The sequence below is a fragment of the Aotus nancymaae genome, unplaced genomic scaffold (assembly GCF_030222135.1).
Source record: "Aotus nancymaae isolate 86718 unplaced genomic scaffold, 86718_ANA_hifiasm-v0.15.2.pri h1tg000012l, whole genome shotgun sequence".
In the NCBI taxonomy this organism is placed as follows: Eukaryota; Metazoa; Chordata; class Mammalia; order Primates; family Aotidae; genus Aotus; species Aotus nancymaae.
The window spans coordinates 41,165,399-41,308,787 of record NW_026988423.1 but is presented as its reverse complement, the minus strand read 5'-3'; the positions used below and the strand labels follow the sequence as shown (position 1 = coordinate 41,308,787).

Here is a 143,389-nt window from a genome sequence, read left to right as displayed (position 1 = left end):
GCCAGATGTAGTATACAAAACTGTAATTCCAGTGCTTTTTGACGTCAGAATGGGAGGATCACTTGAGTCCAGGAGTTTGAGACCCACCTAGGCAACACAGCAAGACTCCCATCTCTACTAACGATGAAAAAAATTAGCCATGCCTGATGGCGTTTCTGCCTATAGTCCCAGCTACTTGGGAGGCTGAGATGACTGGACCCGTTGAACCCAGGAGGTTGAGGCTGCGGTGAGCTATGATTGGCCCACTGCACTCCAGCCTGGGTGATAAGAGTGAGACCATGTCTCTTTCTTCTTCTTTTTTTTTTGAGACGGAGTTTCGCTCTTGTTACCCAGGCTGGAGTGCAGTGGCGCGATCTCGGCTCACCGCAACCTCCGTCTCCTGGGTTCAAGCAATTCTCCTGCCTCAGACTCCCAAGTAGCTGGGACTACAGGTGTGCGCCACCATGCCCAGCTAATTTTTGTATTTTTAGTAGAGACGGGGTTTCACCATGTTGACCAGGATGGTCTCGATCTCTTGACCTCATGATCCACCCACCTCGGCCTCCCAAAGTGCTGGGATTACAGACGTGAGCCACCGTGCCTGGCCGACCATGTCTCTTTCAAAAGCAAACCAATCCTAGCATGATCTGACCCTGCCTGCCACCTCTATTCTCCTCTTGCTCACTGCGCGTCGGGCATCTGGGCTTCTTTTCTGCTCCTGTAAATGCCGAGTGGTTTCCCTCTTCAGGAGCTCTGCACATGCTCTTCCCTGCCCAAAATGCACTTCCCACACCTCCTGCCATAGCTGGATTTTTCTCATGTTTCAGACCTCAGCTCACACATCACCTCTGCGAGGAAATCCTCCCTCATCCTGTGAAGGGGAAATCATCCTCCTCTGCATTGCCTGGTCCTACCTGGTTCTCTCAAAGCAGATATCATACTAAAAAATCAGCTTGTTATTTATTTATTTATTTATTTAGAGACGGAGCTTCACTCTTGTTACCCAGGCTGGAGTGCAATGGAGCGATCTCGGCTCACCGCAACCTCCGCCTCCTGGGTTCAGGCAATTCTCCTGCCTCAGCCTCCTGAGTAGCTGGGATTACAGGCACGCACCACCATGCCCAGCTAATTTTTTGTGTTTTTAGTAGAGACGGGGTTTCACCATGTTGACCAGGATGGTCTCGATCTCTTGAGCTCGTGATCCACCCGCCTCGGCCTCCCAAAATGCTGGGATTACAGGCGTGAGCCACTGCGCTCGGCCCAGCTTGTTATTTATTGAATTGCTTGTCTGCATGTTCTCCTCTCAAACTCACGCCGAATCAGAACAGAAGCCCCCTAAGGCAGGAGTCTCATCTTCTTCATTCTGAGAACCTAATCTAGTAATTGGCACATAGTAGGCACACAATAAATGTCATTAGAATGAATAAGTATCAAGTGGCAGGGCGCGGTGGTTAATGCCTGTAATCCCAGCGCTTTGGGAGGCTAAGGCAGTGGATCACCTGAGGTCAGGAGTTCGAGACCAGCCTGACCAACATGGTGAGACCCCCCCATCTCTGCTAAAAATACAAAAATTAGCTGGGCTTGGTGGTGCACACCTGTAATCCCAGCTACTTGGGAGGCTGAGGTGGGAGAACTGCTTGAACTTGGGAGGTGGAGGTTTCAGTGAGCCAGAGGTTGCAGTGAGACAAGATTGTGCCACTACACCCCAGCCTGGGCAACAAATTAAGACTCCATCTCAAAAAAAAGGAATAAGTATCAAGGAAGGGAGATTTTGTGATTTGCCACCTTTTCATGGAAATCCTACTTAACATTGACATTTTCTATTTGATGATATTTCTCTAATAGGAAATTGAAACTGAGCTAATTAAAAAAGAACGAGGCCAGGCACAATGATTCATGCCTGTAATCCCAGCACTTTGGGAGGCTGAAGGGCAGGGAATCACGTGAGGCTAGGAGTTTAAGACCAGCTTGGGCCACATACAGAGACCTCTGTCTCTGCAAAAATAACTTTAAATTAACTAGGTATGCCAGGCGCAGTGGCTCATGCCTGTAATACCAGCACTTTGGGAGGCTGCCGTGGATGGATCACCTGAGTTCAGGAGTTCAAGACCAGCCTGGCCAACATGGTGAAGCCGTCTCTACTAAAAAAATACAAAAATTAGCCAGGCATGGTGCAGGCACCTGTAATTTCAGCTACTTGGGAGTCTGAGTCATGAGAACTGCTTGAACCCGGGAGGCAGAACTTGCAGTGAGCAGAGATCACACCACTGCACTCCAGCCTGGGTGACAGAGCAAGACTTTGTCTCAAAGAGAAAACAAAACACAAAAAAGAACACTGCAGCTTCTTGTCAAGAGACTGGAGATGGAGGGGCAAGAGTGGGAGCAGGACATCTGGTGAGGAGCTGCCGCATCAACATCTTTCTATCACTCCAGGCCATGTTGTGAGCGGGTCTCTGCAAGAATGTGGCCCAGCCTCAGATGCCTCAATTCTGACCTTCAGTGCTGGTAGAGGCCCTGTCAGGTCACACTGTGGAGGCTTCTTGGGAAAGTGTTGGCTCTTCAAAATCAACATCTTGGTTCATTCCTTTGATGCTGGAGACAGTGACCTGTCTCTCCTCATATCTCTGCTCAAGACAGTTACAAATTTAATAAAGATGGAGTTTCACCATGTTGGCCAAGCTGATCTTGAACTCCTGACTCAGATGATCTGCCCCCCTCAGCCTCCCAAAGTGCTGGGATTACAGATGTGAGACACTGCACCCCACCCTTCTTCCATTCTTGCTCAAATTTTTCTTCTCTCTGTTTCTGCTTCCTTTTTTTTTTTCTTGGTATCCTGGAAAGCATAGGGAATATATGTGAATCTTAACTCCAAGGGCAATTTAAAAAATTTTTTTTAGAGACAGGATCTTGCTCTGTCACTTAAGCTGGAATGCAGTGGTGAGATCTCGGCTGACTACAACCTGCACATCCTGGGATCAAGCGATCCTCAAGCCTCAGTCCCCAAAGTAGCTGGGACTACAGGTGTGCACCACTGCACCCAGCTAATCTGAAGAAAAATCATTTTTGAAGCAATAGAGTTTTGCTATGCTGCCCAGACTAGTCTTGAACTCCTGGCCTCAAGCGATCCTTCTGCCTTGGCTTCCCAAAGTGTTAGGATTACAAGAATAAGTCACTATACCTGGCCACTTTTTTAATGGAGAGTAGTCCAGGAAACACTGTCTCTGATAAAAATGCCAGCTAAACTCTTGAACTGTCGCTGTTTCTCACTCTCCATTTTTTCCCTTTCCTTCTCTCTTAGCATCAAATTTCATTGAATGCCTCTAGGTGCAATTTTCCAATTTTCCTCCTTTTTTTTTTTTTTTTCTGAAGACAGAGTGTTGCTCTGTCCCCCTGGCTGGAGTGCAGTGATGTGATCTCAGCTCACAGCAACCTCTGCCTCCTGGGTTCAAGCAATTCTCATGTCTCAGACTCCCCCAAGTTCCTAGAATTACAGACACTAGCCACCATGCCTGGTTAATTTTTGTATTTTTAGTAGAGATGGGGTTTCACCATGTTGGCCAGGCTGGTCTCGAAATCCTAACCTCAAGTGTGTGCCTATAATCCCAGCTATTCCACGGACTGAGACAGGAGAATAGCTGGTACCCAGGATGTGGAGGTTGCAGTGAGCCAAGATGGCACCATTGCACTCCAGCCTAAGTGACAGAGTGAGACTCTGTTTCTAAATAAATAAATAAACAAATGCTTTTTTTTTTTTCCTGCCACCCAGACTTCTGGAAAAGGAGTTTGGAGCTGTGCCTAAGGATCCCAGCCTTTGCCCTCAACTGCAAACAGAATGGAGTGTCTCTTAGCTCAGGAGTTAGTGCTGCTCAAGTGTTTGCACAAACACAAAGTTGAGAAACATTGCTTGCTGAAAGGGGTGTAAAAGGCAAAGGACAAACCGGTTGTCCTGTAAAGTGGAGACATTTCTATTCTATGTTGGGCTAAGATCTTGGAGAATGCAGGCAGGGAACAAGTTTTGCCAGTTTTCCAATAAGAGACCCCCTGTGGTAAGGGAGGCTCTTCTCTCTCTACCTTGTGAGTTACTTCCTCTCTTTGGTACCCAATTTTCTCATGTTTAAAATTAGGGATCCAGGCATGGTTGCTCATGCCTGTAGTCCCAGCACTTTGACAGGACAAGATGAGTGGATCATGAGGTCAAGAGATCAAGATCATCCTGGCCAACATGGTGAAACCCTGACTGTACTAAAAATACAAAAATTAGCTGGGCGTGATGGTGGGTACCTGTAATCCCAGCTACTTGAGAGTCTGAGGCAGGAGAATCGCTTGAACCTGGGAGGTGGAGGTTGCAGTGAGCTGAGATTGCACCACTGCACTCCAGCCTGGGCATCAGAGCGAGACTCCATGTAAATAAAGAAATAAAATAAAGTTGGGAAGTAAAACCACATGTTCCCTAGGATCCTTTCCTCTTAGCTGTTCTATGAGTTAATTAATGAGATTTGTTTTCTCATAAGCATACATCCAAAAAGGTACTCAAGGTAGGTTTTCTATGTTTCCTGGAATTGCCCCAAATGATGTGGGAGTATTTGGAAGAGAAGCTCTTCCTTGCTTCCTTTATTTTTTTTTTAGAGATGAAATCTCTCCCTGTCACCCAGGCTGGAGTGCAGTGGTACAATCCTGAATCACTGCAACCTCAAAGTCCTTGCCTCAAGTCATCCTCCAGTTCCAGCCTCTGGAGTAGCTGGGACAACAGACACACACCACCATGCCCAGCTAATTTTTAAAATTATTTTGTAGAGACAGGGTATCACTATGTTACCCAGGCTGGTCTCAAACTCCTGGCCTCAAGTGATCCTTCTGCCTCAGCCTCCCAAAGTGCTGGGAGTACAGGTGTGAGACATGGTGCCTGGACCTTCATTGTTTTTTAATAACCTTAATTACCTTCTTTTGAATATCTTTAGAACTACAGTGTTTTTGTCTTTTGAGGCTAGAGTTGAAGCTGATTTCCATAAATAGTCATTTTGAGTCAAGGCTTTTGAATAAAGTGAGTGGCCAGAGATGATGACACAATTTTGGCTAAAACAGTTTCCCAGAGAGCACGCTGTGAACTCTAAAAGTGTGTGCCAGTCACTGGGCCACAGTTCACTCCTCTTGCCAAACTCAGAATTGCAAATGAAAATTATTTACTTTTTTTTTTTTTAAAGGGGAAGGGGAAGAAGGGAAGGGGTACTTTTTTTTTCTAAGATAGAGTCTCTTTCTGCACACATGCCAGAGTGCAGTGGCGTGATTTCAGCTCACTGCAACCTCCACCTCCCAGGTTCAAGCGATTCTCCCCTTACCCTCCCAAGTAGCTGCCTGCCACCAGACCTGGCTAATTGTATTTTTAGTAGAGACAGGGTTTCACTATGTTGGCCAGGCTGGTCTCTAACTCCTGATCTCAGGTGATCTGCCTGCCTCGGCCTCCCAAAGTGCTGGGATTACAGGCATGAGCCACCACTCCTGACCTAAGTCTTGTACTTTTAGTAGATACGGGATTTCACCATGTTAGTCAGGCTGGTCTCAAACATCCTGACCTCAAGTGATCCATCCAACTCAGCCTCCCACAGTGCTGGGATTACAGTCATGAGCCACTGTGCCTGGTCAATATTTTCTAATATCAAAGGAATCACCATGGTCTTCCCTTTCTTTTTTTTTTTTTTTTTTTGAGATGGAGTTTCGCTCTTTGTTACCCAGGCTGGAGTGCAATGGCGCGATCTCGGCTCACCGCAACCTCTGCCTCCTGGGTTCAGGCAATTCTCCTGCCTCAGCCTCCTGAGTAGCTGGGATTACAGGCACGCACCACCATGCCCAGCTAATTTTTTGTATTTTTAGTAGAGACGGGGTTTCACCATGTTGACCAGGATGGTCTCGATCTCTTGAGCTCGTGATCCACCCGCCTCGACCTCCCAAAGTGCTGGGATTACAGGCGTGAGCCACCGCGCCCAGCCCCCTTTCGTTTAATTCATTTGTTTTCTTGGTTCTGAAATTTTTTTTTTTAAATAAGGAATGCTTCGTGAATTTGTGTGTCATCCTTTCACAGGGACCATGCTCATCTTCTCCATGTCATGCCAATTTTAGTATATGTGCTGCCAAAGTGAGCACTGGTTCTGTGTTTCTTTATTTGTTTGTTTGTTTATTTATTTTTGAGACAGGGTTTCACTGTGTCTTCCAGCTGGAATACAGCGGCATGATCATGGCTCACTGCAACCTCTGCTTCCCAGGGCTCAAACATTCCTCCTGCCTGGGCCTTGAAAGTGTAGAGATTACAAGTGTGAGCCACTGTGCCCAGCCTGCAATATTTAACTGCTGACTTTGATGCCTGGCTTTGGTTGTAGTAGACACTCCCACTACTTTTTTCTGTAAAAATTACTGGTTTGTTCAGCTCCTTCAAAAGATCTTTGGTCAGTTTTATACATCCTAACATGTGCGGCCAGGTGTGGTGGCTCATGCCTGTAACCTCAGCATTTGGGGAAGCCAAAGTTGGAGGATCTCTTCGAGACCAAGAGTTCAAAACCAGTCTGGGAAACAGAGTGAGACCCCTGTCTCTGCAAGAACTAAAAAATTAGCTGGGCATGGTGGTGCATGCATGTAGTCCCAGCTCTTGGAAGGCTGAGGCAGGAAGATCACTTGAGCTCAAGAGGTTGAGGCTTTAGTGAGCCATTACCATTCCAGGGCACTGCAGCTTGGGTGACAGAGTGAGACCCTGTCTCAAAAAAAAAAAAGATTAATAATTGCAGAAACATATTCTATGCTCCTGGTTACTTTAAAAATTAGGCCTAATCTTGGCCAGGCATGGTGGCTCACACCTCTAATCCCAGCACTTTAGGAGGCTGAGGCGGGTGGATCATTTGAGGTTGGGAGTTCAAGATCAGCCTGGCCAACATGGCAAAAAGTCCCATCTCAAAATACAAAAAATTAGCCAGGCATGGTGGCAGGCACCTATAATCCCAGCTACTCGGGAGGCTGAAGCATGAGAATTACTTGAACCTGGTTGGTGGAGGTTGCAGTGAGCCGAGATCATGCCACTGCACTCTAGCCCGGGTAATAGAGCAAGACTCTGTCTCAAAAAAAAAAAAAAAAATTATGAAAACTCTCTCTTGAATATACTGGCACCTGCTGAACAGGGAGGTGGTTGAGCAGAGGTCCCGGCAGGTGGGACTGGGGATACTGGCAAGGTAGGAGCTGGGACTTCCGTGTGCTCAGTGTCTGGACCTCAGTGGTGCCCTTTGTCACAAGTATCCATCTGCATCCACTGACTTATACGGGGAAATCTGGGGAAAAACCAATGATATGGTTTGGCTGTGTCCCCACCCAAATCTCATCTTGACTTTTAGCTCCCATAATCCCCCCGTGTTATGGGAGAGACCCAGTAGAAGGTAAATGAATCATGGGAGCTAGTTTTTCCCATGCTGTTCTCATGATAGTGAATATGTCTCATGAAATCTGATGGTTTTATGAAAGGGCAGTTCCCCTGCACACACTTTCTTGCCTGCCACCATGTAAGATGTGCCTTTGGTTTTCCTTTGCCTTCCATCATCATTGTGAGGCCTCCCCAGCCATGCTGAACAGTGAGTCCATTAAACTCTTTTTTAAGTAAATTACCCAGCCTCAGGTATGTCTTTATCAGCAGCGTGAGGTAATTTAATAGCTTCAATTACAGCAGCACAGAATGGATGAAGACAAGTGTCTCTGAATGATTCACCCTGGAGAGAAGAAACTGGTTAAAATTGCTGATTTTTGAGTGTTTCCCAGAACTCTGAATCTAAATCTCTAAATGTCTAAATATCTGGATATCTAATTTTTAACAACTTTCCTCTTGATTCTTAAGCACATTAGAATTTGAGAATAGGCTGGGCATGGTGGCTCACACCTGTAATCCCAGCACTTGGGAGGCCAAAGCAGAGGATCACAAGGTCAGGAGTTCAAGACCAGACTGGCCAACATGGTGAAACTCCATCTCTACTAAAAAAAATAAAAATACAAAAATTAGCTGGGCATGGTGGCTCGTTCCTATAATCCCAGCTACTTGAGAGACTGAGGTAGGAGAATTGCTTGAATTGGGACCTGGGAGGTGGAGGTTGCAGTGAGCTGAGATCACACCACTGCACTCCAGCCTGTGCTACAGAGCAAGACTCCATCTCAAAAAAAAAAAAAAAAAAAAAAAAAAATTGAGAACAGCTGCTCTATGTCCAATATCATTTTAACCTGGAACATATGCACTCAGCAACCCTTCAATCAATGTTATTACCTGAGTTTGCCTTATCATAAAGGTCACTCCAGGGCTTGATAAAAATACACATTCTTGCCAGGTGTGGTGGCTCACACCTGTAATCCCAGCACTTTGGAAGGCCAAGGCAGGCAGATCACGAGGTCAGAAGTTCAAGACCATCCTGGCCAACTTGCTGAAACCCCATCTAAAAAAAAAAAAAAATTAGTCGGGTGTGGTTTCGCATGCCTGTAGTCCCAGCTACTCAGGAGGCTCAGGTAGGGGAATTGCTTGAACTCAGGTGGCAGAGATTGCAGTGAGCTGAGATATTGCCACTGAACTACAGTCTGGTGACAGAGCAAGACTCTGTCTCAAAAAAAAAAAAAAAAAAAAAATTCTTAGGTCTCTCTGCTGGTGGGAATCATATATGAAACAAAGCCCAAGAATCTACATTTATTTTTCTGTTTATTTTGTATGTTTTTTCTGCTTTTCTTGAGATTGAGTCTCACTCTGTTCCCCAGGGTGGAGTGCAGTGGTATGATCTCAGCTCACTACACCCTCCACTTCTTGGGTTCAAGCAATTCTCTGGCCTCAGCCTTTTGAGTAGCTGGGATTGCAGGGTGCCTGTCATCATGCCCAGCTAATTTTTTTATTTTTAGTAGAAACAGGTTTCACCATGTTGGCCAGACTGGTCTCGAACTCCTGACCTCAGGTGATCCACCTGCCTCATCCTCCCAAAGTTCTGTTATTAGAAGTGTAAGCCATCACACCTGGCCAAGAATCTACATTTAAATGCAGTTGTTAAATGTTCTTCTAAGTAACTACACGTATTTATCTATTTTGTGGAATTACTGGAATATAGATCAGTTACATTTTGGATAGCTTTAACCCAACATGATAATTTTAGGTTTTTTTTTTTGTTTTTTTTTTTTTTTTTTTTTTTTTTGAGACGGAGTTTCGCTCTTGATACCCAGGCTGGAGTGCAATGGCGCGATCTCGGCTCACCGCAACCTCCGCCTCCTGGGTTCAGGCAATTCTCCTGCCTCAGCCTCCTGAGTAGCTGGGATTACAGACACGCGCCACCGTGCCCAGCTAATTTTTTGTATTAGTAGAGACGGGGTTTCACCATGTTGACCAGGATGGTCTCGATCTCTTGACCTCATGATCCACCCGCCTCGGCCTCCCAAAGTGCTGGGATTACAGGCTTGAGCCACCGCGCCCGGCCGTAATTTTAGGTTTTGAATAGCAGTTTATTTTAAGCCATTGCTTCTGGAAGAATTTAATCTGATCCAGTGTTGGATTTTTCTTTCACTCATAGAGACAAGAATAAAGATAATAGCTATAGCATTTATTGAGCACTAACTATGTACCCACCACTTGATCCTCATCAAACCCTCTGAGGCATGGATCACTGTATTACTGCCATCCCCATTTTATGGAGAAGATACTGAGGCAAAGGAGGGTTAAGTACCTTGCTAGGCATGGGCAGCTATTAATGCGGTAAAGCTGGGGTCCCAAACCACTCTTGCAACCAACACAACACTGCATCTCTGGACTCCAGACCAATTTCTCTGATGCTCAAAATTTGCCTGTGTTAAATGCGCTTTTGTGAAATATATTTATTTTATTTCTTTTTTGAGATGGAGTCTTGCTCTGTCGCCCAGGCTGGAGTGCAGTGGCACAATCTCAGCTCACTGCAAACTCTGCCTCCCAGGTTCAAGCAATTCTCCTGCCTCAGCCTCCGGAGTAGCTGCGATTATAGGCAGCCATCACGATGCCTGACTAATTTTTGTATTTTTAGTAGAGACAGAGTTTCATCATGTTGGCCAAGCTGGTCTCAAACTCCTGACCTCAGGTGATCTGCCCACCCCAAAATGCTTGGATTATAGGCATGAGCCACCGCACAGGCCAAAATATATTTCTTATATAAAAGAGAAAGTTTTCATTGTGTTGTGTTCTACTCATGGCTAAAAGTTTCCTAAAATGAGCTTTGTTCTTTTGTCTTCTTCTTCCTCTTTTCTAGAGCAATTAGAAAGAAAGAGCATTGTTCTTAACCCAAAGAGGCCTCTTCTAAAAATTTCCATATCAGCGGGACTAATTAAATTGGAAAAGATCACCAACTAAGGGGGATTTGGTGGGGGACAAAAAAATAAAAAAAAAAAATCACTAACTAAATAATAAAACAAGGGAAAGCCTTTTGCTAGTTATTCTTGAATAATTTATTCCTGGGCTTCCTATGACTCACTGAGGAATTGCAAGATACTGGGAAGTCTCTAATTAGGGAGTTTTAGAAGACAACTGCTTTTAACATACAGACCCACCAGAAAGTTAGCATCTTGGTGGGAGTTATTTCTTACATGTTTTAGTTTGAACAGAGAATATGCACACTGATTATCTCAAAAGTGTTCTTGTCTTCATATAGTAAAGGAAACCTATGAAAGGCAAGGTGAATGTGGTATGCAGGGAGATCCAGGCACAGCTGGTGTTTGGCTTCGCTATTGGCTGCAATGTGGACTGTGGGCAAATGAACTCACCACTTTGTGAATGGCCCTTAGAGAGGAAATCCCAAAAAGATCCCAAGACTTGCAGCAGTCACACAGGAGATTGAGTCTTCAAAGGAACAGAGTGCTGGAGAACACAGAGACACTTAGGTTAGCTAAAGATGAAACATGAGGCTGGGCACAGTGCTGCATACCTGTCTTCTCAACACTTTGGCAGGAGGATCACTTGAGCCCAGGAGGTTGAGGCTGGCCTGAGTGACATAGTGATACCCCCATCTCTACAAAAAATAAAAAGAAACCAATAGGGCCAAGTGCGGTGGCTTATGCCTGTAATCCCAGCACTTTGGGAGCCCAAGGCGGGCAGATCACGAGGTCAGAGTTTGAGATCAGCCTGACCAACATGGTGAAATCCCATCTCTACTAAAAATACAAAAAATTAGCCGGGTGTGGTGGTATGCACCTGTAATCCCAGCTACTTGGGAGGCTGAGGCAGCAGAATCACTTGAACCCAGGAGGCGAAGGTTGCGGTGAGCCAAGATCATGCCATTGCACTCCAGCCTGGGTGATAGGATGAGACTCTATCTCAAAAAATAAAAAAAAGAAACCAATCAGGTATGCTGGCATGCGCCTGTGGTCTCAGCTACTCAGGAGGTTGAGGTGGGAGGATCACATGAGCCTGGGGAGGTGAGACCCTGTCAAAGAGAAAGAGGAGGAGGAAGAGGAAGAAGAAAAAGAAAAAGAAGGAGAAGAAACAGAAGGAGAAGGAGGAGGAGGAAGAGGAAGAAGAAAAGGAAGAGGAAGTAGAAGAAGAGGGAAGAGAAGGAGGAAGAAGAAATAGAAGAATAATCTGGCCGAGCACAGTGGCTCATGCCTGTAATCCTAGCACTTTGAGAGGCTGAGGTGGGTGGATCACCAGAAGTCAGAAGTTCAAGACCAGCTGGGTCAAGACGGTAAAAAGGCTGTGTCTACTAAAACTACAAAAATTAGCCAGGTGCGGTGGCAGGCACCTGTAATCCCAGCTACTCAGGAGGCTGAGGCAGGAGAATTGCTTGAACCTGGGAGGTGGAGCTTGCAGTGAGCTGAGATCACGCTACTGCACTACAGTCTGGGTGACAGTTAGAATCTGTCTGAAGAAAAAAAAGAAAAGAAAGAAGAAGAAAAATGAGAAGAAAGAAGAAGAAAAGAAAAAAAGAAGAGAAGAAAGAAGAAGAAGAAAGGAGAAGAAATAGAAGAAGAAATGGTTAACGATTGGCCACGAAGAGTAGGAAGAAAACCCAGCCTACCTCTTGCTGTGTCTATGGGGAAAATGTTGATTAAGGCAGAGAAGGTCTTCCAAGATAGACTAGATTTGGTGAGTAAGAGATTGGAAAAGCTAGAAGGAAATGAGGATATTGAAGTTACTCTTACTGCATAATATATAACCCCAAAACTTTGGGCGCTTAAAATAACAATCTGTTCTTTTTTTTTTCACGGTCTGGGAGTTGATGGTTCAGGTAGGTGATTTTCACTCAGAGTCTCTCATACTGTTGCAGTGGCTGGGGCTGGAGTCATCGCAAAGCCTTCTTCAGTCTCATGTCTGGCAACTGATGTTGACTGTCTTCTGAAATGTGCACTAGGACTGTTGATTGGAAGATCAAAATGTGGCCTCTCCCTGTGATCTGGGCTTCCACACAGCATCATGACTGGGTGAAAGAGCAAGCATCCCAGGAAGACCACTGACAAATGGTATCACCGTTTATGATATACCTTGAATCACTTCTGCCAGTCACAGACCTTCTCAAATTCAAAGGGAAGGAGCACAGTCCTGACTTCATCATGGAGCAATGTTAAGGTCATGTTTGAAGAAGCACATGCTATTATTATCATTATTATTATTATTAAAGAGGGAGACTTGAGGCCAGGTGCAGTAGCTCACGCCTGTAATCTCAGCACTGTGGGAGGCTGTGACAGGCAGATCACCTGAGGTCGGGAGTTCAGGACCAGCCTGACCAACATGGAGAAACCCCATCTCTACTAAAAATACAAAATTAGCCAAGCTTGGTGGCCCATGCCTGTAATCCCAGCTACTTGGGAGCCGAGGCAGGAGAATTGCTTGAACCTAGGAGGCAGAGGTTTTGGTGAGCCAAGATCATGGCACTGCAATCCAGCCTGTGCAACAAGAGGGAAACTGTCTCAAAAAAGAAAGAGCGAGAAAGTCTTGTTCTGTCACCCAAGCTGGAGTGCCATGGTACAATCTTGACTCACTGCAACTTCTGCCTCCCAGGTTCAAACAATTCTCCTGCCTCAGCTTCCCAAGTAGCTGGGATTACAGGTGTCTGCCACCACGCCCAGCTAATTTTTGTACTTTTAGTATAGATGAGGTTTCACCACGTTGGCCAGGCTGGTCTCAAACTCCTGACCTCAGGTGATCCGCCCACCTAGGCCCCCTAGAGTGCTGGGATTACAGGCGTGAGCCACTGAAGCCAGCACATGCTATTAGTAAAAAGAAAACAGCCAGATATGCTGGTTTGTACCTGTAACCCTGTACTTTGGGAGGCGGAGGTGGGCAGATCACTTAGGTCAGGACTTTGAGACCAGCCTGGGCAACATTATGAGACCGCCCTCATCTCTATAAAAATTAGAAGTCAGAAAGCAACACATGTTGGTGAGGATGCAGAGAAAAGGGAATGCTTATACACTGTTGGTAGGAATGTAAATTAGTACAACCATTACGGAAAACAGTACGGAGACTTCTCAAAGAACTAAAAATAGAACTGCCATTCAACAAGTAATCTCACTACTGGGTATCTACCCAAAGGGAAAGAAATCAAAGTATCAAAGAGCACGTGTACTCATATGTTTATCACAGCACTATTCATAGTAGCAAAGATATGGAATCAACCTAAGTGTCCATCAACGGATGACTGGATAAAGAAAATGTGGTACATATACACCGTGGAACGTGACTCAGCCACAAAAAGAATGAAATCATGTCTTTTCCAGCAGTGTGGATAGGACTGGAGGCCATTATCCTCAGGAAATAATTCAGAAACAAAGCCAAATACTGACTGTTGTAACTCGTGGGAGTTAAACAATAGGTACACAGAAGGAAAAATAGACATTGAAGACTCCAAAAGATGGGAAGAGGGTGGGGGGTGAATATTCTCCTATTGATTACAATGTTCACTAGTTGGTCATGGCTACAAAGCCCAGACCTCAGTGCTCCACAATAAGAAAACCTGCACCTGTACCCTCTAAATAGATCATTTTTTCTGTTTTATTTATTAAAAAATTCAACTGGCCAGGTGCGGTGGCTCACGCCTGTAATCCAAAACATTTTGGGAGACCAAGCCGGGTGGATCAACTGAGATTGGGAGTTCGAGACCAGCCTGACAATATGGCAAAACTTTGTCTCTACTAAAAATACAAAAATTAGCCGGCCTGTGGTGATGTGCACCTGTACTCCCAGCTACTCAGGAGGCTAAGGCAGGAGAATCACTTGAACCCAGGAGGCAGAGGTTGCAGTGAGCCAAGATAGAGCCACTACACTCCAGCCTGGGTGACAGACTGAGACTCCATCTTGGTGGAAAAAAAAGAAATTCAACTTTTGGCCAAGCACTATGGCTCATGCCTGTAATCCCAGCACTGTGGGAGGCTGAGGCAGCCAGATCATTTGAGGTGAGGAGTTTGAGACCAGCCTGGCCAACAGGATGAAACTCGTTTCCACTAAAAATACAAAAATTAGCCAAGCCTGGTGGTGCACGCCTATAATCCCAGCTACTCAGGAGACTGAGGCAGAAGAGTCACTTGAATCCAGGAGGCAGAGGTTGCAGTGAGCCAAGATTATGTCACTGCACTCCAGCCTGGGTGGCAGAACAAGACTCTCTCTTTTTTTTTAATTTTTTATTATTTTTTTAAATAAAATGACGGGGTTTCAACATGTTGGTCAGGCTGGTCTTGAACTCCCGACCTCAGGTGATCCGCCCACCTTGGCCTCCAAAGTGCTTGGATTATAGGTGTGAGCCACCATGCCTGGCCAACTATCTCAAAAAGAAAAAAAAAAGAATTCAACTTTTATTATTATTTTTGACACGGGGTCTCACTCTGTCACCCAGGCTGGAGTGCAGTGATGTGATCATGGCTCACTGTAGCCTTGACCTCCTTAGCTCAAGCAATCCTCACCTCAGCCTGCTGAGTAGCTGGTACTACAGGTACTCAGCACCATGCCTGGCTAATTTTTTTTTTTTTTTAGATGAAGTTTCACTCTTGTTGCCCAGGCTGGAATACAATGGTGTCATCTTGGCTCACCGAAGCCTCAGTCTCCAGGGTTCAAGTGATTCTCCTGCCTCTGCTTTCTGAGTAGCTGGGATTACAGGCATGTGCCACCACACCTGGCTAATTTTTGTATTTTTTGTAGGGACAAGGTGTTGCCACATTGCCCAGGCTGGTCTTGAACTCTTGAGCTCAAGTGAGCCACCCACCTCGGCCTCCCAAAGTGCTGGGATTAGAGGTGTGAGCCGTTGCACAGGATCTCAACTTTTGTGTTAGATACAGGGGGTACATGTGCAGTTTTGTTATGAGGGTATTTTGCACCCAGGTAGCAAGCACAGCATATAATAGGTAGTTTTTCAACCCACATCCCTTCTCCCGCCTCCTCCATCTAGTAATCCCCAGTGTCTACTGTTTCCTATTTTAAAAATTTAAAAATTAGGCTAGGCGTGGTGGCTCATATCTGTAATCCCAGCACTTTGGGAGGCGGAGGTGAGAGGATCACTTGAGGTCAGGAGTTTGAGACCAGCCAGGGAAACATGGCGAAAACCTGTCTCTACTAAAAATACAAAAATTAGCCAGGCATGGTAATGGGCACCTGTAATCCCAGCTACTCAGGAGGCTGAGACAGGAGATTCACTTAAACCCTGGAATCAGAGGTTGCAGTGAGCTGAGATCACACCATTGCACTCTAGCCTGGGTGACAGAGTGAGACTCCAGTCTCAAAAAATAAATAAATAATTAAAAATTTAAAATGAAAAAAAAAAAAAATAAGAGCACATGGGATGGCAGAACTTGTTGCAGCCACCTTGGAAAATATAAACTGCCACAGAGGGCAAGTAGAAAGAATGTTGAAGATTTCAGAAATCTAGTCGTCCAAAAGATCACAAGAGGTGTTCATGTGGCAGCTTAAAAGGAGTGGAAGCAAAGGTCATCAGAGCTTAGGAGACGTGGGATGGTGAGTCAGGCGAATTGCATGTTCATGCTTGTGGACGCTGACATCCTCAGGAAAGCAGAAGGACTTCAGAGAACAGAGGGCAAAACACGATGTCATTCATTATTTCTTTTAAGAAACATGGTGTTTCTCTGTCACCCAGGCTGGAGTGCAGTGGCCCGATCATAGCTCACTGTAGCCTTGAACTCCTGGGCTCAAGCAATCCTTCTGCCTCGGCATCCTGAACAGCTAGGGCTACAGTGTGTGCCACCATACCTGGTTAATTTTGTATTTTTATTTTTTGTAGAGATTGGGTCTTGCTATGTTGCCCAGGCTGGTTTGTATCCTGGCCTCAAGCGATCCTCCCACATTGGCCTCCCAAAGCATTGGGATTACAGGCATGAGCCGCTGTGCTCCACCACAAAACATTCTTTTTTTTTTTGAGATGGAGTTTCGCCTCTTGTTGCCCAGGCTGGAGTGCAGTGGCACAATCTCAGCTCACTGAAAACTCTGCCTCCTGGGTTCAAGCAATTTTCCTGCCTCAGCCCCTTGAGTAGCTGGTATTACAGGCATGCACCACCCCACTCGGCTAATTTTGCTTTTTTTTTTTTTTTGAGACGAAGTTTCGCTCTTGTTACCCAGGCTGGAGTGCAATGGAGCGATCTCGGCTCACCGCAACCTCTGCCTCCTGGGTTCAGGCAATTCTCCTGCCTCAGCCTCCTGAGTAGCTGGGATTACAGGCACGCGCCACCATGCCCAGCTGATTTTTTGTATTTTTAGTAGAGACGGGGTTTCACCGTGTTGACCAGGATGGTCTCGATCTCTTGACCTCGTGATCCACCCGCCTCGGCCTCCCAAAGTGCTGGGATTACAGGAGTGAGCCACCGCGCCCGGCCTAATTTTGCATTTTTAATAGAGATGGGGTTTCTCCATGTTGGTCAGGCTGGTCTTGAACTCCTGACTCCAGGTGATCTGCCTGCCTTGGCCTCCCAAAGTGCTGGGATTACAGGCATGAGCCACCATGCCCAGTGTACAAAACACTCTTTTAAAAGTTTTCATCTTTTTTTTTTTTCTGGGGTGGTGAAATAATCTCTGTGTGAGGACTTCCTTTTTATTTGGGAAAAGATATTTGCTGTGGGCCTATTGTTTGTGCAAAGAACTAATAGCTAACATTTTTTGAGTGTCCATTCATTCATTCATTCAAAATATATATTCTGGGGCCAGGCATGGTGGTTCATGCCTATGATCCCAGCACTTTGAGAGGCCAAGGCAGATGGATCACTTGAGATCAGGGGTTCAAGACCAGCCTGGCCAACACGGTGAAACACCACTTCTACTAAAAATACAAAAATTAACCAAGTGTGGTGGTGTGCGCCTGTAGTCCCAGCTACTTGGGAGGCTGAGGCAGGAGAATCGCTTGAACCTGGGAGGCAGAGGTTGCAGTGAGCCAAGATCATGCCACTGCACTCCAGCCTGGGCGACAGAGCAAGACTGTCTCAAAAAAAAAAAAAAAAAAAAGAGAGGCTACTGCAGGAGGTCTGGCTGGCCAAGACACTCCATCAGCTACACACTTGGGCCCACCACAGGCTTCATGCTGAGGCATGCTTTTCCCAGGGTGTGCCTGCCAATGACTCTGCATGCCAGGGATTCCAGATTCAGGCCATTCCTGCCTTGCAAACAGCTCCTATGTGGACAGTCTGCTCTGAGCTCTCTGCAGAGCTCTCAAACAGTTGTCAGATCTGCATTGTGGTCAGTACGCTCTCCATGAATATTCATTTTCTTTTCTTTTCTTTTTATTTTTATTTTAGATAGGATTTGGAGTGCAGTGGCTCGATCATGGCTCACTGCAGCCTCCACCTCCTGGGCTCAAGCAATCCTCCCACCTTGGCCTCCCATGTAGCTAGGACTACAGATATATACCACTATGCCCAACTAATAATTTTATTTTTTTGTAGAGACAGGGTCTCACCATGTTGCCCAGGCTGGTCTTGAACTCCTGGCCTCAAGTGATCCTCCTGCCTTGGCTTCTTGTAGTGCCAAGATTATAAGCATGAGCCATTCTGTCCATCCATGCCTTTTACAAAATTTTTTTATTTTTAAAAATTTTTATTATTATTATTTTTGAGATGGAGTCTCGCTCATTCTGTCACCCAGGCTGGAGTGCAGTGGTGTGATCTCAGGTCACTGCAACCTCCCCTCCTGAGTTCAAGCAATTCTCCTGCCTCAGCCTCCCACGTAGCTGGGATTACAGGTGCCTGACACCACGCCAGGCTAATTTTTGTATTTTTAGTAGAGATGGGGTTTCGCCATGTTGTCCAGGCTGGTCTCAAAGTCTGGACCTCAGGTGATTTGCCTGCCTTGGCCTCACAAAGTGCTGGGATTACAGGCGTGAGTCGCTGCACCTGGCCCATCCATGCTTATTCTTGCTCCCCCTTTCCTTCATTCTTCACAGGCTTTTTTTTTCCTGTAAATCTCTTGCACATCAAATTCCACCTTGGCATCTGCTTCTTGTGTTATGGAACGGAACTGGGATCAGCTTGCCTGGTTCCTCCTTTGTTCATTGTTCTCCTGTGGCACAGTGGCTACCGGGAAACCCTTCCTGCAGTCCAGGAAGTAAAAATTGTGTTGCTGAAAGATCCTTTGTCTCAGTGCTAATTTTTCTTTGCGGCACCGAGCATCTATTTTGAACATCTATTTCCAACACTACCTGAGCCCAGGAGTTCGAGACCAGCCTGGGCAATGTAGCAAGACCCCCATCTCTATGAAATTGAAGAAAATTAGTCAAGCATTGTGGGCACACCTGTAGCTGGGATTACAAGCACAACCCACCATGCCCAGCTAATTAGTAGAGACTTGATCAGGCTGGTGTTAACCTCCTGACCTCAAGTTATCCATCTGCCTTGGCCTCCCAAAGTGCTGGGATTAAAGGCATAAGCCGTCATGCCTGGTCTGTCTTTCTTTCTTTCTTTTATAGAGGCAAAGTCTCACTCTGTTGCCCAGGCTGGTTTCACACTCCTGGGCTCAAGCCATCCTCCTGCTTCAGCCACCCAAAGTGCTGGGATTATAGGCGCAAACTGCTGTATCTGGCTCCAGACTTTTTTGTTAAAGACAGGGTCCCGGGCCAGGCGCGGTGGCTCACGCCTGTAATCCCAGCACTTTGGGAGGCCGAGGCAGGGGGATCACGAGGTCAAGAGATCGAGACCATCCTGGTCAACACGGTGAAACCCCGTCTCTACTAAAAATATGAAAATTAGATGGGCATGGTGGCGCACGCCTGTAGTCTCAGCTACTCGGGAGTCTGAGGCAGAAGAATTGCTTGAACCCAGGAGGCGGAGGTTGTGGTGAGCCGAGATCGCGCCACTGCACTCCAGCCTGGGTAACAAGAGCGAAACTCCGTTTCAAAAACAATACGGAAAACAAAAAAAAAAAAAAAAAAAGACAGGGTCTCACTTTGTTATCCAGGCTGGAATGCAGTGGCACAGTCATAGCTCACTGCAGCTCAAGCAGTCCTCCCACTTAACCTCCCATGGAGCTGGGACCACAGGAACTTTTCTACTTCCCACAAGTCCCTCCACTTTTACTTTATAGTTTTCCTTTCTAAACCTTTTGAAAGGCTTACTTGTTCTGCCTGAGTTTTTCTTTTCTTTTCTTTTCTTTTTTTTGAGACGGAGTTTCGCTCTTGTTACCCAGGCTGGAGTGCAATGGCGCGATCTCGCTCACCGCAACCTCCGCCTCCTGGGTTCAGGCAATTCTCCTGCCTCAGCCTCCTGAGTAACTGGGATTACAGGCACACGCCACCATGCCCAGATAATTTTTTGTATTAGTAGAGACGGGGTTTCACCATGCTGACCAGGATGGTCTCGATCTCTTGACCTCGTGATCCACCTGCCTCAGCCTCCCAAAGTGCTGGGATTACAGGCGTGAGCCACGGCGCCCGGCTGCCTGAGTTTTTAAAAGAAAAAGCTTCTCTCTCTTTTCTCTGTACACTATTTCTTTCTTTAGTTTTACTTCCCATCTCTCTCTCTCTTTCACACACACTCTCTTACCATTTTCCAACATTTGTCAAACCTTTTTTAACATTTTGCTGGCCAGAGTGGGACTTGCCTTGGGCGGCCGCTTGTGCTGCTGGCTATTATTACCTTCTTGCTTATCATGTTGCTCAATGACTTTGCAGGGCTAAGTGCCTGGAATTTTTCTTGAAGAAATTCAAGATTTTTTTTTTAATGTTCATGCTTGTGTGGGCCTGCAGGCTGCTGCACCTTGTACTTGGAGCACCTGAATTGACAGAGGCAGTATTTACACATGTGATCAATACTATCTAACTCATCAATTCCACTCCTGATATATTCCCAACAGAAATGAGGCCTTATGCTGGCTGGGCAGGGTGGCTCATGCCTGTAATCCCAGCATTTTGGGAGGCTGAGGCGGGTGGATCACCTGAGGTCAGGAGTTCAAGACCAGCCTGACCAACATGGTGAAACCCCATCCCTACTAAAAAAAAAAAAAAAAAAATTAGCCAAGCATGGTAGTGAATGACCGTAATCCCAGATACTTGGGAGATTGAGGCAGGAGAATCGCTTGAACCTAGGAGGCAGAGGCTGCAGGGAGTCATGATTACACCATTGCACTCCAGCCTGGGTAACAAGAGCAAAACTCTCTCTCCAATTAAAAAAAAAAGAAAAAGAGGACTTATGTTCACCAAAATTCATTTATAGAATGTTCTTAGCAACTTAATTCGTGATAGCTAAAAATAAGCCAGATTTCCAACAGCAGTAGAATGGATAAATAAAATTGTGGATATCTAATATAATGGTCTATTACACAGTAATGAAAAATAATTCACTATCTATAATAACATGGGTAAACCTCCCAGACATAAAACAAGCCAAATGATCAAGAGCTCTCATTAACTAAGTGAAGGAATCTGTAAGAAGGGAAGCTGCAGGAGTCCACTTAGATTTATGAAAATCATTAGGGATGCGAATTAAGGATTTTATTTTATTTTATTTTATTTTATTTTATTTTATTTATTTTTTTTTTTGAGACGGAGTTTCGCACTTGATACTCAGGCTGGAGCGCAATGGCGCGATCTCGGCTCACCGCAATCTCCGCCTCCTGGGTTCAGGCAATTCTCCTGCCTCAGCCTCCTGAGTAGTTGGGATTACAGGCACGCGCCACCGTGCCCAGCTAATTTTTTGTATTAGTAGAGACGGGGTTTCACCATGTTGACCAAGATGGTCTCGATCTCTTGAGCTCGTGATCCACCCGCCTCGGCCTCCCAAAGTGCTGGGATTACAGGCTTGAGCCACCGCGCCCGGCCAGGATTTTATTTTTTAAATCAGGGTCTCGCTCTGTCATCCAGGTAGGAGTGCAGTGGGGCAATGTCGGCTCATTGCAGCCTCAACCCACACCCCTGTCCCAAGACCTCTGGGCTCAATCAGTCCTCCCCACTCAGCCTCCCAAGTAGCTGGAACAACAGGCAAGCACCCCCACACTCGGCTAATTTTGTATATTTTTGCAGAGACCAGAGTTTCCTATGTTGCTGAGGCTGGTCTCGAACTGCTGGCCTCAGGCAATCCTCCTGCCTCAGCCTCTCAAAATGTTGTAAGCCACCCTGCCCAGGCAGAATGAGGATGTTTTTGAGGACTGTGGTAAACAGCCTCCTCATATTCATGTCCTGTATAATTTTCTCCCTTTGAGCATGGGCTGGACCTAGGGACTACTGGGACTCATTTCTTTTCTTTCTATCTTTTTTTTTTTTTTTGAGATGGAGTTTCGCCTTCTAGGTCAGGCTGGAGTGCAACCGTGTGATTTCAGCTCACTTCAACCTCCGCCTCCCAAGTTTAAGCTATTTTCCTGCCTCAGCTTCCCAAGTAGCTGGGATGACAGGCATATTCCACTACATCCAGCTAATTTTTGTATTTTTAATCGCGACGGTGTTTCACCATATTGGTCAGGCTGGTCTTGAACTCTTGACCTCAGATAATCTACCCACCTTGGCCTCGTAAAATTCTGGGATTACAGGCGTGAGCCATCGTGCCTGGCTGGACCTAGGTACTATTTTCTAAGTAGCAATAAAATACGTAAAAGTGATGGGATGTCACTTCTGGGATTAGGTTACAGAAAAGGACTGTGATCTCTCTCTCATTTTCTTTTTCTCTCTCTTCCTCTTTCTCCTCCCTAGCCCTGGGGCAAGCCAGCTGCTTCTTGTGAAGAGGTGCAAGTGGACAGGAACTGAGGTCTCCAGCCAACAACCTTAGAGGACCTGAGGCCTGCCGGCAGCCATGAAAGTAAGTTTGAAAAAGGACTGTGAAAAAAAAAAAAAGAAAAAGGACTGTGAAGCCTTGAGAGAGCTATAGCCCTGGCTGACAGCTTGATTATATCCTCATGAGAGCCTGAGCCAGAGGACACAGCTAACCTCACCCAGATTCCAAGCCCACTGAAACTGAGGAAAAAAAAAGTTTATTGTTTATTAAGCTGCTAAATTTGGGGCGATTTTTACCCACCAATAGGTAACTAATACAAAGATATTGCTTATTACTCAAAATCACTATAGAAAGCCCCTGAAAAATTGAAAGCTGCAACTAGGGAAACACTGAGAATCTCTGAGAACACTGTGATTCTTCTTAGAGACAGTGAGAAAGGCACATACATGTGTTTTCCTTTTAGTTTTGGCCACCAGGAAGCTCAGAGCCAAATGTATGACCCAATTTTAATAACTCTGTAAGCCCCTATGACCTGCTTATCTGTGTTCTTATTCCTGGCCTTTCATTTTATTCTGACTTTTTTTTCCTTTTTTGAAACAAGACAGAGTTTCACTGTTGTTGCCCAGACTGGATGGAGTGCAGTGGCGCGATCTCAGGTCACCGCAAACTCTGCCTCCCAAGTTCAAGGGATTCTCCTGCCTTAGACTCCCGAGTAGTATCTGGGATCACAGGCATGCGCCACCACACGTGACTAATTTTGTATTTTTATTAGACAGGGTTTCTCCAGGTTGGTCAGACTGGTCTTGAACTTTCGACCTCAGGTGATCTGCCTCCCAAAGTGCTGGGATTACAGGCGTGAGTCACCACGCCTGATGCTGACTTTTCCTTTTCTTCGTACTAATTTTATTAGCTCATCTATATTTTCTATATGATATGAATTATGATAAGCCACCTCAAATTCAACTTACAGAGAAGCAAGGCATTTGTAAATTTTTTTTTTTTTAGACTCAGCCTCTATGGCCCAGGATGGAGTACAGTGGTGCGATCTCTGATCACTTCAACCTCTGCCTCCCGGGTTCATGTGATTCTCGTGCCTCAGACTCCCAAGTAGCTGGGATTACAGGCGCGCACCACCATGCCTGGCTAATTATTATTATTATTATTTTTAGTAGAGACGGAGGTTTCACCATGTAAGCCAGGCTGGTCTCGAACTCCTAACCTCAAGTGATCCACCTGCCTCGGCCTCCCAATGTGTTGGGATTGCAGGCGTGAGCCACCGCGCCCGACCCATAAATCATGTTTTAAAAATAGGTTTTTAATTTAAAACATAGTTTTGCACATTAAAAAAAAAAGTTTTGCACAAGTTGAACACAAAGTGCCCGGAGGTGGTGGTGGGAAGATCAGGTCATAGGAGTGTGGCTCAGGAGCTCCAAGCATTGGCCAGGGGAGATTTGGATTGGATAAGAAATATCAAGTGATAACGACGAAAAAGGGAAAAGGACGGCAACTGATTGCCGTCCCCTAGAGGGAGGGGCCGAGGGCTCACCCAGTCACCCACAGTGGGATCCTTACAACATGTTCCTTGCAACGGCTCCCCTAAGTCCCTCCCTCCTGGCCCCGCCCCCTGCCCCGCCCCTCAACCCGGGCCCCGCCCTTCTCGCGCTCCGCGGCAGCGACGCCTCAGTCTCCGCCAGCGGATCCGGCCTCCCCGGCGGTTGCGCGCTCCGCCCCCTCCCTCCGCGCCCGCGCGCGCCTTCCCCGCTCCGCCCGCCTCACTCGTTACGGGGCGGTTGGGCCGCGCGCCTGTGGGGGCGGGGCCCGGAGCAGGCGACCGAGCCAATGGGGCGCGGCGGCGGCGGCGGCGGCGGTGGCGGCGGCGGCGGCGGCTGGGTCGGGCCCCGACGGGCGGCGGCGGCTGAGGTGGAGGCGGAGGGAGGCGGCGGCGGCGGCGGCGGCGGCAGCGGCGGCGACGGAGGGGCGAAGATGGCGGCGCCCGTCCTGCTGAGAGTGTCGGTGCCGCGGTGGGAGCGGGTAGCCCGGTACGCCGTGTGCGCTGCTGGGATCCTGCTCTCCATCTACGCCTACCACGTGGAGCGGGAGAAGGAGCGGGACCCCGAGCACCGGGCCCTCTGCGACCTGGGGCCGTGGGTGAAGTGCTCCGCCGCCCTTGCCTCCAGGTAGCCGGCGTGGGGGAGTGGGCCGGGATCGGCCGCGCGGGGCGAGGGCGGAGGCTGGGGGTGGGGAGCGCGCGGCGGGAGCTCTGGCCTGGGGGCGGCGGGGACCGGGCCGCTGGGGAGCGGACGGGGAGCGGACGGGGTGCGGGGCCGGGCAGGGGGCGGCTGCCGGGCTCTCCTGCCCTGTGGTTGGGGGTCGATCCGAGCCCAGGCCGCGCGGCGGAGGTGGCGGGGCCGCGAGGCCGCCGGGGAGGGATGAGGTGGCAGAGTGCAGCCCGGAGGCCGGGGCGGGCGGGGAGCTGTCGGGCGGGCCGGGGCCGGGCTGGGCTGGAGCGCGAGGGTCTGCGGAGGGTGGGTCCCGGCCGGCCTGACAGGTTTCCTGGTTCTCGGGAGGTGGGCTGGGGTGTGGGACCCGGTCCGCCGCACCCGCGAGGCCAGCGGCCACCTCTTGTCCCCCCATCGCTGCAGCCGAGGCTTTGGGGCGGGCGCCGACTCAGGGGGCTTGCGTTTCCCAATGTCTTCCTGGTGCTAGGACAGGTGTTTGCGTGGTCAGGCCTCTTTGTACTCCAGCGCTAGTTAGAATTTGCAGACTTCCTGGGACGGTGACATTTGCGGGCAAACACGAATTTGACCCTACTCTGGAAGAAGATGCCGGCACTTAACATATCTGATTTCTTGCATTTCCCCTCGTATATTTCAGTGTGCTAGGAGGGGGAAATGGTCTGAGTTGGGGTCTGAGTTTAAGCTTCATTAGAGTAAAGGACAAATATGTTCTGTGTATGGTGGTGGTTTAGGCATTGGGAGGACTTTTAAACGTTGTTGCTTATTAGTATAATAGCATACCCATAACAGATTAAAAACACACGCTTTGCTAAACTGGAGCGATTGGTTTGTGTTACTGATCATTTTAGTTTTTTTTTTTTTTAATGTTGTAATTGGTTTGTCTGCTATTTTAATACATTAAATTTTTCTAGGCAGGTTACTTTGAAAAAGGGAGGAATTTACATTTTAAAGGTGGCTGCTGTTTTTTTTTTTCCATAGGGATATTAAAAACATAAAAGTCGAAGGAATGATTTCAGAATTGATAGGTTACGGTTTTAATAGAGATTATGTCTAAATATTTAGTTGTTTGTTAACAGTAGTCACATTTGAGCAATTTCTTCCCCTCCTGTTGATTGGTAAATTGGTATGTAGACAGAAGTGTATAGCTCGCTAGTTTATTTCGACTCACGTATTGTTGATTACGTGAACAAGGTAGCATTGGAGTTTGTCTTGTTATTGGTTACAAACTTCAGGGAGCAGATCTTTCCACTTAGCCTTCTCATGGACCAGATACTCTTATCTCATTTGCTCTTAAACCAAAATCCTGTAGCTTTTTACAGGGGGAATAATTATCACATGGCCAAATGAAACATTTTAAAAATGCATTTAAGATGTAGGTATCAGTTTACAGGGGAAAGTACATAGATGTGACAAAAAGCTCACATTTGTTGTTGGTTATTCAGAACCAAGTTAATAGGCTGATTCGACTTTCAAATACCCTTTGAGAACCATTGAGTGTCTTTTATGCAAACATTTTTATGTTATTTCCACTTTGGGAAAGGACTTTTTTTTTTTTTTTGAGACGGAGTTTCACTCTTGTTACCCAGGCTGGAGTGCAATGGCGCGATCTCGGCTCACCGCAACCTCCGCCTCCTGGGTTCAGGCAATTCTGCCTCGGCCTCCTGAGTAGCTGGGATTACAGGCACGCACCACCATGCCTAGCTAATTTTTTGTATTTTTAGTAGAGACGGGGTTTCACCATGTTGACCAGGGTGGTCTCGATCTCTTGACCTCGTGATCCACCCGCCTCGGCCTCCCAAAGGGCTGGGATTACAGGCGTGAGCCACGCGCCCGGCCGGGAAAGGACTTTTAAACTCATAAATACATTCCACCTGAAGTTAATTCAATGAATAAATATATAAGGAAAACATCATGCAGCAGCACATTTCAAGTATTTAAGAAACAAGAACTAAAAATAACTTTTAATCCTAGGTTAATATGGAATTTAAGCAGAATTATTACCAATTTAACATTTTTTTTGAAACAAGTAGTCTGTAGTAAATGGACCTTTTAACATTGGAGCATGGAAGGAGTACTTTATGCTTAAGTTCTTAAAATTGACTTTTTTAAAAAAAAGAGAGTTTTGAACCACTTAAGTATATATTCTAAATATTCTCATAGTATATCCTACAAGAGCTGAGTGTGCATTATAAAACATCAAGAAGTATATTAAAAGTATATATAAGAACATGTAAGACTAAAGGTAACTGGATATCTTTATAGTTTTAAATGTGAATTTAATATGTTGTGACTGAAGGTGTTTCATTGTGTAGCTGTGGACATAAAACAGTTTCACTTAGATGCTTGTTAAAGGTTAGGTAAAAATACTAATAAGAGTAAATAACTTACTTGATATCTATACAGTGAAATTATTTTAAGAAATTTGTTCAGTTTGATCAGCCTGTGTGTAAACTACTTGCAAAAATCAAGTAGTTTATAAATGACTCATTTAACAAATGAATTTGCAGGTCAACTTATTTTGGATATAGTTTATAAACAGGCTGATGAAAATCACACATGTATATGTACATATATAATCACATATATACATATATAGACTAATTTTCTTTTGGAAGTAGGTACACAAAATATTGAAGGTTTTTATTTTGTCAAGCTGAAAGAGACTTTAAATGAAAGCTGATTATTGGACACCTCCAGTTAGTTTCTTTTGAGTAGTGATTGCTGTGTAGCAGTGGTACTCAAAGATGTGACTTTTAGGAAAAGAAAGTTTGATCCCAGAGAAAGTTAACAGATGAAAATGATTCTGAAGAAAGTCCTCTTCCAGGATCCAGTGTCAGCACATGGTTTTGGATTGCTTATACTCAACTTTATTCTCATTTCACAATCCCCAAATGTCCTAATCCAAACAGAATAAGGTAGAGGTTAATGAGAGAATCTTGAGGGGCATATGTTATCTGTGTGTAAAGTCCTCTATTATTTTGGGGCCATAATGATGTAAAGGGCCAGATTTTTAGATTTCTAAAGAAATACTTCCCCAAAATTAGGAGGCTACAATAGAAATGCTGATTTTTTTTTTTTTTTTTTTTTTGAGACAGAGTCTCACTCTATCGCCAGTCTGGAGTGCAGTGGCATGATCTCAGCTCACTGCAGACTCTGCCTCCTGGGTTCAAGTGATTCTCCTGCATCAGCTTCCTAAGTATCTGGGATTATAGGCGTGTGCCACCACGCCCAGCTAGTTTTTGTATTTTTAGTAGAGACAGGGTTTCACCACGTTGGCCAGGATGGTTTTGATTTCTTGACCTCAAGATCCGCCCGCCTAGGCCTCCTAAAGTGCTGAGATTACAGGTGTGAGCCACCACACCCAGCCTGACTTTTTATTTCCACCAGGTACAGCCAATAAAAACAAATATCACACCACTGTCTCCTGTCACCATCATTCCATTTAATAAAAGGATATTTCCACTCAATTTGAAAGAACAGAATCTCTCACAATAAATTTTATTTTTCAGTTTTTTGAGACGGAGTCTTGCTCTGTCGGCAGGCTGGACACAATCTCAGCTCACTGCACTCTCCGCCTCCCGCTTTCAAGCGATTCTTCTGCCTCAGCATCCTGAGTAGCTGGGACTACAGGTGTGTACCACCACACCCAGCTAATTTTTGTATTTTTAGCAGAGAGAGGGGTTTCACCATGTTGGCCAGGATGGTCTCAAACTCTTGACCTCATGATCCGCCCGCCTTAGTCTCCTGAAGTGCTGGGATTACAGGTTTGAGCCACCATGCCTGGCCAGAATAAAAGATCTTTACATAGAATCATTTAGTTACATTGAAAAGTTTACTTTCAGACCAGCCTGGCTAACATAGTGAAACCCTGTCTCTACTAAAATGACAAAATTAGCTGGGCATGGATGATGTGCACCTGTAATCCCAGCTACTCTGAAGGCTGAGGCAGGAGAATCACTTGAACCCGGGAGGCAAAAATTGCAATAAGCGGAGATAATGCCATTGCACTCCAGCCTGGGCTGGAAAAGTGAAACTCCTGTCTCAAAAAGAAAAAAAAAAGCTTACTTTTGTGTCCTTACTTTTCCCCATTTTCCCATAAATTGATGAAAATTCTGCTGCTAACTTGCACCAGCCTGCCAGCTAACATTAAGTTAGCCTTCCCTGCCCCCTTGGTTTGGTATACTGAGCTCAAATCTAAGGGATCTGGGGGGGGGGGTGCTTCTGGCTCTCCCAGTTCTTAGACTTGTGGGCTTATCTTCATGGTGCCTCAATTTCTTATTTTAAATAGGGATTTTTTCACCTACTTAGGGCCTGGCTCACACCTGTAATCCCAGCACTTTGGGAGGCTGACACCTGGCAGATACCTTGAGCTCAGGAGTTTCAGACCAGCCTGGGCAACAGGGCAAAACCCTGTCTTTACAAAAAAAAACACAAAAATTAACTGGGCTTAGTGGTACATGCCTTTAGTTCCAGCTTCTTGGGAGGCCAGGATGTGAGGATCACTTGATCCCAGGAGGCTGAGGTCACTGTGGAGTGAGCCATGATGGTGCCACTGTACTCCAGCCTGGGTGATAGAGAGAGAGCCTGTCTCAAGAAACAAACAAACAAACCTACTTTGCCAGATGAATGTTAGGATGAAAAGTGATAACATATATGTTCCTGAAATAAAGTCTTTCCTCAGTTATTGCTATTACCATTGATTGGAGATGTTAATTAATTTTTCAGTGTTTGGTAATAAATGTCTATGTGTATTAAGTTTCTTGTATATAGTCGTTATTTGTTTAAACATTATTTTAATGTATTTTATTGCTGACTTCATGGCATAGCATAAAAAAGTGTTCATTTAAAACTATTTTGAAGTTGTGCAAGAGAAACTAATATGCAGAATTTTTTTTTTTTTTTTGAGATGGAGTCTTGCTCTGTCACCCAGCCTGGAGTGCAGTGGTGAAATCTCTGCTCACTGGAACCTCCACCTCCCGGGTTCAAGCGATTCTCCTGCCTCAGCCTCCCTAGTAGCTGGGATTATAGGCACCCACCACCATGCCTGGCTAATCTTTGTATTTTTAGTAGAGATGGGGTCCCGCCATGTTGGCCAGGCTGGTCTTGAACTCCTGACCTCAGGTGATCTGACTGTCTTGGCCTCCCAAAGTGCTGAGATTACCGGCATCGGCCACCGCCCCCAGCCCTTATATGCAGAATATTCTGTGTAGGTATTTCCTATATATTAGACCCCCTCTAAGAAGGGTTTCTATGTAAGAATAGTACAGATGATTTGGAAAGGTTAATAGGCTTGACAAATTTATGTTTTTTTTTTTTTTTTAAAGACGGGGTTTCACCATGTTGGTCAGGCTGGTCTTGAACTCCCAACCTCAGGTGATCCGCCCGCCTTGGCCTCCAAAGTGCTTGGATTACAGGCGTGAGCCACCACGCCCGGCCAAATTTATGTTTCTTAAACGTGTAAAAGTAGTTTGGTTGTCCTATGGTATATGCCGTAGGGGGTTGGATCCAGGACCTCTGTTTCTACCAAAATCCTGGCATACTCAAGTCTCCACTGTGGGCCCTGCAGAACCTGGCTATGTGAAAAGGTGAGCCTCTATATATGCAGGTCTGCATTTTGTTGAAAAAGATCCACATATAAATGGGCCTATGCAGCTCAAACCTGTGTTGTTCAAGGGTCCACTGTATTTGAAAATCAAGTCCACAAAAAAAGTTGCCTTGTTTTACAAAATGTTGGATTACTACCTCTCCCATATCTTAAAAAAAAGTACCATCCATTTACTACCCTGTTGTGATAATACAACTTCTAGAATTAGAATAGAACCTAGGGCTGGGTGTGGTGGTTCACGTCTGTAATCCTAGCACTTTAGGAGGCTGAGGCGGGCAGATCACCTGAAGCCAGGAGTTCAAGACCAGCCTGGCCAACATGGTGAAACCCTGTCTCTACTAAAAATATAAAATATTACCCAGGTGTGGTGCTGTGTGCCTGTAATCCCAGCTACTCCTGAGGCTGAGGCAGGAGAATCTCTTGAACCCTGGAGGCTGACGTTGCAGTGAACCGAGTTCACGCCACTGCATTCCAGCCTGGGCAATGAGTGAAACTCTATCTCCAAAAAAAAAAAAGAAAAAAGAAAAGAAAAACAGCCAGATGATGGTGGTGGGCGCCTGTAATAGCTACTCGGGAGACTGAGGCAGGAGAATCACTTGAACCCAGGAGACGAAAGCTGCAGTGAGCCAAGATCGCACCATTGCACTCCAGCCTGGACAACAAGAGTGAAACTCCGTCTCAAAAAAAAATAGAACCTAGAAGTATTTATTGCTCCTTGCTTTGTCTGAGACTCAGAGGTTAAGCAGTTTGCACAAGATAACACAAGTAGTAGCAAATTGAGGCTTGACACCTGGCTTCCAGAGTACTTGTTTAATGATTCCCCTCTGCACCCCCATTTTAAAAATTAAATCTTGTCTAGGTAATGCATTTGCTGCTTCAGATTTGAAAGATAAAAAGGCATGTACAGTGAAAAGTCTTCATATCCCTTCCCCCAAACAGATAGTTGTCCCTGTCAGTAGGCCACTGTGAAACTTTTCAGAGCCATTTGACACATAGAGAAACATCCATATGACCGTATTATTCCTCCTTACCACCCCTCTTTTTTTTAAACAGGGATGTGTCATATATATGTTCTGATAGATAGCCAGCTTTTGGCTTGGCAGTTGCTCCATTACTCCCATACTTTAAATGCTTGTATTTATATTAAGTGAAATGTTAATAGCTGCTAGGATGTAAATGAGAATTTGTTCTAGTAGTTTTGACTAACCAAGATGAATTTAAGAAATAAAATTCTTAATATTATCATTGTTTCTTGGTATGGAAATTTTAGAAGCAGGTTGAACTGAAAATTTTGAGTCCAAGCAGAATAGAGGAATATCACAAAGAAGTGAATCTGGATGGTAGTAGAGATAAATGTTAATACTTTCAGATAATAATTACTATGTGCTAGGCAGTGGTCTAAATGCTTTACATGTATTATTAAAGTCTGAACAGTCCCATGAGGCAGGTAGTTTTTTATCACGATTTTACAGAAGAGTAAACTGAGCCACACAAACTACGCTTGATCCAGGTAGTACAGTGGCAGAGGCCTGATTCTGACTCAAGCAGTCTGGCTCAAGAGTGCAAGCTCTTTACCACTACTTTTTCTTTCTGCCTTCCTGTCTTCCCTTCTTTTTTTCTTCCTTTCCCTCCATCTCTCCCTTGTTCCTTCTCCTTCCTTTTCCTTCCCTCTCCTTTCCTTCCCTCCTTTGCCCTCCCCTCCTCTCTCCTTCTTCCTGCCTTCCCTTCCTTCCCTTCTTTCCTTTTTTTCTTTTCTTTCCTTTCTTTATTTTTTAAGGCATTGTCTCACTCTGTCTCCCCAGGCTGAGTGCAGTGGTGCAATCATGGCTTACTGCAGCCTCAGCCTCCCCACATCAAGTGATCCCCCCCACCTCAGCTTCTCACGTAGCTGGGTCTACAGGTACACACCCCACCACACCTGACTCATTTTTTTCTATTTTTTTGTAGTGACAAGGTGTCACTTTGTTGCCTGGGCTGGTCTCAAACTCCTGGCCTCAAACGATCTTCCCACCTTGGCTTCCCAAAGTGCTGGGATTACAGGTGTGAGCCACCACAACCACCAACCTTTTTTTTTTTTTTTTTTTTTTGAGACGGAGTTTCGCTCTTGTTACCCAGGCTGGAGTGCAATGGCGTGATCTTGGCTCACCGCAGCCTCCGCCTTCTTGGTTTGGGCAATTCTCCTTCTCAGCCTCCTGAGTAGCTGGGATTACAGGCATGTGCCACCATGCCCAGCTAATTTTTTGTATTTTTAGTAGAGACGGGGTTTCACCATGTTGACCAGGATGGTCTCGATCTCTTGACCTCATGATCCACCCGCCTTGGCCTCCCAAAGTGTTGGGATTACAGGCGTGAGCCACTGCGCCCGGCCCCACAACCAACCTTTTAACTCTACTTCAAATTCCATTTAGATTTAATATTGTTAGAGTGATAACCGTATCAACCAGATTTTTTAAATCGAAAAAAAAAATGCTGCCGTTTTTGGTGTATGACAAAACTATATAGAGTTTGTATTATAACTTTTACCTGTTTAGAGCACCGTTTGGAAAGGCAGGGTAGTTAATGTGAAGGTATTGGTATTCAAGAAGTAAGTTCCTGGAGTGTTTGCCCTGTAAACCTGAAGGTGTGAGGACTTGGTTTGTCACACCCAGTTAGCTAACAGATAGGCAATGGGGGTGAGCTATCCAGAAGACTTAGCCGGTTAGCCTAGGGAGGAATAAGGGAATCTAGGCACCTGGAGGGAGGGAGAGGGAGAAGAGTTTGTTTGAATCTGTCCTAGGTTGGGGTAGCTCTTTCTGAGTGAGGCCTTGTCATGTGGACCTGCTGCACATAGAGATGGGAGAATTGGACCTGAGGTATGGTGCTAGCTAAAGATCTGGAAATTTAGCAGGAGTTCATTTCCTTGATCATTAGGAAGAACTTCAAAGGGTAGCAAACTGTGGTCATTTGAGAAGAAGAGCAAGTGGTCATATTTGAATGTAACGTACTCAACTGGGTTGGGAAGAACTGAAATCTAGAGGTTGGCCATAAAAAGTGCAAAACCAGGCATTCTTGTAAACCATATAGTCTTGTAAAAACACTGATAAGACATAGCACTGAGCCCTGGGCCTTTCTTCTATAAAGTGTTTGTACAGGCTGAGGATCCCTAATCCGAAAATCCAAACTCTGAAATGCCCCAGTGAGCATTTTCTTTGAGTGTCATATTGGCACTCACAGTTTTGGGATTTTGGAACGTTTCGAATTTTGCGCTTTCAGATTTGGGATGCTCAACCAGTATGTAATGCACATATTCCCAAATCTGAAAAAATCCCAAATCCTACGTACTTCTGCTCCAAAGCATTTCAGATATGGAATACTCAACCTGTAATGGATTAAATACTAGATATGTATTAGATTACCAGTTTTCAAAGCTTGTATCTCAGAATCCTTGTTCTGTGTCAGTGAAACAGGGATTTCATATGCCTTTGATTCACATTTTAATGTTTTAAACATTAAAATATTATAAATGTTTGTATACACTCAAGTGCATATCATGCTAAATTTTAATATATTAGGACAACTGATTTGTACCGCCATGTTATCTCAAGAGAGTAATACTGAGTGAAGGCCAGGTGTGGTGGCTCACACCTGTAATCCCAGCACTTTGGGAGGCCAAGACCGATGGATGACCTGAGGTAAGGAGTTCAAGACCAGCCTGACCAACATGGCGAAACCCTGTCTCTACAAAAAATACAAAAATTAGCCAGGCATGGTGGCTTACGCCTGTAATCCCAGCTACTCAGGAGGCTGAGGCGGGAGAATGTCTTGAACCCGGGAGGTGGAGATTGCAGTGAGCCGAGATTGTGCCACTGCACTCCAGCCTGGGTGACAGAGCGAGATTCCATCTAAAAAAAAAAAAGAAAAAGAAAAATACCAGAGAGAGAGAGAATTAAAGATTACATGCTGTATGATTGCATTTATGTAACATTATTGAAATAACAACACTGCAGAGATGGAGAACAGATTTAGTGGTTGCTAGGAGTTTGGAATGGGAGATGAGGGGTGGTGTGGTTATAAAGTGGAAGCATGAGGGAGCTGTGTGGGGATGGAGCAGTTCTCTATCTCAGGTGTGATTATACAAAGCTGCAAATGTGATAAAATTTCATACAACCACACACATACATACTGCATACAAATCCTAGCATTCTCAAGTCCCATTTTGCATACAAAACTGGTGAAACCTGAATACACTTGGGATTGTACCAAGGTCAGTTTCATGATGGTAACAGTGTACTAGAGTCACATAAGTTATAACATTGGTGGAATTTGGGCAAGGGTACTTGAGACCTCCCTGTGTACTTTATTGCAAATTCCTGTAGGTTTGTAATTATGGTAATTTTAAAATAAGTTGGCAAGGCATGGTGGCTCATGCCTGTAATCCCAGCACTTTGGGAGGCTGAGACAGGTGGATCACCTGAGGTCAGGAGTTCAAGACCAGCCTAACCAACATGGTGAAACCCCATCTCTACTAAAAATGCAAAAATTAGCCAGGCCTGGTGGGGTGTGCACCTGTTGTAGTCTCAGCTACTTGGGGGGCTGAGGCATTGAAAATTGCTTGAACCTAGGAGGCGGAGGTTGCAGTGAGCTGAGGTCGCACCACTGCACTCCAGCTTGGGCAACAGAGCAAAACTTAATCTCAAAATAAAATAAGTAAAAAAGCAAAAAAAAAAAAAAAATGCATTTTCAATATTTGAAAGAAAATAAACAAAAGGAAGAAAATGTATATTGTCTATAATGCTCATACCCAGGACAACAGTCCTTGGAATTGAGTTTCTCACTTTGTGTATAGACTTGAAACTTTTTAAATGCCATTTTAGATTTTAGGCCAGGTGCGGTGGCTCATGCCTGTAATCCCAGCAGTTTGGGAGGCCAACTTGGGTGGATCTCATGAGGTGAAGAGATTGAGACCATCTCGGCCAACACAGTAAAACCCCTTCTCTACTAAAAATACAAAAATTAGCTGGGCATGGTGGCACATACCTGTAGTCCCAGCTACCACTAGGGAGGCTGAGGCAGGAGAATTGCTTGAAAGCAGAAGGCAGAGGTTGCAGTGAGCTGAGATCATGCCACTGCACTCCAGCCTGGGCGACAGAGCCAGACTGTCTCATGGGGGGAAAAAAAGCCATTTTATTTTTTAATTAAAAATTTTTCTTTCCTTTTCCTCCTCAGAGTTAGAAAGGATAAAAATGTTATTGATTGATAAGACTGTAGTTTTATGTTGATATTTTGAAATTTTAGGGTGGTGCTTGTTTGCTCGTGTAACATTATATAAGCACATTCAGTACTATTAGAACGAATTGCGTTATTAACGTGACTGCCTTATGCATATATCAGCATTAGTACATATTGTAAAGTTTTTGTTTTTTACCAAAAAGTTTACAACTACCAAGTATTCACATTCCTTAACACTATTACAGAATTAATTTAAAAATCTTCTACTTTTAAAACTTCTGGACAGGCGTAATTAAATCCTTAGATAGCGTTAATGTACTATTTAAAAAACACACACAAAACATTCTTTATCATTTGCAAAACATGCTTTATCATCTACTCTTCTTTGTGAATCAGGTTTTTCTTGATACCATGCAATCAAAACAAAACAAATTTGACATAAGACTGCCTAATCATCCATAATTTAAAGTTTGTGTTCGTCAGAAGAATTTTATTGTTCTCATTATACTTGTTCTACATTTGAGCTCTTTTTTTTTTTTTTCGGAGACGGAATCTCACTCTGTCGCCCAGGCTGGAATACAGTGGCATAATCTCTGCTCACTGCAACCTCCTCCTCCCAGCTTCAAGTGATTTTTCTGCCTCAGTCTCCTGAGTAGGTGGGACTACAGGCATGTGCCACCATGCCTAGCTGTGTGTGTGTGTGTGTGTGTGTGTGTGTGTGTGTGTGTGTGTGTATGTATTTTTAGTAGAGACATGGTTTCACCATGTTGTTCAGGCTGGTCTCAAACTCCTGACCTCAAATGATCCACCCATCTCGGCCTCCCAAAGTGCTGTGATTACAGGCGTGAGCCACCATACTCAGCCACATTTGAGCTTTAAAATACACTGATAGAATAAAATACTGCTTTAATCTGTTTCTAATGTTATAGATCCACATAAAATTTCATTTAGAAAATGTTCTTATACTAAAATATTTAAAGCTATTGGATTATGATTTATAAGTTTTATTTTGTAGTTAGCATCTCTAGGGGAATTTCAGGGACACTGTTGCTGTCTTGTGATTATTGATCCTTTTAAAAATCATTGTATTTGAGAAGTAAAGTAGTAGAAAATCTATGGCAAAATAGGGAATTAAAGTAGGCAGTATACTCTACGGTGTTCAAAGAGTTTAATTAATTTATGTACATTGTGCTGGTGGTTAAGATCTGGGACTCTAGAGTCAACCTGAGTTGAAGTCTTGGCTCTGTCACTTGATCTGTTCTCTGTTTCTTCCTCCATAAAATGAGGGTAATAATGGGATATTGTGAATATGTAGTGCACTAGTACATGTAAACAGTCCTGGTCCCTGGCATAAAGGTACTCATAATACATAGTTATTATTTTAGAACATGGTTGAGATCTTACTGTATGTTTAATATGTCTTTTCCTCACTTAACATATTGCGGCTGGGCGTGATGGCCATAATCCCCGCACTTTGGGTAACTGAGGTGGGTGGATCATCTGAGGTCAGGAGTTTGAGACCACCCTGGCCAACATAGTGAAACCCCGTTTCTACTAAAAGTACAAAAATTAGCTGGGTGTGGTGATGCACACCCATAATCCCAGCTCCTTGTGAGACTGAGGCAGGAGAATTGCTTGAACCAGGGAGGCAGAGGTTGCAGTGAGCCAAGATTGTGCCATTGTACTCCAGCATGAACGACAGAGTGAGACTGTCTCAAAAAAATAAAAAACAAGGACATACCACAATTGTTTTCCCATGTTGTTAAAAATTCCTCCAGTAATGTAAGAGAATATTGGGTGCCCTGTACCCTTGCCATTATTGGGCATTCTCACTTTTTAGATATTTGCCAATATGATATATGAAAACCGTCATGTCATTGTTTTGATTTGCATTTTCCCCAAGCATCAGCGAGATTTAATGGTTTTCACATTTGAAAAAAGTATTTTTTAATTTATAATCACCTTGTTTGATAATGAGGTTTTCATGTTTTTATTAACTGTGTTTCTTCTCCTGCTTAGATAAATCTTAGAATTTTTCACATTGATTTAGACAAATGCTAGTACAAAGGTCTTTTTAAGTCTATAAAAATTTTAGTGATTTTTCTTGGTAATTTTGTCTGTAGATTGAAGTTTAGAAGGGCATTTCCCATTCTGATACCATGTAAATATGTGTAATTTGTTAGATGGCTTTTAAAAAACATGGCTTCTTTAATCCCCTAGATTGTAGTTTATTAGGTGTTACATTAGTCTTCTGGATATTGCCTGTTCATACCTTTGCCCATTTTTCCCCCTTCTGGGTTATCTTTTCTTCTTAGTGCTTTATAGGAGTTCTTTAGATATCACAATGGTTAATATTTTGTTATGTGTATTACACGTATTTTCTCCTCATTTGTTACTTGTCTTTTAATTTTGTTTATGGTGTCTTTATATAGAAGTTTTATCTTATGTGGTCAGATCTTTCACTTAAAAAAAATTCTTCATTATTCAATATGGAAATCTTTCACTTCTTTATAGCGTTGGGGGTTTTTTTGTTTTGTTTTGTTTTTTCTTGTTTAGCAAAATCTCTACCATCCCAAGATTATGTTTTAAATTTTTTCACGTTTTATGTGAAAAATTTTTTTCACATTGAGCTCATTTAGTTTATATGAAATTTCCGTTTGTGTCTAGTGTGAGGGTAGGAATCTAACTTTTTCCCATATGGATAGGCTTTTGCATCTCTCAGTTCACTGACTTGTTCATATTTCAAATGCCACAAGGTCTTCCTGCATACATAAGGCCTCTTTCTGGATTCTCAGTTCTGTTCCAGTGACAGCTCTGTCTCTGTTTATTCCATTACCTCCCCTCCCCTGTGGCTTTTTATAGAAGTTTGATATCTGATAGGGCAAATATGCTTGTTTTCAAATTTTCCTTAGCTATTCTCATGAATTTGCTGTTTCAAGTGAATTTTAGAATTATTTTGATGTGTTTTAAGACAAATCCCATTGAGATTTTGATTAGAATTGTGCTAAATTTATAGATGAATATGGAAGGAATTAGTTCTTACTAACAGATCTTTCCATCAAGGAGTATATTGTACCTGTCTGTTCTGGAGTTGCCTCTCTGATAACAGTTTTAACCTAGATGCTCATTGTAGCACTGTTTTGTTCTAAACATATGTATTACAGAGATAGTATTAGAGTAAATTAGTTGAAGGAAAAGCCATATATCACTCTCCCTGTTTTCTTTTTTCACCTTTAATTTTGGGTCGGAAGAGACTTTATCATGATATATGGTATATATATGCTCAGGCTCTTGTAACAATCGACAGTCTGTATGATCTCTTTTTCTTATTGTCATTAATTTAATGATTAAGGACTATTTAATCATGTTGATAACTGTACTTAGCTCTTATGTTAGATATGAAGGATGTTTCCAGTTTCTGAAAGTATACATTAAGATAGTGCTTTTACTGTCGTTTTATTTGAAAAATGTTTCAGGAGGGGTTTTGTTTTTGTTTTTGTGTAATTGTTGTGAAAATTTCATACAGTATTGCAGCATATACAGAAGAAAGTGCCTTTCGAGGTGAGAGTTTTGTTCTCCAAATTTTCAGTCCTTGACGTGCCTCCTTGTTACTGTTGCCATTTATTTGTATCATCTGTACTGTTAATTCGTAACAGTTTTCTTAAAATTTACTAAAGAAACCCAAAAATCCTTAGTGATAAGAGCTGCGATCTCATACATTGATGTATATTAGTTAAATATGTAACATTGATGTTTTATGTAAATTGCTGTATATTAAGAAATATATAACATTGATGCACATTAAATAATTTATTCAAAAGTATGTATACTTTATGACACACTGGCACAGTGAGTGGAAGTATAGGTTCTGAAATCAAGGTTTCGTGGTTTTAAATCCTGATTCTGCTGTGTCCTCCTTCAGTGATACTAGATAATGAACTTAAACCTCTGCTTCCATTTTATTTGTTAAATGAGGTTAGTAAGCCACCTGCCTTGTAAGGTTATTATAAAATTAAACAGCGGGTATATAATCAGGCAGCACAGCCCTAGTACACAGGTGTTCCACAAATACTAGCTATCATTCAATAGAATAATTTGTAACCTTGTGTCTCCTTCAAAGCCAGTTCTCACGCAAGCATCTCATTTTTAAAGGGTTTGCATAGTATTCATTGTAAGAATGTACTATGATTTATGAAACAGCGTTTTGTAATTATTTTTTTATCTTTTTTTAAAAAGAGCAACAAATAACAGGATTGGTTTCTAATATGTATCACCAGATTTCCCTCCCAAAGGACCATATTAATCTGCTGTTCTGTCAATTTAGACTTTATGATTTAAATATTTGGTGGAGGGGCAATAGTGGGTTTAAAAATAAAATTTTTTGCCGGGCGTGGTGGCTCACGCCTGTAATCCCAGCACTTTGGGAGGCCGAGGCGGGTGGATCACAAGCTCAAGAGCTCGAGACCATCCTGGTCAACATGGTGAAACCCTGTCTCTACTAAAAATACAAAAAATTAGCTGGACATGGTGGCACATGCCTGTAATCCCAGCTACTCAGGAGGCTGAGGCAGGAGAATTGCCTGAACCCAGGAGGCGGAGGTTGCAGTGAGCCGAGATCACGCCATTGCACTCCAGCCTGGGTAACAAGAGCGAAACTCCATCTCCAAAAAAAAAAAAAAAATTTGTTTTTGTTTTAATTAACATTATTATTCACCAGCCATTAAGGAACACAATAATTACTATTTATTCTTTCTTGTTGAATCTGTGCAATTTTCTGAGAGGTAGGTAAGCCTCCCTCTGTGTGCGTGTATGTGTGTGTGTGTGTGTGTGTGTGTGTGATGCAGTTTATGTGTGTGGTACTGGAAATTGAGAAATTATGGTAATTTCACATTATTCTGGTCAGGGATCCCTGGAATATCAGAATTGTCTCCAATCTATAGTCAGTTTTCAAGTCTATAGGTTCCATGGGAAAAGATTTGTATTAAATATTTGCATTGACAAGTGGAAGACAAAAGGACTGTGTATTTTATTCTTAACTAGGACTTGGGCAGCAAACTCCAGGGTAGAAGATTGGAATGAGCCCAGCTGGTTCACGTGGAAATGCTGGTTTTTTTGGAATCTAGTTAAGTTTAAATTGTTTCAAACTCAGGCAGGCCATGAGATGAACCCTTTTCATCTCCTCAGTTCTCAAACACAGTGAGATCTTCCCCACATATCACTCCTTTCCATCAGTTGCCCTGGTCATGTAACCAGAGCGAGCCCATTTGCCCTGGCTGACTGCTGATCTGGCCTTGGACACCTGCCCTGGCCTCTTCTGCCCAAGCAGTAAGTTTGGCCCTGGCTATCCCTGACAGTGCGGAGTACAGGAGGGAGTGACAACCTTCTCAACCACTTCAGTCACATGGAAGAAGGAGGAAAGTGAGCTCATATCTGTGTGCTGACCTTTTAACAGTGATACTGCTCAGTGACACAGACCTAGTGTTCTCACATCTGCCTTCTTCCTTCCTGAGAATCAGGAGAAAGAAGAGCTCAGGCTTGGTTTCTCACCTCAAAAGACAGCACATAAAAACTTGCAGCCATTCTCAGAAGCATTGGTTTTCTGTTGGATTGTTGCTTGTGTCAGATCAGCCAGAAAGAGGTGGAGTAACAACTGACTTGCTGAGAATTACACACAATCCATGTCCCCCCCACCCCCAGCTATGCATCAACCTGCAGAGTGACTTCTTACCCTTGAGACGCTCTTTCCTCCTGCTTAATGGTTCATGACATGTTCTTCATTTTCCTCCTACCACTCTTTTATTTGTTTTGCTGGCTTGTTCTCCTGTATTAAATGTTGATGTTCCACTCATCAGCCCTAGGCCCTTCTGTCATTCTTCTTTCCCTAAGCAGTCACAGCCATGTCCATGGCCTCAGTCATGGGCGAATCCAACATTTTCATCTCTACCCCAACCTCTGCTGTTGAGAATGCTATCTGCTAATGCCTAATTGCCTACTGGACATCTCTACTTGGATGTCTCAGAAATATTCTAAATTCAGCATGTCCAAGATTTATTTCATATTCTTCCTCCAAAAATGCTGTTTCCTATCTTAATGAAAGGCATCACCGTCTGGGCACGGTGGCTCACTACTGTAATCCCAGCGCTTTTGGGAGGCCTAGGCGGGTGGATTGCCTGAGGTCAGGAGTTCAAGACTAACCTGGCCAACATGGTGAAACCGTCTCTACTAAAATAAAAAAAAAAAGCACAAAAAATTAGCTGGGTGTGGTGTAGGGTGCCTATAATCCCAGCTACTTGGGAGACTGAGGCAGGAGAATCACTTGAATCCAGAAGGCAGAGGTTGCAGTGAGCCGAGATTATGCCACTGCACACTCCAGCCTGGGTGACAGAGCAAGACTCTGTCTCAAAAAAAAAAAAAAAGAAAGAAAGAAAGAAAAAGGCATCACCACTCAAGCAATTGTGCAAGTCAGAAACCTGGGATTTGTCTATGATTCTCTCTCCTCCCCTCCCCCACCAAGTTCAATCAATCACCACGTCCCATTGATTGTTTTTACCTTCTTTTATTGTGAACTATCACATATACACAGGGCCGGGCGTGGTGGCTCACGCCTGTGATCCCAGTGCTTTGGAAGACCAACGTGGGTGGATCACAAGGTCAGGAGTTTGAGACCAGTCTGACCAATATGGTGAAATTCCATCTCTACTAAAAATAACAAAAATTAGCTGGGCGAGGTGGCTAACTACTCAGGAGGCTGAGGCAGGAGAATCGCTGGAATCCTGGAGGTAGAGGTTGCAGTGAAGCAAGATTGAGCCACTGCACTCCAGCCTGGGCAACACAGTGAGACTGCATCTCAAAAAAAGAAAAACATACAGAAAAATCATTGAGTAGTGCATCTTTTGTGTAATCAACAAAGCATAACCCTATAACCAATATTCAGGTCATTAAATAGACCAATGCCAGCACTCCTGAAAGCCTTCCCTTAACTTCCCCCAATCAACTATATGCCATCTCCTTCTCAAAAATGTTACCTCTCTCCTGACTTTCATGAGAATAATTTTCTTACTTTTCTAAGATCGCACCCAAACTTGGTAGTTTAGTTTTCTCTGCTGTTTGAACTTTATATAAATAGAACCGTTTAGTTTATTTTCTTTACTCGACTGCTTTCATTCAGTGTCATTTTGTGAGATTCATCTTGTTTTATGGAGCTGTAATTTGTTCATTAGTCATTGCTGAATAATGTACTATGAATCTAACACAATTGTATTCACTCTCTTCTTTTTTGGAGACTGAGTTTCACTCTTTTCACCCAGGCTGGAGTGCAATGGCGCAATCTTGGCTCACTGCAACCTCCGCCTCCCGGGTTCAAGCAATTCTCCTTCCTCTGCCTCCCGAATAGCTGGGACTACAGGTGCACAGTACCATGCCCAGCTAATTATTGTATTTTTAATAGAGACAAGGTTTCAGCATGTAGGCCAGGCTGATCGAAAACTCTTGACCTCAGGTGATCCACCCACTTCAGCTTCCTAAAGTGCGAGGATTACAGGCATTAGCCACCGTGCCCAGCCTTCAGTCTTTCTGATGGATATTTGTCTTCAGTTTACATCAGTTATGAATACTGCTACTATAAACATTTTTGTGTATCTTCAGTTTTACTTAGTAATGCCAGACTATTTTCCAGAGTGGTTGCACTAATTTAGATTACTACTAACAATGTGTGAGAATTCCTGCTTATCCACCTCTTTGCCAAGGCTTAGAATTGCCAATCTGTTACATTTTATTAACCATTCTGTTAGGTACATAATGGGTTTCTGTGTGTAACTGAGCTATATGTCATACACAATAAAATGCGAAAATGTACAGCCTGAAAGAATATTTTACATATAAATTTATCTATGTAACCACTACCCGGATGAAGATACAGAATATTTCTATCACCCTAGAAAGTTCTCTCATGCTGTTTTCCAGAAAGAAGCTGCTATTCTCTCCATACTCTTTTGACTTCGACCACTATACACGCATTTTGCTTGTTTTTGAACTTCACATAAATGAGCTCAGGTAGTATGGACTCTACTGTGTTTGGCTTCTTTTGTTTTTTTGCAACTTATCCAAGTTGTTGGTTATTCTTTTTTTCTTGCTGAGTTCTGTTGTATGAGTATATTACACTTTGTTTATTCATTTTCTTATTGATTGTTTCTAGGTTTTGGATATCGTGAATTAAGCTGCTATGAACATTCTTATATACTTATTTCTCTTGGTTATACATCTAGGAGTGGATTTCTGGGTCATGGGGTAGGTGAGTGTTTAACTTTATTAGAAATGACAGAACAGTTTCCCAAAGTGGTTGTACTAATTAACACTCCACTTTGTTTTTAATTTGCATTTCCCTGATTACTAATAAGGTTGAGCAGCCTTTTATATGTTTTTTCTCGCCATTTGGATATCTCCTGTTTGAAGAGCTCATTGAAGTCTTTTGCCTAAAATTCTGGTAGGTGTTCTTTGTTTTATTGGTTTGTATAAGGGATAAATATATTGATCCCCTCCCCTCCCTGCCCCATATCTGTGTTGCAGCTATCTTTTACTAGCTAGTGGCTAGCCTTTTTATTCTAACAGAAAACTTTTTAACTTTTATTTTTAATTATTACAAATACATAATAACCATACATATTTATGGGGTAGATGGGGTATTTTGATGCAAACATACAATGCGTAATTATCAAATTAGGGTAGAGTACCCCATCACCTGAAGCATTTATCATTTCTTCCTGTTAGGAATATTCCAATTCTAGTCTGTTAGTTATTTTGAAATATAAATTACTGTTAACTGTATTGCCCTATTGTGCTACTTAACACTAGACTTATTCGTTCTTTTTAACTGTGTTTTTATACCCATTCACCCATCCCTCCTTATTTCCCACTTCCCTTCCTGTCCTCTACTCTGTCTACATGGGTTCAATATTTTTTTTTTTTTTTTAAAGATAGGGTTTCACCATGATGGCCAGGCTGGTCTTGAACTCCTGACCTTGGGTGATCCACCCACGTCGGCCTCCTAAAGTGCTAGGATTACAGGTGTGAGCCACCGCCCCCGGCATGGGTTCAATTTTTTTCTTTAGCTCCCACATATGAGTGAGAACATGCAATGTTCGTCTTTCTGTGCCTGGCTTATTTCACTTAACATGATGTCCTCCAGTTTTATCCATGTTGTTGCAAATGGCAGGATTGCATTCGTTTTGATGGCTCAATAGTACTGCATTGTATATAAGTACCACATTTTCTTTATCCATTCAGCTATCGATGGACACTTGGGTTGATTCCATATTTTGGCTATTGTGAATGTGCTACAGTAAGCATGGGAGTGCAGGAATCTCTTCGATGTACTGATTTCCTTTCTTTTGGGTGTATACCCAGCAGTGGGATTTCTGGATCACACAGTAGTTCTATTTTTAGTTTTTTGAGGAATCTCCACATAGCAATTGTACTAATTTACATTCCCAACAACAGTGTACAAGGGTTCCCCTTTTTCTACATCCTCGCCATCATCTGTCATTGCCTGTCATTTTTATAAAAGCCATTTAAGCTGGAGTGAGATGATATCTCATTGTAGTTTTGATTTGCATTTCTCTGATTAAAGAAATTCTTAATTTTAATGTAGTTGAACATTTCTAACTTTTCCTTTGTAATTAGGGGTTTTTGTATCCCTGTGTGAAGATAATCTACATTATTTTCTGTTATTGTTTGCCTTTCACATTTAAATCAATAATCTCTGGAATTTTTGTGTGTGTGGTGTGAGATGGGGTCAGTTTGTTTTCCTAGATGACACATGGTGATGATATGATGATGATGTTTAGTTCCATTTGTTGAAAAGGCCATCACCTTCCGCTCCGTAGAGCTTCCTTGGTCACAAATCAGGTGATTTGTGTATACAAGGTTTTGCCTGCCTCTTCTATTCCTGGTTTCCTGAGACCCTTTTAGAGCAGGCTGTTGGCCAGGTCAAAACTATTTTCATAGTAACACTTGGTGATGTTTTGCCTCATACTCATTCTTTCACAGGTGTACAATAGGGTTTTCCAGAGGCCACATGAAATGCAGTGTTGCAACAGATTGAATGCAGAAGCAGATAAGAGAACCAAGCTGTCTCCCAAATCAAGGAGATTTCCAAAAATGTCAAACAGTGCCACTCTTCTCACTCATTTTTTTGTTTTGGAAAACAGTTATTAAAGTTTTATTTATGTTAGCATATAATACATTTCTTGTTATTTTTAAATGAATGAATTGATATTTAAAACTTTTGTGTTTTGGTCAGGTGTGGTGGCTCATGCCTGTAATCCCAGCACTTTGGGAGGTTGAGGCGGGCAGATCACCTGAGGTCAGGAGTTCGAGACCAGCCTGGGCAATGCGGTGAAACCCCATCTCTACTAAAAATACAAAATTAGCAGGATGTGATGGCACATGCCTGTATCCCAGCTACTCAGGATGCTGAGGCAGGAGATTTGCTTGAACCTAGGAAGAAGAGGTTACAGTGAGCCGAGATTGTGCCACTGCACTTCAGCCTGGGTGACAGAGGGAGACTCCGTCTCAATAAATAAATAAATAAATAAATTAATTAATTTCCTGTTTTAATTTCTAATGTGATAAATATAATATCTATAACCCATGTTAACTAAAGCATTTTAAAATCTCAATAGTTTGCAGGAATGTCAAACCGAAAAGTTAGAGAATCACTCGTCTAGTTTTATGTCTTGATATTCAGTGGATAATAAATCTTGGTTATATGTGACCCTGGTCCCTGTGCATTTCCACATACATTTTAGAATCGGCTGTGATGTTCCACAAGAATACCTGTTAGGATTTTGATTGGAATTGTGTTGTCAGTTTGGAATAATTGAAATATTTTCATTTTGTTTTTAGTTACACCTGATGTAATAGGAATTTGAAATCTTTATACCATTGAATCTTCTGATTCATAAACATTGTTTCTCCATGTGTTTTGGTCTTTAATTTTTTTCTCAATGTTGTTATATAATTTCCTGTATAAAGGTTTTGTACATTTTTCAAACAGAACTTTTGAAGGAAAAAATTCTACGTAGAAATAAACCAGCCAGGCACAGTGGCTCATGCCTATAATCCCAGCACTTTGGGAGAGAGGCCAAGGCGGGAGGAACACTTGAGCCCAGGAGTTTGAGACCAGCTTGGGCAATACAGTGAGACCCTGTCTCTACAAAGAAAAAGTAAGATAAACTTAAGAATTAAGAAAATGAAAGATACTTCTGAAAAATATTACAGAACTTTACTGAAGCTCATAAAAGAATTGAATAAATGCTAAAACATATTTTGTTCTTGAATAGGATAGCTTTCACATTGATAAGATGTCAGTATCCCCTCTAAGTTGCCGTATTTTATATTGTTAGAAAGACACTTTTTTTTTTAACCTTTTATGATTTCTAAAGTTAAGATATGCCTTAAAACTGATGACATCGTCCAGGTACTTCTGGCCAGCTGGTAATTATGAAGTTAGGTTAGGAGCATCTTAACCAATTTATTTTACATAACTTTCCTTTCATTATAAGCACAAGTCAGATGTGATATGAAAACAGAAGTGTTTAAGTCTAAAGAAACTCTTTCAATCGGCATAAAATAACTGTGCATCTTACATTGAAAATGTCTTAAATTTAGTGAAATAGGCCAGGCATAGTGGCTCACACCTATAACCCAGCACTTTGGGAGGCTGAGGTGGGAGGATTACTTGAGGCCAGCCTGGGCAATATAGTGAGATGCCATCTCTGGGGGAAATATATGTATATATGTTTCACTATATGTGTATATATATATAAAATATATATAGTAAAAAATATTTTTTTACTATATATGTAGTAAAAAATATATGTACATATACACACACATAATTTGTGATTTTAAAGTAATCTCAATATCTCAATAGGCTTTTCAAAACTTGATTCTAAAGTTTATGTGAAAGAATAAAAATGCAATTTTTCACAAAAATTATGAAACTCTGTTCCTGAAGGGGATATTGGTGCTGTCAAATATTAAAGTGTATGTTGAAGCTAAACCAATTTGAGTATTCAATCACTGGCACAGAGTTGAGAGCACTGAAGTAGCCTCATTTATAGGAATGTTTTGTGTGGTCTACAGTGGTATATGTGATAAAAATGGTGAATTCTTTAGCAAATAGTATTGGATGAACTAAGTAGCCATTCGGGAAAAAAGAGAACTAGCTTGCTATCTCACTTTTTTTTTTTTTTTTGATACGGAGTCTCCTTCTCGCCCAGGCTAGAGTATAGTGATGTGATCTCGGCTCACTGCAACCTCTGCTGCCCAGGTTCAAGCGATTCTCCTGCCTTGGCCTCCCCGACTAGCTGGGATTACAGGCACCTGCTGCCACGCCTGGCTAAATTTTTTGTTTTTTGCACTCCAACCTGGGCAACAGAGCAAGACTTCTTGTCTCAAACAAACAAACAAAAAAACAGACAACCTAAGCATGGCAAAAACTAGTATAAGCAAAATCGAGATTCCAGTGATAAACTGGGAAAAAGTAGTTGCCATGCAGCATGTTCAGAGGGCCAGTTTCCTTTACAAAGCAGAATCACTTGCTGATAGAAAAGGCCAACAACTCAGTAGACAAGTGGGCACATTCAGAGACAGTTCAAAGGAAAAACAAGTGGCTTTCGTACATAAATGTATGAAATGTTCCTCAGTTTCAGTCGTTAAAAGAGAAAAGCATATTGAAACTATACTGAAAGCATTTTTAAAATATCCAATTAACCAAGATTAAGAAGTTTGATTAGCTGTTGGTGAAAGTGTAGGAAAATAGCTACTTCCATATATTAATGGTAAGACTCCAAACTCTATGGAGAACAGTTGAATAATATTTATTAAAATTTAAGAATGCACATACCTTGCATAGTATAGATAAGTTTGGATAAGTTGTAATGTATTTATATAATGGGATATTATAGAGCAGTAAGAATGAATGACTTAGAATTCACACAGTATGAATTACTCACAAACGTAATGTTAGATGAAAGAGCCAAACACAGAAATACACATTCAAGAACAGACAAAATTGTGGTGTTAGAAGTTATGGTAGTATTACTCTTGGGGAGCTCTCTGGATGGAGACGTAAGAGGCTTTTGGAGGCTTATAATCTTTTTGTTTGTTGTTGTTTTTTATATCTGTGTTAGGTGTGATTATATTGGGAAAATTCATCGAGCTATGAACTTAAGAATTATGTACTGTTCTGAATGTATGCTATACTTTAGTACACATTTTTATGAAAATAAAAATAGTGTGCCTACATGCAGTCACACATAAAGAATGCACATAACTTTTGTTTTAGTTTTATCCTAGGCATATAACATATATTTACACACACTCTTGCATATATGGTAAAAATAACAAAGGTATCCGTTGCTGTGTTTTAACCACATAAGTTTGTACAAAACGTAATTACCTGTTAAGTAGAGAACTGGTAAAATAACTGATACAGTCATATAGTGAATTAGTAGCAGCTCTTAAAAGGAGTAAGGCAGTTCTATATGAAGTAATTTAGTAAAGTCTCTAAGGTATAGTAAATGAAAAGACCAAAGTGCATGAACAGTACATGTAGTATGCTACTATTTGTGTATGGGTATGTTTTATCTCAAAAGGCATATATTTGCAAGCATGTATAGATAGAATATATTTGAAAAGATGAGAATATATCCTAACACTGGCTGTCTCTGAAGAGTGGAACTGAGTGGCCAGAAGGCACAATTGGGTGGTACTTTCTATAGTAATTTGTGACTTAATTTTTTTTTAAATTTTTAATTGTAATAAAAATTCATATACCAAAACGTACTACCTTAAACATTTTTAAGGGTACAGTTCAGCAGTGTTACGTATATTCATATTGTACAACCAGCGTCCAAAACTTTTTCACAGCCATTAAACAATTCCTTAGTACTTCCACCTACCCTCGGCAGTCACCATTCTACTTTCTGAGTCTATCAATTGGATTACTCTAGACAGCTCATGCAAGTGGAATCATATAGTATTTGTCCTTTTGTAACTGGTTTGTTTCACTTAGCACAATGTTCTCCAGGTCCATACTATTTTGTGACTTTTGAATTCTGTACTTTGTTCATTTATTACCCATTTTCAAAAAAGCATTAAAGTAAAAAGACATGGCATTATTCAGAGCTGGTTAATTACATGGTAAAAAGTTGATGGCTGGTGTGTCTTTTTCATTTCAACCAATGTTAAATGCCAGTTTGGGCCGCAAAAAAACTTTATGCCAAAGCGCCGTTTGAAGCTGGGTTTAGGATGTGTTTCTCCTTTTGTCATCTGTGGGTACCCCCGAAATGCAGGCTCAAGTCCCCAGCCTCTTGACTCTGCTCAACAGTTTCCCTCCTTGGCTTACTGTCCAACTTTGGCCTGCTCTTCCAAATCTACCTCTTTACCCCAGGAACAAGCTGCTTCTATGACAATGGCATGGCTTCCTCCTTGCAGATTTTTCTCTGACCTGTAAAAAAGGAGGTTTTTCATTCTGCTAGCTTTTTAGTGCTCCTTTGAGATCATTATTCTGGAGCCCTCTGCAATAATATTGTTTCTCATGGATTGAAATTCATTGTTTCCAGTAGGATTTTTGACTAGATGTGGGAACAGAAGAACAAGTTGAAATGACTCTGAAGCTTATGGGAGGACTGGGTATCATTAACTGGCACAGAGGGAGAAAGACAGGCTCTAGGTGGAGGATATATGACTTGCTTTTGAAAATAGTGGTGTGAGATTCTGGCCTGCAAAAACAGCCAGCATGGTGGCTCACACCTGTAATCCCAGCACTTTGGGATGCTGAGGCCAACAGATCACTTAAGGCCAGGAGTTCAAGACCAGCCTGACCAATGATGAAACTCTGTCTCTACTAAAAATACAAAAATTAGAGCCAGGCATGGTAGCACTTGCCTGTAGTCCCAACTACTCAGGAGACTGAGGCACGAGAATCGCTTGAACCCCAGAGACAGAAGTTGTAGTGAGCCAAGATTGCGCCACAGAACTGCCTGGGTAACAGAGCAAGACTCTGCTCAAAAAAAAAAAAAAAAAAAAAATACATATATATATATATATATATGTATGTATGTATGTATATACACACACATACACACACACTTTAAAATGTAGAAATTATATTTCATATTCACCTTTTTTCCCCCTCTGTGAATGAAGTCCAAGGCCAGTTACATAGTACTTTTGTTAAGAGTTAGCCCCAAAAAAGGTCATAAATGAATTTGTAGGAGTTGTTGAAATTTCACAGGTGAGGTCCTACACAGATGTAGAAGAAAATGTGGCAAGAATAGGATTTTGGAAACTTGCCTAAACTTTCCTAATACTTTTAGGATTCAAGAATCAGAAATCATAACCAAGGAGGTAGGAGAATTAGAGTTTAGTGTCAAACTAAGAAGAGCAGAGCAAATTCCAAGAAAAAGGGAGGAAAAATATTGTTTGGTGTTATAAGCGGGTAGTGCTTGATGAAGAGTAAGCCTTTAGATACTAAATTGAGGGCATAATGGCATGCACATTCTTGTAATCCCAGCGCTTTGAGAGGCCTAGGTGGGAGGATGCCTGGAGCCCAGGATTTTGAGGCTGTAGTGAGTTTTGAGCCACTGCATTCCAGGTTGGGTGAGAGTGAGACCCTGTCTCAAAACAACAAGATACAAAATTGAGAAACTGTTACTTGAATAAATATTCTGTCCAACAGTGACGGAATAACAAGGAATGGATTTACCTTGTTATTTTAAGCAACTAGAAAACTAGACAATATATGAAATAGCAATTTGTAGGCACTGGGTAACAGGCAGCACAAGACTGTTTCCCACTGAAAGGTGGGAAACAAACCTGCTGAGTTCTATGGTTGCTCCAATTTATTGTCTGGAGGTAGTTTTCAGGGTGCATAGCAGGGATGGGGAACCCAAATTAAAGCCTGGTGTCATAGGAATTGAGAGGACAAGATGGGGATGGGCAGGGAGGGAAGGTTGTCATAATTTGTGGGGCTGAGTACCAGAGAGGTGGGAGTTGTACACAGAACTCCAGAGGCAGGTGGAGGAGTCTCCTCAAGTCGGGTTGAGTCCTGACCTACACATGCATGAGAGGAGAGCACCTGAGTCCAGAGAAAGAACCCCACTGGAAAGGAGCAGGCCAAATGATTCCTGGAACTCACACAGCGCTGGGAATAGTCTGTGTTGCCATTAGCCAGAGTATATACAAGGCCATCAAAAAGGCATGGCCTTTTGTAATGAGGCTAAATTATAATTTAGCCCTATGTTAAAGGGTACTCTGGACCTACTCTAACAATGAAAAAGCAAGTCTTGGAAGATTTAGCCGATTTAAAGAATCTTAGCTGTGTGTGAGAACAAAGTCCAGTGCTATTTAAAGAAATACACAAAATCTAAAACACAAAAACTCACAATGTTAGACATTCAATAAAATGACCAGGCATACCAAAAAAACAGGAAAATGTGACATAATCAGGAGAACAACAGAACTAGATCCAAAAATGACAGAGATGATGGAATTAACAAAGATATGAAAATAGCAATTACAAATAGACTCTTAGTTCAAAAATTAGAGGAAATGGTTAACATAATGGGAAGAGAACTAGAAGGTATATTTTAAAAGACCTAAACAGAACATCTAGAGTTGGAAATAAATTTTAAAGTACAATGATGGCATTAACAGTAGTTGAGGCACTGCACATCAGTCAACTTCAAGACAGCAATAGAAACTGTCCAAAATGAGAACAGAAAGAAAAATGGAAAAATTGATAGCGTATCAATGACTATAACAAGGACAGTTGTTAGAGATAGAAACAGTCTGACATATGTGTAATTGGAGCCCCAGAAAAGAGGGAAAGGGGAGAACAGAAAAAAGGTGGTAAAAAATAATGACCAGAAAATTTCCAAATTTGATGAAAACTATAAGCCCACATATTTAAGAATACCAAGGAGAATAACTTTAAAGGTAACCACACCATGACACATCATCATCAAATTATTGACCAATAATAAAGAGAAAATCTTGAAAGCAGGCAGAGAAAAAATACACATCATATACAGAGTAACAGAGATAAGAATGGCAGCAAGCTGGGCGCAGTAGCTCACGCCTGTAATCCCAGCACTTTGGGAGGCCGAGGCGGGTGGATCACGAGGTCAAGAGATCAAGACTATCCTGGCCAACATGGTGAAACCCCGTCTCTACTAAAAAAATACAAAAATTAGCTGGGCATGGTGGCGCATGCCTGTAGTTCCAGCTACTCAGGAGGCTGAGGCAGGAGAATTGCTTGAACCCGGGAGGCGGAGGCTGCAGTGATCCGAGATCGTGCCACTGCACTCCAGCCTGGCGTCTGGCTACAGAGCAAGACTCTATCTCAAAAAAAAAAAAAAAAAAAGAATGACAGCAGACTTCTCGTCAGAAATTTAGCAAATCAAAATACAATGGAGAGACTTCTTTCATTTCCTGCCCAGGCTGGAGTGCAGTGGCATGATCTCGGCTCACTGCAACCTCCATCTCCTAGGTTCAAGCAATTCTGCCTCAGCCTTCCGAGTAGGTGAAATTACAGGTGCATGCCACCACACCTGGCTAATTTTTTAAATATTTTTAGTAGAGACGGGGTTTCACTGTGTTGGCCAGGCTGGTCTCAAACTCCTGACCTTGTGATCTGCCTGCCTTGGCCTCCCAAAGTACTGGGATTACAGGTGTGAGCCACTGCACCTGGCCTGGAGAGACATCTTTAAAGTACTTTTTTAAAAAGCCTACTGGGGCTGGGTGCAGTGGCCAACACCTGCAATCCCAGCAGTTTGGGAGGCTGAGGAAGGAGGATTGCTCAAGTCCAGGAGTTTGAGACCAGCCTGGGTGACATGGCAAAACACCATCCATCTCTACAAAGCATACAAAAATCAGCCAGGCGCGGTGGTGTGCACCTGTAGTCCTAGCTCCTTGGGAGACTGAGGTGAGAGGATCACTTCAGCCCAGGAAGCAGAGGCTGCAGTAAGCCGTAATTGAGCCACACTGCATTTTATCCTGGGTGACAGAGCAAGACCCTGTCTCAAAAAAAAAAAAACAAAAACCAAAAAAAGCCCTACTGGAACTTGTTGCCAGCAGATCTCCACAAGAAATGTTGTAGTTGTTCAGGCAGAAGGCAAATGATTTAAAATGGAAATTTAGATCTTCACAAAGGATTCAGAAGTGCTAGAAATGGTAACTATGGAAGTAAGATAATTTTTTTTTCTTTTTTAATCTCTTTAAAAGACTGTTGTTTTGAAGGTGATTGCTAACAGGTACAGGATTTCCCTTTTTGCATGATGGAAATGTTCTGCAATTAGTGGTGGTGGTTGCACAACATTGTGAATTAAAGAAATAGTAGCTTCAAAAAGAGTTGTTTAAAGCAAAAATAATAATGCATTATAGGTTTTATAACACATGGGAGTAAAAGGTATAACAATAGCACAAAGAATGGAAGGGGATGGGAAGGGTATAAGAAACCTTAGTAAGGTTCTTATTTATTCATTCATTCATTCGTTCGTTTATTTATTTATTTATTTTTGAGACAGAGTATCACTTTGTTGCCCAGGCTGGCATGTGGTGGCACAATCCCTGCTCACTGCAACCTCTGCCTCCTGGGTTCAACAATTCTGCCTCAGCCTCCCAAGTAGCTAGGCTTTCAGGTATGTGTCACCACACCCAGCTAAGTTTTGTATTTTTAGTAGAGATGAAGTTTCACCATGTTAGTCAGGCTGGTCTCAAACTCCTAACCTCAGGTGATCCACCTGACCTCAAGTGATCCGCCTTCCTCAGCCTCCCAAACTGCTGGGATTGCAGGTATGAGCTACTGTGTCTGGCAGAAACCTTAGTAAGGTTCTTAAGCTGTACGTGAAGTGGAATTGTCAAATTTACATCTAGAAAATCATAACAATTTGTGTTCCCACTTCAAATGTATGGGAGTGCCAATTTAACCTTATCCTTGTCTACATGTGGTATTTATTTTAAAACGTTGCCACCCAGGTTTTTAAAAACTTGATTACCCCAGACACCCAATCCTCACGGTGCTTGAAGGATATGTACTTTGTCTCTGGAATCTTTGAAATTCTGTCAGAATCTCTTTGCCTTAAATTTGTCTACAATATAAAATCTATATATTTTTTTCTTCTCTTCCTGCTCCCGTTCTTCATAAGCATAGTTTTTTTCAGTCATTTCCTTGGTTACTACTTCAACTTCATTTGTTCTAGAATGTGAATGTTTTGAAGACACATTCCATGTCTTTCTTATTCTCTGTTGTATCATGGCTGTAGTATACTAGATGCTCGATGCTCAATAAATTTGTCAAAATAAATACTGTTTTCTTTCTATACACAATATTGGTAAGATTGATCTGTATATTTCTAACATTTTTTTCTTTCATCATGTTAATCTATTTTGTCCTTTTTATTAGAATTGTGGGATAATTCCTTTACTAACTTTTTTATGTTACTAATTTTTGTTTGGTAATATTTCATCTACTTATTGCTTCTATTGCAGTTTTAAATTTGGCAAACCATGCTTTTCATCTCTGAAAATTTTTTAATCTCTGAAATCTTTCCTTGAATTATTCTGATTTTATTTTTACAGATGCAAAATTCACTCAAATCTTTTAAAATATTAAGCACCTTGCATTTTATTATTTTTCCTCAACTTACACCAGATACTGTGAGACTTGTCAAGTTTTTAAATCTCTTTTTCAGCTCTAGGTCATTTAAACTTTAATATTAATTAGTGTGTTTTAAAACCCCTTAGGACTGGGAAATAAAAGAAAATGGAGTACCCATTTCTTCCTGTAATCCAGCCACCTCAACACACAATTAAAATGTAGTATTGGTGCTGAACACAGTGGCTCACGCCTGTCATCCCAGCACTTTGGGAGGCTGAGACAGGCGGATCCTGTGAGCCCAGAAGTTTGAGACCAGCCTGGGCAACATGGTAAAACACCATCTCTACAAAAAATTAGCCACACATGGTGGCATGTGCCTGTGGCCCCAACACTCAGGAAGCTGAGGTAGGAGGATTGCTTTAGCTCAGGAGAATGAGGTTGCAGTGAGCTGTGATCGTACTCCAGCCTGCACTCGAGCCTGGGTGACAAGACCCTGTTTAAAAAAAAAAGTATCATGAAATTTTTATTAGTTTAAAGTTAGGTTTAAGAGTTTTATTTGCAAAGATTACCATGTGGGAGTAATCTCTAGACATTTTTTACTTCCTGGCTTATTTTGTAAGACCCCTAAAGGTGAAGAACCAGATCAGGAAAACAAGCAGAGCTTGAATACACACTGCCATTTTTGAGAGGACCACGAATTCAGAACTGGAGAGAATTGGAGTCGTTTCTTTCCTTAATTACACTTTGGAGTTTGGCCCTCGAGACCGAGAAATGAATGTGAGTTCCTCTTCCCTAGAAGTCCAGTCTAATGCTAGACATACATGGTAATAAGCACAGGTAGTGTGACAGAAATCAGTAGTGTGAAGGTAAAGTGAAGAGACCCAAAATTCATGGTTGATGTTTTCCACAGAGGGGCCAGCATGGGTTTTATGCAGAATGGAGGACGTTTGAGATTTCATTTTGGGGTAATAGGAGACTGTATCCTGGGATGGGTAAAAAAAATTACAAAGCAGTGCTTACACTCAGGTTGGAAACCTTGAATTTGTACTGGTGCTAATTATGGTTTTTTCCTAGTAGCATTTACCGCCCCTATACAGGGGTGGAAAATGAAACTAATGTATTTACTCAAAATAGGTGATTTGAAGGAAAATGGTACTGAGCAAAGTAGTACTTTATAATCAGCCCCAGTTTTCAGGATAAGACTGCTAGAAACTCATTATTTTTCACATTATAATATGAAATTAATCATTAAAACCTTAAGTAAAAATGGAGGTTTTTGGCCAGGCGCAGTGGCTCATTTCTGTAATCCCAGCACTTTGGGAGGCCGAGGCAAGTGGATCACCTGAGGTCAGGAATTTGAGACCACCCTGGCCAAAATGGTGAAACCCCGTCTCTACTAGAAATACAAAGTTAGCCAGGCATGGTGGTGTGCACCTATAATCCTAGCTACTCCAGAGGCTGAGGCAGGAGAATCGCTTAGAACCTGAGAGGTGGAGATTGCAGTGAGCCAGGATTGTGCCATTGCACTCCAGCTAGGGTGACGGAGTGAGACTCTGTCTCCAAAAAAAAAAAGGATTTAAATTTATTTCCTCATACCAAAAAGTATTCATGGTAGCAATACTTCTGATGGCCCCCAGCATTCTCTTGTTTCTAGTTAGAAAGAGAAGTGTAGATTGCTTTCTTAGTCCAGAATGATTCCCGGTGTTCAGTTGTGATTAACGTCAGTACATGCCACTGTGAATACTACTGTTCTGTTTCATTTTGTTTAAGTCATAGAGAAAAAGCTTTAATACTTCCATTGCAACTAGGTAGGCTAATGATCTACAGATCTTTGAGCCAGATGTTTAATTATTTTTCAAGTTCAAATTCACTTGAATTTCAGGGAGTCTGAGATTACAATCAGAACATTTCGTTATTTCCAATGACAGTTTTATTCAGCTGGTTAACCTAAGTGAGATAGGTTTTGATTTCAAGATCTTCCTTCATCAGTTTTTTTCTGCTATCAAAGACAACAGTTTCAATGGAGCAAACGCTGGATTACGTATGAAAATGTGCTGTAGTCCCAGCTAGCTTTCATTACTTACTGGGAAAACAAGCAAGCATTGTGTCAGATCTATTAACTCCTGAGATACGTAGAGGCCACAGCTGCTCTGCACATGGAAATTAACAGTTAAGGTATTTTCCTATACTCTTCAAATTTGTATTAGCAGAATCTTACTTAATAGAGATTTATTTGGCTGGGTGTGGTGGTTCACACCTGTAATCCCAGCATTTAGAAGGCCAAGGCAGGCAGATCACGTGAGGTCAGAAGTTTCACACCAGTCTGGCCAATATGGCGAAACTCCCATCTCTACTAAAAATACAAAAATTAGGGGGCATGGTGGCACATGCCTGTAATCCCAGCTACTCAGGAGGCTGAGACAGGAGAATCACTTGAACCTGGGAGGTGGAGATTGCAGTGAGCTGAGATGGCGACACTGCACTCCAGCTTGAGTGACAGAGAGAGCAAGACTCCATCTCAAAAAAACAAAAAGATTTATTCAGTATTTATCTGGATTTAGTCTGTTGACACAAACTCCAAATGCAGATAGCTACTTAAGGCTAGCCTAGTATTTCTCAAACTAGTGAAGGCAGAGTTTTTTAAATTTCCAAACCATTGTAGACTGTTATGTTTGCAAAATGAAGTATTAAAAAAAAAATCAGACATGTAAAATACAAGTTCAGGTAATTTATTCAGCTGAATTACATGTTAATAATATTAATAAATACAATACAAATATATAAAAACTAGACATAGTCACATATATATAGCTCTTTGGCAATAATAACTGAATTAAAAGTGATGAAATAATGTGATAGATGAGCGTATCTCATTAATTTATCTAGGATGGACTGAAGACTGTACCAATATCTTTTTTTTTTTTTTTTTGAGACAGAGCCTTGCTCTGTTGCCAAAAAAAAAAAAGATACAATGTCTTTTTTTGTTTGTTTGTTTTTTAAGGCAGAGTCTTGCTCTGTTGTCCAGGCTGGAGTGCAGTGGCGCAGTCTTGGCTCACTGCAACCTCTGCCTCTGAGGTTCAAGCGATTCTCCTGCCTCAGCCTCCCAAGTGGTTGGGACTACAGGCATGTACCACCACACCTGGCTGATTATTTATATTTTTAGTAGAGGCGAGGTTTCACCCTGTTAGCCAGGATGGCCTCCGTCTCCTGAGTTCATGATCCACCCACCTCAGCCTCCCAAAATGCTCGGATTACAGGCATGAGCCACCTGGCCCAGCCTTTTTTTTTTTTTTGAGGCAGAGTCTTGCTTTGCTTCCCAGGCTGGAATGCAGTGGTGCAACCTCTGTTCACTGCAGCCTCCACCTCCCGTGTTCAATCGATTGTCTTACCTCAGCCTCCTGGCTGGGATTACAGGCTGCACCACCGTGCCTGGCTAATTTTTATATTTTTAGTAGAGACAGCGTTTTGTCATGTTGACCCGGCTGGTCTCGAATTCCTGGCCTCAAGCAATCCGCCCACCTCTGCCTCCCAAAGTGCTGGGATTACAGTAGCCACCATGCCCAGGCACAGCACCACTTTCAGGTGACAATATAAGGCTAAACTTTGCTATGTTTTGATTTAATAATACTTTTAAGTTAGAGAAACTATTGTTACCGAGATTTCTTGATGTGGATGGAGGAAGAGATCTTAAAAACAACTTCACCAAGTTTAAGATATGCATTTCTGATTTTATCCAAAATGAAACAGGTCTCCTTTATCTTTCAGCATTAGCCAATTCTCACAGTTTATGCCATGATGAGTTAGATTATCTTTAGGTGAAATAAATAGATTTGGTTCTATTACGTTTCCTGTGTGTGGATCTCATTGGTTGGAAAATTAAATTTCAAAATGTTCTGTTACATTTACAAGGTATTGGGTGATACTCTGTCAAAACTGTTCTTTGAAGCTTCTAACTGTGGCCTTTTTTTTTTTTTTCTTTTTTGAGACAGAGTCTTGCTCTGTCACCCAGGCTGGAGTGCAGTGGTGCAATCTTGGCTCACTGCAGCCTCTTCTGCCTGGGTTCAAGCGATTCTCCTGCCTCAGCCTCCCGAGTAGCTGGGATTACAGGCACATGCCACCACCATACCCAGCTAATTTTATATTTTTAGTAGAAACGGGGTTTCAGCATCTTGGCCAGGCTGGTCTTTAACTCCTGACCTCATGATCCACACACCTCAGCTTCCCAAAGTGCTGGGATTACAGGCGTGAACCATCGCGCCCGGCCTTGTTTTTGCCTTTTACTCTTACCTGTTGTTAGAAAGCATGTTGCTTTCCTTCCTTGTAAGGAAGTATTAAGATAATTAAAAGTATTGAAGATATTAGACAAGTTGACTAACCAGTTCATATCTTTTAAAAGTTGGAAATAAACTTGTTTCTTACTTTGCAGAAGCACTAAGTCTGTTCAGTAATTGAGATTTCTCCTCAGTAGCATTATTTTAACATGAACATTGTTTTAACGTTAATTCACTAACAATATCCTTTTTTATTGGCACATAATAAAGAGAATAATTGTTAATATGTATTTGCATTCTCATGACCTTTATTATGACACTACACACATACTGTTGAGTTCAACTGACATTTTTTGTACGACGATCTTGTCAATTAAAGAAGCACAGTGTGTTATTTTCTTTCTGGTGCAAGCTGCTTAATCTGGAGAACTACTCCAGAGTGTTTTCTTGTCATTGTAGCTGTGCTATTAGAATATTCTTGTATACAAAGTTCCAGACTAGTTTTGTTGCTAACATAATTCTCATTTACCCAGTTCAGAACTAGTTGTGTTTGTTGGATGTAAAACTGAGAACAAGAATTCTTCTTTCATATCACCATCATCTTCAGATAGCACATTAGCAATATCTGTGCACTTGTCAAGGTTCAGGAAAGAGCACTTTGCAAGTTTTGTTTTATAAGTTGGTTTTCTGTATCATTAGTTTCCAAAGGTAGCAAGCTGTGCTATCATTGGAAAGTACAAATTTACCCTTTGATGTAGGTAATATTTACTTGTTTCTTGACAATTGTATTTAGCATTTTCATTTTAGCAATCCAAAGTGCTAAGGCAGGAAGCCTCTAAAACATTTATGGATAAAATACTGTTCATCTGCTGCTTTTAGCTTTTAAAATTTAGTACTCTTTCAAAGAATTCTCTCTGTTTTGAGCTTATGTCTGTATATTTGGTTTATAAATGCCCCTTAAATTTTGATGATTTTGTTGCTCCATTAACCAGTTCATCTCTGCAGTTAACACACTGTGATGTTACACTTCATTAATTATGGCTACAGTCCTGAATTCAGCATATGAGGGCTCAGTCCCACTCCTAAGTCAAAGTGGTGCGGCATCTTTTGGTCTTCATCTCTTTGGATTTACTTCCTTCACCCTCCTGTGGTTTACTGTATTCAGAGGCATGTCTTCTCCACTGAAAAGATGCTGCAAAACCAACTGAAGCTTGTTTATCCATATGTAAATTTGGTTAAAAAGAATGTAAACTTCATTTCTCTAGTTTAACTCATGTTAAATTACAGATTTAAAACCATGCTTAAGATGAAAATGTTTGCAAAATTAACTAGTTATAAAAATGAATAAAACTGTGCATTTTCTCAGATTTTTGTATACATTTAGGTAGTTGGTAAGATAGCCATAGTGTATCCCATGTAACTTGATTCTGCCATGTCTGCCTAGTACATGGCATGGCATATGCATCTCCCCACGTGAGCTTGACAGCACCTACATAGGTTCTTACTCTCCCTTTAGCAAGACAAATCACTGGTCGTGCACTTGCGTGTTATGGCTTTGTTGAAGGTCTATAAAAGTTTTTTTTTTTCTTTTCTTTTTTTTGAGACGGAGTTTCGCTCTTGTTACCCAGGCTGGAGTAACAAGTAATCGCTGGTGCGATCTCGGCTCACTGCAACCTCCGCCTCCTGGGTTCAGGCAATTCTCCTGCCTCAGCCTCCTGAGTAGCTGGGATTACAAGCATGCGCCACCATGCCCAGATAATTTTTTGTATTTTTAGTAGAGACGGGGTTTCACCATGTTGACCAAGATGGTCTCGATCTGTTGACCTCGTGATCCACCTGCGTCAGCCTCCCAAAGTGCTGGGATTACAGGCGTGAGCCACCGTGCCCGGCCCTTGTTTGTTTTTTTAAATAGAGGCAGCATCTTGCTATTTTGCCCTGGCTAGTCTCGAACTCCTGGGCTCAAGCAGTCCTCCCATTTCAGCATCCCAAAGTGTTGGGATCACAGGCATGAGCCGCCGTGCCTGGCCTGTACAAGTTTCTAAAAGCTTACTCTCAGTTTCTGAACTGACCCCATCGTGGATTCCTAACAAATAATTCATAGACCAGCACTGGTTTGTTGTTTTGCTCTGACAGGTAGTAGACTGGGTGATTGTATCATTCTTAAGAAACTTACAGGCTTTATGTGCATTAAGTCCATAGAAAATAGCTTTTTTCACTGCATGTTTTTAAAGGATTTATTTGATTATCTATTATATCACACAACAGGGCACATTACCCACTATTGACATTTAATTCCAAAATATAACATCAAGGTAAAAACGTTTGTCTTGTGAGAACCAATAAGCAATGCTGGGGGAGGATCGATTGAGCCTGGGAGACAGAGATTGCAGTAAGCTGCGATTCTGCCATTGTACTGCAGCTTGGGTGATAGAGGGAGACCCTGTCTCAGAAAGAAAAAAAAAAGAAATGCTGTAACTTTATATTTCATCATATTGCACTCTAATTTTCAAAAGCCTAACGGTGCATTCATTACAGGCATCTATTATTCTAACTGGAGTTTTAGAACATTTAAAGTAGGCATGAGCTGTGTGTAAATGTTTGTAAGGTGTGAATTTACAAAAGTAGCTTGTGTTAGTGGAGCTATATTGTTTCTTCTCCAGGAAGCTGCCAGGAACCATGTATTGTGTGCTGGAGCTTGTGGCTCTTTCTGAGCTCACAGTGTTGATTCAGATGATGCATTTCAGTCCACATATGTCCTGTGTTTCTCAGCTGGCTCCATCACGTGTCAGTTTCTTCTGCATGTTGAATCTTCACATGAAGACCCCATGTGGCAGGCAGTATGTTCCTCCACAGACGACTGAGGGCTCCACGGAAGCTTTACCGACACCATGACTAGGTTCGCCATTGCTGTACCCTTCAAAACTGGGCACTTGAGGCCTAGTGTATAAGAATCTAGTACAACAGTGCTTCTCACATTGACGAGGAAATACATCCTCCTCCCATCAGTTGAGGATCTATACTTTGTAGAATACAATTAAAGTACTAGAAAATTTCATTTTAAAAGACAAAAATATAAAAAATATATGCCATGTTTTTATGAATAGATTTAATATATAAAATTACACTTTTGTAAATGTTACAACATAGGACAATTTTTCTTTTCCATATCTGTATGTCTTTCATTGTGGACTAGTGAACAGTGGCAGGAGCAGCACCGGTTCATGGAACCCACTGTGAGTAGCACTGTGGTAGTTACTGGCAAGATTGGGTAGGGAGGTGTGGGTATCTCAAAGAGCTGGTAATACTGTCAGCAGCAAAACTGCAAACAAAAGAGCATCCTGTGGGGCTGCTCCCTCCACAGCTCCGAAACATACATGTCACAGCACATCTTGGCTGCTATAACTATGAAAACTTAAATTCTGATGAAAATATAAGTCATATTCTTTATTCTGATAGTGGATTTTCTGTAGAGGGAAGTTGCTTCTCTGAGTCTTAGGAATGTTCCTGGTTCCCTTCCATAGTGCTGTTTTATAGCCCTTTGTTTTTTTCATGTAATGTGTCCTAATGGAGGGAGATCTGGGCCTGCTGTTCATAGTAAGTGCTGCAGCAGTCAAATAGGAGCTAGACTGTTCCTCCACCCAGATCTTCACACATATAACATTCTGTGCTATGAGAAGGGAAAGAGCCGGGTGTGGTGACTCACACCTGTAATCCCAGTACTTTGGGAGGCAAGGCGTGTGAATCACTTGAGGTCAGGGGTTTGAGACCAGCCTGGCCAACATGATAAAACCCTGTCTCTACTAAAACTACACGTGGTGATGGGTGCCTGTAATCCCAGCTACTCAGGAGTCTGAGGCAGCAGAATCGCTTGAACCTGGGAGGTTGGAGGTTGTGGTAAGCCGAGATCAGGCCACCGTACTCCATCCTGGGTGACAGAGTGAGACTCCACCTCAAAAAAAAAAGGCAGGGCGGGGAATGAGAATATTCAATTACCAGAATAAACATTCAGAGGGTCTGATTGAAATTATATGGATGAAATCACTAAGGAAAATTTTTGGGTAGTTACTTTAATGTGACTTTTTGTGCCAAAATCAACTTTTAGGGCCTCCCTCCAATAGTAGGTATATGGGAGAGTTTCCAAGGCTGCCAAAACACAGAGCTGGAATGACTACAAGTGGGAATTAGAGTGGCCCCATGACCCACCTTAGGCTCCAGCCCTTATTTCTTGAGTTTAGAGGCATTAAAAAAAAATGTGTTTTGAATTTGGTACAGTGTATTAATATAGAGACGCTAAGTCTTTGGTGCCTTTATTTGAGTTTTAATTTTTTGAGACAGGGTCTCACTCTGTCACTGAGGCTGGAGTGTAGCGGTGCAATCCCGGTGCACTGTGGCCTCCACCTTCTGGGCTCAAGCAATCCTCCCCCCTCAGCCTCCTGAGTAGCTGGGCCTACAAGTATGTACCATCATACCACCATGCCCAGCTAATTATAAAATTTTTTGTAGAGGTGAGGTCTCACTTTGTTGCCCAGGCTGGTCTCAAACTCCTGGACTCAAGTGGTCCTCCCACGTTGGCCTCCCAAAGTGCTGGGTGTACAGGCGTGAGCCACCACGCCCAGCCCAGGCACTTCTTTTTTGCCATTGCCTCTCCTAGCTCTTCCCTCTAAGTCCTGTGTAAATTAATTGTCCTGCATCCTTAACTCCCCATCTTTCCCTTTACAATCTTACCTCAGTGAAACTCACCTCTTCCAGCACTGCTTTTTAATGACAATTACTCATTTTCTCACAGCCCACACACCATGGAGTCCAAGAGGGTGGTGACAGCATTCTTTTTGCTTCTCCTTGCTGTCTTCAAGCTAATTCTTTTCCACCCTCATATTGTTTTATTATTTTCATTCTTAGGATTCTCTTGTTCCCATCTGCTTACTCTCCCTCTGGCTGGGTGTAGTGGCTCCAGCCTGTAAGTCTAGCACTTTGAGAGATCAAAAGCAGTAGGATTGATTGAGACCAGCCTGGGTAACATGGCAAGACTCTGTCTCTACAAAAAATAACAAAAATTAGGCTGGGTATGGTGGCTCACGCCTGTAATCCCAGCACTTTGAGAGGCCAAGATGGGCAGATCACCTGAAGTCAGGAGTTTGAGACCAGCCTGGCCAACATGGTGAAACCCCATCTATTAAAAAAAAAAAAAAGAAATTAAAATAAATAAATAAAAATAACAAAAATTAGCTGAGTGTGGGTGGCACATGCCTTGTGGTCCCAGCTACATGGGAGGCTGAGGTGGGAAACTCACTTGAGCCTAGGAGTTTGAGATGCAGTGAGCCATGATCATGCTAATGCACTCCAGCCTGGGCAACAGAGCATGACTGTGTCTCAAGAAACAAAAAACCCACCAATACTGTCTCTCTTCAGTTTGTAATTTGTGATTGTGAGCTCATTTTCTTTTTCTTATTGCTATTATTATTATTATTGAGCCGGAGTCTCGCTCTGTCACCCACGCTGGAGTGCAATGGTGCATTCTCAGCTCAGTGCAACCTCTGCCTCCCGGATTCAAGTAATTCTCCTGCCTCAGCCTCCCAAGTAGCTGGGACTGCAAGCATGTGCCACCACTCCTGGCTAATTTTTGTATTTTTAGTAGAGACAGATTTTCACTATGTTGACCAGGCTGATCTCAGACTCCTCACCTCAGGTGATCAACCTGCCTCGGCCTCCGAAAGTGCTGGGATTACAGGCGTGAGGCACTGCACCCGGCTGTGAGCTTATTTTCTGCAGTGCTTTTTGGCCCTTTCTGAAAGTCCTTTGATCCCTCATGGTAGACATAGCTCCATGGAGTAGATTAGTTTTCCATTTGCATCTGCTGGGAGGAGGTAGCGTTTCACCAATCTAGGACAGTTTTTATGTTAATAATAAAATCTTTGGTTGGGATTCCCATACTACATAGGTAGGGTATATTTAGATTCTTTTTTTTTTTTTTCTAGGCATAGGCTTGGACTTTTTATTTTATTTTAATGAGAAACTTTTTATAAACTTTGGAGAATTTCAGACATGCACAAAAAGTAGAACATAAGAAAGATGACCAGTGAGTATCATGGTCTCATATACTCATCACATAGCTCAAAAATTATCAACTTATGACTTACTTTGCTTCATTTATGCCCCCATCCATTTTCTCATTCCTAGATTAGTTTATAGAAAGTCTCGTGGAATATTATTTTGTATTTCACTATACGTTTCTAAAAGAAAAGTACTCTTTTAACCACAATACTGTTGTCACACTTAAAGAAAATCAATAATGACTTAATATCAAATATCCAGTCAGTATTCAAAAGTTCAGTTGCTTCATAAATGTCATTTATAGTTTTAAGAAAAATTGCAGGTTGTCTAAATCAAGATCTAATTAAGAACACAGTGCAATTGTCTGATGATGCCTTTGTTTTATTTTGTTTTGTTTTTGTTTTTTTTTTTTTTTTTGAGACAGAATCTCACTTTGTTGCCCTGGCTGGAGTACAGTGGCATGATCTCGGCTAACTGCAACCTCTGTCTCCCAGGTTTAAGAAATTCTTGTGCCTCAGCCTCCAGTAGCTGGGATTACTGGTTCATGCCACCACGCCCAGCTAATGTATGCATGTTTGTTTGTTTGTTTGTTTTGAGACGGAGTCTCACTCTGTCCCCCAGGCTGGAGTGCAATGGCACGATCCTGGCTCCCTGCAGCGTCCGCCTCCCAGGTTCAAGCGATTCTCCTGCCTCAGCCTCCCAAGTAGCTGGGATTATAGGCACCTGCCACCACACCCGGCTAATTTTTCTATTTTTACTAGAGATGGGATTTCACCATATTGGCCAGGCTGGTCTAGAACTCCTGACCTTGTGATCTGACCTGGGCCTCCCAAAGTGCTGGAATTACAGGCGTGGGCCACTGCGCCCAGCCAGTTTTTGTATTTTTAGTAGAGACAGGGTTTCACCATGTAGGCCAAGCTGGTGTTGAACTCAAGACCTCATGTGATCCACCTGCCTCAGCCTCCCAAGGTGCTGGGATTACAGGCGTGAGCCTCCACGCCTGGCCTGATGGTGCCTTTAATCTGTAAATTCTCCCTTTGTCTTTCCACCCCTTGCAGTTTATTAAAGAAACCAGTTTTTTTGTTCTGATAGAGTTTCCCACCATCTGGGAAATTGGTAGTTAGATCTAGAGGTTTGATAGTAGAGGCATGATGGGGGGCAAGGCTATTTATGTTGAGTGCCTAAATCCACTAATTTATTAGGTGTTGCAAAATGGTGCTATTCCATCATTCATTCTTCATGGATTAGCTGTAATACTTGTATAAGAAAAAAACCTGGCTGGGCGTGGTGGCTCACACCTATAATCCCAGCACTTTGGGAGGCTGAGGTGGGCAGATCACTTGAGGTCAACAGATCGAGACCATCCTGGTCAACATGGTGAAACCCTGTCTCTACTAAAAATACAAAAATTACCTGGGTATGGTGGTGCATGCCTGTAATCCCAGTTACTCAGGAGGCCGAGGCAGGAGATCGCTTGAACCCAGGAGGCAGGGGTTGCAGTGAGTCGAGATCATGCCACTGCACTCCTGCCTGGGTGACAGACCATGACTCTGTGGAAAATTAAAAAAAAAAAAAAGAAACCTCCTTTTGTCTACTACTTGATTACCCAGTGATACAGTTTGCATAGAAAAGGCAGGTTATATGCTTGGTTTTTCTTTCTATCTTTATTTACCAGTTTTGAAAATAATGAGTTGGTTCGCTAGCATTTCCCTTGTTGACCAATTAGTTTGTATTATTACAAAGTCATAGAATTTGAACATGTTTGATGTGCTTCATTCCATCGTGATTATTATCCTTATTGATGCTCAGACTTCCCTGCCTTCTTCTGAGTCCTTTTCACCTGATTTGAGACGCCTTCAATAGCTTACTTGTTGTCTGGTATGACCGGATGTTCTTAGTTCATCTTGTGCACTTCTGCCCCCTGCCTGAAACTAGCCATTTCTCTGAGGAGTCCTAGATTGATTCTTTAGGGTAAATGGAATTAGAAGATCACAAACTAGATCTTACTGCTATAGATTGGCCATTGTTTGAGATATAGGAAATACCTTTTTTTAAGATAACAGTACATGTTTATCTTTAAAACAGTCCCTATTCAAATTCAGGACTACAGAGTGTTTATTTTCTCTGCTGTATCTTTTGCCTTTTCTCCTACACCAGGAGTTTCAGGTCTCAAGGATATTAGATGATAGTATTAGAATATCATATAATTAGTCATTTACTTAATTCCTCATTTTATAAAGTGAGACTTCCCCCCCACACACACAAGAGCTCCAACCAGACAAAAAAAAAAGTGTCCTGGTTGCTTTCTCACACCTATTTTTTTCTTTATCCTCACATTCCTAATCCAATTGGTGATTAAGTTCTATTGATTTTGCTTCTTTAATCTTTCTCGTCTCCAGCCCCTCCCTCTACCTGTTCTCAGTGCATTGATTTAGGCCTTCATCGTCCCTCTAGGTTTCATATCCTTCCATTATGCTGTGCATGTGGCTATGAGGGTGTAGCGTAAAGTGCTTTTTGCCTGCATGGGACAGTCAGAATTCCTGTAAGCCTCTCCATGGCTTGTCTTCCTTGATATACTACACTCCAGGCGTTGGAAGTAACCTGCAGTTTGCCACACCTTTCATGTTCCTCTGCCTTTGCTCAGCTACTTACTCACTGGGTCTCATACGCTCTTTCCTCTCCCATGATAAAATTTCCCAACATTTTGTTAGGAAAAATTTGAAACATACAGAAAAGTTTAAAGAGTTTTCTAGAGAATGCCTGTATACCCACTACTCAGATTCTACTGTTAACATTTCACTTATATTTGCATTTTTATTTGCTATACAAATACCTACCCCTATATCCAACCATCACTAAAAACCTCCTGAGTATTTTAGCGTGCATATCGTTAGTTCATTATTTGCTTACATTTTATTTTCTATTGAGCCAAAATACATATACAATGAAATACACAGATTTGAAATGTGTGTTATCTGAATTTTGATGAATGTGAACCCCTAAGTAAGCCAAAACTGTGTTAAGTTATATAGGGTGGTGGCTTTGCCTACCAGGGAACATGTGACGGTGTCCAGGCAGGGTAGGGATAGGTTAGTACTGACATCTAGCTGGTAGAGTTCAAGGATAGCTCCCGTGACAGTTCTTTCTCAAAAGTGCAAACTGTTGATGACCTTTGATACTTTACTACTACATTATTAAAACCCTGAAGGTTTCATCATGCCTCTTGCCAAATCAGTTCCCTACCCCCAACCTCCTTGAGATAACCATTGTGATTTTTTACTTCCACCACTGCTCTCCCTGTTCTAGAAGATCTACTTCATGGCAGTATTGCCTAAAAAGGGAAACATTGCCTGTAACTCTTCAAGGAATGTAAAGTTTTTCCATTGATTATAAAAGAAATCTCTTGTAGGGTTTCACGTAAAGGACACAGAGACAGGTAGATAGTATTTTCATCGACACTGCTAGAGCAAATGAAGCAAAGGCATTCATACGACCATTTCCTTTTGAAATTCCTAAGATAATGCTGGCATGAAACTCACTGCAAGCGCTTTTACCTAGGAGAGACCGTATTGTCCAAAGACATAGCTCTCCGATGACCTGGGTTGATTTAAGAGTCAAATCTAGAGAAAGGAATGGTTGGGATAATCTTCACTTTCCACAAAGGGCACTTTTCTCAGCCAGGTGTCGATAAGACATGCACAGCATCATTTCAAGGTGCTGTCTCACCTCAGTGCGGGTAACCTATGGTGTCAATTAAAGGGAAAGCCGCCAAATTTGGAGATCAAATAAGAGGTAACTGAGGAAAAACATCTTGTGTTAATGTTGGCTATGCAATTTTTTTTCTCAAAATTGGTGTATGAGAATATCTGAAGGCAAAGGAAGAGATTCTTTAAAAACCAACACAACAGACCAGGCTCTGTGGCTCCCACCTGTAATCCCAGCACTTTGGTAGGCCAACGCAGGAAGATCACCTGAGGTTAGGAGTTCAAGCCCAGCCTGGCCAACATGGTGAAATCCGATCTCTACCAAAAATACAAAAATTAGCTGGGTGTGGTGGTACATGCCTTCCCAGCTACTCAGGAGACTGAGGCATGAGAATTGCTTGAACCCGGGAGATGAAGGTTGCAGTGAGCTGAGATCACGCCACTGCACTCCAGCCTGGGTGACAGAGCAAGATCCTGTCTCAAAAAAATAAAATAATAATAATCAAGTAAAACAACAGCATAGCTGTGGTTCCACTCCAAGAGAAAGCTCAGGTCCCCAGAGTTCACCTCCTGTTCGTCGTTGACAGCTCTGCTGGCTAATAGTCATATGTTTATTAGTCATTGATTAATGGATTGATGCATTTATCAAAGGTTACTTGTTGATGTCATTCAGTCTCATGAATTTAAATACCAAGTTATATGCTGACAACTCCAAAATTTTTATCTCTAACTTGATTTGCAAATTCATATATGTGTTTCCCTATCTGACATTTCCACTTAAAAGGCAGTTCAAACTTTGTCCAAAACTGAATTCCTGGTCTCTGAAGCCTTTTCTTTTTCTAACTCAGAAAATAGCAACTATTCTTCCCAGCTACTGAAGTCAGCTCTGTGTCATCTTAGACCATTTTCTTGTCTCACACTGCACATCCAATCTGTGAGCAAGCCTTGGTGGCTCTACCTTCAAAGTATATTGTGGGCCTAACCAGTTCTTACCACCTCTATTGCAGCCATCTTGCTCTAAGCTACCATAGTCCCTGTTTGAATCATTGCAGTAGTGGACTGAGTTTATTTCCATCCTTCTTCCTCATAGTTTATTTTCAATACTACAGCCAGAGTGATCCTTTAAAAATATAAACCATGGGCTGGGCACTCATGCCTGTAATCCCAGCACTTAGGGAGGCTGATGCGGGCGGATAACCTGAGGTCAGGGGTTCAAGACCAACCTGACCAACATGGGGAAACCTTGTCTCTACTAAAAAAATTAGCTGGGCATGGTGGCTCATGCCTGTAATCCCATCTCTTTGGGAGGCTAAGGCAGGAGAATCGCTTGAACCCAGGAGGCGGAGGTTGCAGTGAGCCGAGATTGTGCCATTGCACTCCAGCCTGGGCAACGAGTAAAACTTGATCTATATGTATATATACATATAAACAGTGGCCAAAACCACCCCTTGGCTCCCCGTTTCATTCAGTGTCAAAGTCATCTTCATGGCCTAAAGACCCTACGATCTACTGCTCCCCTTGCTCCGGTGTTTCTTTTCTTGTATCTCCTGTTCCTCTTCCCTCCCTTCATTTGCTCGCTCTGTTCCACACACCCTGGCTTCCTGGCTGTACCTCACACCCGCTGGGCTTGCATGACTTGCTTTCTCACTTCAGTGAGGTCTCCTTGCCTGACCACCCAACTTTAAATTTTGAATGTAAGTGTAGATTGCAGTTCCTTCAACCCTGTACTCACCTTTCCCTGCTTTGTTTCTGTTTGTTTTTCTGCTCGTCTCTCCCTCCATTAGAGTGTAAACTCCACGAGGGCATATAATTTTGTCTATTTTGTTTATTGTATTACCAACACCTGATATCATGCCTAGCAAATGGTGGGCACTCAATAAGTATTTGTTGAATAAATTATTGGGTCTCTCTCACCTGCTGGACCCTGCTAGGCACTGGGGACTCACTGCTGAATGATCCTTCTCCTCCTTGAGCGTAGACTGGTACAGGAGACACGGTAATTGCTTAACACTTAGTTTCATGTACAGAATTTTAGATAGAAACTCTTGCAGAAAACAGCTTTGATTGTAGGAGAAGATAAAATAGGAAGTTAACAGCTAGAGTGGGGAGGCCCCTTCTTGTCCAAGTGTTAAAAGCTGGGATCTGAAAGATGAGAGTTAAGTGGCTTCTGTGGTGTCATGTCCTTTCTTTTTCCTGACACTGTTTTTTCTCTCTTAAAAATTAAAGGTTGGCGCGGTGGCTCACGCCTATAATCCCAGCACTTTGGGAGGCCGACGCGGGTGGATTACGAGCTCAAGAGATCAAGACCATCCTGGTCAACATGGTGAAACCCCGTCTCTACTAAAAATTCAAAAATTAGCTAGGCATGGTGGCACATGCCTGTAGTCTCAGCTACTCAGGAGGCTGAGGCAGGAGAATTGCTTGAACCTGGGAGGCAGAGGTTGCGGTGAGCCGAGATCGCGCCATTGCACTCCAGCCTGGGTAGCAAGAGCAAAACTCCATCTCAAAAAAAAAAAAAAATTAAAGCTGGGCTGGGTATGGTGGCATGTACCTGTAGTCCCAGCTACTTGGGAGGCCGAGGTGAGAGGATTGCTTGAGCCCAGGGGTTTAAGGCCAGCCAGAGCAACATAGTGAGTCCCTGTTTCTTAGAGAAGATGAGAAAGAGAGGAGGGAGGGAGGGATGAAGAAAAGAAGGGACAGAAGAAAGGAAGGAGAAAGGAAAGAGAAAAAGGAGAAGGAAAGAAAGTTAAATATGGGTCTTTCTACACATTGACCACTTCTATTAATCTTTGATTTGTACTATTTTTGTTTCCTTTTTCATAGACTGCTCCTCTTAAATTTATTAGTTTCTTTTACTTTGGGGAGTTTTAACTGGCTGTTATTTTTGCAATTTTTTGAGATTGATACTTATAGAGCACTAATGCTTGAAGTTATGGTTATAATTTCTCTCTAAACACAGTGTTATCTACATCCTACAAGAGTTGATAGTAGTATTTTTAGTAGGTATTTTTATAGACTTTTTACATGTTCAATTTAATTATGAATATATTTAGATTTAAAGCTAACATCTTAGGATTTCTATTTCTCCTACCAGTGCCATGTTCATTTTCCTCTTTCCTTGCCTTCTGTTGGACTAATCAAACATCTTTTATTCCATTTTCCCCTACTGTATTATCTTATTCATTTACTTATTCAGATACATTCATTTACCTTTTAAAGACAGGGTCTTGCTGTGTCACCCAGGCTGGATGCAGTGGTGAGATCATAGCTCACTGCAGCCTCAAACTTCTAGGCTCAGGCAGTCCTCCCACTTCAGCTTCCCAAGTAATTGAGACTACAGGTGCGTGCCACCATGTTCAGCTAATTAAAAAAAAAAATTTAGCATCAGGTCTCACTGTGATGCCTAGGCTGGTTTCAAACTCCGGGCCTCAGGGATTCTCCCACCTTGACCTCCCAACATGTTGGGACGACAGGCACGAGCCACCTCATTTTAAAGCATTACCCTGCAGGTTATACCATGCATCCTTGGTTTATTGAAGTCTAATATAAATTAATAGTTGTATCACTTTTGTATCAGTGCATGGACCTTGGGATATTTATGCTTTATTTACTACTCATATACCCTTTGTGTCATTATTGTCATTTATTTTAATTTTGCATATTTTTGACCCCACGAGACATTTTGTTTTACACAGTATTCATTTAGTCTCCCTCGAATTTCTCCTCTCTATCGTTATTCCCCCTCTATCTTTGCAGTGCTTCTGTTTAGGATCATGTTTCTTTTTTCTTTTTTTTTGAGACAGTCTCACTCTGTTGCCCGGGCTGGAGTGCAAGGGCACAATCTCAGCTCATCACAACCTCTGCCTCCCAGGTTCAAGCAGTTCTCCTGCCTCAGCCTCCCGAGTAGCTGGGATTACTGATGTGCTACATAACCACCCCTGGCGAATTTTTCTATTTTTGGTAGAGATGGGGTTTTACCATGTTGGCCACGTTGGACTCAAACTCCTGGCCTGAAGCGATCCACCCACCTCAGCCTCCTGAAGTGCTGGGATTACAGGCATGAACCACTGCACCTAGTCAGATCATGTTTCTTTTGCCCGATGAACTTCCTTTGGTGTGAACAAATTCAGTTTTGATTCATCTGGAAAAGAAAATTTCTTGAACCTTAATTTTCAGAAAAAATTTAGACTTGCATCTAGAATTGTGGCTTGGTAGTTCACTGTCTTTCGGCTTCCTTTCTTTCTGGTGGTGTTGGCTGTCAGTCTTAGTTTTGTGTACTTCCCCCATTCTCTGGCTGCTTTTAAAGATTGTCTAGTTTTGTTTTCAGAACATTTACTCTGATGTGCTTGTGTATGTATTTATTTGTCCTGCTTTGGGTTTGACACTTTTTTTTTTCTCACAATGACACTTCTTGAATCTATGGCTTAGTGTGTCTTTCTTCAGTTTTGGGAAAGTTTTAACCATTAGCTCTCTCTCCAAATTTTGCTTTTGTCTCATTCTTCCCTCTGTTTTTGCCGATGATAAAGTGGAGCATTTGATCATAGGAAACGTAACTCAGTTTGAGTTTTCTAGGACATAATTAATGTGTTTGTTCCCCTGTGTGATGCTGACATCTCTTAAAAAGATGGTAGGAGCAGGGCGCAGTGGCACTCTGGGAGGCCAAGGCAGGTGGATCGCTTGAGCCCTGGCATCCAAGACCAGCTTGGGCAACATAGCAAGACCCTGTCTCCAAAAATTAGCCAGGTGTGTTGGTACACACCTGTAGTTACAGCTACATGGGAGACTGAGGCAGGAGGATCACTTGAGCCTGGGGAGGTCGAGACTGCAGTGAGTTGTGATCGCACCACTGCACTCCAGCAATAGTGTGAGACCCTGTCTCAAAGAGAAAAAAAAGAAGATAGTAGTTGAGGAGGGAAGAAAGACTGATAAGCCAGGAACAAAATGGCTTTCTTGAGTAAGAACACGTAAGGGAGTGACTTTAAGTGTGATTATGACTTTAAGAGTGACTTTAAGGTGGCAACACAGAGTGGTGGCTGGACCATGTGTAGTTATATGGAAACACACCTCCAAGGAGCAGGAAGATTTGCAAGAGGGAAAGAGGAGCAAACTCATGGCAGCAAAAATGAAAAGGAAGGATGGTATTTTCCTTCCTGGCCTTGACAAATTAGGAGTGTGAGACCAAAAAGTGTTTCCAGCTGAATGGGCTGCCGGAGAAGTCATGTGTCACGGAAGAGTGAAAGAAGGCAGAAATATTTTTCTAAAGTTAATAGCTTATTGATCAATGAGCAGGGATTTCAGAGGACAGAGCTAAGAGGTTTGGGACAGGAGAGGAATGAGAAATTAGATTTTAATGGAAAGTACAGAGCAGTGTGAGGTTCATGTGATCATAGGTGACTTAGGAAGCCTCACCTTCTGTCAATGACAGGTAGAAGGGATGCTGCAAGCCTAACGAGATCGGTCCTGCTAATTTCTGAGATAAGGATGGTTGTTGGGTTTCTACCCTGATTACAAAGGCTTCCCCTTATGGTATAGGGGTGCATGGGTTGATACCATCCTAAAGTTTTAATGTGTTGGGACTTACAGCCTGTAGTGGAGGGTGCCCTAGCTGGGTAGGCTTCCCAGTAAGGACTGTGGTATTCGTATGTTCTAGTGTCTTCATACATGGCTCACTGAGGCTACACCCAAAGCAGCCTCTCAAGGTTTTTAAAGGTTTTGAGATGGCAAAACCCAGAGCTAGACCCTGGACCAGGTTGAATGCACCAAGTTAAATACCCATTATGAGACCTCTAGTGGCCAGTCAGCCACTTAGCAGCAAACTCCTCTTTGCCCTCTGTTCATCTGGGCGCTGTCTTTTCATCCTAGGATGGCACAATCTGTCAATAATGACATAATACTGCAGTTGGCCAGCTGCTTCTGCTAAGAGCCCGAAAGCAAATATTTCAGGCTTCCCAGGCCATAGGATTGTTGCCCCAACTAACTACGTGACTGTTCTATAATGTTATAGTTTGAAAGCAGCCAGAGTAATACAAATGCCAATGGCTGTGTTCTGATTAAACTTTATTTACAAAAACAAGCAGTGGGCTAGATTTGGCCATGAGTTGTAGTTTGCCAACCTCTGGTCAAATAAAACCTCCAGTATTCTTCACTGGAACCACTGTTAGATTTTGACAGTACACTTCATGGTAAACTTTTTATGTGACATGTGGCCTTCAGATTGGGTGAAAATCTACCTAGTAATTTTTACAGATGTGGTAACAAATGATGAAGTGCTTAGTTTTTGTTCATAGGGACTATAAGTACTTGTTACCCTGTATTCTGTGAATCTTTTTCTCAGCATTTGCTATTGAATATGACGTTCTTCCTTAGATTCTCCTGTGCCTTCCTGTTACCGTTCTCTCTCCTGCTTCTCCCACCACTGCAGCTGTTTTCCATGACCTTCATGGTGTTTTTTCAACGTGGCTGCTTTCCTTCCTGCTTGGTCCTTCACTGCACTTTTGGTGTTCCCTAGCACTCCATCCTAATCTTCCCTTGTCCTCATATTCTCCCTGAACCACCTTCTTCATGGCTGTTGTGTTTAGAACCACACTTCTAAATCTGCATTTCAGACCCATCTAGAAACCTTCAGGTTTTTATTTTGGGCTGCTTATTGGACATAGTTATCTGTGTGACTCAGAGGTATGTCAAAACTAAACTCAGTCATCTGTTCTTCCTCCTGTGTTCCTTGTCCCATGAATGGCCTCACAATCTACTCAGTCATCCTGGACACTTGGGAGTCAGTCATTCCTCGTCAATTCAGCCAGTTGTCAGATCCCGTCAGTCTCACCTCTTGAGTCTTTGGATGCATCTTCAGTGCTCTGAACTGTTACAGTCTCTGGGTTGGTCTCACTCTTTCTAGTTCCAACTCCTTCCATCTGTGCTGTAGACCAATGCCACATTGACTGTTGACTCCCTGAGGCAGAATTCAGCCTCTTCATTTGAGTCCATAGGTGCTTTGCAGTATTTATTACATTATATTATGTTTCAGAGTATGATGTTTCTCCCAGTTGTTTAAGCTTTTTGAGGGTAGGGACTGGTTCATTCACAAGCAGTAGGTGTTAGAAGCAGTAAGGGCTTTGAGATTCTATATATGTTCAGTTGGTACAAACCTTCAGAGCCCTTATTGCTTCTAACACCTATTGCTTGTTATATAGGTGTTTGATAAAATTTGAATAAGTGCAGTTTAGATTCCTAGATAAGCAGAATGGATTAAATATACGTGCTTATTTCTATACCCTTAGGAAAGCCCAAGGAAATGAGAGTTAAGGAATACAAGAAATTGTGTAAAACCACAAGGACAAAAAGCATGAGAAAATAGGCAGAGTCCAGGAACAGTAGCAGCGAAGCATCTTCATTCCCATCTGTACCCCAGCAGTAGAAGACTGGTGGAATTTATTTTTCTGAGAGAAACTTTTTTTTGTAGAAAAAAATATGTACAGATACTGACCTTTGGGGACCGCTAATGATATAATTAACTCTCTGCCCAGCTATTCACCTATGGTAACATCTGTTGGGTGTTGACAAAGCCACACCCAACAATAAGAATTCTATTCTGCCTTTAAATTTTAATTAATTTTTAAAATTAATTTTTAAGCTTCAAGGGAACACTTACACACTGCTGGTGGGAATGTAAATTAAAACCTCTTTGGAAAACAGTTTGCAGCTTCCTTAAAGAACTATAAGTAGAACTACCATTCAATCCAGCAGTCCCACTGCTGGGTATCTACCCAGAGGAAAAGAAGCCATTCTATGAAAAAGACACCTGCGCATGCATGTTTGTAGCAGCACAATTCACAATGCAAAGACATGGCACCAGCCTAAGTGCCCATCGACCAGTGAGTGAATAAAGAAAATGTGGTATGTATACACCATGGAATACTACTCAGCCATAAAAAGGAATGGAGTAATGTCTTTTGCTGCAACTTGGATGGAGCTGGAGGCCATTATCCTAAGTGAAGTAACTCAGAAATGGCAAACCAAAAACAATATGTTCTCCTTGTAAGTGAGAGCTAAGCTATGAGTACTCACAGGCAAACAGAGTGATATACTAGATTTTGGCGATTCAGAAGTGGGAGGATGGAAGAAGGGTGAGGGATAAGAGACATTGGGTGGCCAGGTATGGTGGCTAATGCCTGTAACCTTGCACCTTGAGAGGCCAAGAAGGGCGGATCACTTGAGGCCAGGAGTTTGAGACCAGCCTGGCCAACATGGTGAAACCTCATCTCTACTAAAAATAAAAAAATTTGCCGGACGTGGTAACGAGCGCCTATAGTCCCAGCTACTGGGGAGGCTGAGGTAGGAGAGTCATTTGAATCCAAAGATGGAGGTTGTAGTGAGCCAAGATCATGCCACTGCACTCCAGCTGGGTAACAAGAGTGAGACCATGTCTCAAAAAAAGGAAAAACAAACCATAATGTGTACAATGTACACTGCTTGGGTGACAAGTGCATTAAAATCCCAGAATTCACTATATGTAGGATGGATATGGATTCACTATATACAGGGAATTCTGGGATTTTATATATTATATAATTCATCCATGTTTACCAGTAACCTCTTGTACCTGTAAGAAATAAGCCCACCTGTCCAAGCCCAAAGAATGGACTCAGAGACCCAGAAAACAGCGAAAGTGAGATTTTTAATGACGGCCTTGCAAGATTGGGTGTCTGGCAGCAGGCACACCCAGCTGGTTTCAACAAGCAGTTTATTCCCTACAGCCCAGGTCCCGCTCCCAGTTGCTCATTGACTGAGTACTGTGGGGTTACAGTCTTCCCGGATGTCACCTGTTGGTAGTTGGATTAAGGTTTCAAGTATGTTCTTTAGGATCTTTCTGCTGTATTTTATTGTAGCCCATCATGCATTGCAAGTGTCTCAGGACTCTCCAAACATTTGTCTTACAGCCCTAGTGACTGCACTTAGCTGATGAGAAAGTGTACAAGTATTTATGTTGCAAGCTAGCCTGAACTAAATTATTTGGTGGGGTGAGGAGAGGGTAGTTAAGGGGGCCCCAACCGATAGGCACCTGCCCGCTGGGTGAAAAGAAAGGCAGGAAGGGGTGGGGGAGCAGTGATGGCTCAGTGCACTCTGCTGCTTTATCTCTTTACTTCTATGTAGCCTGTTTAGACCTATACTAAGGCACTTAGAATTGAAAACTGACTGCCACATATAGGTTATTTTCTACATGCCCCAAGAGCTATTGAATTTTTTTTAATGGAAAGAAAGTTTTAAGTTTCTATATGATGATACTCACTATTTGGTTTATAGTTTATTGAGTTTAGAGAAATGTCTATAGTCATGTAGCCACTATTACCATCCACATCAGAACAATCCTTCCTTCTACCTTTTTTTTTTTTTCAGCTGAGGTCTTAACTGTAATGCCCAGGCTGGTCTTGAACTCCTGGGATCAAGCGATCCTCTCACCTCAGCCTCCCTGATAGCTGAGATTACAGGCATGTGCTCCTGGCATAGAACATTTCCCCCTTGTAGTCAACCTTTCCCCATCCCTAACTCCTGGCGTTTATTCTCTATCCTCTTAGCTTTACCTTTTCCAGAATATAACTTAAATGGAATTATATAGGGTCTAGTCTTTGAGTCTGGCTTTGGTCACTTATAATGTATTTGAGATTCATCCGTGTGGTTTCATGCATCAATCAGTACATGAAACAGTTCCTTTTACTGCTAAGTGACAGTCCATGGGTATGTACCAGTGTATTTATTCATCCATTCACCCACTGAAGGACAATTGCATGGCTTCCATGTGGGACAATTATAAATAAAGCTACTGTAAATGTTTCCAAACAGATTTTTCTGTGAGCATAAGATTTTGCTTCTCTTGAGTAAATGAGGTGGAGAGGGTGAGGACTGCTGGGTCATATGATAAGTAGATGTTTAACTTCATAGGAAACTGCCAGTTTGGTTTCCGTAGTATTTTGTGTGATCGCCAACAATGAATGAGAGTTTGAGTTGCTCCACATCCTCACCAGGACTACTTGGGTATGTTTATTTTGTTATGTTTGTTATTCTGGTGGGTGTGTAGTGGTGTGTCATTGGGATTTTTATTTGCATTTCTCTAATAACTAAAGATGATGGGCATCTTTCCATATGCTTTCATGCCATCTGTATATATTTGGTGACTTGTTTGTTTAAATCTTTTGCCTTTAAACAAATTAGATTGTTTCCTTATGGTTCAGTTTTTAGAGTTTTTGAAAATATAGGGCCAGGCGTGGTAGCTCATGCTACCGAGGCAGGCAGATCATTTGAGGTCAGGAGTTTGAGACCATCCTAGCTAACACGGTGAAACCCCATCTCTACTAAAAATACAAAAAAAAATTAGCCAGGTGTGATGGCACATGCCTGTAATCCCAGCTATTCGGGAGGCTGAGGTGGGAGAATTGCTTGAACCCAGGAGGCGGAGGTTGCAGTGAGCTGAGATGGCGCCACTACACTCTCGCCTGGGTGACAGAGCGAGACTCCATCTCAAAAAAAAAAAAAAAAAATCAACTGTGTCTGTTTCTGAGCCCTGCATTCTTTGCTGATCGTTGTGTCTGTCCTTTCACCACTGTCACACTGTCTTGATTACGGGAGCTTTACAACATCTTGAAGTTAGTATGTGGTTGCCAACTTTATTCTTTTTCAAAACTGTTTTGGCTTTTCTAGTTTCTTCACTTTTCTGTATGAAATTTGTCACTATCTACAAAAAAATCCTACTGAGATATATATATATATATTTATATATTTAACTTTTTAAAAATTTTTTTGTTGAGACAGGTTCTCCTGGGCTCAAGCGATCCTCCTGCCTCAGCCTCCCAAAGTGCTGGGATTGCAGTTGTGAGCCACCACACCTGACCCCTACTGATATTTTGATTAGCTTGCATTGAGTATGTAGATCAATCTGAGGAGAATTTATATCCTAATAATATTGAATCTTGCAATCCAACAACACAATATTGCTATGTCTTTGATTTATTTGATCAATGTTTTATAATTTTCAGCTTATAAATACTACATCTGTTTTGTTAGATGTGTGCCTATGTATTTACTTGTGTGTGTGCTATTGTAAATGATAGTACAAATATTTTTATTTCTAATAGTTCATTACTAGAATATAGAAACATAATTTGATTTTTGCATATTGGTCTTGTGCCAGGCAACCTTATAAACTTCTTAATTCTAGAAGCTCTTTTGTATTTTCCTTGTGTGGAAGTAAATGAAGACCACTCAAATGAGAACAAGTAAAGCTATTATTCAGAGCTTGCTATAGGAAGGCCATCGGCCACTGCTATTTGCATTTGTCATAGACTCAAAGGGGATTCTTAAAGAGGAGCGTAAAAGCTTTAGAGTGGAGGAAAGAAAGGACTTCAGGTGTGCCCTGACTGGAATTTGTTGGCGTGGAGGAACTGGAAGCAGGGCTCATTAGAAGTGAGTCATCCTGTGTGATTGGTTAGGCGAGCCTATTTGGCTTGCTCTGCTTGGTCCTAAATTAGAAACAGCAAAGATGAGGGAAGCAGGCAGTTGTTGATCAGGTTTTGGCTGTTTGGGACTGATTGCTACAGAGGCTGTAGTTTGGCTTCCTGGGCTGATGGCTGCAGAGGTTGTGGGTCAGAGTTCTGTATTTATATATGGTGTAGGCATGTCTGTTTTTGTATTCAGTCTCTCACTTGGGATTTTCTTTTTTTTTCTTTTTTTTTTGAGACAGAGTCTTGTTCTGGTGCCAGGCTGGAGTGCAGTGGCGCGATCTCAGCTCACTGCAACCTCCGCCTCCCGGGTTCAAGCAATTCTCCTGTCTCAGCCTCCCAGGTAGCTGGAACTACAGGCACACGCCACCACGCCCAGATAGTTTTTTTTTTTTTTTGTATTTTTAGTAGAGATGGGTTTCACCATGTTGGCCAGGATGCACTCGATCTCTTGACCTCGTGATCCGCCTGCCTCGGCCTCCCAAAGTGCTGGGATTACAGGCTTGAGCCACCACACCCGGCCTCACTTGGGATTTTCTGCATAGACAATCGTGCCATCTGCAAATCGAGTTTTGTTCCTTCTTTTCTGATGTGTATGCCTTTGTTTTTTTTTTTTCTTCCTTTATTTTACCAGCTAGGGCTTTCAGTACAGTGTTGAGTAGGAGTGGTAAGAGCAGACATGCTTGCTATCTTCCAATCTTAGGGAGAAGGAATTTCGTCTTTCCCCATTTAATGTGGTGGTAACTGTAGAAGTATTTTAGATGACCTTTATCAAATCAAGGTAAATCGCCTGTCTTCCTAGCTTGCAGAGTTTTAATCACGAATACATGTTGCATTTTGTCAAATATATTATCTGCATCTGTTGAGATGATCATGTGGTTTTTCTTCAGTCTGTTAACATGATAAATTACACTGATAGGTTTTTGAATGTCGCACCTGCCTTGCATTTAAATTAATCCCACTTGGTCATGATCTATTATCCTTTCTGTATATTGCTGGATTTGATTTACAATATTTTGTTGAGGGGTTTTGAGAGTCTATTTTTATGAATGATATTGGTCTATAGTGGTTTTTTCTTTTCTTTTACTACTTTTGTATGGTTTTGATGTCACAGTAATGCTGGCCTACAAAATGAGTTGAGAAGTGTTCCCTCCTCTTCTGTTTTCTGGAAGAGATTGTGTACAATTGGTATCATTTAGTATATATTTGGTAGAATTTGCCAATGAAACCATCTGGACCTGGAGTTTTTGTTTTCTTATAAGATTTTTAACTATTAATAGGAATGTTCAGATTCTGTATTTCTTGAGTGAGTTTTGGTGTTAGTGAATTTCAAAGTATTGGTCCTTCGCATCTAAGTTGTCAAATTTATAGGCATAGAGTTCTTGATTATCCTCTTAATGTATATAACTGTCTCTAGTGATATCCCTTTCATTTCTGATATTTAATATTTTGTATCTTTTTATTTTTTTGTCACAGGTTTTTCAGTAAAAGTTAGCTAGAGGTTTATTGATTTTCTTTTTACTTTTTTGAGACGGAGTCTCGCTTTGTGTCCCAAGCTGGAGTGCAGTTGGGTTATCTTGGCTCAGTGCAACCTCTGCCCCCTGGGTTCAAGTAATTCTCATGCCTTGGCCTCCAGAGTAGTTGATTACAGACACCCACCACCATGCCTGGCTACTTTTTATATTTTTAGTAGAGACAAGCTTTCACCATGTTGCCTAAGCTAGTCTCAAACTCTCGAACTCCTGACCTCAAGTGATCCATTGACCTCAGCCTACCAAAGTGCTGGAATCACAGGCATGAGCCACCGCGCCTATCCTGTTTATTGATATTCTTTATGATTGCAAAGAACCAGCCTTTGGTTTCATTTATTTTCTCTATTTTTTTCTGTTTTAAATTTCATTTACTTCTGCTCCAATCTAAGTTTTGTTTTGTTTTCCTTCCTTCTGCTTGCTTTAGATTTAAATTGTTCTTTTGGTAGTTTTTGTGGGTTTTTAAGGAGGAAGCTTTGTGTTGTTTCTGCTGTTTTGAGGCAGGGTTTCACTCTGTTGCCCAGGCTGGAGTGCAGTGGTACAATCTCAGTGATTCTCCTGCCTCAGCCTCCCAAGCAGCTGACAGTACAGGCAGCTGCCACTACCTCCAGCTAAATTTTGTATTTGGTAGAGATGAGGTTTCACCATGTTGGCCAGGCTGCTTCTGAACTTCTGAGCTCAAGTAATCCACCCACCACGGCCTCTCAAAGTGCTGAGATTACAGGGTGAGCCACTACACCTGGCCTGTTCTTTTTGTAGTTTTTTAAGGCAGAAGCTTAATGATTTCAGACCTTCTTTTCTAAGATAAGTATTTTAATGCTATAAATTTCTCTCTCAGCACTACTTTAGCTGCATAACACTAATTTTAATTTGTTATATTATTATTCAGTTCAGAATTTTTTCTTATTTCCTTGAGACTTCCTCTTTGATGCATAAATTTTTTTTAGAAATCTATTCAATTTCCAAATAGTTGAACATTTTGCAGATGTCTTTCTATATGACTTCTGGTTTAATTCCACTATGGTCAGAGGACATAGTTTGTACGATTTCAGTTATTTTAAACTTGAAGTTTGTTTACGATATGTTTATGTTTTGTTTACAGTGTAGTCTATTTTGATGAAAGTTCCGTGTGTACTTGTAAAGAATGTGTGTACTGTTTTTGGGCGCAGTATTCTGTAAATGTCAGGTCAAGTTGGTTGATGGTTCTCTTCAGGCCTTCTGTATTTTTTCTGATCTTCTGCCCACCAGTTCTGTCCCTTACTGAGAGAGAGAGAGATTGAAGTCTTTAATTATGGATGTGGTCTTTCTCTCAGTTCTGTTAGTTTTTGTTTCATTTATTTGGGAGTTCTCTTGTTAGATGCCTATGCATTTATGATTGTTTTGGGCTCTTGGCTAACTGACCCATTTACCGTTATGTGTCTCTCTCTTCCCTGGTAAGCTCCCTTGTTCTGGAGACTGCATTTTCTGCTATTAATACAGCCACTGTGCCTTTTCTTTTCTTGTGCAAAATTTTTACAGTATAAAGTTTGCATTTTAACTATTTTCTGGATTTCTTTGGATTAGCACTTACGTGATATAACTTGTTTCACCTTTTTACTCTTAACCTATGTTGTTATATTTAAAGTGAGGTTTTGTAAACAGCACATACTTGGGACTTTCTTGCTTTTAAGTTCAGTTTTACAATGTCTGTCTTTTGTTGGTATATTCAGACCATTTACTTTTAATATACTTGTTAGTATGTTTAGATTTAGGTCAGCCTCTCCGTTTCGGTTTGTCCTTGGTATTTTTTGGTATTTAATCTATTGACTTTTTGTTTATATCTCTGTGAATTGTTTTTTAGGTGGTAGCTCTAGACTAGATTACAGCATGCACACATAGCCTTTCATATTCTAGTTAGATTTTATATTTAACGACTTTAGAATATAGAAATCTTACAACTATTAATATAAAGATTCCTTAACCTCCCCCGCCTTATGTTATAATTGTCATTTGCGTTACATCTACATATATTGAAAACTCCACTCCACAAGGTTACATTTGCTTCCAACAATCTTACAGCTTTGAAATTGAAAAAAAAAGTATTTTGATACATCTTTAGTCAGTTTTCTAAAAATTGTAATGTAAATTAGCTGGGCGCATGCCTATAATCCCAGCACTTTGGGAGGCCGAGGTGAGAGGATCACTTGAGACCACGAGACGCCCATCTCTTTTAAAAAAAAAATCATTTTATTGTAAATTAACAGTTGATAGTTGTATATATTTATGGAGTAAAACATGATATTATAATTTAGCAGTATAATAAGGAATCATTACATCAAGCTAATTAACATATCCATCTCCTCAAATACTTATCCTTTATTGTGACTGAGAACATTAGAAATTTATTCTCTTAGCAGTTTTGAAATGTAGAATACACTGTTATTTGCTGTGTTTACTATGCTGTGCCATAGATCTCAAAATAAAATTTATTCCTCCTGTCTGAGATTTTTGTATCCTTTGACCATCATCTCTTCATTCCTCCCGCCCCCCAGCCTTTGTAACCACCATTCTCCTCTCTGCTTCTGTGAGTTCAGTTGTCTTAGTTTCCACATGTAAGTGAAAGCATGCAGCATTTGTCTTTCTGTGCCGGGTTTATTTCACTCAGCATTATGTTCTCCAATCCCATCCATGTCACTAGTGACAGAATCTCCCTTGTTTTAAAGGCTGAATAAGCTTAGAAATATTAAAGCACTTCAGTGATTAAAAAAAAGTTTAGGCTGGGCACAGTGGCTCACACCTGTGGTCCCAACACTTTGAGAGGCCTACGCGAGCCAATCACAAGGTCAGGAGTTCAAGACCAGCCTGGCCAACATAGTGAAACCCTGTCTCTACTAAAAATACAAAAAATTAGCTGGCAAAATTGGTAGGCATTTGAATTCTTGTTTGCTTATATAATGTGTCATTTTTCTCTGGATGCTTTCAAGAGCTTTTCTGTCTTTGGCTTTTAGTAGTTTCGTTATGATGTGTCTGTGTATGGTGTTCTTTGAGTTTAATCAGCTCTCATGTTCACTGAGTTTTTCAATCTATAAATTTTTATATTTGGCTAAATTTGGGAAGTTAGCCACTATTTCTTCATATTGTTTTGTACATCAATCTCTTTCTCCTTCCATAAGTCCAGTGAAATAAATGTTGGACCTTTTGATACTGTCCTGTATTTAAGATTGTTAAATATATATATGGTTTAGTCATCCTATATTTAAGATTTAAGATTGGTATTTAAGATTATTTCCTAAGTCTCTATTCTTTGCTTTTTAAATATGTTTTTCCTCTCTGTTGTTCAAATTGGGTGATTTATGTTAATCTTTCAGCTCACTGAGTCTTCCCTTTGATGTCTTCATTCTGCTATTGACCTCATCTAGTGGATTTTTAATTTCAGATCTTATTTAGTTCTATAGTTTCCATTTGTTTGTTTGTTTGTTTGTTTTTGTTTTTTATGGTTACTTTTTCTCTGCTGAGAACTTCCATCTTTCCAGTCATTTCTCTTTACTTTCACTTGTGGAACAGATGTAATAACTGTTTTAAATTGTATTCTGATAATTCCAACATTGGTGTCATCTCAGGGTTGACATCTGTTCATCATCGTTTGTTTCTCTTGAGAATTGGTAACATTTGGCCGGGCGCGGTGGCTCACGCCTGTAATCCAGACATTTTGGAGGCCAAGGCGAGCGGATCACCTGAGGTCAGGAGTTCAACACCAGCCTGACCAACATGGTGAAACCCCGTCTTAAAAAAAAAAAAGAAAGAAAAAGAGAGAGAGAATTGGTAACAGTCTTCTGGTTCTTTGTATGTCATATAATCTTGGAGTGCATCGCCAATGTATTTTGAAGGTTATACTTTAAGAGTCTGGGTCCTGTCAACATCTGGAGAATGATGATTTGCTTTGTTTTAACAGGCAGTCCAGTACCACAAGCTCTGTCTCTCCTTCTGTGTGTGATGGGTCCAATGCCAGTTCCATTTTAAAAGCATCTGCTGTCCTGTTTGAGTTTGCCCTCACGTGCGCCTCTCAGTGATTTGTCTGCAAAGTCGGTGATGATTTATATCGTAGTTTATTTCTGAGAGACTTTGCTGTGCCTTTGGGATCTATTTCATGCATGTGCCACTCAGGAGTGAGCCTGAGACTAGTGTTAGTTCCCACACAGAATTAAGGGATTCCCTTCTCTGGTCCTCTTCTTGCTGGGATTTTCTTCTCAGTCTCTGGCTCCCAGGCACCCCTTTCCCTGTTCCTCTTGCTAGAAAGACAGGTTTCTCTCAGACAGTTTGAACCTCCTTTACTGTCACAGAGTTCCATGTGACTGGCATCACCCGAAGAGTGAGGCAGTGAAAGAACAGAGAAGAAACAACAGGATTCCTTTTACATGCTCACTTCCTCCAGGCAACCAGACAGGCTTTCTCTCAGGCTCTGAGGTGCCTGTCCTGCTGGCCAACCTTTAGGCAAGGCAAGAGGGAAAAAAAATGAATGTGAAAGCATGCTGTCATCATACTCTCCAGCCCACATGGATCTCTCTTCCTCATCCTTTGGCCAGAAAGAAGTTTTGTGGGTTTTTTTGTTTTGTTTTGCTGTCTGACCGACCCCCCTTACCCCTTGGGCAATTATGCAAAGAAGCTGGGAAAAGAACCCAAGAAACTTCATTGTACTAGTTGTTCTTCCAATTTTGACTTCTCTCAGAATCCTCAGTTGCTTTTTTTTGTTGTCCAATTTTTAGGTGTAATCCATCAGGAAGAGCAGCTTGTAGTGGGCATGTTCCATTTTATCCAGCACTGGAATTGGCATTCAGATTTTTTTTTTTTTTGAGACAGTGTCTCATTCCATCAGTCAGACTGGAGTGCAGTAGTACAAGCACGGCTCACTGCAGCCTCAACCTCTGGGCTCAACTGATCCTCCCACCTCAGCCTTGCTAGTATCTGGGACTACAGGCATGCGCCACCACACCCAACTAATATTTTGTGGGGTGGGGGTGTTTTGTGTGTTTGGGTTTGTTTTTTTGTAGAGACAGGGTTTCGCCATGTTGCCCAGGCTGGTCTCAAACTCCTGGGTTCAAGCAATCCGCCCCCCTGCCTCAGCCTCCCAAAGTGCTGGGATTACAGGTGTGAAGCACTGTGCCTGGCTGGCACTCCGATTTTTAATGCCTTGGTCTTACAAATGAATAGACAGTGAATGGTCCCTAGACATTTGAGGAAAGCCTCTAGTATGAGAGACAGACACACATGGACATATGTCCAAGGAACTCAGAGCAACCCAAAATTGAAGTAGCCAGAAGTAAAGTAAACTTAAACATATATGATTTGATCTCCTTAGATCTAAGAAAAAGTGATATCCTTAAACAAAGCAAGATGCTATTTATGTAAAAGAAATAATCAGAGACTAAGAGAGAACACTTAAAATTAAACATATGGTAGCAATAAGTTTAATAAATGAATTTAACAGGTTTGGGAGAGTCATGCTAATCTAGAAATGGAGGAAAAGGAAAAAGAGGTAAAACAGAAGATGAAAGAAAATTAAAGGACCTGTTTTCACACTAGTATAAATTTAAAAAAAAGAAAGAAAGAAAATTAGAGGACCAACATTTGGCTAAGAAATATATGAAAATGGCCAGGCACAGTGGCTCACACCTGTAATCCCAGCACTTTGGGAGGCTGAGGTGGGTGGATCACAAGGTCAGGAGATCGAGACCGTCCTTGCCAACATGGTGAAACCCCATCTCTATAAAAAAAGAAAAAAGAGAGAGAGAAATATATGAAAATGTTCTCATATTGAAGAATGTGAATTTCTGCATGGAAAGAGCCCTTCTCAGTGAACAACTGAACATCCACAACAAGGCACATCCTTTGTGAAATCTGATAATGCTCAGATTAAAAAGAAGATTCTTAAAGCAGAAACAGGTCACATTCAAAGTTCAGAATAGCATCAAATTTTTCAAGAGCCAACTCTGAAAGCAGGATGGTAGAAGAATATCTTTAAAAATGTTGAAGGATTTGTGGCCTTCAGTGCTGCCAAGGAAGCATCGTTCAGGCTTCTCTCCCCACTTTGGGCATTGCCCTCTCCTAAAGAGCTTGAACAGCTGGGGAAGCCTTGAAACAGCCAAGAGTCTGGGGAGCCCTTCTGAGCCCTGAGGAATGCTCACAACTCTCTGGTCCTGAGACCCAAACTCCAGGCACTCCAGGGGCTTTGGGTTGGTCATCTGCCACTGTGGAGGAGATGGATGCAGCTCTGAATCAGGGCCATACCAGGTAGATGGAAGAGCTGTGGAACCCAAGAGAGCTGTCTGAAGAGAAGATTCTCAAAGACCAGGTGCCCACGTGACTGTGGAAAAGATACTTGTTGGCAGCATTAAACAGGACACCAAAGAACATCACCTAAGAGATTATTTTGAACAGGATAGGAAAATTGAAGTGATTGAAATCCCAGCTGACTGAGGCAGTGGCAAGAAAAGGGTCTTTGCTTTTGTAACCTTTCACGACCGGGACTCCATGGATAAGATTGTCATTCAGAAGTACTGTGCTGTGAATGGCCACAGCTATGAAGTCAGGAAAGCCCGGGTTGCAGCAGGACATGACTAGTGCCTCATCCAGCTGAAGAGGCCAAAGGGTCCTGGAAACTGGTGGAGGTGGTTTTGGTGGGAGTGACAAGTTTGGTCATGGTGGCTTTGGTGGCAGCCATGGTGGTGGTGGATATGGTGGCAGTGGGGATGGCTATCATGAATTTGGTAATAGTGGAAGCAATTTTGGAAGTGGTAGAAGTGACAGTGATTTTGGCAGTTGTAACAGTCAGTCTTCAAATCTTGGACCAATAAAGAGAAAAATCTTTGGAGGCAGAAGCTCTGGCCCCTGTGGTTGTGGAAGCCAATATTTTGCCAAACCCTGATCCCAACGTGGCTGTGGTGATTGCAGTAGCTATGGCAGAGGCAGAGGGCATTAATTACTGTAGGAAATAAGGCTTAGCGGGAGACACAAGGCTTAGCCAGAGCAGGGACAGGGAAGCCGCAGGTTACAATGGATTCACAAACTCAGCCAGGCACAGTGGGGGCGGGGCCCAGCTGCTTCAGAGATGTGCTTCAGGCAGTGCTCATGTGCATGGGCGAAAGACTCCAGGGCTGTATTTTGGACTCATTGTATAACTGGGTATTTTAGTTTCTGTTCTCTGTAAAGCAATCCAACAAAGAATTTTAATGTAGATTTTTTGTTTTTTGCACTGATGCGGTTGATTGCCAAATGTAATAGTCTGATCATGACACTAAATAAATTGTCTTTAAGACATTCTGAGGGTAAATTGTTACTACTTCTTTTAGTTTTTATGTTTTTGAGACAGGGTCTCGCTGTCACCCAGTCTGGAATGCAGCGACACAGTCCTAGTTCACTTCAGCCTCGAGCTGCTGGGCTCAAGCAGTCATTCCACTCCAGCTGCCCGAGTAGCTGGGGCTACAGGTGCATGCCACCACACCTGGCTAATTTTTTTATGTTTTGTAGAGATGGGGTCTCACCATGTTGCTCTGACTGGTCTTGAACTCCTGTCCTCAAGCAATCCTGAGCCTCCCAAAGTGCTATAATAACAGGCATGAGCCATTACACCTGGCTAGAAAATTATTTTTAATGTATAATTATATACCCAAGCAATCAATTATGATAGCAGAAGAAAGATATTTTTGGATTTCCAGTATCTCAGAAATTTCACCCCAGTGTGTATTTTCGCAAGGAAAGAAGCTATTAGAGGATTGTGCCACCAAGTAAAGTAAACCAAGGAGAAATGGAAGACACCAAATACAAGAAATGGGAGATTCAGTGTAGGGAAGAGATTGGAAGTCTTAGGACGACAGCTGCAGCAGGCCTACAGAGCAGCCAGTCCATACCACATCATCCAGAGTATACCAGGAAGGCCAAGGACTCCAGTAGAGATACCTGCAGGAAAAAGCACAAATCATACATTTCTTGACATGGGTGATCTTCTTTAAAATATTGCTCAGAAGGGGTTCGGAAAACTAAAAACGGTGACACAGAAAACTAAGCAAACAAAATATAAATTTTAACTCCAGGAAAAGCAATTTCTGCTGAAAAGGAAATACAATGAGAGTTAATTGTAGATATTTTTGTTATGGACAGTATAACATGTCTCTGGAAATTTTTATTTTCACAGAATTGAGCCCTGAAAATACCAGGGCAAGGAACCTATAGCTTAAGAGAGTCCTAAACAACATATCAAGTAAAATGGCAGTGGGGATTAAACTATATAGCGTCTAGGAATGCTCACTTGTCATAAATCCTTAGATAACTGAAGGATAAAAGTTGGGATAGTTAGTGCTTTTAGAGGAAAGAAGAGGTGTTTAATTGCATTGGGCCATAGAAGGGGCTAGCAAAGTTCTGTTTCTTTTCTTTTATTTTTTCCTTTTTTTTTTTTTGAGACGGAGTTTCGCTCTTGTTACCCAGGCTGGAGTGCAATGGTGCGATCTCGGCTCACCGCAACCTCCGCCTCCTGGGTTCAGGCAATTCTCCTGCCTCAGCCTCCTGAGTAGCTGGGACTACAGGCACGCGCCACCATGCCCAGCTAATTTTTTGTATTTTTAGTAGAGACGGGGTTTCACCGTGTTGACCAGGATGGTCTCAATCTCTTGACCTCGTGATCCACCCGCCTCGGCCTCCCAAAGTGCTGGGATTACAGGCGTGAGCCACCGCGCCCGGCTTTTTTTTTTTTTTTTTTTTTTTTTTAAGACAGGCTCTCACTCTGTCACCCAGGCTGGAGTACACTGGTGCAATCATAGCTCACTGCTTGCAGCCTCAAGCTCCTGGGCTCAAGTGATCAGCCTTCCGAGTAGCTGGGACTACAGGCATATGCCTTCACACTTAACAAGTGTTTTTTGTTTTTTTGTTTTTTGTTTTTTTTTTAAGTAGGGACAGAGTTTCATTATGTTGCCCAGGCTGGTCTTGAACTCCTGGTCTCCCAAAGTGCTGGATTATAGGTATGAGGTGCCATGTCCTGCCAAAGTTCTGTTTCTCAATGTGGGTGGTGGCTATAAGGGTATGTGCCTTATAAAAAATAATTTTAAAAAAGACATTATTAAATATATTTTATTTTTGTTTGCTTATTTTATATTTACTGTATTGTTTGTTATATTATGGTTTTAATATAATATTTTTTAGAAAGACCCCAGAAGAGTGGTCTTCTGGGGAGGAGAGGTAACTGGAACAAGGGCATGGGATGGGGGTGCCTCTGAGGTTCTGATACTGTTCTGTTTATTGTTCTGTTTCTTTCTTTCTTTCTTTCTTTTCTTTTCTTTCTTTCCTTTCTTTCTTTCTTTCTTCTTTCTTTTTTTTTTGACAGGCTTGCTCTGTCACCCAGGTTGGAGTGCAGTGGCACGATCGATCTCAGCTCACTACAACCTCCACCTCACCGGTTCAACCCGTTCTCTGTCTCAGCCTGCCAAGTAGCTGGGACTACAGGCATGTGCTGCCACATACTTAGTAAAGATGGGGTTTAACCATGCTGGCCAGGGTAGTCTCGAAATCCTGGCCTCAACTGATCCACCCACATTGGCTTCCCAAAGTGCTGGGATTACAGACATGGTCACCATGCCCAGCTGTATTGCTATTTCTGGATTCCGCTACTGGTGCATGGGTGTGTTCGGCTCATAGAAATTCACTGAGCTATACACTTGTACTTTATGATATGTAATGATGCTCTAATAAAAAGTATTTTTAAAAAGTACCAGAAGTTATGGGACAGGAATAGGGCAGACCACTCAAAACCCAGGTAACCTTGTGACCAGATGATGAAAGCAATGATATTCCTAGTAAAAATACTGGCAGAGTTTAGACTTGTTGAATTTTTTTTTCTTTTCTTTTCTTTTTTAAAGTCAAGAGTTTCACTGTTGTTGCCCAGGCTGGAGTACAATGGCACAATCTTGGCTCACTGCAACCTCTGCCTGCCAGATTCAAGCGATTCTCCTATCTCAGCCTCCCAAGTAGCTAAGATTACAGGTGCCCACCACCACGTCCTGCTAATTTTTGTATTTTTAGTAGAGACGAGGTTTCGCCTTGTTGGCCAGGCTGGTCTCGAACGCCTGTCCTCAGGTGATCCACCCACCTCGGCCTCCCAAACTGTTGGGATTACAGGCATGAGCCACCACGCCCAGCCTAATTTTTGTATTTTTAGTAGAGATGGAGTTTCGCCATGTTGATCAGGCTGGTCTTGAACTCCTGACCTCAGGTGAGCCGTCCACCTCAGCCTTCCAAAGTGTTGGGATCACAGGCTGAATTTTTCTCTTTCTTTTCCTTTTTCTTTTCCTTTCTTTCTTTTTTTTTTTTTGAGACAAGGTCTCACTCTGTTGCCCAGGCTGGAATGCAGTGGTGCGATGTCAGCGCACCGCATCCTCCACCTCCCAGGTTCAAGTGATTATCCTGCCTCAGCCTCCTGAGTAGCTGGGATTACAGGCGTGTGCCACCATGCCCAGCTAATTGTTGTATTTGTAGTAGAGAGTAGAAACGGGGTGGGGGGAGGGGTTTGCACATTGGCCAGGCTGGTCTCAAACTCCTGACCTCCGGTGATCCACATGCCTCGGCTCCTAAAGGGCTGGGATTCCAGGAAAATTATGTCTGGACCATACCACTTGGCGTTGTGTCTGTTTACTGATCACTTATGACTTGATTCACACTACAGAATCATGTGTTAGGATGGACCATTTTGAGCTTTGTGTCAGACAATATACTGATAACCATGTAAACAATATATACTGACAAAACCAAAAATTTTGATGTAAGTACAAATTCTGGTGTAATTGGGAGGGGGAGAGGGAAGTGAAAGTCTACCAAATCATAGTCTAGTTTAGCATACAGTGATAGATTATCCAAAAATACTAAGTGGCCAGGCCTGGTGGCTCATGCCTGTAATCCCAGCACTTTGGGAGACTGAGGTGGGAGGATTGCTTGAGCCCAGGAGTTCAAGACCAGCCTGGCCGACATAATGATATCTCATCTCTAAAAAAAAATTTTTTTAATTAAAAAGTAAAAATAATAAGGCATTTTTGTAAAAAGAAATTTGTGAGTAAATATTGAGAAAAACCACCAAAAATGAGTTGCTTCTAAGGAGGATTCCTCAGGGGTCAGAGGAATGCTGCTTTGTGTTCTAAGTCCTGTAGCACTATGACTTTTTCAATTATATATATGTATAACTGTAATAACACTGAAAATAATGAAAACAAAACAGCACCTTACCAAATAAGTATACAGATCTTCCACTAAGTTCCTCAGAACATCTTACATGCACCCTTCTAAGCCTGGCAGATGTTTCTCCCACCATTTTAGACTTTCCAATGTCAATTCTCTTTTTTTTTTTTTGGAGACAGAGTTTTGCTCTTGTTGTCCAGGCTGGAGTGCAATGGCGAGATCTCGACTCACTGCAACCTCCGCGTCCAGGTTCAAACAATTCTCCTGCCTCAGCCTCCCAAGTGGCTGGGGTTACAAGTATGAGCCACCGTACCTGGCTAATTTTGTATTTTTAATAGAGGTGGGGTTTCTCCATGTTGGTCAGGCTGGTCTCAAACTCCCAACCTCAGGTGATGCACCTGCCTCAGCCTCCCAAAGTGCTGGGATTACAGGTGTGAGCCACTGCTCAGGAGTTTAAGAGCCGAGATTGCGCCATTGCACTCCAGCCTGGGCAATAGGCGCGAAACTCCGTCTCATAAATAAACAAATTTATTTAATTTAAAAAGTAAAGAATTTTAAGATTATTGTTTTAAGGAGTAAATGTTGCTATTCTTAAAGTGGCAAAAGCAAGATAATTGCATATTGTAACAAAAATTTAAACAACAAAAAAGCAAATGATTTCCAAAATATCAGTAACGAATCAGTAAATAAAGGTAATCAGAAGTTTATCCTGTGGCTGAGCACCGTGGCTTGTGCCTGCAATCCCAGCACTTTGGGAGGCCAGAGTGGGTGGATCACTTGAAGTCTAAAAATACAAAAAATTAGCCAGACGTGGTGAAACACGCCCGTGGTCCCAGCTACTCAGGAGGCTGAGGCAGGAGAATCACTTGAATTCAGGAGGTGGAGGTTGCAGCGAGCCGAGATTGCGCCTCTGCACTCCAGCCTGGGCGATAGAACGAGACTCCGTCTCAAAGAATAAAATTAAATAAAAGAACTAAAAGTAACTCTCAAGTGATGAGCACATAGAGGTGGAGATACAACAAGAAAGGCATAATTATTGAAGCTGGGTGATGGGTACGTGGGGGTTTCTTTGTTTTATGTGTTTGTTTTGTTTTTATTTGGGTTTTCTTTACCACAGCAAAACAATAAATGAGTGTTTATTACGCTCTTCTGCTCACTTTGTGTTTACGCATTTGAAGTTTTCTCTTACAAAATAAACTTAAAAAAAAAAAGAGGCAATATATAGCCGGGTACAGTAACTCACGCCTGTAATCCCAGCACTGGGGGAAGCCAACGTGGCTGAATCTCCTGAGCTCAGGAGTTCGAGACCAGCCTGGGCAACATGATGAAACCCCATCTCTACCAAAAATACAAAAAATTAGCCCAGCATGGTGGTTGGCACCTATAATCCCAGCTACTCGGGAGGCTGAGATAGGAGAATCACTTGAACCCGGGAGGCAGAGGTTTCAGTGAGCTGAGGTAGCGCCACTGCACTCTGACCTGGGCAACAGAGCAAGCCTCCGTCTCAAAAAATAAAAACTAAAAATAAAAGAACTAAAAGTAACTCTCAGGTGATAAATATGTAGAGGTGGAGATGAAACAAGGAAGGCATAATGATTGAAGCTGGGTGATGGGTACTGGGGGTTTTTTGTTTTTGCATGTTGTTTTTGTAATACCTTTTCTCTTTACCATACCAAAGCAATAAATGGGTGTTTATTACACTCTTCTGTTCACTTTGTGCATATGCATTTGAAGTTTTTTATTATATACTAAACTTAAAAAAAAAAAAGCAATATTTGGCTGGCCACAGTAACTCATGCCTGTAATACCAGCATTTAGGGAGGCTAAAACAGGTGGGTTGCCTGAGCTCAGGAGTTCAAGACCAGCTTGGGCAACATGGTGAAACCCCATCTCTACCAAAAATACAAAAATTACCCAGGCATGGTGGTGTTTTTCTGTGGTCCCAGCTACTCGAGAGGCTGAGGAGGGAAAATTGCTTGAGACTGGGAGGTAGAGGTTGCAGTGAGTCCAGACCACACCACTGTACTCCAACATGATTAACAGAGTGAGACCCTGTCTCAAAAAAAAAAACAAAACAAAAAAAAACAATATTCTGCCTTACCATATTAGAAAGTCAAGAGATAATATTTAGGGCCAGGCGCGGAGGCAGACAGGCAGACTGATTACCTGAGGTCAGAAGTTCGAACCAGCCTGGCCAACATGGTGAAACCCCATCTCTACAAAAAATACAAAAGTTAGCCAGGTGTGGTGGTGGTGACTGTAATTCCATCTACTCAGAAGGCTGAGGCAGGAGAATTGCTTGTACCCAGGGGGCAAATGTTGCATTGAGCTGAGATTGTGCCACTGCACTCCAGCCTGGGCAACAGAGCTAGAGTGTCTCAAAAAGAAAAAAAAAAAAAGGAAATAGCAATGTAAACATATTTTTAGAAATGTGGAGTTAAATAAGAGTTAACAGTCATCAAAGTGGATGCCTCTGGGGATGAGAACCGAGCTTGGGGAGGGCTGGAGGAAGGAACATCTCTGTATTAGAAGGCTTTGGTGTTACCTTATTTTGAAACCTTATGCATGTATAACTTTGATAATATCTTAATTTGTGGATTACCACATTGTTTTCAAGGAAAATACCCATGTGATCTTACATGAATAATCAGGCATAGACCAGTGCTTTGAATATATAAAAAGTCTGTTTAGCCATGTTAATTTTGGCAGTATGCCACTCATTTCTGTTGCCAAAGGCAGTGATTTAAATTTGAACTCCTGCTTGGGATGAGTAGGGCTAAGAAGTTTGATTGCATATAGTTTCTCCCTATCTGTACTCCAGCCCCCAGCAGTTTGTTCCTTATACAGCAGCGAAGAGTGATTGTAAATAAGTTTATCTCACTCTCTGGTTTGAAAGCTACCAAACGTCTTTCATTGCAATTAGAATGAAATTCAAACTCTTTGCTACACACAAGGCCCTAAATAATGTCAATGATTGGACTTGTGCCTAGTTCTCCTGTCACCCTCCCCAGTCACCACGCCCCAGCCTCCGTGGCCTCCTTGGCACACGCACAGCTCAGTCCTGCCTCAAGGCCTTTGACTTGCCATTGCTCATGAGACAGCTGCTTCCCATCACTCAGATCTCCTTCAGAATTTAATTCCTGGGAAAGGTCCTTCCTGACCGTTGAGCTAGAGGAGCTTCCTGCACCCCTTCTCTTTCCACAGTGGATCTTCAAGTGTGGTCCTCAGACCAGAAGCATCAGTATTGCCTGCATGTGTTTTGTGTTGTGTTATGTTTTCTTTGGAAATGCAGAATCTTAGGCCCCACCACACACCACTAAAAGAAAAGCTACATTTTAACCAGACCCCAAAGTGATTGCACTTTTAAAATTCCTGAAGCACTAATCTAGAGTTCCCCCTTCAAATTTCCTGTATCTGTTACAAGCTGTGTCCATTTCTGCAGGTAACGTGGGCATTTGTTTACCTGTTTATGTCTTCTCTTCCCTAAGTAGAATTTAAGCTCCTCAAGGGCAGCACTTTGTCTTGCTCATTCACTTCTGGATCCCCAACCCCTAGAACCAGTGCACATAGTATGTGCTCAATAAGTATTTAGATAGTGAAAGAATAAATGAATATAATGGAAATTATTTTATATTCTTTGAAATGTATAACTGAAGGCTGAGTGTGGTAGCTCAGCCTGTAATCCCAGCACTTTGGGAGGCCAAGGTGGGAGGATCGCTTGAGCCCATGAGTTCAAGACCAGTCTGGGCTCATGGCAAAGCCCCAATGCTACAAAAAATACAAAAAAAAAAAAAGCTGAGTGTCATAGTCTCAGCGACTCTCAGAGGCTGAGGCAGGAGGATCACTTGAGCCCAAGAGATCGAGGCTGCAGTGAGTCATGATTGCAACTGTACTCCAGCCTGGGCAACAGAGGAAGATCCTGTCTCAAAAAAAAAAAAAAAAAAAAAAAAAAAAATTGTACAATAAAAATCTTCATGGCTTTTACTTGTTTGTAAAATTGGGGTCATTTTTATCTCCCAACATCATCATTATGAAGGGGTTTTATTCTGTATCTTGGTCCTTGAGTGCTGTCAAACTATTGTGCCAATAGCTTATTTATCCTTGTCTTGGGGCAGTTTGTCTTCAGAACCAAAGTTTAGATTTTATTTAGAGTGCTTCTCTACTGACTTAACACCACAACTGGTTATTGGTTTTAGTATTTAGGAAGCACTCTTGTTCTATCCAAAGTTGAAACATTATCTTCAAAGGTTTTTATTCAAAGTGAATGTTAGTTTGATATTTGTGTCAAGTTTTATCAAATCAGTATTAACAATTCAGAAAAAAAATTAGGTTTTAAAAATGTTAAGTCAAATGCAAGATTTAAAGTTAATTGCAAATAAAAACTGATAGGACATATAATGTATCTGGGTTTTTACTTCTGAGATAGGATTCCAGGAAAGACCTACAGTTTCTGATATTATCCTACTTTTTTTTTTTTTTAAGGAGTTTTGCTCTTGCCCAGGCTGGGGTGCAGTGACACAATCTCCGCTCACTGCAACCTCTGCATCCTGGGTTCAAGTGGTTCTCCTGCCTCAGCCTCCCAAGTAGCTGAGATTACAGGCGCCTGCCATCACGCCCAGCTGATTTTTTGTATTTTGACTAGAGATGGGGTCTTACCCTGTTAGCCAGGCTGGTCTCAAACTCTTGACCTCAGGTGATCCACTCATCTCGGCCTCCCAAAGTGCTGGGTTTACAGGCATAAGCCACCACACCTAGCCCTACATTTAAAAAATACATTTCCAGGGTATTTCTTAATGCATATCCTGGTGAAATTTGTGAAGAAACAACTTTTCAATCTACATTCTTTAAGTGAATAAATAGCACAGCTTAACCTGTGCCTTTCAGCTGGGGGCCGTTGTGTCCCAGAGGACAATTGGCAATGACTGTGACTGTTTTTGGTAGTCACAACTGGGGTGGAGGCCAGGGATACTGTTAGTTATGTAATGCACAGGACACCCCCCAGCACAAAGAATTATCTAGTCCAAAATGTCAGTGGTCCACTGTTAAGAGGCCCTGGCTAAGCATAGAGATCTCCTTCTGCAAATACTAAGGTCATTGGAAAAAGAATACTTTGCCCTACCTTTTGGAGAAGGGAATATAGAGAAATTGGCAACTTAGAGAATCAGATGGGCATACTGGCACTTTTAGATATGTTCATTTTAGATCGTTATTTTTAATCAGAAATCTAGTGACTGGCCTCCCTCTTTGGGGCAAATCACTCTTTCCACACAGGACATTTAAGACATTTGGCAACTTAGTTGATTTTAGAATTGGATAACATTCTCAAGTAATTTTACATTTTTTAAATAGGGAAATTCAAATATAGGGTTACTGGTTTTCCTTATTTTACAGATGGGGTCGAGGATTTGGTCTTTTGGGTTCCATTTTTGGAAAGGATGGTGTATTAAACCAGCCAAACAGTGTCTTTGGACTTATATTTTATATACTACAGTTATTACTTGGTAAGTATTTTCAATACCAAAATAAGTTTGTTATAATCCATTTAGAACTTTGTGTCTTTGCCCTGAAGTGTCTTGATGTTAAATGAAAGCATGTGTTATTTATAGAACCACTAGTGTGTACAACATTTTTGTGTTGTGAAAACCTGATTCACTAAGATTTTTATTATATTAATGTTGAACTTGATGTCCATTGCTGTTTAATCATGGAGAGCAGCATCTCATGATGTCCAGAAACCAGTCCCATTCAAAGGAATGATCACTCCCATCTTTCCTGTAAAGTTGTTCCTTATTTTAAAGACTCTGTAGCCTTTTAAAAACATCATATATAAGGAAACATTAACAAGAAACCATATTCATAATCCCATCACCTTTACATATCCACTATTTCTATTGTCTTCTGCTTTTAAAAATAATTTTGGGCCAGGCGCGGTGGCTCACGCCTGTAATCCTAGCACTTTGGGAGGCTGAAAAGGGCAGATCACTTGAGCCCAGGGGTTCGAGACAAGCCTGGGCAACTTGATGAGACTCTGTCTCTACAGAAGATGCAAAAATCAGCCAGGCGTGGTGGTACACACCTGTAATCCCAGCTACTTGAGAGGCTGAGGTGAGAGAATCGCTTGACCCCAAAAGGTGGAGGTTGCAGGGAGGCGAGATCACACCACTGCACTCCAGCCTGGGGGACAGAGCAAGACCCTGTCTCAAAAACTAATAATAATTTTATGTGAACTGTGTTTCAACATAGTGTTATTTATCCAGTGTTATTGTTAACATCTAGGTTTCACCCTTTTTGCTTCTAAATAATGCTGCAGTGATCAACTTGTTTAAAGACCTCCTGCTCCTTTCTTCTTTGAATTGTCTCCACAAAATAAATTTCTAGGCATAGGATCAAAAACCACAGATATTTTCCATTTTAATCAGTGTTACCACATTGCTCTTCCCTCGCTTCTCTGGTTTACCTGAAGCTCCAGCAGTCTTCATTTTTAAAAAGTGTTTTGTAAAATTTCTTTTTTTTTTTAACTGTAATGATAATCTTCACCTGGAAAAATTGCTAGTAGTTACACATTAGTACCTATTACTTTAAATTTTACTCTACTTTAATTTCCTTGTATTGCCCATTTAGTTATTGAGATCCTGATAATAGTACATTTTCATATGTATTAGAAACATTTTATGCATTCTTTATTCCTTTTTGTTATGAATTTGTATTGTATTGTTTTTATACTTTTTGAGTTAAATCTATCCATTTTTGCCTTTGCATTTTATTTTTCTGCTTTTTAAAAAATCTTGTTGCATACCAGTGCCTTTGTATTTTAATTGATAATATTTTATTTCATTATCTGTGAGCTCTTCTGATTTGGTTCCTTAAAAGTACATGGAACTTTTCTATCTGAAATTGATTTGTTATGAGGCAAATTGTAAATCTAAATTCTCCTCAGGAGTTCCATCAAGTTTGCCCAGTTCCATATCTTCCAGAAGTACAAAGATGTGCGCACAAGGATATTCATAGCAGTACAGTCTAAAATAGCCAAAAAAAAAAAAAAAAGTTGAAGTAGCTTAGAAATAGGTAGTGGTTGAATAAATTAGAAAATACTGTGAAATACTATGTAGCCATTAAAAGAAAAGGGAGATCTATATTTATATCCTAGAAAGATAAAGACTCTATTTGGTGAAAAAAGCAAATTGTGGTATAATAGGTATGCATGCATTTAAATACATAGAAAAGGGTCTGGTGGCTGGGGAGGAGGGAGGAATGTCACTTTGTATTCTGTATGTCTCCATCGTGTTAGTTTCTAGAGAAGAATATGAAGCATAAGCCCAAATGCAAGGTGTTCTCCCCTAAGAGAAAAGAACCTCAGAAAAGTCTTTGACTACATTAACTTTTGAAGACAGAGGCGTGACAGCCAAATTTCTGTTTATGCCATTAATTTCATGTCACGATGTGTACAGATTTTAAATCACATGTATCAAATGTGTTTTTTCATCCGCATTTTTTGACTTGCATTTAGACACTTCATGTGCCTTTTTAATGTTGCTGTCTTCATCGGAGGCACGTTTGAACTAACCTAACAGTTTCCAGAGCACGGCATCTGTACTCCCTTCTAAGCTGTTTGAGATACAACATTTTTAATTTAATTATTTTCATAGGTAATCCATTCACGTGGTTCAAAAGTTTAAAAAAATGGCCAGGTTCAGTGGCTCCCAGCACTTTGGGAGGCCAAGACGGGCGGGTCACCTGAGGTCAGGAGTTCCAGACCAGCCTGGCCAACATGGTGAAACCCCATCTCCACTAAAAATAAAAAAATTAGCCGGGTGTGGTGGCACACATCTGTAATCCCAGCTACTCGGGAGGCTGAGGCAGGAGAATTGCTTGAACCCAGGAGGTGGAGGTTGCAGTGAACTGAGATCGAGCCACTGCACTTCAGCTTAGGCAACTGAGCAAGACTCCATCTTGGAAAAATATATATGTAAAATGTTACACAATGAAAAATCTGTCTCACTTCTTCCCTTTTTGCCCAGTTTCCACTGCTCCTCAGCCCCTACTGGTAGCTTGTTATTGTTTAGAATTTCTTCATGCATATACAAGAAAATACAAATGCACAATCTTAATTTTTCTCCTTTTTAAAATATAAAAGGCAGATGCTATATCCACTGTTCTGCAGCTTGCATTTTTTTCTTTTTTTTGCTTGATGGATATATCATAATCTTTCCATATCAGTACATTAAATGTCTTCATTCCTTTTTACAACTGCAGAATAATCCATTGCATAATTGTACCATCATTTATTTAGAGGTACAGCATGTTTTAAATTCCGTGGGGAATTTTACCCCAAGCCACAAGTACCTAGTTGCATTACAATAGTATTTAACGGATAGCTGGTATTTATAGAGCATTCTAAGTGCTTTCTATTAGCTCCTTTAATCCTGCATTATCTAGCTTATTTAATTGTCCAGCGGTCTTGGGAAGTAGGCCTGATTGTTATCCCAGTTTTACAGTTGAAAAAAGAGAGGCATGAAGGAAGAAATAAACTTGTCCATATCATTTTGAAATTAAATTTCTTAGATAAAATTGTGACTGCATTAATTTTTGAGATGTTGTTTAGCATAGGTGAAGTCAGCAAACTTTTTCAGTAAAGGGCCTGGCAGAAAGTAGTTTAGGCTTTGCCAGCTACCGCAGCCACTCAGCCCTTCCTTCTAGTGTGGAAGCAGTCACAGACATTACATAAATGAGTGAGTGTGGCTGGGTGCCAGTAAAACTTTATTTACAAAAGCAGGTAGCTGGCCAGGTTTCCTAGTCCCGCGATAAGTAATTCAGTAGCACCTCAGTCTTGATGCACCTGTGAAAGCATCTAGTCCCTTGGCTGTGCTGCAGCCAGCACAGGCGGCGTCTTGTTGCCTTTCTTTTTGCCGACAGGCACCAGGATTTCAGCCCTTTAATTGACGTCTTTAAACTTGCTCCCACCTGTTATTCTTTTTCCTGTTTCTGTTATCCTTATCCATGAGTCGTTGGGTAGGAGGGTAGTTTAACATGCTCTGCCTTCTCTGTCCTTGAAAATAAATGCACATGTTCTCCATGCTGTTGGCTGTAGGGAATTTAAAACAGTACATGTGAAGATAGTCCAGAATTCAGGTGCCTTTTTGTTGTTGTTGTTTTGGACACAGACTCTGACTTTCACTCAGGCTGGAGTGCAGTGGCGTGATCTTGGCTCACTGCAACCTCCACCTCCTGGGTTCAAGTGATTCTTGTGCCTGAGCCTCCCTTATAGCTGGGATTATAAGCATGCACCCCCAGGCCCAGCTAATTTTTATTTATTTATTTATTTATTTGTACTTTTTTAGTAGAGACGGGTTTCACCATGTTGGCGAGGCTGGTCTTGAAGTCCTGACCTGAAATGATCTGCCTGCCTTGGCCTCCCAAAGTGTTGGGATTATAGGCGTGAGCCACCGCACCTGGCCTCAGGTGCCTTTTAGTCTTGAGAGCCCTGGCTTAGCACACTTATGCACTATTTTTCTGATGAAGTTTGACCCACATGCAGCCAGTGGGCTAAATGTGGTTTCCCTTATCTACCAGGGTGACCCCTTCCTGAAATGTTTATCAAGATACTCTTTTTCTCTCTTCAGCAGCTTGTTGGTATAGTCACCTATCATTGTGGATTTTTGATCAATTTGATCTAAACATGGAAAAGCAGATTTTACTTTCCATGGATGGGGAGGCCATAGTGAAAGGCCAGAGAAGGTTCTCACCAAATACGTGCAGCTCAGAAGAAAAAGGCTGTGGTCCTCATGTCCCTTTATTCATTTAGTGACTTGGGGCTGTCAGTGTTACAAGTCAGCTTCATTGCTTAATGTGATTGTGAGATTGCATGTTTTCTATGTGTGCATATTTTCAACCAAGGCTAGTTTGTGAAATAAGTAATATTTCACCTGAAAGATTGATGTTATCATGCAGCTATAAAACTGGCATTTGGCTGAGCACAGTGGGCTCATGCCGGTAATCCCAGCACTTTGGGAGGCTGAGGCGGGTGGATCACCTGAGGTCAGGAGTTTGAGACCAGCCTGGCCAACAGGGAGAAAGCCTGTCTCTATTAAAAATACAGAAATTAGCCAGGCATGGTGGTACATGCCTGTAATCCCAGCTATTCAAGAGGTTGACGCAGGAAAATTGCCTAAACCTAAAAGGTAGAGGTTGCAGCGAGCTGAGATTGAGCTACTTATTCCAGCCTGGGCAATAGAGTGAGACTCCGTCTCAAAAACAAACAAACTGGCATTTGATCTGCAAGGTCAACCTGTATAATTTTAACAAAACAGACCAGCATTTCTGTTCTCAGTTTTCCGAGTTCGGCAGGAAGATCAGCATTCAAACACTGCAACAAGTTACACAGTGTTAGGCCTTGTCACTCAGAAAGCCTCTCTCTGGGGGTCAAGGCCTGATGGAGCCTGTGTCTCTTCTCTTGCAGGCATGACAGCAAGTGCCGTCGCGGCTTTGATCCTCATGACATCCTCCATCATGTCGGTCGTGGGATCCCTGTACCTGGCCTACATTCTGTACTTCGTGCTGAAGGAGTTCTGCATCATCTGTGTCATCACGTATGTGCTGAACTTCATTCTTCTCATTATCAACTACAAACGACTAGTTTACTTGAACGAGGCCTGGAAACGGCAGCTGCAGCCCAAGCAGGACTGACGCTCCACAGACTCTTCCCTGACAGTCTCAAGTCCCTTTTCCATTAAGTTTATTTTGCAGCAGTTTGTTTTTTTTTTTAATTCTTCACAACAGACACTTTCCCTAAGAATCTTAAACTGGTTTTTAAAAATCCTGTAAATTAGAAGGGGCCCTTGCTATTTTTTGTGTCAATCTTCATTTTAAATATGGATACAAAAAGGATACGCCAAGCCAATCAAAGACAAGCTTTAACTTTACTTTGAAGATGTTTTTGAAATGATAAAATGTAGCCCTAGCCCCCTTCCCTCAACTGTAAAGTGAGCAACCATTGCTAGTAATTCCTTAAAGTGTATAAATTCAATTTCAGGTATAACAAATGTGATCATGACATGAAAATATTTTAGAATAGATACTGTATTAAATATTGCCATGTTTACAATATGTAATATGTTTTTAGCCGATGGATTTAAACATGTAGATTCAACTAGAATCCATTTATGTGATATTTGTAAATAAAAGTAGAAATATTGGATCCATCCCTGCAGAACTTACTGTACAGTTTAGTTGGAGTTAGCACTGAAGAACTGTCAGCTCAGCATTGACTGAGGAGGTAGTGAGAATAGCCCATACACAGCATCTTGAGAAAGGTGCTGGCAGCCATGGGTGCAGCATTGATTGCAAAAATTATAGGGCGAAAAAAAAAATAATAGGGTGGTTGGTTCCCTTTCATCTCCCTCTTTCTGAAAGGAAGAAATTGAATTGGAACGTTCAAGTCAGATTTGTGTCCAGTTGTAAAACTGGACCAATTGTTAACCTTACAGAATAAGTCTGAGGCCTTGAGGACACTAGGATGGGAAGATGGGTATTTTTCTTTGGAGAAAAGCTGGAAATATAAACGTGGCATTTTTAGGTAAAGTTTCTTCCACCAGTTGAATTTTCCACAGATATTTTTCCTTAGTATTGGTGCCAGTCAACCAAACAGTATCATGACGGACATGGCCAGTCTAAGCCCCGTCGCTCCAGAGTGGGAGCCAGTGTTCTTGCTCGTTGTTTCTCTCTGCACTAACCACTTGGATGTCTAATTTTTTTTGGAGTGAAATCCTGGATTTGTGACCTTCAGGGCTGACATGCTGCACAGTCTGTGTCATCGGGGGAACAGCAACAGGTAGACACATCTCAAGGCGAAATACAGTCACGTCGCCACCGCTCTCATAGCGACACACATGCAGTAAGAAGAGTTTGGAAAGGGGATTTGAGTAAGCCCAAATGACGTTGTGACAGGACGTTTCTGTGGTTAACATCTGATGTCAGAATGTTCAAAGTGCCTTCTGTCTTAAATCTCAAACCAAATATTTTGTGTGTTGACCTTGGGCAGAAGTGTCCTTCCTTCCTTTCTTTGCCATCAGGTAGAAAACCCGCACTCTGCAGAAGGTCCCGTGTGATCATTTTCCTCCTCTGGTTGAGAAGCAGCAGCAATGTTTTTGCTTCCAATTTGATTAATCGTTTTATGTTAAAAATAGTCAATGAGGCTGGTACCTCCTGAGTGCTTTATTTGCCTTCTCTTTGAAGGGAGGGGACAGACTGTTCTGTGAACTAAAATGTGTAGAGTCAGCAACAATTCAGTAGTTTCCAACTAACTCATAATGGACGCAACACAGGTCTTTTGGCCCGAGGCAAGTATCAAGTCCGAATTGTAATGAACTTTTCACCAGTTTTAACCAGTTTCTTAAAAGATAGCTTAACTCAAGATTTCATCAAGGCTTGTGTTTTCCCATGAATGTGAATCTTTCAATGGCCGTTCGAGTCTGTATGTACTGTTGTTGTGTTCTGAAGTAGTGAAAGAACTCTAGAAAGCACTGATTGGCTGTCTGGTGTCTGTGAAGAAGGAAGCCTCATGTTTGAGGGCTGTGCCGGGAGGCCATCTTGGGCGGCGCATCCGGCTCCCCTAGGGCAGTCCCCTGGTTCTTTCTTCTAAGCTACAGTGGAAATGGCTTCATGGTTAAAACTGTGGTATACGTTACACCAGTTATGCTAAACAAGTTCCTCGCGTCCCAATATCCAGTGGTTTTTCATCCTAGTTTGTATCAATCAGCAAAGTATAGTTAAAGCTTGTCTTGATGTTGCATTCTTGCAAATGTCTTCAACTCTTACCTGAGAAAACAGAAAAATGGTCAGCCAGACCCTTCCAGTTTTTTCTTTGCTTTCCTAAGCCTTGGGGAAACCACTGTTTCAGTTGTATAAAAGTTTTTGCCACATTCCTATGGCCCAGTCAAATAAATACCCTTTTTTCTCATCGAGAAAGGAACACGTGCTGCCTGTAATAACAGCATTGTAACGCCAGTATCTCAGTGAGCAACAGAACCCTGGTGGGTGTTAATTTGGTGTTTTTTGCCCTGGAGAGTTTAGGTTCCTTTCTGTACCTTCTATTCTGCCCAGAAGAGGGGGGAATCACCAACATTATAAACTTAGAAGATTGTCGTGCCTGTTTTAGACTGAATATTTAAACACTGCAGCTAGCCAGCAGTGTAAAGGACAGACTACGGGAAACATTGATTCTTAGCAGTAATTCCATGCTTCATTTTTTTGAAGTGATTCATTCCAAATGAAACCATTTATTGACTTGATAGTCACAAATATCATTTGAAGAAATGAGGAATTGGCGTTAGATGATGAATTCTAGGGAATCTAGGTGGTTGGGAGGGTTTCATTTGGTTTTGCATTACACCTGGTTGCTCTCAGTGTAAAGGTAAATTTCTGGTGAAATAACTCAGGTTTAACTAGCTGTGTGCCCAGAATCACTGTTCCTTCATACGTGTGTCTTCTCCTTAAATCCATTACTCTCAAACAATGTTCAAAGCATTGACTATTTCATTCAAAGAGACTACATTCAAAGAGGACCAAGACCACAGTGAAATTAAAACTATTTGTTGGCTGGGCGTGGTGGCTCATGCTTGTAATCCCGGCACTTTGGGAGGCTGAGGTGGGCGGGTCACCTGAGGTCAGCAGTTCAAGACCAGTGTGGCCAACATAGTGAAACCCTTTTACTAAAAATACAAAAATTAGCCAGGTGTGGTGGCGGGCGCCTGTAATCCCAGCTACTCAGGAGGCTGAGGCAAGAGAATCGCTTGAACTTGTGAGGTGGAGGCTGCAGTGAGCAGAGATTGCACCACTGCACTCCAGCCTGAGCAACGAGCGAAACTGTCTCAAAAAAAAAAAAAACAAAACTATTTGTTAACTTGTTTTTCATTCAGTTTTTGAAAAGACTATTTGCAAAAGTAGAGTTATCTTCAGCAGTTACTTCATAATTTAGATTGGTACCAAGAGTGACAGGAGAGCTTGTCTTGAAAATCAGTATTAGACAGAGGCCAACAAGGAGACCCGCTGTGATTTCTGGAAGCCTATTTGGGGAGACAGGCCTAATGACCTAATATGCAATTTCTGTCTTCTTTTCCTCCAACACACAAGCATTGGTGAAACATCTCAGACACCTGAGGCAGCATTACGGTTTCTAATTGTGAGAACGACCCTTCTGCCATCAAACAAAAGGGGCAAGTGTGGGAGCCCCGGATACTTAAACATCTTTTTACTACAAATTTGTCCAGAAAAGGTGAAATGTTTTGTTGTAAAACTGTATTAAGCATGGCCTAAGTATTAGGTGTATGATCTAATATGTTTCATCAGAAATATTCATTACTAGTGCTTTAAAAAGCTCCATTTAAAATGGAGTTCACTGGGCAGATTTCCCCGTTAATAATCTAGATAGAAGTATTCTTTATCAGAGATTTAAGGCACCATTTTGCTAACTGGTAAATAAAACCAAATGTAAATATGTAAGAATGTTTATTTGTTGCACATAACTTTTTTGGTATAAAATAAATGTAGAAGTTACCTGTGGAAGTTGTGCTGCCATTATTCTTAAACTGCAGGGTTGCATTCCAGAAAAGAAGCTGAGTCTTTTTAGACTCAGTCGGAGCCTTATATTCTTGAAGTCCATGCTGTAACCTCATTTCTAAGGTATACAGGGTTCTTTTTCTCTTAAGTGATATGTAACTTGCAGAAGACTCAGAGTCCTCAGACCTCTAGTTCGTGGAATTTCTGTGGGTTTATGATCTTTATGATTGTCAAGAATTAGTGACAGAAAGTGTCACTGCCTACAGTTCTGTGAACACTTAATCAATGAACCGTTTTTCCATAGTTTTGCTTTAGCTTTCCTTGACTACTACTCCACGTATAATCCTCTAAAAAGGTAGCATCCGCAAGAAAGATGAATCCTTTGGAAATACAGCTGAGCCATACTTCATGGAAATAGAACAGGTGTGTTCTGTGCTCAGGCTTAAGTCCTGTGAAATGGGCTGCCCCTAATTTGTGAAACATTTAAATGTGTCTCTTACATTTAATTTTTCTTAATGTTTGCCAACAACTTTTATCCATTATGCTTTGACATACTGGAACACAAAATCTGATTCCTTTGAAAAACTAAAGAGAAGTTCAGTTAAAACAACAAAAAAAAAATGGAACCCCTAGATTCCTAATTGGAACTGACTACACTCTCATTTTTAAAAAATGGACTAATAATGCCTAATAAAACCAGGCTAAATTATCTTTATTGTTTGTTTCATGGAGCTTGCAAAGGAAAGCTGAAAAGGGGGCTCTGTATGGAGATAGGGTTCAACCACAAGACGGGGTAATCAAGTTGTATAGCAAGAACCATTATCAGAGGCCGGGCGCAGTGGCTCACGCCTGTAATCCCAGCACCTGGGGAGGCCCACATGGCAAAACCCCATCTCTACTAAAAATACAAAAAAAAAAAAAAATTAGCAGGGCATGGTGGTAGGCGCCTGTAGTTCTAGCTACTTGGGAGGCTGAGGCAGAAGAATTGAACCCCAGAGGCAGAGGTTGCAGTGAGCTAAGATTGCACCACCGCACTCCAGCTTGGACGACATAGCAAGACTGTCTCAAAAACAAACAAGAACAAAAAAAACTGTATTGGTTCATTGTCTTCCAACTGATTGGACACCAAAAGGAGTATTTTCCAAAGCACTGCACTTCAAATCAGAACTGATGTACCATTCTTGCCCTAACCTTGCCTGGGAGGAGAGGGAGGAACGATTCCTTAAGGAAGGACTGTGCTCTGGGAGGGGGCAGGTGGTGTCATTTTGGGGTGTAAAGGCATGGAATACTGATTTGTAGGCATAGCTGTTTAAAGAGGTCTTGTCACCTTCAATGGCATCCATTACGATAAGGCCAATGTGCTTTTATGCTCATCTGTCCATTCCTGTCAAGACCTGATTATGGCTGAGATCAGAACACTCCTGGGAGAACTGGTCACCTCTGAGCTTCCAGTTTAGACTTCTGCTTACCTATGTGGAAACTGGTGCACAGATCCTGTGAGGTACTGCAGCATGACAGCACTTCTGTGACCTTGTTGGTACATGTGGGACTGAGCCCATCTGGGGAGTCAAACACCAGCAGTGAAAGTCTTCTACTCACTCCGTCGAGGCTGGCCGGGTTTGCTACAGAAACACGGCAGCCCTAGGACCATGAGGCTATCCCTGCAGATGCTGTCTGGAACCAGTTGCTCTGAATGTGGTGTTGGAGTTTCTCAAAAGTCCACACAGTTAAGGCTCTGAAAACAGCCCGACGCACAGAAATGATTTCAGATTCTTTTCAGCAGCCATTTTCATGCTAACTCTTTATTTATTTCCATACTAGAAAATCTCTTATTTCCACCTCTCGTGTTCCCCGCTAGCACAGACGGACCACAAAACCCAGGCCAGAAACATTCTGGCAAGCCGTGAACAGTCCAGGAGGCACGTGTTCTGCTGCTGTGGAAGTCGCCCGGACTCGGGAGGAAGGACACGCAGGCGGTGTCAGTCGAGAGGTAGCTCTTGCTCAAGTAAACGGGCTGTTTTCCAAACACTGTGACTTGGCAACTGAATGGGGATACCTGGTTTCATTGGCAATCTTCCAGTATCTCTCTCGCAGAAGGAACGCTGCAGCTTTTGGTTGTCTCTGCCGAGTGAAGATCCCCTTTTTGTTCCCCAGCACTCGCTGTGGTGCTAAAAAAATAAATAAATAAATAAATAAAAAGGCACAAAGCGATTCAGACAACTTCTGAGGGGTCAAGTGAGACCCACACTGGAGCCACAGTAGGCACTAGATACAATTTTTTTCTTCTTCTTCTTGAGATGGTCTCACTGTCGCCCAGGCTGGAGTGCAGTGACACAATCCTAGCTCACTGCAGCCTTGACCTCCTGGGCTCAGGCGATCCTTCTGCCTCAACCTCTCAAGTAGCTGGGACTACAGGTATGCACCACCATGCCTGCCTTTTTAAGTTAAGACAAGGTCTCATTACGTTTCCCAGGCTGGTCTCAAACTACTGCGCCCAAGCAATCTGCCCTCCTCAGCCTCCCCGAAGTGCTGGGATTATAAGCACAAGCCACAGCGCTCAGCCAAATGTCCTCTTACGGTTTCGGGATGCTTGCTCTGAAGTGACAATTTATGGGTTGAAATATTTAAATACCACTGCTCTGCCTAAACACCCAGGTTCCCTGGTATGTTATTTTCCAGTTTTCTAGTCTGTTATGGGAAAAAAAAAAACAAAACAGTGGCCAAGTATGGTGGCTCATGCCTGTAATCCCAGCATTTTGGGAGGCTGAGGCAGGCAGATCACCTGAGGTCAGGAATTCGAGACCAGCCTGGCCAATATGATGAAACCCCATCTCTACTAAAAATACAAAAAGTTGGCTGGGCACGGTGGCTCAAGCCTGTAATCCCAGCACTTTGGGACGCCAAGACGGGCGGATCACGAGGTCAAGAGATCGAGACCATCTTGGCCAACATGGTGAAACCCTGTCTCTACTAAAAATACAAAAATTAGCTGGGCGTGGTGGCGGGTGCCTATAGTCCCAGCTACTCGGGAGGCTGAAACAGGAGAATTGCTTGAACCCAGAAGGCAGAGGTTGCAGTGAGCCGAGATTGAGCCACTGCACTCCAGCCTGGTGCCTGGCGACAGAGTGAGACTCTGTCTCAAAAAAAAAAAAAAATACAAAAAGTCAGCTGGGTGTGCTGGTGGGCACCTGTAGTCTCAGCTACTTGGAAGACTGAGGCACGAGAATCACTTGAACCCAGGAGGTGAAGGTTGCAGTGAGCTTAGATGGGACCACTGTACTCCAGCCTGGGAAACAGAATGAGACTTGGTCTCAAAAATTTAAAAAAATCCCCAAAGTTTATCTTTTACTTGCAAAATAAGGTTTGCATGCTGGGTACCCAACTGCCTGGTAAGTGGGTAGGCAGAGGGCTGGCGGTATCTGGGACAGTTACCCTTGAAAGGCTTGGCCCTTTCTCTGAAAAGACAGCTCCTAGTGGGAGCCAGGGTCCTGACCAGCCACAAGTACCTACGTGGGACCTACTCATGGAGTTCAAAGTCCTCTGGGGCCAACGCCCAGCTTGGTGCCCACGACCAGTGGTCATTCGGCCCAAGCTGAGGCTGGTGGGGAGCACAGCTGGCAACAACCTGTCAGGGCTGCGCTCCCAGGACACTCACCGCCCCTGCTGAGACCACCACTAAATGGAAATGTCAAATGGAAAGGACTTTCCCACCAAAAGGTTCAGGACTGTTTCTTCCGTAAGTGAACACAGGCGCCACCAAGTACTTCATCAAATGCAGCCCTACAGTAATCCACCAGGCGGTAGCATTATCCCCACTCCACAGGCTTATGAAAAGCTTAGGGGACTTGCCCAACATGATGCAGCCCATTTCTTTTTTCTTTTTTTAAGACAGAATCTCAGCCGGGCGCAGTGGACTCATGCCTGTAATCCCAGCACTTTGGGAGGCCAAGGTGGATCACTGAGATCAGGAGTTCAAAACCAGCCTGGCCAACATGGAGAAACCCCATCTCTACTAAAAATACAAAATTAGCCAGGCGTGCTGGCGAGCGCCTGTAATCCCAGGTACATGGGAGGCTGAGGCAGGAGAATTGCTTGAACCTGGGAGGCAGAAGTTGCAGTGAGCCAAGATTGCACCATTGCACTCCAGCCTGGGCAACAAGAGGGAAAAAACTCTGTCTTACTCTATTGCCCAGGCTGGAGTACAGTGGCATGATCTCAGCTCACTGCAACCTCTCTCCCAGGTTCAAGCAGTTCTCCTGCCTCAGCTTCCCAAGTGGCTGGCATTACAGGGATGCACCACCACACCAGCTAATTTTTATATTTTTAGTAGAGATGGGGTTTCACCATGTTGGTCAGGCTGGTCTCCCTCCAGACCTCAGGTGATCCAACCACCTCGGCCTCCCAAAGTGCTGGGATTACAGGCATGAGCCGCCACGCAGGCCTATAGCTCATTTCTTACCACAAGTCATTCTGTCACCCAGGCTTACGTGCAGTGGTGCAATCATAGCTCAGTGCAGCCTCCAACTCCTACTCTCGGGCGATCGGTCCACCTCAGCCTCCCAAGCAGCTGGGACTATAGGCAGACACCACCATGCCTAGCTAATTGTTTTGTTTCGTTTTGTTTTTTGTTTTTGGTAGAGATTGGGTCTTGCTATGCTAAACCGACTGGTCTCGAACTCCTGGCCTCAAGCGATCCTGCCGCCTTGGCCTCCCAAAGTGCTGGAATTACAGGCATGAGCCACATGCTTGGCCTGAAGGCATTGAAGGCACGGTGAAACTCACCTGTATTCAATGAGCCTACTTTTTGCATAACATCAAACAGACCGAAGTACCTTCAGCTTCGCAGGCTTTGCACCCTACTGTGGAATAATGAGTGTATCCCAGAAGTAAATCCGTGATGAGGTCCAGTGTTTCCTTCCTCCCTGACTATGAAACAAACAAGAAAAAGGCAGGCTGGCCATTTCTGTCTCACTATAGCAGACTCTCCTGTTTGCTTTTTGACTGTATTTGGGAAGCGGGGCCTCATCGCTTTCCTGGTTCCTAAGCACAGCTTACTTTTCCTAGGAAACTCTCAACCCAACCTATGTGGATTAAACCAGCTTCCCCGCTTTGTTTCCAGTACTCTTACAACCAAACTGTCCAGAATTTGGCAAGGCAACCTGAAAAAATGAGGACAGGTACATTATCCCATGAGCCAAACTGCCACTTACACTGGTTAGTCATGAAATCGGCAAAATTCCAGATGAGCTCTCCAACCACGTACTTTCCGCGTTTCTGATCCAGACCCAGATGGTACTGCTCTAGCAGCGCTTTCTGGTACTCTTCACTGAACATCAGAGGTGGGTCCTGGAAGTCACGGCAAAGAGAATGCAAGAGTCAGAACTGGCAGCACTGGAAACGGTAGATAAAAATAAACATCCACTTGATGGTGACCAAAATATCTGTCCTCACGGGGGACTCTAGTGACTGCGGGACTCACTGCTGCTGGGGTAAAGACAGCCAGGGAATGATGTAACCCAGAATAAAAAAAGGTTTAAAAAAACCCACCTTAATTAGTAACTGCTTTATTTATAAACGTTAATTTGATATTCCCTTCATCCTACTTTTCCATCTCTACCTGCTGGTACAGTCTTAAGGCTAAACCACACTAGAAGTAAAAATCCGTCTCTGGGCCATGGTGGCTGATGCCTGTCATCCCAGCACTCTGGGAGGCTGAGGAGGGAGGAATGCTTGAGCCCAGGAGTTCAAGACCAGCCTGAGCAACACAGCAAGACCCCATCTCTACAAAAAAATAAAAAATTAGCCAAGCATGGTGGCTGTGGTCCCAGCTACTTGGGAGGCCGAGGTGGGAGAACTGCTTGGGCCCTGGAGGTCAAAGCTGCAGTGAGCTGTGTTTGCAGCACTGCACTCCAGCTTGGGTGACAGAGCGAGACCCTGTCATTAAATAAATAAATGAATGTACGCATGTAAAATGAAATTAAACTAAACCAGGCTGGGCATGGTAGCTCAAGTCTATAATCCCAGCACTTTGGGAGGTTGAGGCAGAGGATCGCTTGAGCCCAGGAGTTCAAAACCGGCCTAGGCAACACAGTGACACCCAGTCTCCATAAAAAATCAAAATATTAGCAGGTGTGGTGGTGTACACCTGTGGTTCCAGATACTTGGGGGACTGAAGAGGGAGGATCGCCTGAGCCCAGGTCAAGCAGTGAGCTGTGATTATGCCACTGCACTGGGCAATAGAGTGAGACTGTCTCAAAAAAAAAAAAAAAAACTTTTTAAAATTAAGTCATCCTAGTCATATATCAAGTCCTCAACAGCCACGTGTAGCTAATAGCTACCATTTCAGACAGTGCAGCTATAGAACATTTTCCATCATTGCAAGGGTTTGGTTTTTTTTAAATGAGGTCTCACTCTGCCACCCAGGTGGGAGTACAACGGTGCAAACATGGCTGACTGCAGCCTTGACCTACTGGGCTCAAACAATCCTCCCGCCTCAGCCTCCCAAGTAGCTGGGATTACATGCAAGAACAACTATGCCCAACTAATTTTCAATTTTTTGTAGAGATGGGGTCTGTGTTATGCAGACTGGTCTCAAGCTCCTGGGGCTCAACAGATTCTCTGACCTCGGCCTCCCAAATGCTAGCATTCCCGGTGTGAGCCACCACGCCCAGCACTACAGAGTTTATCAGTGCTGACCTAGACCCTCTCAAGAGGTTAAGAATTCAGAGCTGGGCCAGGCGCAGTGGCTCACACCTGTAATCCCAGCACTTTGGAAGGCGGATCACGAAGTCAGGAGATTGAGACCATCCTGGCCACCATGGTGAAACCCCGTCTGTACGAAAATACAAAAAATTAGCTGGGCGTGGTGGTACGTACCTGTAATCCAAGCTACTTGGGAGGCTGAGGCAGGAGAATCGCTTAAACCTGGGAGGCAGAGGTTGCAGTGAGCTAAGATCGTGCCACTGCACTCCAGCCTGGCAACAGAGCAAGACTCCATCTCAAAAAAAAAAAAAAAAAAAAAAAAAAAAGAGTTGGGGCCAGACATGGTGGCTCATTCCTATTCAATTCCTATTCATTCCTATAATCCCAGCCCTTTGAGAGGCCAAGGCAGGTGGATTACTTGAGGTCAAGTGTTCAAGACCAGCCTGACCAGCATGGTGAAACCTCATCTCTACTAAAAATACAAAATCAGCTGAGTGGGCATGGTAGTGCACACCTGTAATCCCAGCTACTCGGGAGGCTGAGGCAGGAGAATCGCTTGAACCTGGGGGCAGAGGTTGCAGTGGGCCAAGATCATGCCATTGCCCTCCAGCCTGGGTGCCAAGAGTGAAACTCCATCTCAAAAAAAAAAAAATTTGGCCGGCTACGGTGGCTCACACCTATAATCCCAGCACTTTCAGAGGCTGAGGTGGGCAGATCACAAGGTCCAGAGATCACGACCAGCCTGGCCAACATGGTGAAACCCTTTCTCTACCAAAAATACAAAAAATTAGCTAGGTGTGATGGCGTGCGCCTGTAGTCCCAGCTACTTGGGAGGCTGAGGCAGAGGCTGCAATGAGCCAAGATCACACCACTGCACTCCAGCCTGGCAACAGAGCAAGACTCCGTCTCAAAAAGAAAAAAATAACTCAGAGCTGGTTACCTTTTCAAAGAGGATAAGCAAGCGTGTATATCCATGAGCCACTTCCCCCTACTTGAGTAGTTTGCAGAAGTGGCGTTCTGTAAGCACGATTAATTTAAGGGTGCAAACAGAACAGTGCAGTCCACTGTGGGTGGCTGTGCCCTGTGCAAAGGGGAAGCACATTAAGGACGGTGTGTCAGTGGGAATACCGGGAGCTCTGACAAACCAGTGTGAGTTGGCTGCGGTGGGGAAGAGGGGCTGGATGGGGTTCAGGTTAACCACATGAAAAAAAAACCCGTAAGACAAAGCAACGTATCTGGTGAGGAGAACAAAAAAAATGAGATGAATTAAAAAAATGAGGACAGGCATGGTGGCTCACGCCTGTAATTCCAGAATTGTGGGAGGCTGAAGCGGGCAGATCACTTGAGGTCAGGAGTTTGAGACCAGGCTGGCCAACATGAAGAAACCCCGTCTCTACAAAAATTAGCTGGGCGTGGTAGCAGGTGCCTGTAATCAGCTACTAGGGAGGCTGAGGCAGGAGAATCGCTTCAGCCCAGGAGGCAGAGGTTGCAGCGAGCTGAGATCACACCACTCCAGCCTGGGTGACAGAGCAAGACTCCGTCTCAAAAGAAAAAAAAGAGGACAAAGTGGCTGTAAGATCTCACTCATGCCCTCAATAGGTATTTAGCACATGCCGTGTCAGACACTGCCGAGTACCTGGGAAGCAACAATAAATAGGACTCCTCTCTCCTGAGCTCACAGTCCAGTCAAAGAGAGCGCCAAAAAAATAGCACCAGCGCCCGGCAAGAATGCAGGGAGAGCAAGGTTTGAGCTGCAACAGGGGCAGAGCACGGGGAAGGCTCCCGAGTCTGAGGAAGGGGAATCACTTGAGGCCAGGAGTTCAAGACCAGCCTGATAGCAAGATTCCATCTCTATGAAAAATTTTAAAACTAGGCTGCACGTGGTGGTGCATGCCTGTAGTTCCAGCTACTCAGCAGGCTGAGGCAGGGGGACCGCTTCAGCCCAGGAGTTCAAGGCTGCAGTGAGCTATGATGGCACCACTGCACTCCAGCCTGGGTAACAGAAGAAGACCCTGTCAAAAAAAAGGCTAGCATAGGGAATCAGGCCAAGGCAGGAAGATCAATTGAGTCTAGGAGTTTGAGACCAGCCTGGGCAACACAGCAAGATCCCCATCTCTACAAAAGTAAAAAACTTAGCCAGGCATCTTGGCATGTGCCTATGGTCCCAACTACTCAGGAGGCTGAGGTGGGAGGATCGCTCAGGCCCAGGAAGTTAAGGCTGCAGTGAGCCATGATCACACCACCACATTCCAGCCCGGGTGAGAGAGAGAGACCCGGTCTCAAAAACACACACACACGAATTTGGAACCACATGGACACGCATGACAGGAGGCGTCTGGAAACAAGGCTGATGAGGCCGTCTCTGAGGACCAAGCGAGTGGGGCAGAGGTCTGGCTGCTGGTGGGGAGGGAGCATGGACGAGGCAGCAGGAGGTGAGCGCAAAGCTGAAGCGAGGGAAGCGGGTGGGCACAGGGCAGGCCCGGGGAGGCGAGTGACCGCTCTGCGCAGGGAGAACACACAAGCAGAGTTCACTGCCGCTTACCTGGTGAAGCCCTACAATCGTTTCCGCTCCGTACTCGCTCTGAATGATGGGCTTGTGGTAAGTCTTAAACCAGTTCTCAAACTGGGTGCCCAGCTGCAGCTGAATCAACTCCAGGTGCCCGTAGTCGTGATACCAAGAGTAGTAGCTGTTCACACAGATGACGTCCACGTACGGAGCCTAGGACCAGAGTGGCAGAGTCGTTCACACCCAGAAGACCACGTGACTCAGCACTCACACGCTGCAGGGGCTCTTCTGGCAGACAAGGTGAGACAGGGATGTAATCCCAGCACTCTGGGAGGCTGAAGCAGGAGGATGGCTTGAGGCCAGGAGTTCCAGACCCGTGTGGGTAGCACAGCAAGACCCCAGCTCTACAACCTATGTAGTAAGAAAATCAGCAGGGCGCAGTGGCTCATGCCTATAATCCAGCATATTGGGAGGCCAAGGTAGGAGGCTGACTGAGCCCAGGAGTTGGAGATGAGCCTCGGCAACATCGAAAGGCCCCAATTCTACAAAAAAATCCTAGAATGGGAAGTGCTGCCTCTCGGGGCTGAGAACATCCAAGTGCACCAGTTTAGATCCCAAAATTACCCTGCCCCACGAGCAGGAAACATGGTCACAAAGTGGCCCAACGGAGGCAGGCCTGTGACTCCGTGCAGGCGCTCACGACGTGTGCAGTTGGGAAGGGCCGTGAGAAGCAGAGCAGCTGCCAACGCAGTCCTCAGCCAACGCCCAGGGCCCCCCAACACCGGAACTGACTCCTCCCCAGGCAGCACTCCCGTCACCACGCATCCCCTCACCTCGCCCTGGAGAAGCGTTCCCACCCGAGGGGCCGATGCAGTCATTCTTACAGAGAATCCTTGTTTGGTTTTGAAGACAGTCTCGCTCTGTCGCCCAAGTTAGAATGTAGTTGTGCGATCTCGGCTCACTGCAACCTCTGCCTTCCACAGTCAAGAGCTTCTGGTGCCTCAGCCTCCCGATTACAGGCCTGTGCTACCACACCCAGCTACTTTTTGGATTTTTGGTAGAAATGAGATTTCACCAGTTGGCTGGGTTAGTCTTGAACTCCTGACCTCAAGTGAACCACCTGCCTTGGCCTCCCAAAGCGCTGGGATTACAGGCGTGAGCCACCGCGCCCGGCCGTCACAGAGAATTTTGAGGCAGCATTCACAAGGCAGCACTGTGGGCTGCACAGGGCCCAGAACAGTCCCTCCTGGGAGCACAGCAGACGACCGCGTAGACCCACCCCGAACTTCAGCAAAGCAGTGCTCAGGGCTGGGCAGCAATGGCTTCTGTGTCCAACTGCCTAGTCTCTCATGCCTCCTGAACACACTTCTTTCTAGTAAGAATCCTGGCTAGGTGCAGTGGCTCACGCCTGCAAGCCTCTGGGAGGCCAAGGTGGGTGGATCACCTGAGGTCAGGAGTTTGAGACCAGCCTGGCCAAAACGGCGAAATCCCATCTCTACTAAAAACACAAAAATAAGCCGGGTATGGTGGCAGGCGCCTGTAATCCCAGCTACTTGGGAGACTGAGGCAGGACAATCAGCTTGAACCCAGGAGGCGGAGGTTGCAGTGAGCCGAGATTGCACCATTGCAGTCCAGCCTGGGCGACAGAATGAGACTCTCTGTCTCAAAAAGAAAAAAAAAAAATGCTGGCCAGGAGTGGTGGCTCACACTTACAATCCCAGCACTTTGAAAGGCTGAGGTGGGTGGATCACCTGAGGTCAGGAGTTTGAGACCATCCTGGTCAACATAGTGAATCTCCATCTCTACTAAAAATACAAAAATTAGCTGGGCGTGGTGGCGCATGCCTGTAATCTCAGGTACTCAGAAAGCTGAGGGAGGAGAATCGCTCGAACCCAGGAGGAGAAGGTTGCAGTGAGCTGAGATTGTACCGTTGCACTCCAGCCTGGTCAACAGAGCAAGACTCCATCTCAACAGAAAAGAAAATGCTAAGGTCAGCCAGGCACAGCGGCTCGTGCCTATAATCCCAGGACTTTGGGAGGCCAAAGCAGGGGATCACTTGAGTTCAAGAGTTTGAGACCAGCCTGAGCAACGTAGTGAGATCCCATCTCTACAAAAAAATTTAGCTGGGTGTGGTGATGCACACCTGGAGTCCAAGCTACTTGGGAGGCTGAGGCAGGAGGATCGCTTGGGCCCACGAATTCAATGCTGCAGTGAGCTGTGATGACACCATTGCACTCCAGCCAGGGCAACAGAGTAAGACGTTACCTCTACAAAATAAAAAGAAAAACTCAGGTTCCAGCCCTGGAGTTACTAAATCAGGATCTCAGCATGCAGAGACCTGGCATTTCAAAAAAATGTCCACTAGAGGTTCTGATCAGCCAGGTTTGGGCCAGATGAACTCTAAGCTCCCTGAAATCTTTGACATTTTATGAGTCTATTAAATCGAAGTGCAAAAAACACAGAGTCCAAATTGAGCAAACAAATCCCATCTCCCTGTGCCCAGCCTCCTTGGATTCAGAAACCCACACTGCCTGGCGAGTAAGCAGGGAAAGAATTGTCACTAACCCAAAAGCCATCTGTGAAAACAGGCTGGCTGCAGCTGGGCATGACGGTACACACCTATCACCCCAGCCCTTTGGGAGGCCGAGGCAGGAGGACTGCTTGAGCCCAGGAGTTTGAGACCCACGTAGGCAACATGTCGAGACCCTGTCTCTATCTTTTTAAGTAAAAAAAACAAAATTAAAAAACCCAGACTGGCAGATCATGGTTCTTCCCAGCCGTTCCCATGAGCAGGCTTCAGGACAAGCCCAGGCAAAGGCAGGGAGAAGTGGGGCGGGGAACCCCAGGCTCACCCCCTTGTCTGCTGCATAGTTGGAGTTGGTCACGAAGGTCACAGGCCGGGAGGGGTCCAAGGCCTTGGTGTGAGTGATCACCATCCTGTCCACAAAAGGCAGAAGACACAGGTTACGTCGGTCCAGGTAGGGCTCAGACACCCTCCCGTCCTCTCTGTCGCGTCTTCCACAGCCAGAAAACAACACAGGGCCAGGCACGATGGCTCACACCTGTAATCCTAGCACTTTGGGAGGCTGAGGCAGGCAGATTGCCTGAGGTCAGGAGTTCAAGACTGGCCTGGCCAAACCCTATCTCCACTAAAAATACAAAAATTACCCAGGCATGGCGCACATCTGTACATCATTACAATTTACTTTAAATTCTTTGAATAAAAAATATGCAAACTGGCCGGGCGCAGTGGCTCACGCCTGTAATCCCAGTATCTTGGGAGGCCAAGGCGGGTGGATCACAAGGTCAGGAGATCAAGACCATCCTGGCTAACATGGTGAAACCCCGTCTTAAAAAATAAATAAATAAATAAATAATTTGTAAATTAAAAAAAAGAAATATGCAAACTTGTCTGTCCGGGTACGGTGGCTCATGCCTACAATCCTAGCACTTTGGGAGGCCAAGGCAGGCGGATCACGACATCAGGAGTTTGAGACCAGCCTGGCTGACATAGTTAAACCCTGTCTCTACTAAAATACAAAAACTAGCTGGGTGTGGTGGCTCGAACCTGTAATCACAGCTACTTGGGAGGCTGAGGCAGGCAGATTGCCTGAGGTCAGGAGTTCAAGACCGGCCTGGCCAAACCCTGTCTCCACTAAAAATACAAAAATTACCCAGGCATGGCGCACATCTGTACATCATTACAATTTACTTTAAATTCTTTGAATAAAAAATATGCAAACTGGCCGGGCGCAGTGGCTCACGCCTGTAATCCCAGTATCTTGGGAGGCCAAGGCAGGTGGATCACAAGGTCAGGAGATCAAGACCATCCTGGCTAACATGGTGAAACCCCATCTTAAAAAATAAATAATTTGTAAATTAAAAAAAAGAAATACGCAAACCTGTCTGTCCGGGTACGGTGGCTCATGCCTACAATCCTAGCACTTTGGGAGGCCAAGGCAGGTGGATCACGACATCAGGAGTTTGAGACCAGCCTGGCCGACATAGTTAAACCCTGTCTCTACTAAAATACAAAAACTAGCTGGGTGTGGTGGCTCGAACCTGTAATCACAGCTACTTGGGAGGCTAAGCCAGGAGAATCGCTTGAACCCAGGAGGTGGAGATTGCAATGAGCCAATATCATGCCACTGTAGTCCAGCCTGGGCGACAGAGCGAGACTCTGTGTCAAAACAAACAAAATAGGCCGGGCGCGGTGGCTCAAGTCTGTAATCCCAGCACTTTGGGAGGCCGAGGCGGGTGGATCACAAGGTCAAGAGATCGAGACCATCCTGGTCAACATGGTGAAACCCCGTCTCTACTAATACAAAAAATTAGCTGGGCACGGTGGCGCGTGCCTGTAATCCCAGCTACTCAGGAGGCTGAGGCAGGAGAATTGCCTGAACCCAGGAGGCGGAGGTTGCGGTGAGCCGAGATCGCGCCATTGCACTCCAGCCTGGATAACAAGAGCGAAACTCCGTCTCAAAAAAATAAATAAATAAATAAAGAAAGAAAGAAAGAAAGAAAGAAAAAAAACAAAGCATGGAGCCTCTGCTTTCTTCCCTAACATTTGAGATCTGTTTTAAGAAGGGCACATGTTCCTCTAGGCCTAGACCAAGCTCTCTAACATCATTCACCCTCCCCCGGCCCCCAAATCCTATCCCCTCAGAGGAGTGGCCACCCTTGCAGGCACACAGAGCTGAGATCACTGGGCTGAACACTGCTGAAAATGACGCTGACTCCCTGAAACAGCTCGTGAACATAGGAGTGGATGGGTCGCGGATTCGGATGGGATATTTGTTAATGCATCAAGCAAACGGAGTGCGAGCTGGGAGGCAGGCATGGGGCTGGGTGCTAGGTGCTCAGGGGTGACTCAAATCGAAGTCCACAGGTGCCGGGCAGTGGGAATGCAGACACGCCCACAGAGAAGCGGTGCAAGTGCCAGGTGAGGTGGCTCACGCCTAGAGTCCCAGCACTTTAGGAGCGTTACGTGAGACCAGCCTGGGCAACACAGCAAGACCCTGTTTCTATAGCAAATTTAGAAATTAGGGACAGGCCTGGTGGCTCACGCCTAGAGTCCCAGCACTTTAGGAGGGTTACGTGAGGCCAGCCTGGGCAACACAGCAAGACCCTGTTTCTACAGCAAATTTAGAAATTAGGGACAGGCCTGGTGGCTCACACCTGTAATCCCAGCACTTTGGGAGGCCAAGGTGGGTGGATATGAAGTCAAGAGTTCGAGACCAGCCTGCCCTACATCTCTACTAAAAATACAGAAAAAAGAAAAAACTAGCTGGGCATGGTGGCGCACAGCTGTAATCCCAGCTACTCAGGAGGCTGAGGCAGGAGAATTGCTGAACCCAGGAGGTAGAGGTCGCAGTGAGCCAAGATTGCACCACTGCTCTCCAGCCTGGGCAAGAGAGCAAGACTCCAGCTCAGGGCTGGCGCAGGGCGGCGGGACCTTAAATCTTAGTCTGGCAGTGCACACCTGTGGTTCCAACTATCTGGGAGGTTGAGGGGCAGGAGGATCACTTAAGCCCGGGAGGCCGAGGCTGCAATGAGCCGTGATTGCACCACTGCACTCCAGCCTGGGCAATAGAGCAAGACCCAGACTGTGAAAAACAATGGAAGAAATGTTGTGAATAGAAATGACAAGTGGTGGCGGGAACTGGCTCTATGATACAATCAACAGAATTTGGGTTGGAGAGTCAGGGACAGCCTCTTCAATAAACAGCCTTATGCCAAACTGAGATAACCAGGAGGGACGAAGGGAAGAGGCTGAGGACAGAGGGATCAGTCCGTGCTCAGAGCTCCCGCACCCACCCGAGGCCTCCGCGGTACAGACGTGTTTTTTTTTTTTCTGAGAGACAGTCTCTCACTCTGTCACCCAGGATGGAGTGCAGTGGTGCGATCTCAGCTCACCGCAACCTCTGCCTCCCAGGTTCAAGTGATACTCCTGCCTCAGCCTCGCAAACAGCTGGGATTATAGGCACATGCCACCACAGCCAGCTAATTTTTGTATTTTTAGTAGAGACGAGGTTTCACTATCTATTGGACAGGCTCGTCTTGAACTCAAGGTGATCCACCCGCCTCAGCCCCCTAAAGTGCTGGGATTACTGGCATAAGTCACTGCACCGGCCTAGACTGTTTTGAAGCCTGTTTTCCTCTTCTCTTTCCTCAGTTCTTTTCTTTTTTTGAGATGGAGTCTTACTCTGTCGCCAGGCTGGAGTGCAGTGGTGCGATCTCGGCTCACTGCAACCTCCACATCCCAGGTTCAAGCAGTTCTCCTGCCTCAGCCTCCCAAGTACCTAGGACTACGGGCACGCGCCACCCCACCACGCCCAACTAATTTTTGTATTTTTAGTAGAAACAGGGTCTCACTATGTTGACCAGGATGGTCTCGATCTCTTGACCTCGTGATCCACCCGCCTCGGCCTCCCAGAGTGCTGGAATTACAGGCGTAAGCCATCGTGCCCAGCCCATTTATTTTCTTTTACACCCTCCCCCATCGTTGCTCTGCTCATCTGAAGGCTGTGGCTGGCACAGGACAGAACAGAATACCCAGCCTCAAGTTCCAAACCCACACACTCCAACAGCCAGGCTCTCAGACAGGAAGCTTCAAAGCCTTGTGACAGCCTGGCTGACCCTCTCCAGCCAGGGCAGCCCCTCCAATGTCTACCCTGGAAAACAGGCATCTCCTCTAGCCACCTCCCAAAGAAGCCTCAGGCATCTGCTCCTGGAAATCTGTACTCATCACCTTCGCAACAAAACTCCTGTCCGCCCAGTCCTGCCGAGCACAGCCCCGTGCCCCGAGCTCTGAACTGTCTTTTGCCCAAACTGGGATGACTCGTCACAGCCTGCTGCCTGCTGCAGACTTGGCTCAGCCCAAAGCACTCCACGAAATTGGGGTGTGGCATCTGCCTCCAGGAGCATTTCTACAACCTCCGCTGCCTTGAACGCAAGTGAAAAATCCACCTCTGAACGCTGAGTTAGAACTACACGATTGTAAGGAAGAAAAAGGGGCCGGGTGTGGTGGCTCACACCTGTAATCCCAGCACTTTAGGAGGCTCAGGCAGGGGGATCACTTGAGGCCATGAGTTGAAGGCCAGCCTGGCCAACATGGTGAAACCCCGTCTCTACTAAAAATACAAACATTAGCTGGGCACGGTGGCTCACGCCTGTAATCCCAGCACTCTGGGAGGCCAAAGCAGGCAGATCACTTGAGGTCAGTAGTCCAAGACCAGCCTGGCCAACATAGTGCAACCCTGTATCTACTAAAAAATGCAAAAGTTGGCCTGGCGCAGTGGCTCACTCCTGTAATCCTAGCACTTTGGGAGGCTGAGGCGGGCAGATCACAAGGTCAAGAGATCAAGACCATTCTGGCCATCACGGTGAAAACCCATCTCTATTAAAAATACAAAAATTAGCCAGGCATGGTGGTGCACACCTGTAGTCCCAGCTACTAGGAAGGCTGAGGCAGGAGGATTGCTTGAACCCAGGAGGTGGAGGTTGCAGTGAGCCAAGATCACACCACTGCACTCAGCTGGGCAACAGAGTGAAACTCCATCTCAAAAAGAAAGCAAAAGTTAGTGGAGCGTGGTGCCATGTGCCTGTAATCCCAGCTACTTAGGAAGCTGACGCTGGAGAGTTGCTTGAACTCAGGAGGCAGAGGTTGTAGTGAGCTGACATTGTGCCGGTGCACTCCAGCCTGGGCGGCAGAGCGAGACTCCATCTCAAAAAAAAAAGAAAGCAAAAACCTTAGCTAGGCGTGCTGGCACACATCTATAATCCCAGCTACTTGGAAGGCTGAGGCAGGAGGATCACCTGAGCCTGGAAAGTCGAGGCTGTAGTGAGCCAAGATCGTGCCACTGCGCTCCAGCCTGGGCAACCAGAGATCTCGTTTTGAAAGAAAAATAGGCTGTGCACAGTGGCTCATACATGCCTGTAATCCCTGCTACTCAGGAGGCCGAGGCAGGAGAATCACTTGAACCCGGGGGGCGGAGGTGCTACCGCACTCCAGCCTGGGTGGCACACTGAGACTCCCGTCTCAAAAAAAAAAAAGAAAAAGAAACCAGCCAGGAACGGTGGCTCACGCCTGTAATCCCAACACTTTGGGAGGCCGAGGCGGGCAGATCACGAGGTCAAGAGATGGAGAACATTCTGGCCATCATGGTGAAAAGTCATCTCTATTAGAAATATAAAAATTAGCTCCTGCTCAACATGGTGAAACCCCATCTCTACTAAAAATACAAAAAATTAGCTGGGCATGGTGGCGCGTGCCTGTAATCCCAGCTACTCAGGACGCTGAGGCAGGAGAATTGCCTGAACCCAGGAGGCGGAGATTGCAGTGAGCCGAGATCGCGCCATTGCACTCCAGCCTGGGTAACAAGAGCGAAATTCCGTCTCAAAAAAAAAAAAAAAAAAAAAATTAGCTGGTGCATGCCTGTAATCCCAGTTACTCGGGAGGCTGAGGCAGGAGAATTGCTTGAATTCAGAAGGTGGAGGTTGCAGTGAGCTGTGATCGTGCCACTGCACTCCAGCCTGGGCGGCAGTGCGAGACTCCGTCTCAAAAAATTAAAAAAGAAAAAGAAAACCACAGTTTGGGTAGGTAGATATTTAACTGCTCGGGTATGGATGGCCCTCCCATTGAGCTGGGACAGGAGGCTGATCTCGGACAGCACATGCCCACCCCAGCCTGCCACCTGCCAGCGTCTCATTCCGGATCCAGCCCAGGGCAGGCAGGGGGCACTCACTTGAAGTAGTAGCCGGCAGATTCCAGGTAGGATGCAGGCTCGTTGGCCACGGACCACATCACCACAGCGGGGTGGTTCTTGTCCCTGCGCACCAGCTCCTCCATCACCCGCGTGTGGTGATTCACTGACGTGTTGCTGAAGTGCTGCCTGCGGGCCAGGAGGGAAGGGGCAGGTCACGGTGTGGCCCGCAGGCTGGGCGGGCGGAGCAGGCGCGCGGTGGGGACTCACGGCAGCACCAGGCCCACGGCAGGACACTCGTCGATGACCACAATCCCGTAGCGGTCACACATCTGCAGCACCTCCTCCGCGTAGGGGTAGTGGCTGGTGCGGAAGGCGTTGGCACCAAGCCAGAGAAGCAGGTTGAAATCCTTCACCAGCAGCGGCCAGTCGAAGCCCTTCCCTCGGATCTAGGGGACAGCAGAACCCAGTGACCCCGTCCCTGTCGAAGCTGCACTTCCTCCGAGCGTCAAAACCCTGGAGCCACCCCGGGAGCCCCTCTCTAGCCGCAGCGCTGGTCCCACCATGGGCAGCTTCGAGCCATTTGCCTCACTGCCCTGAGCTCAACTGCCCTCAGCCGCGGGACAGAGAAGGCGAACGTGGAAGGTGAGCAGAAGCAGCCCACGAGGACCCAGGAGCCCCAACGCACGTCCGCATCCTCGTGCTTGTTGACGCCGTGGAAATAGAAAGGTTTTCCATTGATGAGGAACTGGCTCTCTGTGACAGCCACGGTTCGGATCCCCACAGGGAGCGTGTAGAAGTCAGACACAGGACCCACTGACGTCTGTGCAGTCAGCCGCACCTACGACAGCCAAAGCACCAGGGGTGAACGCCCCGACAGCCTGAGCGCCATCTGGCCCGCCCTCCGGCAGGAAGGCCCCATGCACCCCAGCAGCCACCTCTGGGCCTGCAAGCAGAGACACAGCAATCAGAGGCTCTGCTGCTGCTGGGACCTGCCCTCTAAAACTAGGCCTTCCCCTTGAGCAGATGAGGTGGCTCATGCCTGGAATCCCCATGCTTTGTGTGTCACAGTGAGATTCCATCTCTATCCAAAAAAAAATTTTTTGTTGAGACAGTCTCAGTCGCCCAGGCTGGAGTGCAGTGGTGCAATCTCAACTCACTGCAGCCTCTGCCTCCCAGGTTCAAGCAATTCTCCTGCCTCAGCCTCCCAAGTAGCTGAGATTATAGGCGTGTACCACCATGGCCAGCAAATTTTCATATTTGTAGTAGAGACTGGGTTTCACCACATTGGCCAGGCTGGTCTTGAACTCCTGGCCTCAAGTGATCTGCCCACCTTGGCCTCCCAAAGTGCTGGGACTACAGCAGGTGTGAGCCACCATACCCAGTGTTTTGTTTTGTTTTTTTTTTTTTAGACAGAATCTCACTCTTGTTGCCCAAGCTGGAATGCAATGGCGCAATCTTGGCTCACCGCAACCTCTGCCCCTCCCAGGTTAAAGCGATTCTCCTGCCTCAGCCTCCTGAATAGCTAGGATTACAGGCATATGCCACCACGCCTGGCCAATTTTTATATTTTTAGTAGAGAGGAGTTTCTCCATGTTGGTCAGATTGGTCTCAATCTCTTAACCTCAGGTGATCCACCCACCTCAGCCTTCCAAAGTGCTGGGATTACAGGCATGAGCCACCGTGCCTGGACACAAAAAAATTTTTTTTCTTTTTTTTTTTTTTTAAAAATGGGGTTTCTCCATGATGGCGAAGCTGGTCTTGAACTCCTGACCTCAGGTGATCCACCCACCTCAGTCTCCCAAAGTGCTAGGATTACAGGCGTGAGCCACCGCGCCCAGCACAAAAAAAATTTTTTAATTAGCCAGTCATGGTGGCATGTGTCTGTAGTCCCAGCTACTCAGGAGGCCAAGGCTGGAGGATTGCTGCAGCCTGGGAGCTCAAGGCTACAGTGAGCTGTGATCACGCCATTGCACTCCAGCCTGGGTGACAGAGTGAGACCATCTCAAAAAAACAAAAACAAAAACAAAAACTGGGCCTCCCACCAAGGGTGGGAAACATCAGAAAGCTCAGAGGACCACACCTGCCCATTCACCTGTCCTAGGCTCCTGCTGAAGCCAGGGCCACCAGATGGGGGCAAAAGACCTCCCTGATGCAGGTCCCAAACCACCATTACCTCCAATGAGTACAGGTAGGCGGGGCGTTCGTGCATCAGGTACGGCCACCAGAGGTTGGCACCCGGCACCTTCAGCTGGCCCTGGGTCCCAGTCCCCTCAGCCACGACTTTGTTTTCTGCATCCAAAAGACGCACGTCCAACTCCAACTGGCTACCGCACTTGACGGAGATCTGGTAATTCACCAGCCCTGCAGGCGGCAAGAGAGACCAGGGCTGAGGAAGGAACACGACCTGCGTCACATGAACGGGAGCGCCCCGTAGCCTTCGTCCCAGGCAGCCATCTGTTTCTGCTGCTTTCCTTTAATTTTTAAATTTTTTTTTTAAGATGGAGTCTTGCACTGTCGCCCAGGCTGGAGTGCAGTGTGGCAATCTCAGCTCACTACAACCTCCACTTCCTGGATTCAAGCAATTCTCCCATCTCAACCTGTCGAGTACCTGGAATTACAGGCACACGCCACCATGCCCAGCTAATATTTTTGTGTTTAGATACTGGCTTTCACTGTGCTGGCCAGGCTGGTTTCAATGCCTGAGCTCAAGTGATCCACCAGCCTTGGCTTCCCAAAGTGCTGGGATTATAGGCATGAGCCACTGTGCCGGCCTATTCTGCAATTAATTTTCAAAATACTTTTTTCTTTGCAATAAATTGCTTTATACTTTATCAACTTTGCTGTGTGATTTTTGTTTAAATTTTTATTTATTTATTTTTGAGACAGGATCTCACTGTTGCCCAGGCTAGTCTCGAACTTTTGCGCTCAAGTGATCCGCCCACCTTGGCCTCCCAAAGTGCAGGGATGACAGGCATTAGCCATCATACCCAGCCTAAATTCTTTTAAACTTAGAACTACAGCCCCACAACAGCTGTCAATAATCTCACACTGCACTCCAGCCTGGGCCACAGGGCAAGACCTCATCTCAGCAGAAGAAAAAGATGTATTTTTAGATAACATTGAAAGGAGGAAAAAAAGATATATTTAAAAAAAGAATAAAGGGCTGGGCACAGTGCCTCACACCTGTAATCCCAGCACTTTGGGAGGCCAACGCAGGTGGATCACGAGGTCAGGAGTTCGAGATCAGCCTGGCTAACATGGTGAAACCCCGTCTATACTAAAAGTACAAAAATAAGCTGAGTGTGGTGGCGCATGCCTGTAATCCCAGATACTCGGGAGGCTGAGACAGGAGAATCGTTTGAACCCAGGAGGCAGAGCTTGCAGTGAGCCAAGATTGAGCCACTGGACTCCAGCCTGGGCAACACAGCGAAACTGTCTCAAAATAAAAATAAAAATAAAATAAGAAACTTTAAAAATTTCTTAAAACCAGGGTATCCCAGTCAGGCGCGGTGGCTCACACCTGTAATCGTTTCACTGTGGGAGGCAGAGGCAGGTGGATCACCAGAGACCAGGAGTTCCAAGACCAGCCAGGCCAACATGGTGAAAGCCTGTCTCTACTGAAAAAATATAAAAATTAGCCAGGTGTGGTGGCAAGCACTTGTAATCCCAGCTACTCAGGAGACTGAGGCAGGAGAATCACTTGAACCCAGGAGGCGGAGCATTGCAGTGAGCTGAGATTGCACCACTGTCCTCCAGCCTGGGCGACAGAGCAAGACTCCATTTCAAAATAAAATTTTTTAAAAGACAAGGTCTCCCTCTTTTGCCCAGACTAGAGTGCAGTGGCACGGTCATCGTTCCCTGACCCCTTGACCTCCCAGGCTCAAGTGATTCTCTTGCCACAGCAGCTGGGACTACTGGCACGAATCATCATACCTGGCTAATTTTTAAATTTTTTTGTGGTGATGGTCTTGCTATGTTGCCCAGGCTGGTCTTGAACTCCTGGCCTCAAGTGATTCTCTTAGCAGGGCCTCCTTGCAAAGGGCTGGGATGACAGGTGTGAACTGCCAAACCCAGCCCCCTGAAACTGCCTGTCCCTTGAGCACCATGTGTAGCAAGGGGAGCTGGAGAGAGAGCGGCACCGTGGGAAGGGTCAGAGGGGAGCCGGCGAGAGGGCGGCACCGTGGGAAGGGGCAGAGGGGAGCCGGAGAGAGGGCGGCACCGTGGGAAGGGGCAGAGGGGAGCCGGAGAGAGGGCGGCACCGTGGGAAGGGGCAGAGGGGAGCCGGAGAGAGGGCGGCACCGTGGGAAGGGGCAGAGGGGAGCCGGAGAGAGGGCGGCACCGTGGGAAGGGGCAGAGGGGAGCCGGAGAGAGGGCGGCACCGTGGGAAGGGGCAGAGGGGAGCCGGAGAGAGGGCGGCACCGTGGGAAGGGGCAGAGGGTAGCCGGAGAGAGGGCGGCACCGTGGGAAGGGGCAGAGGGTAGCCGGAGGGAGGGCGGCACCGTGGGAAGGGGCAGAGGGGAGCCGGAGAGAGGGCGGCACCGTGGGAAGGGGCAGAGGGGAGCCGGAGAGAGGGCGGCACCGTGGGAAGGGGCAGAGGGGAGCCGGAGAGAGGGCGGCACCGTGGGAAGGGGCAGAGGGGAGCCGGAGAGAGGGCGGCACCGTGGGAAGGGGCAGAGGGGAGCCGGAGGGAAGGCGGCACCGTGGGAAGGGGCAGAGGGGAGCTGGTGTGAGGGCGGCACCGTGGGAAGTGGCAGAGGGGAGCTGGTGTGAGGGCGGCACCGTGGGAAGGGGCAGAGGGGAGTCGGAGAGAGGGTGGCACCGTGGGAAGGGGCAGAGGGGAGCCGGTGTGAGGGCGGCACCGTGGGAAGGGGCAGAGGGGAGCGGGAGAGAGGGCGGCACCGTGGGAAGGGGCAGAGGGTAGCCGGAGAGAGGGCGGCACCATAGGAAGGGGCAGAGGGGAGCTGGTGTGAGGGCAGCACTGTGGGAAGGGGCAGAGGGGAGCTGGAGAGAGGGCGGCACCGTGGGAAGGGGCAGAGGGGAGCTGGTGTGAGGGCAGCACTGTGGGGACAGGATTGCCACCCTGAGCTGTGTGACCTTAGGCCAGGCCCCTCTTCTCCAAGGTCAACCACACAGGTGATTTCAGGAGCCCGTGCCCGCTCAGACAGTGTGGATTTTGGCTTTGTAGGTGGATGGGAACCTGTGAGGGTTTAGAGATGCTGGGAGAACCTTTTCCCGGGAGAGCTTTCCAAACAGGGAACAGACAGAGCCACCTGGGCCCCGCTGAGGGAGGACCCTCCCGGAAGCCCTCACCACTGTCTTGCTGCACGCTGGTGGTGATGGTGATGTCATCGATGTAGCTGGTGGGTGTCGTGTACAGAAGCACAGACCGCTGCAGTCCCGCGTAGTTGAAGAAGTCAAAGTCTATGTTCTGGACAAAGTAACCCTTGGGGTACCTAGGGTGGGAGGACTGTGGTTTCCTGGGCCCTTGCCCTGGGTCGTCCCTAGATCCAGAGCCTGCACTCTTCGAAGGCCACCCTGTCCCTAGCAGGAAGACCACTGGGGCGGGAAGGTGGGCACGTGCGGTGGAGGCAGGACGGTACCCACTTGGAGGCGTCGGTCATGTAGCGGATGGTTCCTGGTGGCAGGGTGGAGGGGGTGAGCGTGTTGTTGATGGCGATAGTGATACGGAGGTGGAAGGGCAGGGGCCCCACCTGGACCAGGCTGCTGATGTCGGCCTCGAAGGGGAGGTAGCCACCCTCATGCTCAAGTGTGTTGACCCCGTTCACCCACTGCAGACACAGGAGATATGGGGAGTGGGTGGCAGGTTGGGGCATGAGGAGGGGCCCTGCTATCGCATACTCCCTCTCATAACCTGCAGCATGGGACTCAGAGGCCTGCCAGCCACACAGGAAGAATGGCATCCCAATGGGGCAGATGAGGCCATCCATCCCCCTACACAGGGCACAGCCCCCAGGGCAGGGCCCCCACCATCCCACCCCAGGAGATAGGCTGTGTGTGGCAGCTGGCGGTCCCATGCTGTTCAGAAGCCGTGCCCACCCACCGCCCTGCCTGCTCCTGGCCACACTGACCACTATGGCATAGGAGTGGGCACTGCCAATCCTCAGCACCACTCTTGTACGCAGGTCCTGGGTCCACCGCTCCGGCAGGGTCACCTCCCGTTCGTACCACACCCAGCCGACAAAATGCCGCAGCTGCCAGTCCTGGCCAATGTCGTTGAAGCTGGAGGGAACCGGCATGTCCAGGGTGGGGCCCGACTGTGGAGAGAAGAGTAGGGATCAGCTCCTAGGCCCCCAAAGGGATCCCGGACCAGCGTGCTTCACAGCTGTGCCCCCAGGCCTAGCACACGCCCTGACACATAGCGGGACTCTTGGTGGAATGGACAGAACTTGCTGATGACAGGACAACTGCCAGGGTGGTTTGTGTTCCTGGGCCAGTGTGGACAGGACCTCCTCCTCGGAGCAGTTGGGGCCCACTATCTCCCGAGACAGGAGTGAGCCCAGGGCCACATCCCAGCCCCAGGAAAGAAGGTTCAGAACCGTGACTAAGAGGCAGATGACCCACTGCCTGTCACAGGGAGGAAGGCTGGTTGGGGGGCTGGAGGGCTTTGCCTAGCACTCTGCGAGTGGGGCACCCTCTGGCACCCAGCCCTTCCTCTCTTCCTCCTGCATTAAATGCCTTAAAGTCAGAAAAAGAGGATGTAGACCAGGCAGAAGCGGCCCAGACCTCACCCGGTCACACTTCTCTGCCGACCACATCCAAGTCAGGAGGGGAACAGGGGTGGTGTCCTTGGCCTGATGTCACATCCTGTCCTCTATCTGAACCTTGGAAACCAAGGTACCTTCCTGGCTGGGCAGAGCTGACCTCAGGATGTCTAAACTGTCCCCTCCTCTGGATCCCCGGGCCCAGCTCTGTGCAGCGCAGGCCGCTCTGGCCGGACTGGCCAGAAGTGTCTGGATGGCTCATGCCTGTAATCAGCGCTTTGGGAGGTCAATGTAGGACGATGGCTTGAGGCCAGGGGTTCGAGACCAACCTGCACAACGTAGTGAGACACTGTATCTACAAAAGAAAAGTTTTTGTTGTTTTTTTGTTTTGTTTTGCGTTAATAAGCCAGGCGTGGAGACCCCAGCTAACTTGCAAGGCAGGGGCCGGAGGATCGCTTGAGCTCTGGCCTGGATTGCGCCACTGAGCTCCAGCCTGGGCGACAAGGCCAAACCCAGTCTCAAAAATTTTTTTTAATTAAAAAGAAACATTAAAAAATAAATAAATTAATTAATTAAATAAAACAAAATAAATAAAAAATAAAAAGAAACATTAAAAAGAAGGACGCTGGCCGGGCTCAGCCTTCCTCCTGCCTCCTCTGCCCCGGCCCTCCCGAGTCCCATAGGTCCCCCCCGTCCCCCAACCCCGCACCCACAAGCCCGTTGACCTTTAACCTCCTCCGGGCCTCCAACTCCGAGGCACTCAAAGGAAAAAGCCTGCGGGAGGCCCGAGCTACCCAATTCCGCCGGGCTTCCGCGCGCCTCCCGCCCTGCCCCGGGCCCGCACCTCCCGCAGCGGCCGCCGGTACCACTGCTCCTCGAAGCCGCGGCGCCGGTTGTCGGAGAAGTCGGCGCGGAAGCTCCACAGGCCGTCCAGCGACTTGCGCTCCCGCGACGGGCTCTCCCGGGGGTACAGCATCCCGCCCTGCAGCGCCAGCGCGCAGCCCCACAGCAGCGGCCCGAGAGCCACCCAGGCCACCGCCGGCCACCGGACCATACTTCCCGCGTCGCCGCCTTCCGCGCTGCCTCCCAGCCGCAGCCTACGGGGATAAGAGCAGTGAGGGAGGAGCCCGGCGGGCGTGCCGCGTAACGTGCTGAGCCCGTGGGCGCCATGTTGGTTGAGGGCAAGTGCCAGGCCTGGAGGGGAGGGCGGGGCCGGGCGCTGCCCCGTGGGGCCAGGGGCTGAGAACGCAGGGCTAGGACTTTGGGGAAGCCGGACCCTCACACTCAGCCCCAACCAAGAAGGGCGAGGTCTGCTCCCCGCCCCGGCCCAGGCTGGACGATCCAGGGCCGCAGGCCAGGACTGAACCCCTGAGATAGGTGTGATTCCCCCTTTTCTTCAAGGAGCACCTCGGCTCACTTTCTCCAGCCGGACTCCGAGCAGTCCCCAGCGGAGCCTCTTCCCTGCCTGCTGGCTTCAGCCTCTTGCAGAGATGCACGTCCTTGGGATGCGGCCGTAGCCTTGACCCTGGGCCTCTGGGGCCCCGACCCTACCCTAGAGGCCAGGAGCTCCCTCTTGGCGCTGCAGGCACATCAAGATTCAGGGAGAGAGGCTGGGCACGTTGGCTCACGCCTGTAATCACAGCAGTTTGGGAGGCTGAGGCAGGCAGATCACTTGAGGTCAGGAGTTTGAGACCATCCTGGCCAACACAGATAAACCATATCTCTACTAAAAATACAAAAATTAGCCAGGTGTGGTGTTGGGTGCCTGTAATAGCAGCTACTCCGGAGGCTGAGGCAGGAGAACCTCTTGAACCCGGGAGGCGGAGCTTGCAGTGAGCCGAGATCACGCCACTGCACTCCAGCCTGGGCAATAGAGGGAGACACCATCTTAAAAAAAAAAAAAAAAGTGTATTAAAAAACTTTAGAAGAAGGAAAGAAGGAAAGTATAACTTGGAAGAGGGCCAAGCAGGCGACCTGAGAAACCAAATGCCCAGTTTGACCTCTTGACTCAAGGTTTCATAGGTTGGCATCCTTCCCACGTCTTGCCACTCGGGATTCCTTAGCTTGGGGCTCCGAACACACATTCTTCTTAGATCATAAAGTCATTCTCAGGGTTACATCAGGTACAGCTGTCAGGTGCCTCTGCCATACAGAGGGGACCCTCTGGTCCTAGGAACCTGGTCTAGACGCAATTGTCAGATTACTCTCCACCCCCTTTTTTCATGCTCACCAGATTGACCTTCTGAAAATGGACCTTAATACTGGAAATGGAGTCCCTAGCGTAGTGAAATAGATTCTAGAAACTGACAAGCCCTAAAGGCTTTTCCCCAAATGTTTACACTTCTTTTTTCTTATTTTCTTTTTTTTTAATTTTACTTTAATATTTCTTTAGTGAAATGTTTACACATTTAAATTAGGATACAGTTCACTGTTTACAAGGCAGCTTCAGACCAAATTCAACAAAAGTAAGAAAAAGTAGGATGTAAAAGTTTATAAAATATGTAAAAATCAGTAATTCAGGCCAGGTGCAGTGGCTGACACCTGTAATCTCAGCACTTTAGAAGGCCGAGACATGCGGATCACCTGAGGTCAGGGGTTCAAGACCAGTCTGGCCAATATGGTGAAACCTAATCTCTAACAGAAATTCAAAAATTAGCCTAGCATGGTGGCGGGTGCCTGTAATCTTAGCTGCTAGGGAGGCTGAGGCAGGAGAATCACTTGAACCTGGGAGACAGAGGTTGCGGTGAGCCAAGATCCCACCACTGCACTCCAGCCTGGGCGACAAGAGCAAAACTCCATCTCAAAAGAAAAAAAAAGTAAAAAGTAAAAATCAGTAATTCAAAGTCAGAGCTGTTGGAACTTTAAAGTATTTGGAGATTCAAAGGAATGAGACTGTGGGACTTAAGTCACAGGGCAGAACTCTGTAACCTTTGTTCCTCTGATAATAGATTAACCTTTTTTTTTTTTTTTTTTTTTTTTTTTTACGAGCGAAACTCCGTCTCAAAAAATAAAAATAAAAAGAAATGGGAGAGTGAAAGTAGAAGTAGAATAACAGACGTGATAGGGAGATGGTGGACTAAAGAAGTAGAGACACACATGGTCACTTGTATTATGCCTGTCTCTCATGAAATGAAAGGTAATGAATTTGCATTTGAATTATGAGCTTCAGTTTGTATTACATATGTTTGTTTACCTCTACTTTCAGAATTCCCAAATAATTATCTACATTTTTGCTTACATTTTATTAGAATACCCAAAGAATGACTTGTTTACCTACATGTTTTTTAGGTATTATTTAATTATTTCTCAATTCCCATGATTCCTTTACCCAAACAGAGGTGGTATAGAGTAAATGATACATGTTTGAAGGGACAAAAGTCATTGTTTGAGGGAAAGTGTGACATCAGTATTAGAACTGCTTCTGGCTGAACAGGTTTGCTCTTTATGAAACCTGTTACCTACATTGGAGTCAGAGCTTGTAGGGAACCACAAGGATTTCTTTTTTTTTTTTTTTTTTTTTTCTTTTTTTTAAGAGAGAGAGAATAGGAAGGAGAAAAAAGGAAGAGAAAGAGAGAGAGAGAATGGGGAGGAGGGAGAAGGAAAAGAAAGAGGGAGAGAGAATGGGAGTATTGCTTTCTTGCCCAGGCTAGAATGCAATTTAGTAATGGGTATTGAAAACCTCTTTTATACTGATAATTATACTTAATGATGTAGTCAGGAAGGAATAAGGGAAGAAGATAACAAACAAACAGCCAACCAATATTTAATTTAAACCTATGAAATGCTATGCGATTACTGAGGAGTGATTTACTTCCAATTATATAGTCACCTTTGGAATAGGTGTGAGGTGGTAATGTATGTTTTGTGTATTTGAAGTGGAGAGTTCTATAAATATTTATTAAGTTTACTTGTTCCGGGTCTGAGTTCAAGTTCTGAATATCCTTGTTAATTTTCTATCTCGTTTATCTATAGAATCGTTAGCTCTTCTTGTTGCATTGATCCTTTTGCCATTATGTAATGTCATTCCTCACCTCTTTTGATCTTTGTTGCTTTAAAGTCTACTTTATCAGAGGCGAGAATTGCATCTCCTGCTTTTTGTTTATTAGTTTATTTTTACTCTCTGTTCAATTGGTAAATCTTCCTCCTTCTCTCTAAGTCTTTGTGTATTGTTGCATGTAAGATGGGCCCGGATGCAGCATACCGATGGGTTTTGGCTTTTTATCCAATTAAAATATATATAAGTTTAATACCAGCATTTGATGCTAGCTGGCTGTTTTGCCCATTAGTTGATGTGAATTTTTTATTGTGTTAAAGTTCTTTGCTTTTTGATATATTTTTGGAAAGGCTGATATTGGTTGTTCCTTTATATGTATAGTGCTTCTTTCAGAAGCTCTTGTAAAGCAGGCCTGGTGGTGGTGAACTCTCTAAGTACTTGTTTGTTCGCAAAAGATTTAATTTTTCCTTCGCACATAAAGCTTAGTTTGGCTGGATAGGAAATTCTGGGTTGAAAGTTCTTTTCTTTAAGGATGTTAAATATTGGTCCCCACTCTTTTCTGGCTTGTAGGGTTTCTGCTGAGAGATCTGCTGTAAGTCTGATAGGTTTCCCTTTATGGGTAACCTGACCTTTCTCTCTAGCTGCCCTTAGTATTTTCTCCTTCATTTCAACCCTAATAAATCTGGCGATTATGTGCCTTGGGGTTGGTCTTCTTGAAGAATATCTTTGTGGTGTTCTCTGTATTACCTGGAGTTGAATATTACCCTGCCTTGCCAGGTTGGGAAAATTTTCCTGAATGATATCCTGAAGAGTATTTTCCAACTTGGATTCATTCTCTTCATCACATTCAGGTACACCTATCAAACGTAAATTAGGTCTTTTCACATAGTCCCATATTTCCTGGAGACTTTGCTCATTCCTTTTCATCCTTTTTTCTGCATTCTTGTCTTCTCGTTTCATTTCACTGAGCTGGTCCTCGACTTCTGATATCCTTCCTTCTGCTTGATCAATTCGACTGTTTAAACTTGTGCATGCTTCGCGAAGTTCTCGTGTTGTGTTTTTCAGCTCCATCAATTCACTTATATTCTTCTCTAAATTGTCCATTCTCGTTAACATTTCGTCAAACCTTTTTTCAAGGTTCTTAGTTTCTTTGCATTGGGTTAGAACAAGTTCTTTTAATTCACAGAAGTTTCTTATCACCCACGTTTTGAAACCTGCTTCTGTTATTGGAACGCACATGTAATCTATTAAGCCTTGTTCCGTTACTGATGAGGAATTGCAATCCCCTGTAGAGGGAGAGGCATTCTGATTTTGAGTATTCTCTACCTTTTTACGCTGGTTTCTTCCCTTCATTATATATTTGTCCATCTGTCGTCTTTATAATTACCGACTTTCTAACTGGGTCTCTGACGTCCAACTTGTTGATTCCCAGCGCCGAAATCTGAGCAATCCACTGAGCCGGCCAAAACAGCGGTGTTAAGATTGATGGTGCTTTTCTGCCCGGGAATATCCGGACTCTGCACCAAGAACTGGCGTGCTAAGGCACCAGCAAAACCGCCACGCCGGCCACAAGAGTCGCCCTGGCGACCCGTGGAGCTCCTCCACTGGGAATCTCGTGGTCCGTGAGCAACTAATATTCGTCTGAAAGTGTGGCGTCCTCTCGTTCTTTGCGCTTTCACTGGGAGGTACGTGCCCGAGCTGCTAATCATCAGCCATCTTGGATCTCTCTCCTGTTCCATAGATTAACCTTTTGCTTACCTACACTGTTTTGTAAAATGTCCTAATAGCCGGGCGCGGTGGCTCAAGCCTGTAATCCCAGCACTTTGGGAGGCCGAGGTGGGCGGATCACAAGGTCAAGAGATCAAGACCATCCTGGCCAACATGGTGAAACCTCGTCTCTACTAAAAATACAAAAATTAGCTGGGCGTAGTGGCGTGCGCCTGTAATCCCAGCTACTCAGGAGGCTGAGGCAGGTGAATTGCTTGAACCTGGGAGGCAGAGGTTGCAGTGAGCCGAGATTCTGCCACTGCACTCCAGCCTGGCGCCTGGCTACAGAGCAAGACTCCACTTCAAAAAAAAAAGGCCGAGTACAGTGGCTCCCACCTATAATCCCAGCACTTTAGGAGGCCGGGGCAGGTGGATCACAAGGTCTGGAGTTCAAGACCAGCCTGGCCAAGATGATGAAACCCTATCTCTACTAAAAATACAAAAATTAGCCAGGTGTGGTGCCGGGCACCTGTAATCCCAGCTACTCGGAGGCTGAGGCAGAGAACTGCTTGAACTAGGGAGGTGGAGGTTGCAGTGAGCCGAGATCACACCACTGCTCTCCAGCCTCGGCAACAGAGCAAGACTTTGTCTCAAAAAAAAAAAAAAAGAAAAGAAAAAACACAAAATGGGAGAGTATGACACAGTTTCTAAACACAGGGCACGGGCTCACCTGCCCACTGTGGCAGCCCACCCTAAGGAAAGGATCATGGGAAAGAGGCCAGCCTAAAAGTCCTAGAATCAAGGTTAAACACTGCACTTGACCTCTGTGCCCTCTTGGGTCTCTTTCAAGCATCCTTTCCTTTCCTTTCTTTCCTGTTCTAAAGCCTTTTAAATAAACTTCCACTCCGGGGCAGAGCATGGTGGCTCACACCTATAATCCCAGCACTTTGGGAGGCTGAGGCAGGTGGATCACTTGAGATCAGGAGTTCAAGACCAGCCTGAGCAACATGGTGAAACTCTGTCTCTACTAAAAATACAAAAATTAGCTGGGCCTGGTGGCTACCCGTCTGTAGTCCCAACTACTAGGGAGACTGAGGCAGTAGGATTTTTTTTTTTTTTTTTTGAGACGGAGTTTCGCCCTTGTTACCCAGGCTGGAGTGCAATGGTGTGATCTTGGCTCACTGCAACCTCCGCCTCCTGGGTTCAGGCAATTCTCCTGCCTCAGCCTCCTGAGTAGCTGGGATTACAGGCACGCGCCAACATGCCCAGCTAATTTTTTGTATTTTTAGTAAAGACGGGGTTTCACCATGTTGACCAGGATGGTCTTGATCTCTTGACCTCGTGATCCACCCGCCTCGGCCTCCCAAAGTGCTGGGATTACAGGCATGTGCCACCGCGCCCGGCCGAGGCAGTAGGATTACTTGAACCCATGGGGTGGAGGTTGCAGTAAGCTGAGATGGTGCCACTGCATTCTAGTCTGGGAAACAAAAAAACTTTTTTTTTTTTTGAGGCAGAGTTTTGCTCTTGTTGCCTAGGCTGGAATGCAGTGGTGCAATTTTAGCTCACCACAATCTCCGCTTCCCATGTTCAAGCAATTCTCCTACCTCAGCCTCCCAAGTAGCTGGGATTACAGGCATGAGCCACCATGCCCAGCTAAGTTTTGTATATTTTTAGTAGAGATGGGGTTTCACACTGTTGGCCAGTCTGGTCTTGAACTCCTGACCTCATGATCCACCCACCTCAGCCTCCCAAAGTGCTGGGATTACAGGTGTGAGCCACCACACCTGGCCAAGATTTTTTAAATAAATAAACAAACTAACTTCCACTCCTGCTCTGAAACTTACCTCAGTCTCTTTTTCTGCCTTATACCCCTCAGTTAAATGCTTTCTTCTGAGGAAGGAAGAATTGGGGTCACTGCAGACCCAAGCAGATTCACCGCAGTGAACGCGGATACCTTCCACCGGTAACAAAGCTGCCTCCTATTTTATTCCTAAATAAGACAGCTACAGAGATTTTTTTTAAAAAGCTACATATGCCAGCAGTGGCTCATGCCTTTAATCCCACCACTTTGGAAGGATGAGGTCAGGGGTTCAACTGAAGTCAGAACACCTGAAGTCAGGGGTTCAAGACCAGACTGGCCACCTGGTGAGACCCTGTCTCTACTAAAAATACAAAAAATTAGCTGGGCATGGTGGTGGACACTTGTAATCCCAGCTATTCGGGAGGCTAAGGCAGGAGAATTTCTTGAACCCGGGAGGTGGAGGTTGCAGTGAGCTGAAATAGTGCCACCAGACTCCAGCCTAAGCAACAGAGTGGGACTCTGTCTCAAAAGAAATTAAAAAAAAAAAGCTACATACCTCCCACCCAATTTGCCTGCTAGGAACATCTCGAATGGCTGGCAGCAGTGGCTCAGGCCTGAAATCCCAGCACTTCTGGAGGCCAAGGCAGGTAGGTGTTCAAGGTGAGGAGTTCAAGACCAGCCTGACCACCATGGTGAAACCCCGTCTAGAATTTTTTTTTTTTTTTTTTTGGGACAGAGTCTCGCTCTGTTGCCAGGCACCAGGCTGGAGTGCAGTGGCGCGATCTTGGCTCACTACAACGTCCGCCTCCCGGATTCAAGCAATTCTTCTGCCTCAGCTTCCCAGGAAGCTGGGACTACAGGCGCACGCCACCATGCCCAGCTAATTTTTTTTGTATTTATGGTAGAGACGAGATTTCACCGTGTTGGCCAGGATGGTCTCGATGTCTTGACCTCGTGATCCGCCCGCCTTGGCCTCCCAAAGTGCTGGGATTACAGGCTTGAGCCACCGCACCGGGCCAAATGTTTTTTTTTTAGACGGAGTCTCCCTCTGTCACCCAGGCTGGAATGCAGTGGCACGATCTCCACTCACTGCAACCTCCACCTCCTGAGTTCAAGCAATTCTTCTGCCTCAGCCTCCCAAGTAGTAGGGATTACAGGTACCCACCACCACGCCCAGCTTTGTATTTTTAGTAGAGACAGGGTTTCGCCTTGTTGGCGGCTGGTCTCGAACTCCTGACCTCAGGTGATCCACCTGCCTTGGCCTCCCAAAGTGCTGGGATTACAGAAGTGAGCCACTGCGCCGGGCCCAGAACATCTTTTAATCTGCCTACAACCTGTAAGCCCCTGCTTCAAGATGTCCCATCCTTTAGGCCAAAGCCAATGTGTAACCTCCATGTATTGCTTTACAATTTTCTTTTATTTTTTTGAGACAGAGTTTTGGTCTTGTTGCCCAGACTGTAGTGCAGAGGGATGATCTCAGCTCACTGTAACCTCTACCTCCCCGATTCAAGCGATTCTCCTGCCTCAGCCTCCTGAGTAGCTGGGATCACAGGCATGTACCACCATGCCCAGCTAATTTTATATTTTTAGTAGAGACGGGGTTTCTCCATGTTGGTCAAGTTGGTCTTGAACTCCTGACCTCAGGTGATCTGCCCACCTCGGCCTCCCAAGGTGCTAAGATTATAGGCATGAGCCACCGCACTCAGCTCATTTTTATTCTTTAATTTGGAGTCTTGCTCTTGTCACCCAGGCTGGAGTGCATTGATGCAATTCTGGCTCACTGCAACCTCTGCCTCTTGGGTTCAAACCATTCTCCTGCTTCAGCTTCCTGTGTAGCTGGGATTACAGGCACTTGCCACCATGCCCAGCTAATTTTTGTATTTTTAGTAGACAGGATTTCACCATGTTGGCCAGGCTGGTGGCAAACTCCTAACCTCAGGTGATCCACCCACCTCAGCCTCCCAGAGTGCTGTGATTACAGGCATGAGCCTCTGTGCCAGCCTTATTATTATCATAAGACAGTTTAGCTCTTGTTGCCCAGGCTGGAGTACAATGGTGCAATTTTGGCTCACCTTAACCTCTGCCTCCCAGATTCAAGCGATTCTCCTACCTCAGCCTCCCAAGTAGCTGGGATTACAGGCATGTGCCACCATGCCTGGCTAATTCTTTGTACTTTTAGTGGAGACAGGGTTTCACCATGTTGGCCAGGCTGATCTCCAACTCCTTGCCTCAGGTGATCCGCCCGCCTTGACCTCCCAAAGTGCTAGGATTACAGGCAAGGAGCCACGGCACCCAGCCTTGGTTCTTTAGCAAACAAAATCTGTCATTACTCTCAAAATCATTTGGCAGGTGTTATTCATTCTTCCTTGAGTTTACATTGTTTATCTTTGTTAATAAAACGTAAGTTTCAGACATTTCTTGTTTCTTTTAGGGATAGGGTCTTGTTCTGTTACTCAGGCTGGAGTAAAGTGGTGCCATCACAGCTCACTGGAGCCTCCCACTGCTGTGCTCAAGCGATCCTCCTGCCTCAGCCTTCCAAGTGGCTGGGACATAAGCACACACCATCACAACCGGCAATTTTTTTCTTGTTTTTTAGACAGAGTCCCACTCTGTGGCCCAGGCTGGAGTGCAATAGTGCGATCTCGGCTCACTGCAACTTCCGCTTCCCAGGTTCAAGCAATTCTCCTGCCTCAACTTCCCGAGTAGCTGGGATTCCAGGCATGCACCACCATGCCCAGCTACTTTTTGTATTTTTAGTAGAGATGGGATTCCACCATGTTGGCCTGGCTGGTCTCCAACTCCTGGCCTCAAGTGATCCACCAGCCTCACCCGCCTAGAGTGCTGGGATTTCAGCTGTGAGCCAACGTTTCCAGCTTGGCTAGTTTTATTTTTTTAATGTGGTAGCTGGGAAATTGCTGTGTTGCCCATAATCCTTGCTATGTGCTAGGATTACAGGTGTGAGCTGCTACTCTTGGCCTAGGTCACTTTGACACCCTGTTTGAAGGGGATGGGCCCTGGACAGGGCGGAGGCTGTGACGGGAGCCCCCTCTTCCTTCCCCATCTATGACTCTCACTGCTCTTGCCCAGTTTTCTCCGCTTCCATTTATTTTTTGAGAGACAGGGTCTCACTCTGTTGTCCAGGCTAGAATGCAGTGGCATGATCATAGCTCACTGCAGCCTCCACTCCTGGGCACAAGTGATCCTCTTGCCTCAGCCTGACAAGTATCTGGGATATATGCATGCACCGCCACACCAGGCTAATTATTTATTACTGGGTAGAGATGGGGTATTCCTGTGTTGCCCAGGCTGATCTCGATCTCCTGGCCTGAAACATCCTTGCACCTTGCCCTTCCAAAGTGCTGGGATTACAGGCCACCCCGTCCTGCCTTTCCAGTCCCTCACCATGCCCACTGGCCAGTCCTGGAAAGCTTAGCTTCGAGGGCGCCAGGCTGGGGCAGGAAACACACAACAGTGTCCTCTCACGCTCACTTTATTTGGGAGCAGATGCAGAAGGACCTAGGCCTGATGTGCCCGCAGTAGCGCCCGCACCTGGCGGATCTGCCAGTCGACGCTGGAGCGTGCAGTGCCGCCCAGGGCACCATACTGCTCCACACTGTGCCCGTAGTCCCACACGTG

At 44.2% G+C, this 143,389-nt stretch overlaps 3 protein-coding genes and 1 non-coding gene across 7 annotated transcripts in view; 1 reads left to right on the top strand and 3 right to left on the bottom strand.

The window, feature by feature from the left end:
- Positions 1–6,010: 6,010 nt before the first annotated feature.
- On the bottom strand, positions 6,011–6,117 carry LOC135274652 (U6 spliceosomal RNA). The gene has a single exon (XR_010342442.1). It is a non-coding gene; the product is annotated as a U6 spliceosomal RNA (small nuclear RNA).
- A 17,976-nt stretch (positions 6,118–24,093) lies between these two features.
- VKORC1L1 (vitamin K epoxide reductase complex subunit 1 like 1) lies at positions 24,094–107,619 on the top strand. 2 transcript variants are annotated; one of them, XM_064375612.1, is made up of 3 exons: positions 24,094–24,287; positions 98,452–98,561; positions 103,517–107,619. In XM_064375612.1, the coding sequence occupies exons 1-3, from the start codon at positions 24,094–24,096 to the stop codon at positions 103,741–103,743; spliced, it is 531 nt and encodes a 176-aa protein (XP_064231682.1). In that variant the 3' UTR covers positions 103,744–107,619. The 2 variants fall into 2 exon arrangements, with proteins under 2 accessions (XP_064231682.1, XP_064231683.1); XM_064375613.1 differs by lacking the exon at positions 98,452–98,561.
- Positions 107,620–109,396: 1,777 nt separating this feature from the next.
- GUSB (glucuronidase beta) lies at positions 109,397–133,339 on the bottom strand. 3 transcript variants are annotated; one of them, XM_012449104.3, is made up of 12 exons: positions 133,096–133,339; positions 131,619–131,804; positions 131,134–131,318; positions 130,840–130,982; positions 127,703–127,890; positions 126,215–126,367; positions 125,797–125,975; positions 125,569–125,715; positions 119,674–119,758; positions 116,858–117,034; positions 112,824–112,959; positions 109,397–109,781 (listed from the first exon to the last, which is right to left on the bottom strand). In XM_012449104.3, the coding sequence occupies exons 1-12, from the start codon at positions 133,303–133,305 to the stop codon at positions 109,615–109,617; spliced, it is 1,956 nt and encodes a 651-aa protein (XP_012304527.2). In that variant the 5' UTR covers positions 133,306–133,339; the 3' UTR covers positions 109,397–109,614. The 3 variants fall into 3 exon arrangements, with proteins under 3 accessions (XP_012304527.2, XP_012304529.1, XP_012304530.1); XM_012449106.2 differs by lacking the exon at positions 133,096–133,339 and adding an exon at positions 132,412–132,884; XM_012449107.2 differs by lacking the exon at positions 133,096–133,339 and adding an exon at positions 132,389–132,497.
- A 9,888-nt stretch (positions 133,340–143,227) lies between these two features.
- The window catches only part of ASL (argininosuccinate lyase), a 17,052-nt gene continuing 16,890 nt past the window's right edge, over positions 143,228–143,389 (bottom strand). The window contains exon 17 of the mRNA XM_012449110.3: positions 143,228–143,389. This exon is cut by the window's right edge and continues 25 nt beyond it. Within this exon, the coding sequence (XP_012304533.2) occupies positions 143,270–143,389 (120 nt within the window). The 3' untranslated portion in view covers positions 143,228–143,269.

Excerpts from the sequence above, each read along its gene's own strand:
- GUSB (XM_012449104.3), bottom strand. The coding sequence starts at position 133,305 with ATGGTCCGGTGGCCGGCGGTGGCCTGGGTGGCTCTCGGGCCGCTGCTG. Across the intron at positions 131,319-131,618 it reads CCCACTCCTATGCCATAGTG|TGGGTGAACGGGGTCAACAC; the intron begins GTCAGTGTGGCC and ends CTGTGTCTGCAG. Across the intron at positions 127,891-130,839 it reads CAGCGTGCAGCAAGACAGTG|GGCTGGTGAATTACCAGATC; the intron begins GTGAGGGCTTCC and ends TGCCGCCTGCAG.
- VKORC1L1 (XM_064375612.1), top strand. The coding sequence starts at position 24,094 with ATGGCGGCGCCCGTCCTGCTGAGAGTGTCGGTGCCGCGGTGGGAGCGG. Across the intron at positions 24,288-98,451 it reads TCCGCCGCCCTTGCCTCCAG|ATGGGGTCGAGGATTTGGTC; the intron begins GTAGCCGGCGTG and ends CTTATTTTACAG. Across the intron at positions 98,562-103,516 it reads TATACTACAGTTATTACTTG|GCATGACAGCAAGTGCCGTC; the intron begins GTAAGTATTTTC and ends CTTCTCTTGCAG.